General features: G+C 47.3%; 1 protein-coding gene across 2 annotated transcripts; it reads right to left on the reverse strand.

Moving 5' to 3' along the window:
- Positions 1-8,443: 8,443 nt before the first annotated feature.
- On the reverse strand, positions 8,444-63,679 carry BCAR1 (BCAR1 scaffold protein, Cas family member). 2 transcript variants are annotated; one of them, XM_081963015.1, is made up of 7 exons: positions 63,520-63,679; positions 30,345-30,953; positions 22,499-22,651; positions 21,338-21,433; positions 14,050-15,171; positions 13,110-13,199; positions 8,444-9,245 (listed from the first exon to the last, which is right to left on the reverse strand). In XM_081963015.1, the coding sequence occupies exons 1-7, from the start codon at positions 63,529-63,531 to the stop codon at positions 8,727-8,729; spliced, it is 2,601 nt and encodes an 866-aa protein (XP_081819141.1). In that variant the 5' UTR covers positions 63,532-63,679; the 3' UTR covers positions 8,444-8,726. The 2 variants fall into 2 exon arrangements, with proteins under 2 accessions (XP_081819141.1, XP_081819142.1); XM_081963016.1 differs by lacking the exon at positions 63,520-63,679 and adding an exon at positions 39,497-39,632.
- Positions 63,680-103,129: the final 39,450 nt, after the last annotated feature.

The following is a 103,129-nucleotide window of genomic DNA, read 5'->3' on the forward strand; positions in this document are numbered from 1 at the left end:
TATTTATTTATTTATTTATTTATTTAATTAAATTTTTAAACCGCGCCCTTTCCTAAACAGGACTCGGGGCGGTGTACAGTCATATTAAAACAGTATAATACAAAATATAGATATACATTCAATATACAAATATACAAATAGGTACGCGGAGGAGGTAGGATGTAGACTGTACAATATGTAAAATAAAATACAAATAAACATTAAAATACCCTTAAAAACTGCCCAATTAAAATATCTGCCAGGAGGTAGAATAAAACTATAAATGGGCCAGGCCGGCTAAACGGAACAGGTGAGTCTTCAGTTTTTGTCGAAAGGAGCGGAAGTCGGTGGTGGTTCTGATATCGGGGGGGAGGTCATTCCAGAGGGTTGGGCCCATCACAGAGAAGGCTCTACTCCTGGGCGCCGCCCGTTGACACTGCTTAGTGGACGGCACCCGGAGGAGTCCCTCCCTGTGAGAGTGGATTGGTCGCAGGGATGTATGAAGTGAGATGCGATCCCGCAGGTCTTCACATGTTGTCCACCAAGACTCCAAGATCCCTCTCACAGTCACTGCTATTAAGCCTGGTTTCACCCAGTCTGGAAGGTGCAGTTAAATAAATCCTGAACAGAATCCAGAACTTGGAACTGGAGGCACTTTGGGGCCAATTCATCGCTTTGTATATACCACGTTGATTCTTCAGGAGAGGCAAAATATCACTGCTGTGGCTTTGAAGGGCCAGTCTACATAATCTCATGGGGTCCTCACTCATCTTCCCCTCCCCCATAGCCTTCCAGCACAGCCAGATCAGAACCGAAATTTGGATCTCTCATCTCGTGCTCCTAATCTTGGGATTGTGGACTTGCTGGTTTTGAAAAGCAGATGCTTGTTCGGGGCAGGAAATCTGGGCCCCATTCCCCATTCAGCTCCTGTGCTGATGGTGGAGATTCTAGTTGTCCCAAAAGTGCTTTTTCAAGAGGCAACTGGATTTTCAGTTTTTTCTTTGAAGACGTTTCGCTTCTCATCCAAGAAGCGTCTTCCTAGCTCCAGAGCTGAAGACCAGTTGCCTCTTGAAAAAGCACCTTCTGTACGTCGCCCTAACAAACAGGGAATTGCATTCAATTATGCATTTTAAAAGGAACCCGTTTGTAACTCCTGATTAGCTGGAAAGAATAATTTTTCTAACATTGGACAAGGGATTTGTTTCCACTGGACTTTCCAAACTGAGAGTGGAACTTGGAAAAAAAATTCTTAGCAAAGCTGAAGACACAGGAAACTTGAGCTACTGAAAAAAATGCTAAGCTGGAACCAGAGGTAACATCAGAACTGCTAATTTTCAAGCAACTAGTTCCGCGATGGAGAACCATCAGAAGTGGCACGCAAAGCCCTCTCTCCAGGCATGTAAGCCATCTCCTGTTGCCCTTCCTGGTTGCAACATGCTGGCCAGCTGGTCTTCACATGTGCAGGAATGCGGGAAACCAGAAGAGCAGCCGCCCGGTGTGCATGCAGATGCCGGAAAGATGGCGCACACATGCCCACTGACCAGCTGGTCTTTGCATGTGCATGCATGCCATAAACCGGAAGACCAGGTGGCCTTTGCACATGCGTGTGCCGGAAACAGGAAAATCATCTTCCCCGGCGCGCACATGGACAGCGTGCAGCTGGTCTTCCAGTTTACGGCACATACATGCACCCACTTGAAGCATTCTCCCATTGAATGTGCGTCTAGTTTAATGAAAAGAAGGACCAGGGGAGACAGGATAGCAGTCTTCCGATATCTCAGGGGTTGCCACAAAGGAGAGAGAGTCAAACTATTCTCCAAGGAACCTGAGGGTAGAACAAGAAGCAATGAGTGGAAACTAATCAAGGAGAGAAGCAACTTAGAACTGAGGCTTTCAAGAAGAGACTGGGCTGCCATCTATCAGAAATGGTGTAGGGCCTCCTGCTTGGGTGGGGGTTGAATCTCTCCTTGATCAGCTTCCATCCATTATTCCTTCTCTGGACCTTCAGGGGCTTTGGAGAATAGCTTGACCTCTTCCTCCCTGTGGCAGCCTCTCAAATATTGGAAGGCTGCTATCCTGTCTCCCCTGGTCCTTCTCTTCACTAGACCAGCCATGCCCAGTTCCTGCCACCGTTCTTCGTATGTTTTAGCCCCCAGTCCCCTAATCATCTCTTTCAGCAGTTGCAAGAAGATTGCACAACCAATTGCACCCTGATTCAACCCTGAGGGCACAATTAAACCTCCTAGTGACCTAAGATTCACCAACACTGAACTAGTTGGTCTTCCAGCTTTGGCTTTCAGTCCCACAGGCCCAGCTGTTTTGGGCAGACAATTTCCAGTGGCACAACCCGATCAAAGAAGGTGAATTTTCTCCAGGGTTCTTTCTCTTCCTCTCCCCCCCAACTCTCCGCCAGCTCTATAAAATTGAAATATTTCCCTAAAAGAAAAATCTGGGCTGACCTAGTAGGTATTCTTGACCAGCATTGGCTGGGCCAAAATCTCCATCCACCTCTTCTGTCCATGTGAAGGAGTGGAATTCATCCTCAAGATTAAGATAAATGAGTCCTGAAGAAGAGATGAGTGCAATCGACAACACAACAATTAAAGGCACCTACAGAAAATCCAAGCTCTCTCATTAATCCTGGGCCACCGTCAATATAATTTAATTAGCTGTTCTCAGGGATGGAATTCTTCCCCGGGGCCCTAGAAAAGTCTTCCACTTGTAGCTGACGTTTTCCAACCTCCACAGCGAAGTCCTCCCTCAGTTACAGAGATTCAATGGGTGAGAAGCCTTGGCCCAGCTTACCTCACAGGGTTGTTGTAAGAAAACTGAGGGAGGGACTGGCTGAATGAAGTTCCTGGAGAAGATATAAATTAACAAAATAAATGTGTCCCCTAAGGAGCAAATGCTCTGGAAAGAGATCGTGTAAGCCTGCCAAAACTCGTTCTTCAGGCTAATTATGGGTTGTCCCTCACAGCTTCTCATTCCTAGGGGGCAACCTTAAGGTCCCACATTCTGCAGCTGGTTTCAAGAAGTCACCCGGGGGTTAGGATGACATATGCACAAAATGTGGGAAGTATACCTACAGACGAAAGGACAATAAAGAAAATATTAGAATGTGCCAAGCTGGACAGGTTAACGAAGGGACTTAAAGGGGAAACAGAGTCTTACTCAACATGGGACTTATGGTACAAGTGGCTAGATAACAGGTGCAGAGATTAGAGACTTAATAACGAAAGTAGATTACAATACAATACAATACAATAGCAGAGTTGGAAGGGACCTTGGAGGTCTTCTAGTCCAACCTCCTGCCTAGGAAGGAAACCCTATACCATTTCAGACAAATGGCTATCCAACATCTTCTGAAAGACTTCCAGTGTTGGGGCATTCACAACTTCTGGAGGCAAGTTATTCCACTGATAAATTGTTCTAACTGCCAGGAAATTTCTCCCTAATTCTAGGTTGCTTCTCTCCTTGATTATTATTTTTTTAACTTTTATGTATAAACTGCACCCTTTCCTAAACAGGACTCGGGGTGGTGTACAGACATATTAAAAACCATATAGATACAAAATATAAATGTGCATAAATATATAAACATATAAGCATATAAACATATAAACGGAGGAGGTAGAATGTGCTGTACCAAATTTAAATTAAAATACAAGTATAATTAAAATTTCCCTTAAAAATTACACAGTAAGATGTTTGCCAGGAGGTTAAAGATGGGACTATACATCAGTCAAGCCAGCTAATTGGAACAGGTGGGTCTTAAGCTTCTGTCGGAAGGAGCGGAGGTCGTTAGTAGTTCTAATATCGGGAGGGAGGTCATTCCAGAGGGTTGGGCCCATCACAGAGAAGGCTCTACTCCTAGGCGCCGCCCGCTGGCACTGCTTGGCGGATGGCACCTGGAGGAGTCCCTCCCTGTGAGAGCACATTGGTCGTAAGGATGTGTGAGGTGGAAATATGATGTAGAATAAAGGAAAATGCATAATAATAATTTTAAAAAAAGAAGTTACCCAAGGCAGACCAACTACAAACAGAACTTATTTCCCTCTTTTTCTCCCTCCCTGTCTCTTTCTTTTTCTTTCTCCCTCCGTCCCTCTTTCTCTTTCTTTCTCTTTCTCTCTCTCTTCCTGCCTTTTGAAAATCCTGTCTGAAGAGGTCTGTCGAGGCAGAACACCAGTACCTGCCTAGGATTCTTCAGGAGGCGAGAAGTTTCGCTTCTCATCCAGAGCTGAAGAAGCTTCTTGGATGAGAAGCAAAACGTCTCCAAAGAAAAAAACAAGAGCGTCCAGTTGAGGTCTGAAAAAGCCCCTTTGGGAGAACCGTGACCTGGATGATGGAAGAATCTCCATAGAATTTTAGCTATGTGTTTTAGGATGAAGACCTTTGAATGGTCCAGGGGTGTGAATGGATTCCCAGAAAAATTGCAGACTGCAGGATCCGTTTGCGCTTCAGTTTGACATGCAGGCAGGGCAGACTCATCCCCAACAGCCTGCGCCTGAGTTCAACAGGGAAGGGACACAGGGAAGAAAGCATAGTCCTTTCAGCAGTTCCAAGAAGGCTCCACACCCTTTTGCTCCACTCAGGTGACCCTGAGGACATAGACAAACCTCCAAGTGGCCTCAACGACCCTCTAAAACAGTGATGGCAAACCTATGGCACGTGTGCCACAGGTGACACGCGGAGCCATTTGTCAGAGCACGCGAGGCGCTGCCCTGTCAGTTGGCCAGCGTGCATACGCACCCTTTTTTTAAAGCCATTTTTCGCCCTCCCCAGGCTCCAGAGGCTTTATAGGAGCCTGGGGAGGGCGAAAAGAGCTTCCCCTGCCCCCTCCAGAGGCCCTCCGGACTCTTCATGAGCTTCCCTGAAGCCTCCGGAGCGCAAAAAAAACGGCCCTATGGGCAAACCGGAAGTTCAGGAACGGACTTCCAGTTTGCTCGGAGGGTCGTTTTGACTGCTCCGGAAGCTTCAGGGAAGCCTCCTGAAGATCCCTCAAGCCTTTGGAGCGCTCAAAACGACCCTCTGAGCAAACCAGAAGTCACTCCCCAGGCTCCTATAAAGCCTCTGAAGCCTGGGGAGGGCAAAAAAGGCATGCAAAAAACGGGGTGGAGCGCCTGTAGTGCAAACACACGCACTGGGGGAGTCGCACATTGCATTATCGGTGCAGCACGCCTGCACACGACCCCCCTGTACTCCCCCCACTTATGGCACGCGAGCCAAAAAAGGTCCACCATCGCTGCTCTAAAAGGATGCAAATGACCAGCTGCCTGCAAGGAATATAAATCCTTCCACTGACCACTTTGGAGGTCATTCAGTCTAACCCCCTGCTCAAGCTGGAGACCCTACACCAGGGGTGAAATCAACTTACCTTCGCTACCGGTTCACAAATGTGAGCGCTCACGCCTGCCACCTCCACACAGGCGCAGGACCTTCCTCACATGCGCAGAGCTGATGTCCAGGTAGTGGGTGGAGCCTCCTGCTGCCACCACTACCGGTTCGACCCAACCGGATAGAACTGGCTGAATTGCACTACTGCCCTATATGATTCCAGACAAGTGACTGTCCAGTTACTTTTTAAAAGCCTCCATTGATGGAGCACCCACAACTTCTGGAGGTCAGCTGTTCCCCTGATTGTGCTCACTGTCAGGGAATTTCTCCTTAGTTCTAGATTGTTTCTCTCCTTGATTAGTTTCCATCTATTGTTCCTTGTCTTGCCTTCAGGTGTTACAGAGAATTCTTCATCCTCCCCTCCCCTGCAACTTTCTTTTATTCCCCGCAAGGGGTTACTCTTGGGCACCAAGAGAGGCATACGGAGTAGATGACAATCTTAATGGGACGCTAGACAAACTGTGTCCCATTCGGTTACCCTTTCAGTGACACTTCCTCACTTAAACGGAGAAACAGAATAATTACGATCGGGCAAAAAAACAGGAGCAACCTCTAACAAGATGCCCATTTTTTAAAGATCTCCTTGTGGGAATCTGCAGGAAATTGGAAATCTCCCTTCTCTTCCCAGCAGAGAGGTAGGTGGTGCTGTTGAGTGGGGAAGGGAACAAGGGAATGCCAGACTGCCTGGGAAACTGTCACAGACAGTTGAAAATGAAGATCCTGTGACCACAGCAGCAGCAGCCAGTAGCACTGAAAGCAGCCACATCTTTCCCAAATTGCATTCCCTTGGGAGATACGGATTTTGGACATACCGTATTTTTCAGACTATAAGACAAACCGGTGTATAAGGCGCACCATGATTTCGAAGAGGTAAGTAAGAAAAAAAAGTTTTTGTCCTCCCCAGCCCCAAGGAGCAGTCTGCAGGCTTCTGCAGGGATGGGGGAAGGCAAAAAACGCCCCCATTTTTGTGAAAAACAGAACCTTTTTTTGCAAAAACGGAGGTGTTTTTGCCTTCCCTAGCCCCGCTGAAGCCTGCAGAGTGCTCCTTGAGGCTGGGGGAAGGCAAAAACGGTCCGCTTTTCACAAAAATGGGATGCAGGGGCAGGACTTTGGGAGGCCACAAATGGCTGCATTCGGTGTAAAAGACGCACCGACATTTCTACGCTCTTTTAGGGTGTGGGAGGGAAAGGTGCGTCTTTTACTCCCCAAAATACGGTATTCTGTAAGTTAGCCCATTTCAGGTATCTTGGTTCAAAACTTGTTGCCCTATAATACACCATTTCGGCCACGTAAAAGATTACGACGACAAGAGTTTTAGTAGCACATGGATTGTGCAAAGGTTTTTCAGTGCCCCATGTGGACATGCATGGCTGAAACAGATTCCCTATGATGGAGCTGAATCCTCCCTTTTGGAACAAGCATACCAAATTCTCCTTTTCCTGGAGAAGCCCACTCTGCAGGGTGCTAAATGGTTGGCTTTGCTCCAGTAAAGCCAAAAATCTTTTTTTAAAAAAAGTAACGTAAATGCTTAAATTCAGGAGGGGAAAAGGCTGGTTTTACATTAAGGCCTTTTAAAGCCTGGGTGACCCTGGGGAAAATTATGCTCTGAAACCTTGGTAGGAATTTCCAAGCACTACGGCTGCTGGCTTTGTTTTCTCCAAGCCCGGAAGCCCATGGACAGAAGCTGCCAACCAACAGGATTAGCTCAGAAATCCTCAGAGCAGTGGTGAAATTCAATTTTTTGTACTACCGGTTCTGTGGGCGTGGTTGGAGGGCAAGGCAGGGGAAGGAAACTGCAAAATCTCCATTCCCTCCCCACTCCAGGGGAAGGATACTGCAAAATCCCCATTCCCTCCCCACTCCAGGGGAAGGATACTGCAAAATCTCCATTCCCTCCCCACTCCAGGGGAAGGATACTGCAAAATCTCCATTCCCTCCCCACTCCAGGGGAAGGATACTGCAAAATCTCCATTCCCTCCTCATTCCAGGGGAAGGATACTGCAAAATCCCCATTCCCTCCCCACTCCAGGGGAAGGATACTGCAAAATCTCCATTCCCTCCCCACTCCAGGGGAAGGATACTGCAAAATCTCCATTCCCTCCCCACTCCAGGGGAAGGATACTGCAAAATCCCCATTCCCTCCCCACTCCAGGGGAAGGATACTGCAAAATCTCCATTACCTCCCCACTCCAGGGGAAGGATACTGCAAAATCTCCATTCCCTCCCCACTCCAGGGGAAGGATACTGCAAAATCTCCATTCCCTCCCCACTCCAGGGGAAGGATACTGCAAAATCTCCATTCCCTCCCCACTCCAGGGGAAGGATACTGCAAAATCTCCATTCCCTCCCCACTCCAGGGGAAGGATACTGCAAAATCCCCATTCCCTCCCCACTCCAGGGGAAGGATACTGTAAAATCCCCATTCCCTCCCCACTCCAGGGGAAGGATACTGCAAAATCTCCATTCCCTTCCCACTCCAGGGGAAGGATACTGCAAAATCTCCATTCCCTCCCCACTCCAGGGGAAGGATACTGCAAAATCTCCATTCCCTCCCCACTCCAGGGGAAGGATACTGCAAAATCTCCATTCCCTCCCCACTCCAGGGGAAGGATACTGCAAAATCCCCATTCCCTTCCCACTCCAGGGGAAGGATACTGCAAAATCCCCATTCCCTCCCCACTCCAGGGGAAGGATACTGCAAAATCTCCATTCCCTTCCCACTCCAGGGGAAGGATACTGCAAAATCTCCATTCCCTCCCCACTCCAGGGGAAGGATACTGTAAAATCCCCATTCCCTCCCCACTCCAGGGGAAGGATACTGCACAATCTCCATTCCCTTCCCATTCTGGGCCCAACCAGAGGTGGTATTTGCCAGTTTTCTGAACTACTCAAAATTTCCACTACCGGTTCTCCAGAACCTGCTGAATTTCACCCCTGCTCACAGAACCCTCCACTTCCTCCCAATCACTCAGGAAAACCCAAACTGGGGGCAGACAAGCCAACCCCCCCACCTCTCTTTCACATTCTCTCATGCCCCATGGAGAGGAGTCTCTCTTAGGCCCCAACAGACTGGATTGTAAGTTTCTTTATTTGATTTAAATAGCGATCATTAGCCAAACAGTTCTGGAATCAAACAGGAAAATATAATTATTTGCCCTCTACAATCGTTGCAAGGGATGGGACCATCTTCTTGGCTTCAGCCAGACTTGGGGGTCAGGGATCCAGGACTGACATGGTCTGTGTCTACCAAGGAAGGAGAAGTCAGTGTCCCTCACAGGCCCTTCTTCAGCGGGTAGGGGAACCGGACAAAATTTTTACAGTCCATTTACTCATCCAAGAACTTCTCCGCTTCTTCACAGGGCTGTCAGTTGCCCCAAGACCACCCGGAACTGCTGAGTGCTATTTGCCAACTCGTGCACCCGTTCCACCATGTCTTTGGCAGCGGCTGGGGACGGGTACTGGAGGGCAGCTGTCTTGGTGCTGGCCACGATCTCCTTGAGCATGTCGCAGAGCAGGTTGCTGTAATGGGTGACCTTCTGGCGGACCTCTTGGGCCTTCGCCTGGCGAGACAGAGTGTCCCCGATGAAGACCAGCTTGTGGGCGCTCAGGATGACAAACTTGCTGTGCGCCACGAAGATCTTGGGGGGCTGGTTAGTGTTCACGGCGGTGAAGAAGGCGTCCACGGCGTTGGTCAACGTCGTGAGGTTGGCCTCACACTGTTCCAGGTAGAAGAGCAGCAGCTGCCGGTCGGAGGGCCCCAGGGCTGTGCCGCCGCCCCGCACGTGAGGGTAGTGTTGTGGGGGTGTCCAGTTGGACAGGTCATTGTCGATGGGGCGGGTAACCTCCTGTTCCAGTCGCTCAAATTGCTTCAGCTGTGGGGAGAGGGCAAAGATGAAAACCAACCTGTCTCCTGGGCTGACTGCAGACCTAACGGAAAACTCTACACCCCCTAATAACTCTCTGCAAAGGCTGCAATTATCGGTCCGCACAGGAGTTAATTAAGTTGATCATTAAGATCATTTAGGCACGTGGTATTTTAACTACCGTATTTTTCTGAGTATAAGACGCTCCGAAGTATAAGACGCACCTAGCTTTTGGGGAGGAAAACAAGGGGAAAAAATCTGCCTCTGCCTCCCAGCAATTTGCCTCCTTGCAACAAACAGCAAACAGTACGGACAATAATACACTGTTTGTGGTGTATTTCTGTGCATGTGTGCCTGACCCATAGAAATAGCAAAGAATTGGAGAAATGTACATTATGGCAGTTTATTAACTATATTAAATGCTTGATCTGAAGAGGTGCTATTGTATCTTCTTTTAAATAGCAGAGAATAACTATACTTCCAGAAACCACATCAATTTTAACAGCATCTGTACAAGTATAGTCTGAAATGTAACACTACAAACAGTGTATATTGTCTGTGCTGTTTGCTGTTTGTTGCAAGGAGGCAAATTGCTGGGAGGCAGAAGCAGATTTCCCCCCCTTGTTTTCCTCCCCAAAAGCTAGATGCGTCTTATACTTCGGAGCGTCTTATACTCTGAAAAATACAGTAACTGGAAAATAAGCCCTGGCATGATTTTTCTGAATGCTCGTAATATAAGCCCCACCCCCAAATAAGCCCCAGTTAAGATCATCAGCCCGATGGACACATTATTTCCCCCAAAATAAGACCTAAGTGGAAAATAAGCCCTAATGCCATCTTTTGGAGCAAAAATTAATATCAGAGCGGGTCTTATTTTTGGGGAAATACAGTAGCAAACTGTTGGCAGAAAGGCAGGAGATGCTATAATTAATGAGAATTATAAAACTGCCAATTGAAAAATCACAAAGTGACACTCCTAGAGGATGAACACAGGGAAGGTAGTGAAAAGAGTAGCAAGGTACAAGATAGGAAGGAGGGGAGGGGCTGTGGCTCTACCTGGGGACAGGGAGGAAGGAGCAATATCGAAAAGGCTCAGGTCACAAAAATAAAAGTATTTGAAATATTTGTAATTGTTGGTATACTAGAAAGTGATAAAGGAAAAATGATTGAACACATGGTTGACACAATGTAGAATAAGATTCTGTTTTTTGCTTATCTTTTATATGTTGTTTTTAATATTGTAAAAATTGTGAGATTTGGAGGGATTTCTACCACTAGCTGCCAAAATTTTCTATGTATCCCCTTACCTTTTCCCATAAATGTTTAAAACCCAATAAAATTCTTTAAAAAAAAGATCACAAAGTGACACTTTGATCAGCTGTTTAGGCTGATCAAACACATTTTTTATACCAAAGAAGGCTACACAACAATCCGGTATTTATTGCTTTGGAAATAGGTCAAACTCTTACATAAGTACAGGTAGTCCTTGACTTACAATCATAACCAGAATTTTGGTTGTAAGCAGTGGTGAAATTCATTTTTTTTACTACCGGTTCTGTGGGCGTGGCCTGGGGTGTGTGGCAGGGAAAGGATAGGCAAAATCTTCATTCCCTCCATACTTCTGGGGGAAGGATACAGCAAAACCCCACTCCCTCCATACTTCTGGGGGAAGGATACTGCAAAATCCCCATTTCCTTCATACTTCTGGGGGAAGGATACTGCAAAATCCCCATTCCCTTCATACTTCTGGGGGAAGGATACTGCAAAATCCCCATTCCCTCTCTACTTCTGGGGGAAGGATACTGCAAAATCCCCATTCCCTCTCTACTTCTGGGGGAAGGATACTGCAAAATCCCCATTCCCTCCATACTTCTGGGGGAAGGATACTGCAAAATCCCCATTCCCTCCATACTTCTGGGGGAAGGATACTGCAAAATCCCCATTCCCTCCCTACTTCTGGGGGAAGGATACTGCAAAATCCCCATTCCCTCTCTACTTCTGGGGGAAGGATACTGCAAAATCCCCATTCCCTCCCTACTCCTGGGGCCAGCCAGAGGTGGCATTTGCTGGTTCTCCGAACTACTCAAAATTTCCGCTACCGGTTCTCCAGAACCTGTCAGAACCTGCTGAATTTCACCCCTGGTTGTAAGTCACTGCAGTTATAAATTGAAGCACCACATGACCGGACTCGATTTTACGACTGCTTGCAACCAATCGTAAATGTGAGTCAGTTGCTAAGCATCCCAAATGTGATCATGGAAGCAGTCATACATTTGAGGACAGGTCATCCTTTTTTAAATCCGTCGTAACCTTGAACGGTCGTTTAATGACCAGTCGTAAGTTGAGTGTCGACTCCGAAGATTACATATGTGTAGCCATATTTTATTGTAGCCTTTGTCTATTTCTTCTTAGTTTTAACGTTTGCAAGTAAAGGAAATTAACGGTATTTCAGGCTCGCCACTCTCTAACTGTTGAAAAAAAAAGTGGTTTTTTTTTTTACATAGATAAAGGGGGAATGTTATGTCTAGGTGGCGTTCCTTCCCGTGGGAACAACGAGGATGCCTGCAGCTGAAGGAAGGTGGAGTTTGGAGTCCCTGGACTGATGGACTGAGAACTGATTGGAGATTGTGACTTAGAGGGGAAGTTTCAAACTTTTGCTTTTTATTGGGTGCAATTCTGGATCCTGGCCAGAGTTGGAATTATACCAAGTCCTTGTCAATCTGATATGTTCCTAATAAACAGACTTCGAGGGGAAATGGATGCCTTGGACTTTATTTCATGGGACATGTTACTTGGAAGCTTGGCATTGAAGATTACCCGTCAAGAAAGAATAGCAACAGCAATAGACCTTAGACTTGTATACCGCTTCTCAGTGCTTTACAGCCCTCTCTAAACGGTTTACAAAGTCAGCCTATTTGCCCCCAAACAATCTGGGTCCTCATTTTACCCACCTCGGAAGGATGGAAGGCTGAGCCAACCTTGAGCTAGTGAGAATTGAACTCCTGGCAGTGGGTAGAGTTAGCCTGAAATACTGCATTCTAACAGGAAAGAAGGAAGGAAGGAAGGAAGGAAGGAAGGAAGGAAGGAAGGAAGGAAGGAAGGAAGGAAGGAAGGAAGGAAGGAATAGCACTTAGACTTATATACTGCTTCACAGGGCTTTGCAGCCCCTCTCTAAGCGGTTTACAGAGTCAGCCTATTTGCCCCCAACAATCTGGGTCCTCATTTTACCCACCTCGAAAGGACGGAAAACTGAGTCAACCTTGAGCCTGGTGAGATTCAAAATGACAAATTGCAGGCAGCCGGCAGTCAGCAGAAGTAGCCTGCAGTACTGCACTCTAACCACTGCACCACCGTGGCTCGTTTGATGCCCAAAATGTTGGGGTTTAATCCCTGCCATTGTTGAAGTAACCTGTTGGGTTTCAGAAAGACATGGGTTTCCCCCCCACTTTTTAGCAAACTGTGATACATGCAGGTAATCCTTGCAGGAAAGGAGAACATAGGTGGAAATTCATAACTGCAGTAATACAGTAGTCCTAGACTTACAAGCCTTCGTTTAGCGACTGTTCAACGACACTGAAAAAAGTGACTTTATGACCAGTTTTCACACTTAGGACAGCTGCAGCATATCTCCATGGCCATGTGCTCAGAATTTGGACGCTTGGCAACTGGTTCATATTTATGACGGCCTGCAGTGCTGCATTCTAATCGAAGGACCGAAGGACTACAAATCGCTTTCTTTTTTTGTCTCAGCCAGAAATTGCTCTTTACAAAACAGGCAAAGACTTTAGAGGATGGTTGTGAGCCAGAGGAGATGGCCATAAGCTTGGTGCGTGCGTGCGTGCGTGTGTAGAGAGAAAATATTCCCCTACAGACCTGCTGCTGCTCCAGATGCCCTTTGCCTTGCCGGATGATGTTGCCCCGTTCCAGCAGCTCTTTCTGCGTCTTCTCAAACTCCTCCTTCCCCTGTCCGAGACACAACGAAAGAGGTTAGTGGAAGTCCTACCATGGACGAATGGCTGCAGATGTTGGTGGAGTTGGCTGAAATGGCAAAACTGACCACTCTGCTCAAAGAAAAGAACACAAGTGTTTTGGTTTCCAGGTGGAAACCGCTTCTTAACTTCTTGCTTGATGTGGAAAAGAATGAAACTTTGACTTTTATAGATTAGATTGACAGATCTTTATAGAAATGACTTGTTCTTATCATTATGGGAAAACAAAAAGTTGAGATCTGTTGTTGAAGCTTATTCTACTGCAACAGAGAGAGTGGGAAGTCAATGCTTCTTCTTTTTTCTTTCCCTACCCTTCCTCACTTTTCTTTCCCCTTTCCCCTCATTGTCCTTTTATTTGCTTTTATATTTTGTATTCTAACCATACCTTATAACTTGATTAAAAATGTGGGCGGGGGGAGGAGAAGAAAGAGGTTAGTGGAAAGTGACTCCGCAGCAGATCTGGGCATTTCACACACACACACACACACACACACACACACACAAACACACGCACACGCACACTGGGGCCACCTCTGGTCCTTTGGCTGTCCCTGTCTGGCCCACCGGAGGTCAAATGGAAATTCTACGGAAGAAGTTCTGGAAGGGGCTTTCAGCTTCCCAGTCTATAGTGGTCTCCATCCAAGCATTAACCAGAACCTACCTGAGATAAGATCGGCCAGAAACTGCCGGAAATGACCAATTTGGCCTGCAGCGTGAATCTATCAGACATGATCAGCCCAAGTGTGGGAGGGGGACTAGTTCCCTTCCTCCCACCCCCTGACTGGCTCTCCCCTCCCCTCCCTCCTGCCCAAGGCCGAGCCCACCTGGAGGTGCACGTAGTCGTAGTCTTCCATCCAGCCGCCCTCGTTGTTCTCGTACTGACCGTCGGGTGAGTCCTGGGCCAGGAACTTGGGCGGAGAAGGCAAGGGCCGCGACTGGATGTTGCTGGCCTTCTCAGAGGGCGTGCCGTGGGGGTGGCCGCCCTCCCCCGAGGAGGCCGGGGACCCTCTGGTCCGTCTGAAGAGCAACGAGGCATTGCCATGCAGGAAGGAGGCCAGCTGCTTGGTGTCGTCAGGCACCCCCCGCGAGTACATGACCAGGTGCTCGAGGTCATCCGGCGCCCCCGGCTTGGCAGCGACCAGGGCGCTAGGGGCCCAGCCGCAACCCTCCAAGGCCTGGCTGTGCCGTAGTAGCGCCTGGTACACCTCCTCCATCTTCTGCACCTGCTTGCTGAGCTTGGAATAGAGGGAGCGGTCAGAGGCCTGGGCGGCGCTGCCCACCACCCCACGAGCAAATTCCAGCAGTTCCCTGAGGGCGCCCTTGATGCTCTCCGCTGCCCCCCGGATGTGTCCCGAGTGGGCCTCCATCCTTTCGGGGCTGCGCCAGCTGCCACTAATGAAAGACATGAGAGACGAGACAGATGTGTTGACGTTGCTCTGGAGCCGGGCCAGCGTCTCCATCGCAACGTCCTGGTCGAGGGGTAACTCCTTGTCCGGAGCTTCCCGAACGGGCACCGTGTCCAGAGAAGAATTGGAAAGGTTGCTGCGGGTGCTACCCGTGCTGGAGGCCGAAAGCCGCTTGCCGTCGGCCCGATCGGCCTGCGGGGGGACATCGTAGATGTAGTCTGCTTCCCCGTCCTTACTGCCGAGGGTCAGCTCTCGCGGCACGTCGTACACCTCCTGGCTGGCCAGTTTTCTCAGCCCTGGCGGGACGTCGTAGATCTCCTGAGCTTCTGACGCCCCTTTGGTGGCGGGGGGAGGCACGTCGTAGATGTCTTCAGGCAAGAGAGGTTCCGCCAGAGGCGCCAAAGGTGGAGCCAGGATAAGCGGATGACGCGACGGGTCGAAGGGCTTCACCTTGCAGAAGACGGGGGGCACGTCGTAGGTCTCCTCCCTCAGGGGGCCATCTGGGACATCCTTGCTGACTGACGGAGGGATGTCATATACCTGCAAGGATAAATCAGCCAACTGTTTGTTTGTTTTTATTGGGTTTATATGCCGCCCTTCTCCAAAAGGACTCAGGGCGGCGTACAACATTAAAAAACACACATCCCAAAAGTTAAAAAGAAATTAAATACATATCCCAAAAAAAAACAACAACCCGAATTTATAAGACAATACATTTAAAAAATGAGATAAAAATTAACAGGCCAGGCCGGCTTGCTGGAAAAGCCAACTTTTTAGGGCGCGTCGGAAGGACCGGAGGTCAGGGATTATGCGAAGCTCCGGGGGCAGCTCATTCCAGAGGGAAGGTGCTCCCACAGAGAAGGCTCTCCCCCTGGGGGTAGCCAGCCGACACTGCCTGGCCGACGGCACCCTGAGGAGGCCAACTCTGTGGGATCGCACTGGACGGTGGGAGGCTACTGGTGGCAGTAGGTGGTCTCGCAGGTACCCTGGGCCTAAGCCAACACCGTACAGGTCAGGGGTCTCCAACCCTGGCAACTTGGCAACTACTCTACTCTACTCTACTCTACTCTACTCTACTCTACTCTACTCTACTGTTAGTTGTGTTTTGCACACTTGAAGTAAGTCCAAATGAACCAAGCAAACACTATAGACTAGAGCAGGGGGCTCCATTATCGTTGTATGTCGAGGACCACCTGTACCAGGGCTCTCCAACTTGGCAACTTTAACACTTGTGGAAGTCCACAAGTCTTAAAGTTGCCAAGGTTGGAGACCCCTGGTGCAGGTGGTCCTCGACATACAACCAGAATGGTCATAAGACATAGAGGGTTGTAAAATCAGGCGTATAATCAACCACAATATGACGACATTTTTTGCAGCAACACAACAGTGCCCGAGTTGCCGATTGCACAAAGTTTCGTGATATGACGGGCAGAGGCCCGACGGACAGAACTTTCAATCCAGGTCATAAAGAGCCGGAAGTAGGTCTTTCATAACTTTGACTCAAGTGCTAAATGAACAGTCGTAAGTGTATTGTTAAGTGAGGGTGTGTTGTCACCTTGCTTATTTTGATTATCTCAACTTGTCCTCATGATAAACAGGGAGAAAATGAAATGGGATAGAAATGCTTCCTAGATCCCCCCCCCTTTTCCCCCCCCAAAAGACCAGCTCCTTGGATTAATTTGGCAGACCTCAATGTAGGACCACAATTGAGCTCGACATTTCCATTGCTAGACAGGCGTTAAGTGAGTTTTGCCCCATTTTACGACTTTTCTTGCCGCAGTGGTTAGGGGGATCACGGCGGTTGATAAGTTAGTAACACGGTTGTTAAGTGAATCTGGCTTCCCCATTGGCTTCCCTTGTCAGAAGGTCGCCAAAGAGAATCACATGACCCCGGGACACTGCAACCGTCATAAGTATGAGTCAGTGGCCAAGGATTTGAATTTTTTGATCACGTGACCAAGGCGGATGCTGCGAAGGTCATAACTGTGAAAAATGGCCAGAGGTCACTTTCCCCAGTGCTGTTGCCACTTCAAACGGTCACTAAGTGAACTCTTGTAAGTCGAGGACTACCTGTGTAGCCCACAGCAGGATAACGAGCGGAGCAGAAGCTCAGCATTGTACTTTGAATTGTAAGATTTGGGACATTCTGTTCAGGAAAACTTCCAATTAAGTGGAATTAGCTCAACTGATTCTTACGTGGTTTGCCAATCAAGCTTAAATTCTCTCCTTTCTCATTTACAGCCTGATAAACTAGGGGGAGTTTCTTCTTTAAAAAAAAAAGGTTTTTCCCTCTCTTCTATCCCCTCTCTTCCTCCTCCCTACCTCCTCTCTTCCCTCTACCATCCCTCTCTTCTCTTCTTCCCCTTCCTCTCTCCTTCTCCTCTCTCCTCTTTCCATTCTTTCTCTCTCTCCTGCTTCTCCTCTCCCTTCTATTTCCCTCTCTTCTATCCCCTCTTCCTCCTCCCTACCTCCTTTCTTCCCTCTACCATCCCTCTCTTCTCTATGTACTTCCCCTTCCTCTCTCCTTCTGCTCTCTCCTCTTTCCATTCTTTCTCTCTCTCCTGCTTCTCCTCTCCCTTCTATTCCCCTACCTTCTATCCCCTCTCTTCCTCCTCCCTACCTCCTTTCTTCCCTCTACCATCCCTCTCTTCTCTACTTCCCCTTCTTCTCTCCTTCTTCTCTCTACTCTTTCCACTCCTTCTCTCTCTCCTACTCTTTTCCTCCCTCTGCTCCCTCTCTCCTAACCCCTCTCTCCCAAGGGAGAGGGTCTTCTGAGTCTCTCGCCCCACTCATTGCAGGTGCCTCGACTTACGACGACAATGGGGACCAGAATTTCCATTGCTGAGCAAGCTGGTTGTTAAATGAATCTCTGCCTAATTTTACGACTTCCTCCTTGTCAGTGTTGTGAAGCAAATCCCAACAGCCTTAAAACGAAGCATGCGGTCCACTTTAGCCTTGAGAAGCCTTGACGTATACGTATTTAGGGCCCTTTGATTAAGGAACGGCAATGTTTATTTTATTTTTTCCCCCTTTCGGATTACATTGAGAAATGAATTGTCACTTTTGCTTTGCTTCAAGGACTTGTGTGTAAAACAAAGGGCAGGAAAGTTAATCATTACTTTATTACCTTGGAGAACAAGGGTGTGTGTTTGTGTGTCTGTGTCTGTCTGTCTGTGTGTCCCCGTCCTCCAGGCACAGACTATACAGAAACACCAACTTCTGCTGGCAAGGAAGTGTCAACCAAAGAAGCACAATGCCCAATTCTAACAATTCACCCCCTGATTTTAACGGGCCATATCAAGGAATGTGTGTGTGCCTCAAGTAGAGCCATAAACACCAGGAGTCATAAAAACTAGCAATGCTCAACATTTCTCCTCCTCCAGTTTACAAGCGTCAGCCGATCAAAGATAAGGTCCTTTGGCAAACGGGGCTGAAATTTGCAACCAAACCTTTGTTGCGCTGTGACTTAATTTTAGGGTACAGATAAGTCCTCGACTTACGGCCGCAGTTTGGGATGAGAATTTCTGCTGCCAAGCAAGGCGGTGAGTCATACTTTACAACCTTTTTCTGCAGCAGTTTAAGGAAACGGGGATGTCCTTGTTGGAAGCCACGTGGGAAAGGTGGCATGTGGCAACCACAATCTGGGAATGTCGCATCTGTCGTGAATACGTGTCGGTTGCCAAGCGCCTGAAATTTTGATCCCATGACCATGAGGACGTTGCAAAGGTCATAAGTGCAAGGACTATTGGTTGTTGTTTTTTACAGATGTGTCATTTTTATTAAGCGCTGGACATCAACTAACATTGAAGCCACAATGAAGGATCTCATGTAATTCTTTCATTCATGAAGCACAGAAATCTGAAGAGCTGTTCAGATTCACAGAAGTTTCATTTAGTCTAAATTGGTTCCTCTCTCAAAAGAAAATATATATATATAATTTTGATTTTTGGTATTTGTGAAACCAAAGCACAATATGCACCAAGGTGGTCTTTTCCTTTTGCTTGTGTGACTGAAATAAAGCTGTGTTGAGAATGGGAATCCCTAAATGCCAGATGTTTCTCAGAGAATGGGAAGAGGGCACAAGACCAGAACACAGCTGGCCTGCAGAAAACTATTAGTACAGATGTTTGCTTTTAGCTGAATAGTGGAGATTAGAAGTATGCTTGTGGCCTTCTCTTCACTTTGTATTTTAGTGAGCCATATCAGTGCAAGGACTATTGTTACACACACAAAAATGGAAAGAGACTTTCCATTTCTATCCTATCATGGAAGAATGGATGCAGAAGTTGGTAAGAGTTGGCTGAAATGGCAAAATTGAGCACTCTGACCAAAGAAAAGGACGCAAGTGCTTTTATTCCATATGGAAACCGCTTCTGAACTTCATGCTTGAGGTGGAAAAGAATGAAACTTTGATTTGGGGTTTTACAGATTAGATTTTTCTACAAATGACTTGTTTGTATTATTATGGGAAAACAAAAAGCTGTGATTTGATGCTCATGGCTTATTTTGCATTAGAGGCTAATGTTTCTAATGCTGTGATGGCAAACCTCTGGCACGCGTGCCAGAGGTGGCACGCAGAGCCCTCTTCGTGGGCATGCGCGCAGTGGCCAGCTGCTCTTCTGGTTTCTGGCGCTGGCCAGCTGGTCTTTGCAAGTGCTGGAGTGCCAGAAAACGGCCTGAAAACAGCCGAAAACTAGGCTGTTTTTCAGGCCTTTTCCAAGCCATTTTTGGCCCGAATAACAGCCGGAAAATAAAAGGTTTGCTATCACTGCTCTAATGCAACAGAGAGAGTCAGAGGTTCTTCAGTTCTGGTCGCCATGATGTAAAAAAGATGTGGAGACTCTGGAGAGAGTGCAGAGAAGAGCAACAAAGATGATTAGGGGACTGGAGGCTAAAACATATGAAGAACGGTTGCAGGAACTGGGTATGTTTAGTTTAAGAGAAAGAAGGACTAGGGGAGACATGATAGCAGTGTTCCAATATCTCAGGGGTTGCCACAAAGAAGAGGGAGTCAAACTATTCTCCAAAGCACCTGAGGGTAGAACAAGAAGCAATGGGTGGAAACTAATCAAGGAGAGAAGCAACTTAGGAGGAGAAATTTCCTGACAGTGAGAACAATTAATCAGTGGAACAGAAGTTGCCTCCAGAAGTTGTGAATGCCCCAACACTGGAAGTCTTTAAGAAGATGTTGGATAGCCATTTGTCTGAAACGGTATAGGGTTTCCTTCCTAGGCAGGGGGTTGGACTAGAAGACCTCCAAGGTCCCTTCCCACTCTACTATTGTATTATTATTGTATTATTGTATTGTATTCTTTCTTCTTCTTCTTATCCTTCCTTACGTCTCTTCCCCTTTTCCTTCTCATCGCTCTCTTATTTACTTTTGTATTTCGTATTTTAAAACACTTAATAAAAAAATGTTTGGCAAGAACTGGTTGTAAGTTGGGTTTTTTGTTTTGTTTTTGCGCTATTGTGACTTTGGTCGCTAAACGAATGGACGTAAGTCGAGGCTACCTGTCTCCAGCTACAGGTTCTGCTCTCCCATCTTTGCTCAGGGTCCAAATTTTTCCCACCTACAGTTGCACCAGGTCCAATCCGGAGCCAAGCGAAGGAGGCCGAGTTCATTTTGTGAACAGTTAAAAGTTACAACAGCAATGAAAAAAGTGACATGACAATTTTTCACACTTACGACCACTGCAACATTCCCAGGGTCATGTGATAAAAATTTGGATGTTTGGCCACCGACTCGGAGTTATGACGGTTGTCCCAGGGTTGTGTGATTCCCCTTTTGCGACCGTCCAAAAAGCAAAGTCAAGCAAAGGAAGGCAGATTCGCTTAACAACCAGGTTATAGTTTAAACAATCGAACTGATTCACTTAACAACCGTGGCCCAAAAGGTTGTAAAATGGGGGCAAAATTCACTGAACAAATGTCTCACTTAGCGACAGCAATTTTGGACTCAGTTGTGGTCATACGTTGAGAACTACCTGCCGTGATTGTTCAAAGTTACAAGGGCACTGAAAAAAAACAACTTCTGGATGTTTTTCACTCATACGACCATTTCAGGATCTCCATGGTCATGTGATCAGAATTCAGATGCTTGGCAACTGACTCATATTTACGACCGCTGCCGTGTCCCTGGGTCATATCATTCCCCCTTTTGTGACCTTCTGACAATCAAACTCAAAAGGGAAGGCAGATCCATTTAACAACCGTGTTACTAACTTAAACATTGATTCACTTAACAACGGTGGGAAGAACGAGTGTAAAATGGAGCCAAATTTGCTGAACAAATGTTCACTTAGCGACAGAAACTGTGGCCATAAGTTGAGGACAGCCTGGAAAAGACAGGCAGAAGCCTGCTTTCACTCAAAGCTGTTTCCAGTGACAAGAAAGTTTGCAAAACTCACTGAACAACTGCCTTACTTAGCAACATAAATGTTCAGAAAATTCAGTTGTGGTCATATGTCGAGGACTACCTGTACACAGGAGAGGTTTTCTCACAACACACAAAGGCAAACTGTCAGAGGACACACAATGGCTAAATCCTGGCCTGGCCAAAAAGGCCTGCTCTGCCGTTCGGTGGGCTGGTGCCCCTTACTAGAGGTCTTACATTGGCTCAACCATTGCTGCCCCTTCTCTCCAGACCCCTTCCGACTAACCAAGCCACAATTCCCACTCCTGGGTGGTTCTGGGCCCTCACACTCACCACTTGCAGGTTCTTCTCCACGCTGGGTGGCACGTCGTAGATCTCATGGCTTCCACTGTTGGCGGTCTTGCTCGTCATCGCAGGGCTGTCGTAGACCTGGGCAAAAGAGACGTTGTGAAGCGGCTTTTTCAAGCAATCAACCAAAGTCCCTCCCTGATTTGCTCCGATCATCTCAGGATAGGGAGCTATTGCAGGCCTCGTGGCTTAAACCCCTTCCTGATATAAGTAGCTTCTGGCTTCTTTATCACCCCCTTTCTTTGAGAAGAGAATCATGGTGGCACAGTGGTCAGAACGCGGTACTGCGGGCTGATTCTGCCGACTGCCAGCAGTTTGATTCTCACCAGGCTCAAGGTTGACTCAGCCTTCCATCCTTCCGAGGTGGGTAAAATGAGGACCCAAATTGTTGGGGGCGAGAGGCTGACTCTGTAAACCCCTTAGAGAGGGCTGCAAAGTGGCATATAAGTCTAAGTGCTATTGCCCTTCCTTACTCTTTCCTTTCTTGGGGTTAGAGTGCAGTATTGCAGGTCAACTCTACCCACTGCCAATAGTTGGAATCTCACCTGGCTCAAGGTTGAAGGTTGACTTAGTTTCCCATCCTTCCGAGGTGGGTGAAATGATTGTTGGAGCAAATAAGCTGACTCTGTAAAACTACTTAGAAAGGGCTGTAAATCCCTATAAAGTGGTATATAAGTCTGTGCTATTGCCCTTCCTTCATCCTCCCCTCCCCTCCCCCTTCCTTCCTTCCTTCCTTCCTTCCTTCCTTCCTTCCTTCCTTCCTTCCTTCCTTCCTTCCTTCCTTCCTTCCCAACAACAGTGGCAATGAAGGTCATAAAACGGGCAAAACTCACTGAACAAATAATCTCACTTAACAGAAATGTGGGGGATCAACTCTGTTCGGAAGTCAAGGACTTCCCGTATAACCCCCTCCTCCCTGCTGCTGTTGCCGAAGCAGGCCGGAAATTGGCAGGGCTGAATTCAGATGGGGAGAAGAGGAGCATATAAATGTTAACAAAATGAATAAATAAAAGTCAAGTGATCGTTAAAGAATCCGCATATGTCCTAAGCCCAGTTTTGACAAGTCTTGGGCCAGGAGGGTAAAAATGGGACGTGTCCCTGTCGTGTCCCACCCGCTGCCCCAAGAGACAAAGCCAGCACACTCACTTCCTGGCCACTCCGGTTCACCATCAATCCCCTTGTGGGGGGCACGTCGTAGATCTCCTGGAGCTGCCGAGGAATGTCATACTCTTCCTGCTGCTCTCCTTTGGGACAGGCCTCGTAAACGTAGACTTGTCCCACCCGTGTGGGGATCGCCACCTGCAGAGGAAAGAAGGGCAGGCTTCAGAGGCAGCACCTGCTACGCGCGGCAGGTGGAGGTGGTCGGGAAAGGAAGATGGCCGACTCTATCAAGACCTCTTCCTCTTGGCACTGACAGAAGGTCCTTTCCAGATGCCGGACTAGCAACATGGGTAGCTGGATAGAGTCCACTCTAGCAGAGGCCTGCTATGGAGGACCAGAGGGCCTTGGGGATGAGCTGCATTCTCCCTGCTGGTGCCCACCTGCTCACCTGTTTTTGCAAAGTGAGCAAGCTTTCCAGGCACCACTGTGGAAATGTGTTTGATTGTCTGATCTCGTTTCGGAATGGCTGAAGAATTGGCAAAATGCTACCCTGTGGTAAGACGGGCAGTCCATAAATTAATTCATTGATTGATTGGATTGATTGGATGAATAAGATAGACAGACAGACAGACTGAGATAGATGATAGAGAGATAGAGAGATGGTAAGGAGATAGATGATAGAGATAGATAGCTAGATAGCTAGATAGCTAGATAGCTAGATAGATGAGAGAGAGTGAGATAGATGGTAAGGATATAGATGATAGAGATAGATAGATAGATAGATAGATAGATAGATAGATAGATAGATAGATGGATGGATGGATGGATGGATGGATGGATGGATGGATGGATGGATGGATGGATGGATGGATGGATAGATAGATAGATAGATAGATAGATAGATAGATAGATAGATAGATAGATAGATAGATAGATGAGAGTGAGAGATGGTAAGGAGATAGATGATAGAGACAGACAGACAGACAGACAGATAGATGAGAGAGAGAGAGAGAGAGAGAGAGAGAGAGAGAGAGAGAGAGATGGTAAGGAGATAGATGAGATAGATAGATAGATAGACAGACAGACAGACAGACAGGTGTTTCTAATACCTAGCAAATTTTGTCATTCTCTCTCTGAAATCCACAAGATTTGAATCCTCTCATCCCAGAACTTCTGAGGTTTCTTTAGTGGATTCACCTTGAAATTTTGACAGGTTCATGAGATATTTTAGTTCATGTCCAAAATTTCAATTTTGGATGGGAATACTGAAATCTTGCATTAAAAACTTTTAGGAGCTTCAAATTCATCCCTCTCCCTCTCCCTCCCTCCCTCCCTCCCTCCCCCTCTGTAGGTGAGAGGTTTCTGCTATGAGCATTGTATTGACAAGACTTGCTCTGCACTCAATAGGACATACAAACAAACAGCCATCAAGGAATGAAAACAGGATTTAAACTATTTACAGGAGAAGATGTTACCCCAGCCCCCCTTCCCAAACCTTGCTGCCCAGAATAAAGGTTTCTTATTAGTTATTATAGAACATAGAACAATAGATAGCTGGGAAGGACCTTGGTGGTCTTCTAGGTCAACTCCCTGCTCAAGCAAGAGACCCTTGGGTCTACCCAAGCAATGGGTGGAAGCTCATCAGAGGGAGACCCAACCTGGAAATAAGGAGGAATTTCCTGCCAAGGAGAACAATTAACCAATGGAACAGAAGTTGCCTTCAGAGCTGTGGATGCTCCATCGCTGGAAATTTTCAAGAAAAGATTGGACAATCATTTGTCCGAGATGATATAAGATCTCCTGATTTGGGAAGGGGTTGAACTAGAAGACCTCCAAGTCTAACCCTATCAATTCTGGATAGGATAGGTGTTGTGGCCCAGCAGGATCCGGTTGAGCTGCTGATGGACTCGGATAGTGAGGAACCATATGAGTCTGCCCTGGATGATGTGGAGGACCCTGTGCAGGGTTCAGACTCAGAGCAGGGACCAGAGAGGCTGGTTGGCCACCAGGAGGCGCCTGAGGCATGGAGCAGTGGGGAGGATCAAAGGAAGTTTGTCCCTGATGCTAGATTGAGAAGGGCTGAGAAAGGGAAGCAGCAACTCCGTAGGCAGACTCACAGAAGATGGTTAAGCACAGGTGGTTGTGGATTGGCCCCTCCCAAGAGAGATTATAGGTGAGGCGTTGGGAGGGGACATTTGCAGGAAACAACTGTTCGGATTAGTAGTTAAGAAAATCTATCTGTGTATTCTAGCCGTGTCTGTTCGTTTGGACTATCTGCGTTGCTTCATTCGAATTATCTGGGTTGCTGCAGAGCTACTCTATTGAACGTGAGTTGTCTGGGCCCTCAGCCAAAGGATTCGTTATCTCAGTAATTAAATAGTGGCAAGCAGCCAAGCCTGTGTTCTGGTTTATTCACAGGCGTGGGGGGGGGGGGGTTGTGTCAGAACAGATAGGATAGGATGGGAGGGGAGGATTCTTTATTGGCCAAATGTGATTGGATACACAAGGAATTTGTCTCCAGTGCATAAAAGTGTAACCTTTAACTGGCCAAAATGATGCACCGTAGAGCAAAACCTTTTTAAACAAGGTACCCCCCAAATGAGCTAACATATAGAATGTGACCAACATTTAGGACCTGGAATTAACATTTGGCAAATTGTATGAAACATTTTATGACATTAAAATCATCATAAAGCCCCTCCCAGCTTTATTCTGATGGGTTGAGACTAGTTTCTCCTGCTTTTCGCAGGGATTCAAGCAGATTCTTCTTGAGCCCAAACGCGTCAGCAAATGGTCCGTTATTTTGCGTCCCGACGCTACAGAACGGATCTTTCCTAGCTGCCAGAATCCATGCAAGGATCCCTCTGTAAGCGTGGTCTGCACGCACACACGAGGTGCAGCCAACAATTTCTCCAGAAGAGGGCACTGTCCACCCACCGACTTCTCCTCGCCAGGCGCTGCCTGCAGGAACTGCCCTCCCCAGGGAAGGGGGGAATGACATCACCTTCTATTTTTAGAGAGGAGCCACGGAGGGGCTGAGGGCTGATGCACAATGAGGGCTGCTTCCCTCCTGGGCGAAAGGAGAGAGCCTGGAGCCAGGAGCAGCCTTCCCAGCTGTTGTTTGTTTGCAGAGAAACCACACACACACACACATGCACCAACCAGCCACGGCAGCCCAGACCGAGAGCGGAGGCTGTGCCAGCTACACGGGAGGAGTGTGTGCCCTCCAGCTGCTGTCACCCTCGATCGAGGCAACTCAGAGCCACTTCGAGCGATTCCATGCCAAAGTCGGCTTCAACAACCCAAAACAGTCAAGTGTTTTTTTTTTTGCAACTGCAAAGGTCTTTGGATGTCTAGTGTCAGATGCCAATTAAGAGTAAGATCGCTTGGATCCTGAAAACACCCCTGGCCCCCTTTCACTTAACCCTCCTGGGCCACACACACACACACTCATCCTGTCTTCTCTGTCTCCCTCCCTATCATCCATCCATCCATCCGTCTGTCTGTCTATCATCCATCATCCATCCATCCATCCATCCATCCACCCACTCACCATTCATTCATCCATACACCATCCATCCATCCATCCACCATCCATCCATCCATCTATCCATCCATCCATCCACCATCTATCCAGCTATCCAACCACTCATCCATCCACCATCCATCCACTCACCATTCATCCACCCACCCATCCATCCATCCACCCACCCACCCACCTACCTATCCATCCATCCATCCATCCATCCATCCACCCATCCACCTACCCACCCATCTATCAATCGATCCATTCACCCATCCATCCATTCATCCATCCACCCACCATCCATCCATCCACCCACCCACCCATCCATCCATCCATCCATCCATCCACCCACCTACCTATCCATCCACCCACCCACCCACCCATTTACCATCCATCCACCCATCCATCCATCCACCCACCCATCCACCCACCTATCCATCCATCCACCCACCCACCCATCCATTTACCATCCATCCACCCATCCATCCATCCACCCACCCACCCACCTACCTATCCATCCATCCATCCACCCATCCATCCACCCACCAATCCACCCACCTATCCATCCATCCACCCACCCACCCACCCACCCACCCACCCATCCATTTACCATCCATCCATCCATCCATCCATCCACCAGCTATCCAGCTATCCACCCACTCATCCACCCACTCATCCACCGCCCGTCCGTCCGTCCGTCCGTCTGTCTAGAACAGTCAACTGATGGAACAGAATTTGCCTTCAGAATTTGTGGGAGCTTCATCACTGGAAGCTTTCGGCCATCTGTCAGAAATGGTATAGAGTCTACTTGGGCGGGGGGTGGGTGGGTTGGACTACATGACCTACAAGGTCCCTTCCAACTCTGTTAATGTCTGTCTGTCTCTCTTTCTCTCTCTGTTTTATATGGTTTCCCAACTTCCCCATACAGGTGACTCCAGGCAGTGTACAGAATCCCCCCCACCCCTCCCCCCATGCCCACCCCATAGCAGCAACCAACCCAACCACAAAAGCCACCTGAACAGCTCCGAGTCAACCTGGGGTCTGCTGACCCAACTTGTGTTTAGGCCTTCTGGAAAAGGAGCAAGCAGCTTATTTGGGGGGAACAAGGGTTTTGCTTACCAGACTGTTCCCCAATTTTTTCTGATGGGGGGGGAGTGTGTCACAGCAGATGAGCAAGTTCTCAATCTGTAGCAACATCTGTTCCCCTGTTTCTATTTTGCCCGGGGAATTTCCCCTCCCTCTCTCCCATCCGCACCCCATGACCCAAACTGCAGAGAGCAGGGGTGTCCAAACTTGAGAACTTTAAGACTTGTGGACTTCAACTCCCAGAATTCCCCAGCCAGCATGGCTGGCTGGGGAATTCTGGGAGTTGAAGTCCACAAGTCTTAAAGTTCTCAAGTTTGGACACCCCTGGCATAGAGGAATCGCCTAGAACAGGGGTGTGAAACTCAAAGCCCAGGGGCTGGATTCGGCCCGCAGGGTACTTAGATCTGGCCCACGAAGCCGCTCTGGAAATAGCAAAGGACTGGCCTGCGAGGCTTCTGCCAGCCAAAACAGGCTCCCGAGTTCCGTTTTCGGAACTCCTGCATTTTCACTGGCAGAGGGTTGCAGGAGGCCGTAGCAGCCGAAAATGGAGCTCAGCAGCCATTTCTTGCTGGCAGAGCACTTGGGCCGCCACAGGTTCCCCCATCCCAAATGATGCCGAGTTGGCCAATCTCCCCCTGGCCATGCCCTCCCCACCCCCCTGAGGTCAAGCACAACCCCGATGTGGCCCTCAATGAAATCGAGTTTGACACCCCTGACCTAGAAGATGGCAGCCTCTCTGGGGCCAGAAGGAAGCCTGCGGTGGGGCAGAACACGCTTCCTGCAGGCACGACAGGTAGTCCTTGACTTATGACCACAATTGAACCCCCAAATTGAGGTTGCTAAGTGGAAAATCTGTTAAGTGAGCCCCCACCCCCCGTGGGGTGACCTCTCTTGCCGCAGTTGTTGCAGTTGGGAAGTTAGTCATACGGTTGTTGTGTAAACTCTTGACTTGGCTGGTGATTAGGTCGTAAAAGGGGATCCCATGAACAACCGTCATATCTATGAGTCAGTTGCCAAGAGGCCGATTTTGCATCACGTGACCTCAAGGGATGCTGCAGCGGCTAAAATTGTGAAAAACGGTTTTAAGTCCCGTTGTAATTTCGAACAGTCACTAAACGGATGGTTGTAAGCCAAGGACTAATGTACTTGTATTCCCCATAGTTTGCTCCAGGACTGCCGCTTGGTGCCTCCTGCTCCCCACACCACAAAATCTGGGGAAAAGGGAGAGAGGTGGGTGGGAGGCTACGACACTCCTCCCCAAATCCCTTCCTTCCTTCCCTCCCCCCAATCTTTCCTTCAAGGTCAGCGGTTGAATGCGAGAGAATTCGAGAGAATGCGAGGGAAGGAGGGGGTGTTGAAAGGAAGCAACAAACAGTCTGGCACGCACACACACACACACACACCAGTGCAGACCCAGGAGTTCTTGTGTGCCTGTGTGTGGATTGACACAAGGAGCAGAGCAGAATAACAGAAGAACTGGAAAGGGACCTTGTAGGTCATCTAGCCCAACCCCCCTCCCAAGCAGGAGACCCTACACCAGTGATGGTCAATCTTTTTTTGGCTGCCGTGCCAAAAGCACAGGGGGGGGGTGTTGTGCACCGGCGTGCCACACCCATAGTGCTATGCATGCGCGCGATCAGCAACAAACACCCCTCCCCCAGTTTTTTCACCTTCCCCAGGCTCCAGAAGCTTTCTGGAGGGCAAAAACCGGCCCTACGAGCAAACCGGAAGTGACTTCTAGTTTGTCCGTAGGGCCAATTTTCGACTTCCGGAGCCTTCAGGGGACTTGCCATAGGTTCGTCATCACGAACATCATTTCTGACAGATGGCTGTCCAGTCTCTTCTTGAAAGCCTCCAGGGATGAAGCTCCCACAACTTCTGAAGGCAACTTCTGTTCCATGGGTTGATTGTTCTCACTGTCAGAAAATTCCTCCTTATTTCCAGGTTGAATCTCTCCTTGGTCAGTTTCCATCCATTATTCCTTGTCTGGCCTTGGAAAATAGCTTGACCCCTTCCTCTCTGTGGCAGCCCCTCAAATATTGGAAGACCTCTATCCTGTCTCCCCTGGTCCTTCTCTTCCCTAGACCAGCCATGCCCAGTTCGTTCTTCATGTTTTAGCCTCCAGTCCCCTAATCATCTTGGTTGCTCTTCTCTGCACTCTTTCTGGAGTCTCAGCATATATTTTTTTATAGATTTGCAACTGGCTGACAAATCACACAGTTAATGGAACTACATCTACAGCTCCCACAACTTCCGAAGGCGACTTCTGTTCCATGGGTTAATTGTTCTCACTGTCAGAAAATTCCTCCTTATTTCCACGTTGAATCTCTCCTTGGTCAGTTTCTATACATTATTCCTTGTTGGGTGCTTTGGAGAATAGCTTGCCCCCCCCAACCCTTTTCTCAAAGGACTCTGCCTGCTCCTTGTATCAATCCACACACAATCCACACAAAACCTCCCGTGGCTGAGCTGCCCCAGCAAAGACCAGGAGGTCCAGATCTACTCCATCTTTCCTTGGTTAAGCTGCTTAGACGAGACCTGCAAACCTGGTTTATTTATTCCTGGCTTCTGTGCCTTTGCCTGGCCTGGATTCACACAAACATCAGCTTGGACAAAGTCCCTTCGCACTATCCCAAGGCTGGAGCCAAAGCATCAGAGAGGCAGTGCAGGGGCTCCTGGGTTCCCCCCCTCTTCTGCAGGAAGCCCCCCGCCCCCGCCACCAACCCCAGCCCTGCCCAGGAAGGGAGACTAGGGTGCCTCTGTGACGGAGGCCCAGAAGAAGTCATTTCCGTTCCCAGGATAGGACCGGAAAGAGCTTTCTGGAGCCTCCTGCAACGCCCCACTTGGGCAAAAGTCCCAGTAAAATTGCAAATCTGAAGTCCAGCCCTTGGCCTCCTTCCAGGCCGCTGCTCGGCTGGAGGGGAGAGCAGGCGAGAGGAGCGCGCAGGGCACGGGTGGCTTGGCACCAAGAGCTCAGATCTGGAACCGCCTCTTCTCATTGCTCCCCCGCCCGCCCCCCCTCGTCCCGCCTTGCAATTCAAAGCGGCCCAGGAGGAGAACACAAGCCGCCCCTGTCCCTTCAGCTGTTTGAAGCGGAGAGGGAGGGTCTGTTGCCAGCCCACCCACCAGCACGCTGCCCTGCGGGCCCAGCCGGGCCACACCTACTTCCTGCCCCTCCCCCCACCTCCAATCCTCACCCCTGGTGGATGAGGGTTTTCTTTTTGTACTGGTGGGAACCGAAAGACGCGGAGCCCCAGATGCCCCGTCTCGGCCACTTACCTTGCCTTGGCCCTTGGGGGGGTCCCAGCCGTGGCCATCCAGAGAAGGAGGGACCTGGTAAATGTCCTGCCCCAGGCTGGAGGGGGCCGGAGGGACTTGGTAAATGTCCTGGGAGGGGCAGGCCGGCCCGGCTGGCACCTGATAAACATCCTGGCCTTGAGAAGGACTTTGCTTGGCGTAGGCGGAAATCTGCTTGCCGGCAGGAGACTGGAAGGGCCCCGGGGCCTTGTTGGGCGCTGGCACCAAGTAGACGTTGTCCTCTTGGGGGAGGTAGGAAGGGTGCATGGGGGTGTATTGAGAGGCAGAGGACAGAGGGCTGTAGCCCCCTTGCTGGGGAAAGGCCAGTGGGGTTTGTCCTGCAGGCTGGGGCAGCGAAGGCTGGAGGGGCCCCTGGTGGGGCCCCGGGAGCTGCTTCTTGTCGTACATCCCCACCAGGATCTTGAGGCGGTTGCCTGGCACGATGCCTTGCCGGCCGTGCAAGGAGCAGAGCCACCAGCCGTCCAGGCCTTGCGTGTTGCGTTCCAGCACCGTCATGATGTCCCCCTTGCGGAAGGAGAGCTCGTCCGGGGACTCGGCCACGTTGTCGTAGAGAGCCTTGGCCAGCACGTTCTGCAAGAGAGAAGCGAAGGGGCTCACGTCAGGCCAGCTATGCGTTCAAAGCAGCTCGGTCGGTTTCAGTGGGACCAAATCAAACCTTTATTGTCAACGCACAACACGGGTTCAATGACATTGGAGGGCAATGACAACGCACGGGACCTACACCGCCATTGGCAGACCACAAGGCTGAAGGAGGGTTGGCCCATCGCGCCAAGCCACAAGCCAACCAACCCCACGAGCAAGCAGCATACTATGTTTCCTTAAGCAAACCACTGCAGCCAAGTTCAACAACATGCTAAACCCCAAGGCTTAACTAATTAGAAGAGGAGATAGGACAGTCACCTGTCTGAAAAATTAAAGGCTCTCCTGCTTGAGTAGGGGGCTGGACTAGAAGACCTCCAAGGTCCCTTCCAGTTCTATTCTGTTCTGTTCTATTCAGTTCTTTTTAGTTCTGCTCTGCTCTGCTCTACTCTATTATTCTATTCTACTCTACTCTACTTTACTCTGCTCTATAATTCTACTCCTCTACTCTACTCTACTCCTCTACACTACTCTACATTGTGTTTTGCACACTGAAGTAAATCCAAATCAACCAAGCAAACACTATAGACTAGAGCACGGGTCTCCAACCTTAGCAACTTTAAGACTTGTGGACTTCAACTCCAAGATTGAAGTCCACAAGTCTCAAAGCTGCCAAGATTGGAGACCCCTGGACTAGAGTGAATAACAAAATAACAAGAATCGGAAGGGACCTTGGAGGTCTTCTAAATCCAACCCATGCTGAAGCAGGGGACCCTATACCAGGGTATACAACCTTGGAACATTAATACATGTGGACTTCAATTCCCAGAATTCCCCAGCCAGCATGCTATATAGCATTCCAGACGAATGGCTCTCGTTTCTTCTTAAAAACCTCCAGTGACGGAACAGCCATAACTTCTGGAGACGAGCGCAAGTTAATTCTTCTCACTGATAGGACATTTCTCCTTAGTTCTAGGTTGCTTCTCTCTTTCAAGCTCTTCCATCTCTTACTTCTTCTCCCCCTGTCCTTAGGGCAGGGGTGTCCAAACTTCTGGGAGTTGAAGTCCACAAGTCTTAAAAGTTCCCAAGTTTGGACACCCCTGACTTAGGGCCTTTAAAGAATAGGTTGAACCCCTCTTTTCTGCAACAGCGCCTCAAATATTGGACGATGCTATCATGTCACTCCTAACCCTTCACTTTGTTCCTGCAACTGTTCATTTAGCCTGCAGCCCACTAACCATCTTTGCTGCTTTTCTCCGCACTCCTCCGCCATTATTTCGGTGTCGTGGGGACCAGAACCGTAGCTAATATCCCAAAAGTGGTCCTATTGCTTCGTGTGATCTTAACACAGGTAATCCTCAACTTACGACCGCAACGTAGCCCAAAATTTATCTTGCTAAGTGAGACATTCGTAAAGTGGGGTTTTCGCCCCATTCTATGACTTTTGTTAAGCGAATCACTGCACTTGTTAAAATTAGTAATGCGGTTGTTAAGTGAATCTGATTTCCCCATTGACTTGGCTTGTCAGAAGGTCACAAAAAGGGGATCGCACAACCCCGGGACACTGGAGCCGTCATAAATGTGAGTCAGTCGTCAAGCCTCCGAATGCAAAACAAGTGACCATGGGAATGCTGCAATGGTCATAAAGGTGAAACATGATCATGGGTCATTTTTTTTTTCAGTGCTGTTGTAATTTCGAACTGTCACTAAGCGAACTGTTGTTAAGTCGAGGACTACCGGTACCAGTTTCCGGTCAAAGGTGACGTAAGCTGCAGTCATGTGACCACAAGGCGCTGCAAACAGTTGTAAATGTGGGTTGGTTACTAAGCCCCTAGAACCGTAATGGCGAATCTGTGGCACGCACAGCCATTTCTGAGGGCACGGAAGGCGTTGCCCTGTCAGCTCCAGCGTGCTGGCCAGATGATTTTCGGCCTTGATTTTCGGCCTTGATTTTCGCCCGTTTTTCACCCTCCGGAATTCCGTCCAGCAACGGACCTTCTGGTTTGCGCGTTGGGCTGTTTTCCGCCCTCCGGAGAGAGCAAGACGGCCCAACTTCCCTGTCAGCTCCAGTGTGTTGGCCAGCTGATTTTCGGCCTTGATTTTCATCCGTTTTTCGCCCTCCGGAAGTCTGTCCAGCAACGGACCTTCCGGTTTGCGTACTGGGCCGTTTTTTGCCCTCGCCAGGCTCCTAGAAAGCCTCTGGAACCTGGGGAGGGCAAAACACGGACCTACCAGGCCCACCAGAAGTAGGAAAACGGGCCGTTTATGGCCTCCGGAGCGGGGGCAGCCATTTTTGCCCTCCCAGTGCGGGCGCACACGATAGGAAATGCTCATGTGCTTTTGTCACTTGAGGCGAAAAAGGTTCGCCATCGCTGACCTAGAATGTGGTCACGTGACTACAGGGTTATGGGGACATTGGAACTTTGAATCTGGGTTGTAAACCCCATTTTCTGGGTCCGTCATAACTTCGAACCGTCATTAAGCAACTAGTCGTAAGCCGATGACTACCTGTCAGACCAGCAGCCCTCAGGAAAGCCTGCCAAACGGACTGGAAAAGCATGGAAATACACAGGAGTCCGCTAGCGCCTTCCCAATTGCCCCTCTTCCAAATAAAATAGCTTTTTATTTCTTCCTTTTTCCAAATATTATGAAATTTATGCAGTCCTGCGGACAATGTCGCTGCATGGGAAAAATCAGGACTGTGGGTTTTTTTCCCCCCACTGCTTTCAGTTTCAAGTATAAATCCTCTGCCCAAATCAAGTTCAGTGTCTTCTTGAACTTCCTCCCTCCCTCCCAATTTGGTGTTTTTTCCCCTTTTCTTTCTTTCTCATCCCTTCTCTGGGAAGACAAAGATCTCCCTAAAGCAGGCGGCTATACGTTGTGTCCCTTTTTAAAACAAACAAACAAATAAGCAAACGAAAGCCTTTGGAAATCCCACAAAAGCACCAACACCATCTTCGTTTTTATTCTTTAGGAGAAAAACAACAACAACAACAGAGTCCTTCTTTTCCTTCGGACTAAACTAAAAAACCCCGGATAGATTTTGGACCCTTCTGTTAGTCGTGCGAATTCGGCTTCTTTTCGGGTTTATAAGTCACTCTCGTAAGCCGGGTGACGGTTAAAATAACCCATCCACGGTTCATTTTCCTTGTGAATAATTTCGCCTTCTCCAATTACAAGCCTGGCTGATTGTGCAAAGGCAGCCTTGGGTTTCTCTCTTTCTCTTTTTAAGTGCAAAGTACATGCCTATTATGCTGTAGAGATTAACCATCCACGGGCAAACCGTGTGTGTGTGTGTGTGTGTGTGTGCCTGCCTGCCTGCCGCTGGGGGCCAAGAGGGCAGCTGATCTTGTCCCTGGTCCTTCTCTGCTGAGGGGTGGGTGGGTGGCTCTCTCCCACCCACCCCCCTCGTCCTTTTCCCAGGCAGGAAGTGCCAAAGCCATGACTCAATCACAGATTTCCCTTTGTTTCTCCAGCAGAAGAGGTTCGGATGGAAAGTTGACTTCCCAGGGCAAACATCTATCAAGGAAGGAAGAGGGGGAGGGAGGGAGGGAGGGAGGGAGATCTCCATGCCTCTGGATCGGCCCTTCCACCTTTTATTAAAGGTTGTGGGGCCTCAGCTACCCTGGGTCACCGGGCCAGGTGAAATCTTGAACAAGACTCAAGCTCTTGGCAAGGATTCCGCTTCCTGGTTTGGCTGCCAGAGCACAAAACAAGATTTGCAAATCCTAACCATGATCAGTCAGGGAAGAAGCAGGCTTTTGCTGGACCCCAGAGGAACATTAGTTGCTCCACGGAGAAATCAAGATTTAACGCCAAACAACTAGAGGCAAGGTTACACACACACACACACACACACACACACACACACACACACACACATGCCATCCCACTGCTAAACAACTAATCCCCACAACAGTCAAACCACGTAGCAGTGCTGTGTTACTACTCTCCTTCTCATCTTTCCTATTCCTTTAGCATCTTATGACTATAACTTTGTTGTTTGTATCTTATAGCAATAGCATTAGACTTACCGTATTTTTCGGAGTGTAAGACACACCTTTCCCCCCCAAAAAAGAGGGTGAAAATCTGGGTGTGTCTTATACACTGAATACAGCATTTTTGGCCTCCTGAAACCCCGCCCCCTTGGTAAAAATGGACGTGCAGAGGATTTGGGAGGCTTCCGGAGTGCTCCTGGAGGCTGGGGAGGGCAAAAATGAGCAAAAAAATGGGCCCCTTTTTTGCTCGTTTTTGCCCCCAGGAGCACTCTATAAACCTTCTAAAGGCTATGCATGTCCCCTTTTTGACAAAAAACAGGCCTGTTTTTGCGAAAAATGGGCCGTTTTTTGGAGGTCTGCAGAATGCAAAACCTTTTTTAAAAATCTGCCTCTTCAAAATCTTGGTGCGTCTTGTATTCCGAAAAATACATACCGCTTCACAGTGCTTTACAGCCCCCTTTAAGGGGTTTGCAGAGTCAGCCTCTTGCTTTCAACAATCTGGCTCCTCATTTTACCCTCCTCGTAAGGATGGGAGGTTGAGTCAACCTTGAGCCTGGTGAGATTCGAACTGCCAAATTGCAGGCAGCCGGCAGTCAGCAGAAGTAGCCTGCCGTACTGGACTCTAACCACTGCGCCACCATGGCTCATATGATTTACTGTATGTGGATTGCCTTTATTTAGCATCATACGTCTTTCCCTGAGTATTGCATCTTATGATTTATTATTTGTATTATGATTATGATCATGATTTACCACTTGTTTGTATGTACATGGAGAGCTTAAGCACCGGAGACAAATGCCTTGTGTGTCCAATGACACTTGGCCAATAAAGAATTCCATTCCATTCCATTTCACTCCACTCCACTCCCACATCCCATCCCCATCCCCATCCCCATCCCTATCCCACCCCACTCCATTCTTTAGCCAAGGACCTAATGGCAAGTTTCAGAGAACGGTCCCATCTCCAGCCCTTCCCTGCTGCAGACGATAGATCTGCCAGTTTGGTGTCCTTCTTTTTGTGCTATGTTACCTCTCAAGAGACCAGGGATACATTTTCCCCAACAAGAGCACTTTGGTTTACAATGTTTGACCAGAAGAAAATGTCCTGGAGCAAACTCCCAAGACCGAAGGCCGAAAGCAGCTTATGCACTGGGGCTGCCAGGCCAGCTTTAGCATCGCAGCCCAGGCAAAAAAGATGGTGGGGGTTCCTATGTCCAGTGCCAAGAGGATGTAGGTCAACCTTCAGCAGAAGACCAAATGCCAGGGGGGAGTTGTAGCCCCAATGAGGGCACCAGGACAGCAAAGGTAACCCAGATGCTCAGACTGACCTGGTCCCTTTCAAGTATCAGGAAAAACAACAATTCACTTTCTCATCTCCTTTCTGCCAGCAGGCTAAAATAATGTTTCCTCAACCCAAAAGTCCTTTTTCAAAAGGGCTTTTCCTTGAAGACGTTTTGCTTTTCATCCAAGAAGCTTCTTCAGCTCTGACTGGATGGTGGGGAATGGAAGGATTTATATTCCTTGCAGACAGCTGGTCATTTGCATCCTTCTAGAGGGTCGTTGAGGCCACTTGGAGGTTTGTCTGTGTCCTCAGGGTCACCTGAGTGGTGCAAATGGTTCCTGTAGTCTGCAATTTTTTCCCCTCTGGAAATCCATTCCTACTCCCACACCATTCCAAGGGTCTTCATCCCAAATTGTACAGCTAGAAGTCTGAAGAAGCTTCTTGCATGAGAAGCGAAACATCTTCAAGGAAAAACAAAGTCCAGTTCCCTTTTGGGGCAGCCAGCATCTGGATGACTGAGAATCTCCAAGGACAATGTTTCTCAACCTCACCGACGTTGATTTGGAGGGACTTCAACTCCCAGCATTCCTTAGCCAGCACGGGATTCTGGGAATTGGTCCATATGCTGGCTAGAGAATTTTGAGAGTTGGTCCCCTTCTGGCTGGGGAATTCTTGCAGTTGAAATCCACCCATCTTAAAGGAAACTCTAACAGCGAGGACAATTTATCAGTGAAACAGCTTTGCCTTCAGATGGGTGCTCCATCACTGGAGGTTTTTAAGAAGAGACTAGACAGCCGCTTGTCTGAAATAGGATAAGTTCCCCTGCTTGAGCAGCGGGCTGGAGTAGACTAGAAGACCTCCAAGGTCCCCTCCAGCGCTATTCTATTCTGAACACTGGGATAAAAGGCCATTTCCATTCCACCTCTGGGCTACTCCACATGCTGCTCTTTTGCATATGAAGCTGCGGTGGGCTTCAGGATGCTCAGCCGAGATTAGAAAGACAATCCCACGGTTTCTACATATCTGATGCTGCCTTTTAAGAATGCAAAGCATTTCCCAGGCTGGCTCCGGCTGTACCAGAAGTGTCCCCTGGCTGAAAACGAACGGAGACAAAAAGCTAATAGGTTGCATACGATTTTTCTGTGAGCAAGGAAGGTGGAAATGCAGAGCTCAGCGTTAGCAGGAGTGGTGTAAGAGGAAGACTTCATGGCTGAACTATTCAGATCTAGGGGCCTGATTGTGTGCATGCATATCTGGTTCTGCTTGTGTAAAAGACTGGCCCTTTGGCAAACAGCTCTCTTTAACCCTATGCCAGGGGTGTCCAAACTTGGGAACTTAAGACTTGTGGACTTCAACTCCCAGAATTCCCCAGCCAGCCATGCTGGCTGGGGAATTCTGGGAGTTGAAGTCCACAAGTCTTAAAGTTCCCAAGTTTGGACACCCCTGCCCTATGCCATTCCTCCCAACCCAAATTCGGACTAATAATACAGTAGAGTAGCAGGACTGTGCAGCAGTACAATCCTCTGATGGCTGGGGAATTCTGGGAGTTGAAGTCCACACGTCTTAAAGTTGTTGGAAACCGCTGCTCTAGATTATGCTGGAACTATGCTAGAAGCAACCTGGAATTAAGGAGAAACTTCCTAACAGTGAGGACAATTAACCAGTGGAAGAGCTGGCTTCAGACATTCTGGGTTCTTCATCCCTGGAGGCTTTTAAGAAGAGTTTAGACAGTCACTTATCTGAAACTTTGTAGGGTGTTCTGCCTTAGCAGGGGGCTGGACTAGAAGACCTCCAAGGTCCCTCCCAGCTCTATTCCAAATTTGGATGTGGCTGGGGAAAGTTGAAGTCCACTCATCTTGGGAATCCCTGAGGCTGAGACACACTCATGAAGACTGCTGTGCAAAAAAGCCAACAACCACCGCCACTCTGGAGGGGTGTAATAACCAATAACCTGTTGAAGTGTGTGAAAAAAGGCAGCCCTCCATGCATGCTCCTATCCCCCAAAACATTCCCACTGATTGCAGCTTCCTGGGGTCGAGTGATGGCCTTTTGCAAACTTCCCACTTGGCTTCCAACAAGCAAAGTACGACTCGCTTAACAACGGCAGTGATTCGCTTAACAACCGTGGCAAAAATGTGTTGTAAAACTGAGACAGGACTCACTTTACAACTGCCTTGCTTATCAACAGACACTCTGGTCCCAATTGTAGCCCTACACCCCCTGACATGTTTACTTAAAATGTCAGCTGAGGGTTTAGAAATTCAGCAGCTGTCATGGAGTAAACTACGAAAGCGCAGACAAGTATCAGCAAGAGTCAAGCTCAACTTCGCCATCATTTCTTAATCCCCAAAGAATGGCCAAATCATAACAGAACGAAACAAACCCGGACTTGTTCGCAGAACTATCGGTTACTTAAAGACAATGGTACCATGCAAGTGAACAAATTATCACAAAAGACACAGTGCTAAGTATTTATCTCTTGCGATACAAGTCACCCCCGTGCTATAGTATCCTATTTGTTACTCATTAAAGTTACAGAGTTAGGAACTGTTTGTTTATTTAGCTTGACTGTTTCTCCATTAGGGGTGGGATATTCTCTCGCCTTCTAAAATGCACTGCTAATTTATTAATTTGAATAAATCATATTAATACCCCCCCCCTACAGTTGCATGAAGCCTTCTGTCTGGCTAAAAGGCCAGGGGCAGGCCTGCTTCTCTGGGCCTTTTTTGCAGCTGGCCATCTTGTTTAGACTACAAGAAGAGATCGAGATATACCTGGCAGGAAAAAAAAATATTTTCCAAACGAGGAATGCCAGATAAATAAAGCAGAGGAGATATGCCCAGTCAGACAGTTTGCTGCTTGGGCGCACGGAGGACGCATTTTTCTAACCCAAATTTCCAAAGAGGTTTCTCGAGTTTCAAAGAAGAATCCCAGGAATGCGATGGGGGAAAAAATACAGATCAAATCTTCTCTTGGGAAACAGGAGAGTGTTTTGACAGATGACCAAGGCAGCTGTCTTCCTACTACACTTCTACCCTTTGTGGACTTCAACTCCCAGAATTCCCCAACCAGCATGCCTTGGACTTTCCGGACAAATTCTCTTTCGCCAGGGCCTGCTGATTGGGGAATTCTGGGAGTTGAAGTCCACAAATCACCAAGAATCAAAAAAATATTCTTCTAGATTCTATTTCTTGGCTCTAGAGAGACTTCTGGATGTTACCCGGTCGTTTGGGGCTTTAAAAAGTGTTCATCACCTTTCCCCCAGGTAATGGCTCCAGTAATTCAAGGTCTCCTCCCTTCCTCTCCACAGGTCATTTCCAGTTCTGCCTGGATTCTTCCAGAGTTGAGATGCTAATTAAAAATGCATTCAGCTCTGTCCTTGAAGAGTTTCTCTGGATTTATGACATGGGTGAGGGAACGAGGGCCCTTTTATGAGTTTGTGGACTTCAACTCCCAGAATTCCTGAGCCAGCTATGCTGGCTCAGGAATTCTGGGAGTTGAAGTCCACAAGTCATAAAAGGGCCATCGTTTCCCATCTCTGCTCTATGGTCAGGGCCTCCATTCCAACACATGCTACATTTACAGTCTCTCCTCTTTTCCTACTCCTGTCACAGAACATGGCAGACCTTTACAACCTGTGGACTTTGATTCCCAGAATTCTTGGGTCAGCCATGTTGGATCAGGAATTCTGGGAGCTGAAGTCCACAAGTCATGAAAGGGCCATGGTTTGTCCCATCTCTGCTCTATGGTCGGGGCCTCCATTTCAGTCTCTTCTCTTTTCCTTCTCCTGTCACAGAACATGGCAATTTGTTTTGAGCATTTTGCTGGAGGGGTTGGGGCGGGGACGGGACATGTTGGGGTGATGCACGATTAAACAGCCTCCCATAAATTGCAAGCAACCTACTACGACGCCAAGCAGGGGTGGGCCACTACGGCACCTTTACGACCTGTGGACTACAATTCCCAGAATTCCTAGGCCAGCCATGTTGGATGAGGAATTCTGGGAGTTGAAGTCCACCAGGTGTAAAGTGGTCATAGGTGCTGGCCCAGGAATTCTGGGAGTTGAAGTCCAACTAGTTGTAAAAGTGCCGTAGCTGCCAACCCTGGATGTGGAAGGACCCCAAGTGCCCCATTGCAGGAAAGGGGAACAGAGGTGGAAATTCGTAATTGTAATAATACAGTGGTCCCAGACTTACAACCATTTGTTTAATCTGTTCAAAGTTACAACGGCACTTAAAAAACATTGGCTTGTGATCATTTTTCACACTTTATGACCACTGCAGCATCCTCATGGTCAGTGGTCAAAATGTGGAAGCTTGGCGATCGATTCACATTTATGACGGGTGACGTGTCCTGGGCGGCGGGTGGCATTCACTTACTTTCCCTATCGGTTCACAAATGTGAGCACATGCGCATGCTTTGCTCACACACGCATGCCCCTGGCCTTCCATGCATGCACTTTGGCTTAAAAACCGCCTAAATAGGACGGCGTAGAGCAGGGGCAGGTGGGGAGGCCCACTCGGGATTTCCACCATGAACCAGTCTGAACCGGCTGAATACAACCCCTGGTCCTGGAGTCATCTGACAATCGACGCCAACGGGGAACCCAGATTCACTTAACAGTTGCGTTACTAACTTAACAAGCGCAGTGGTTCACTTCGCCATCGTGGCAAGGAAGCCCATAAAACGGGGCAAACCCCACTGAGCCACTGTCTCGCTTAGCAAACAGACGTTTCGGGCTCGACTGTGGTTGTAAGCCGAGGACTACCTGCAACAATCTCTGCTTGGTTTTTCCTCCTTCCCAGTGCAGGAACAACCTTTCCTCCAGTCCGGCAGGATAATTAATGTGGCTTAAGGAACAAGCAAATAAATGCCTCTGCGCAAGACAAAACAGCCCATGTCCTCAGATAGGAATCCGATTACAACACCATCCTCTCCACTCACGCAAAGGCTCTCTATGTCGCGGAGGGGGCGGGGGGGGGGGAAATGCTACGAAAGCGAAGTGAGTCACTTGCATAAAATCCATTGCAACAGGATCTGAATTTCCTGTTGGTTGTTGGCTCTTAAATCACCCTCTTCCTTGGGGGGGGGGGAGGAGGAGGGTTGACACAGAGGCATGCTTGTCTGTGTGGGGGTGTAAATTCTCCAGGGCAAAGGGGCAAAGGGAGAAAGCTTTCGGGGGTGGGATTGGGGGGTACACAGGGGTTGGAAGGGTCCGTCTTGAAGACGACGGCAACCTGACTACACGTGGACTTCAACACCCAGAATTCTTGAACCAGCCATGCTGCCTTAGGGATTCTGGGAGTTGAAGTCCACCGGCTGCAGTCCTCCACTTACAACCAAAATGGAGCCCGATGTTTCTGTTGCTAAGTGAAACATTGGTTAACTGACTATTGCCCCATTTGATAACCTTTCTTGCCACGATTGTTAATTGAATGATTGCAGTTGCTAATTTAGCGTCGTAGTTGTTAAACGAATCCGGCTTCCTTATTGACTTTGCTTGTCAGACGGTCGCAAAAGAGGATCACATGATCACGGGAATTACAACCGCCATCGTTAAATCATTTGCCAAGCCTCTGAATTTTGATTACACCGCCACGGGGGAGGCAGCAATGGTCGTAAGTGTGAAAAATAGTCCTAAATTACTTTTTCCAGTAATCCAGTACAGCCGTTGTAAGTCTGAATGGCCACTAAATGAACTGTTGTAAATTGAGGACCACCCATCCCTGATCTTGAAGAAATGGCTTCTCCAGAAAGGACTTCTGGACCACGAAGTAGAGGTTTTTTCCTCCACGATTTGGGTCAATGCACCAAAGGAGTTATTAAAAACTCCTGTATTTAAGATATAAACATAGTCTAAAAGACGATAAAAGTGGAATTATTATTGGGAAATAAAATATGGAAGAGGAGATTTATTTCTATGGATCGCTGGAATTTCACCCCGAAAATCCATCAGAGTGAAGAAGAAAATAAGCAAGGGCAACAACGGAAGGAGGGAGGAAGAGGAGGGAAAAGAAGAAAAGGTAACGGAGAGGAAGTAAGGGAGAGTTAGTAAGAGTAGGAGAGAGGGTAAAAAGGAGAAGAAGAGAGGAGGAGTGGGGGAGAGGGAGGGGTAGAAGAAAAGAGGAAGGAGAGGAGGAAAGAAGAAGGGAGAGGTTGGGACGGAAGGAGGAGTAGAGTTGTTGCAAAATAAAATGGATGTACGGGGTGGAAAGAAAGCCACCCCGATTAGGCTTTTTATATTTTTAAATAGATTGTGATAAACGCTAGAAGAGAATAGATAAATATTAAGAGTACTTATGAGAATGTATATTTGTGAATGCATATGAAAATGAAAAAATAAAAACTTTTTTCCAAAAAGAAAAAGAAAGAAATAATCTTCCTCCTAATTGAGAATTTCCCTCCTAATTCAGGGGTGTCCAAACTTGGGAACTTTAAGACTTGTGGACTTCAACTCCCAGAATTCCCCAGCCAGCCATGCTGGCTGGGGAATTCTGGGAGTTGAAGTCCACAAGTCTTAAAGTTCTCAAGTTTGGACACCCCTGTCCTAATTGAGCAACTGCAGTGCTACACCCCAGCGTGATCCTTTCTGGGTGCACTGCGTCTTAATTCCGAGGCCTCAAAAACCATGGATCGGGGCAAGTGGCCCATTGGTGAAGACAATCTACTAATCTGCACACAAACATTTCCACAGAGCATTGGAACGCCAGACCAAACCACAATCTACAAGCACACCACGGAGACCAGTCGCTGAATCTTAAATATATTTACGGCACTTTTAGGTCCTGCTGGACTTTGGGGGGGAATTTACTCCAAGTGGATGAGTTTATGCCAAAAAGCTAAGCCAATGCCCCAACCATTATGTGCAGAGTTGTTTAGGGTTCACTGCACTGTGCCCACCCAGAAAAAGGGGTCCTTTGCTTAAGCCTATGATGCAAAGGCAGCCCACCCCTGGAGTGGATTCTCCCTCGGTTGTTTTGAAGGATTCAGCACAATTAGCAGCTCCAGCGCAGGCTCCCTCCCAACAGCTCCTGGTTGCGAAAAAGCTAATAGAGACGATCTCTCCAGCCACAGAGGCCGGGTGAGAATTAATTTTCCGCTCCGGTGGACCCTGCATACATTCCACCCTGCTATTAACAGCAGGTCAAATGAGCTGCTTTTATCATGCAAAACCGGCCAACTTCAGGTGGGATCCCAATGCAAGAAGGGAATAATATTCCTGCAACCGCTGACGCTGAGCTTATTGTCTTGGGCGTCGAGGGCTGACGCCATTGCAAACAAAGCCAGGCATGGAAAGTCTTCCCTGCGTGGGGAAAAACAGGATGTCACCCCAGTAGCTGCACACGCGTTGGCTCCCAATTGCTCCACCGCAAAGGAAAACAAAGAGTTAAAAGTCAAGTCTTACACTTAGGCAAGAAAAACCGAAAGTACAAATATAGACTGAGTGAAAGCAGGGTGCATAGCAGTAACTGTGAGAGGCATCTTGGAGCCTTAGTGGGCAACCAGTTAAATAGGAGCCAGCAGTGTGCAGCGGCAGCCAAAAAAGCCAATTGCATTAACAATCAAGATCAAAGGAGGTACTAATACCACTCTATGCAGCCTTAGTAAGATCACACCTAGAGTACTGCATCCAGTTTTGGTCACCACACACATTTTACCCTCATGGGTAAAACGAGGACCCAGATTGTTGGGGGCAATTAGGCTGATACTGTAAACTGCTTAGCGACAGCTATAAAGCAGTATATACGTTTAAGTGCTATTGCTGTGTATCTCTATGCCTGTCTATTTATTTATTCTATCTGCCTGCCTGCCTGCCTACCTACCTATTTATCTATGAGCCATGGTGGCACAGTAGATAAGAATGTGTATTGCAAGCTGACAGTGTCAATGCAAAGAGCTAAATTCTGACTAGTTCAAGATTGATTCAAGGCCTTCCATCCTTCCGAAGTGGGTAAAATAAGGTAAAATAAATACCCAGATTGTTGGGGGCAAGAGGCTGACTCAGTAAACCCCTTTCAGAGGGCTGTAAAGCACTATGATGCAATATATGTCTAAGTGCTACTCCTTCCTTCCTTCCTTCCTTCCTTCCTTCCTTCCTTCCTTCCTTCCTTCCTTCCTTCCTTCCTTCCTTGTGGTTAGAGTGCAGTATTGCAGGCCAACTCTACCCATTGCCAATAGTTCGAATCTCACAAGGCTCAAGGTTGACTCATCCTTCCGTCCTTCCGAGGTGGGTAAAATGAGGACTCAGACTGTTGCAGGTAAGAGGCTGACTCTGTCAACCGCTTAGAGAGGGCTATAAAGCATTGAAAAGCAGTATATAAGTCTAGGTATTATTGCTATGCAGGAGGGGTTACCCTCAAGATGGCGAAGTGGGAGCGGAGGCAACCCTGGCCAGATCAAAAAGAGGTTGCCGGTTACTTCTCTGCATGAATCACTGCTCTAAGCTGGTTTCCTTCCAGGCACTGAACCGGCCCAGCAGTGACTCACTGCAAATTTGGAGGGGGGGGGGGGAACCTAGCTCAAAAGCCTTGCTTTTTATATCCTCTACGAGAGGTTGAGCCCTTCGCATGCCAGACTGATGTGCTTTCCCCCAAAAGCAGAAAGCATGACTCAGAACGAGGGGCGGTCCATGGTAGCATCATTGAGCAGAAAATGAGAGGAGCCTTTTCCTCCCCGCCTCCTCTCCCCCCCCCCCCGGGCAGTTTTACAACCACACATTCTCGGCATGCTAGGACAGAGCTGTTGTGTCTCAGCCCCAGTGAGATCTTCAGATCTGGCACTCAGGCCCTTCAATCCTCCCACTGGCTCCCACAACAAAGTCCTTTTTGTACCCGAGTGGTTTGCAGACAGTAGGGAATTGTCGTTGTGTCCCCCCCCCCAAAAAGGTCTGAAGTGTGGGGGAGTGGCCAGGACAAGAGCCCTAGAAACTTTGCTGTAGAGAGGCTGGGGGTGGGGGGGCTTTCCTAACCACAAAGCTCCCTCCCCTTTCAATTGGAAGAAACAAAGCATTGCATAGTTAATCCTCCCAACCTTCCCCAACCTTGGCCATTTGAAGCTGGGTGGCCTTCAACCCCCAGAATTCTCCAGCCAGCAAGCGACGGCCACAAGTGTGAGGATTGGTTTTAAGTCCCTTTTTTCAGCGTTATCGTAACTTTAGGCAGTTTAGGACTATCTGTATGCAGCACTTATCTAATATGCCTTTAGGTTTTTCTAATTGTAATTTAATCCTTTTATTGTTACAAGAATACATAAATTAAATTATATTTGAATTGATTTTATATTGTTTCAAAATCTAGTTGTAATTTAATCCTTTTATTGTTACGAAAAATACATAAATTAAATTATATTTGAATTGGTTTTATATTGTCTCAAAATCTAGTTGTAATTTAATCCTTTTATTGTTACAAAAATACATAAATTAAATTATATTTGAATTGATTTTATATTGTTTCAAAATCTAGTTTCTCATCTCTTTTCTCTCTGACTTTTCTTCTTTCTCTTTTTCTGAGCTGTGTTTTTAAATATCCACTTTAGAAAGTTTTTTTTTCATATACCAAGATTAGAGAATCCCAAATAGCCATTAGATGGCAGCCAAGATTACTTCACTGTGTCTCTTTGCTGCCATCTAGTGCTCATTTGGGTCTTGCAGCCCAGTATCCGATGCATCTTTAGGCTTAGCAGGAACCCAGAGGGATGATAGGAGACCAGGAAGCAGCATCTGCCATAACTTCTAGTTTCTCTCCACCGCCGTTGGTTTTAACCTCATGTTGTCTTTCAAATACAGGGAGTCCTCGACTTATGACCACAACTGAGCCCAAAGTTTCTGTTGCTAAGCAAGACAATGAGTTTTGCCCCATTTTATTATCTTCCTTGCCATCATTGTTAGGTGAATCATGGCAGTTTTAAGTTAGTAACACGGTTGTTAGATGAATTTGGCTTCCTCATTGACTGCTGGTCAGAAGGTCGCAAATGTGGATCACATTTATTTCTTAGCGCTTATAGACCGCCCCCTCTCCCGAAAGGGACATGACCCCAGGACGCTGCAACCGTCATAAATATGAGTCAGTTGCCAAGCGTCCCAATGTAAATCATGTGACCATGAGGATGCTGCAATAGTCATGGTCGTAAAGTCACTTTTTTCAGTGCCTTTACAACTTTGAACGGTCGTTAAACGAAGGCTTGTAAGTCTAGGATTACTGTATTATTACAGTTATGAATTTCCACCTCGGTCCTCCTTTCCTGCAAGGATTACCTGCATGTATCACAGTTTGCTAAAAAGTGTGTGTGTGGGGGGGGAACCCATGTCCTTCTGAAACCCAACAGATTACTTCAACAATGGCAGGGATGAAACCCCAACATTTTGGGCATCAAACGAGCCGCGGTGGCGCAGTGGTTAGAGTGCAGTACTGCAGGCTACTTCTGCTGACTGCCGGCTGCCTGCAATTTGGCAGTTCGAATCTCAACAGGCTCAAGGTTGACTCAGCTTTCCATCCTTCTGAGATGGGTAAAATGAGGACACAGATTGTTGGGGGCAAGAGGCTTCTATAAACCCCTTAGAGAGGACTGTAAAGCACTGTAAAGCGGTATATAAGTCTAAATGTTGTTGCTATTTTCCTTCCTTCTTTCCTTCCTTCTTTCCTTCCTTGTGGTTAGAGTGCATTATTACAGGCTAACTATACCCACTACTCTCCTGTTCGAATTTCACCAGGCTCAAGGTTGACTCAGCCTTCCCTCCTTCCGAGATCAGTAAAATGAAGACCCCAGATTGTTGGGGCCAATAAGCTGACTCTGTAAACCGCTTAGAGAGGGCTGGAAAGCACTGTGAAGTGGTATATAAGTCTAAGGACTATTGCTATCAAGCAGCTCAGCCCGTGGGTCTCCTTCAGCCTCATCTCCAGAATGGACGTTGGACCACCAAGCATTTCCCACTACCTACACTATTTCATTTGTTTTCCTCCCTGAAAACAGTAGGCTCACTCTGCAGAGAATACTTCAGCCCAGCTGTGTGCTCTGCTCCCCAAAATCAGTGTGGGGGGCGGGGGTTCACACCAGTAATTCCTGGGAGCATCGCACAAAAATCACGGTGTCCCCACGTGACTGGTGACACTGCTCAGAGACAGAGATGCTCAGCACTTTGAGATGGCTGCATTTGACATATTAGTCCTCTTTTCCCTAAACAGCTGCGCTGCTCTCTGACCAAGGAATTTCTCAGCAAAGAATCCATCTTTTTGCTGTAGAGTTCATGAATATTACCAACAACCGAAGATCCAAAAATAAAAATGTAACGTGCATCAACAACTCTTTGATTCCCACCCTTCAGAGAAACGCAGTAAACACAAAAAATAGAATCACTGGGCTGGAAGGGACCTTGGAGATCTTCTAGTCCACCACCCCCTCCCCACGCTCAAAGCAGGGAGATTTTATATCATCCAGGTCAAATCTCTTCTTGAAATTCTTCCTTGATGGAGCACTCATACCTTCTGATTGTTCTCACTGTCAGGAAATATCCCCTTAATTCTAGGTTGGATCTCTCTTTGATTTAATTAGTTTGTCTAATTTATCTATTGTCTTAATGTGATAATTTCACATTATGCAATTGTCATAATTTCAAAATTGCCCTTCTTTTGTGTAAATGCAATCCTTTAGGACGCAAGCAAAGCTACGTTAAAATTAAAATACAATAAATCAAAATACAATAAGGAAATGTTCTCAACAAGTTATCTCCTGGCTCCATTAAAGGTCATTTGGTCTTTATTCTCCAAAAAATGGAAGAGGCCTGTCCATTTTATTTTCTCAGGACTCGAGGCACCTATCCAGCAAAATTTGGATGTCTAGGGATGGAGCATTTCCTTCCAAGAAGGCACCAATGGGCTTTGCTCCCATTTTTTTGCACCACGACTATCCAACCACAGCATGCAAGTTTGTGAGAATCATTTAGCAAGGAAGGCCAGCAGCTGGATTCTTGGATCCAGATGGGAAACGTAACACTGATCCAAGAAACATCACAACACAAGAGGACTCATCCCACCAGCTTGGAATTCTCTTCATGACTCAGAAATTGAGCCTGAGAGAGAAACAGGCCTTCCCACACCCCCTAAATAAGCCCATGAGATCTGAGACAGCTACTCAAAGCCAGGAGGAGGAGTGGGGAGGGGGAGGAGGAGGAAGAGGAGATGAAGATGAAGGAGAAGAAGAGGAGAAGAAGAAAGAGGAGGAGGAGGAGGAGATGAAGATGGAGAAAGAGGGGGATGAGGAGGAGATGAAGATGAAGGAGGAGAAGAGGAGAAGGAGAAAGAGGAGGAGATGAAGATGGAGAAAGAGGAGGATGAGAAGGAGATGAAGATGAAAGAGGAGAAGAAGGAGAAAGAGGAGGAGGAGAAGAAACGTGTTTGGAGAATGCGTTCTTCTCCTCTCCACTTTCTTGCGATGAGTTGGCCTTCTCCAAACTTCTGCATGTGCCAGATGAGTCCTAAGATGGATATGTGGCAGATTCATGTCCAAAGGCCTCCTTCTCCAGAAGAACTGCAAGCCAGCCAAGACAAATTTGGCATACATACACACAGAGAGAGAGAGAAATCTGCTGACGATGGTCCAAGAGAAATCCTCTTCAATTTCTGACTCAAGTACTCATATGCCCTCATCGGAGTCTGTCTTCCCTTCATAAGGCCTATTTTTGACGGAAACACCAACCATTGTCTCCTAAACCGCAGAATGAACGAACGGGCAAAAGCAAAGTAACACAAAGATCATTAAAAGGCCTAGGGAGAACTTGCTCCCTATTTGAAAAAAGGAGGGGCTCAATTTATTACAGAAGCCACCACTAAGAAGTGATTCTTGCCCTCTTAATGCCTACAAAATGAGAAGCTGGGGGAGAATCTCATGGGAGAAGTATGGAGAAGAGACAGAAGAGAAATGCACAGAGTCTTCAGATGCTTTCCTCAAGGAAGAAAGGGCAAAGCAGAGGAAGGGAGGGAGGGGAAGCAAGAGTAGGAGATGAGGTAAGAAGGAGGGGAAGAGAGGAGGAGTGGGGAAAAGAGGAGAAGAAGAAAATAGGAAAGAGAGGAGGAAAGAAGAAGGCAGAGAAAGGAGGTTGGGAAGACGGAAGGAGCCAGGTTGTTGCAAAATAAGATGGAGACACGGGGTGGCAAGAAAGTGGCCCAAAATGTATTTTATATATTTGTAAGAAGATAGTGATAAACATTAATGGTTAATAGATAAGTGTTAATAGCACTTATAAGAATGTATATTTGTGATTGTATTTTTTTATAAAGTTTTTTTTTCATTTCATAACAAACAACCACATATATACTGTCACATAACCAACATTATTTTATATTATTAAATATTTACATCAATTTGTCTTACCATCAACCCCCGAGAATGATTATTGGCTCTCCTGCTCTCCATACACCATATTTGCACCCTACCCATCACTTTCTTCTCCCTCTCTCCTCCTCCTCCCTACCTCCTCTCTTCCCTCTGTCATCCTTCTCTTCTCTGCTTCCCCATCCTCTCTCCTTCTCCTCTCTCCCCTTTCCACTCCTTCTTTCTCTCCTCCTCTTCCCCTCCTGCCCTCTCTCCTCTCCTTCTCTTCTTCCCTTACCTCTCTCCTCTCTTTCATACTCTTCATCTCTTCTACTCTCCATACACCATATTTGTACCCTACCCATCACTTTCTTCTCCCTCTCTCCTCCGCCTCCCTACCTCCTTTCTTCCCTCTGTCATCCTTCTCTTCTCTGCTTCCCCTTCCTCTCTCCTTCTCCTCTCTCCCCTTTCCACTCCTTCTTTCTCTCCTCCTCTTCCCCTCCTGCCCTCTCTCCTCTCCTTCTCTTCTTCCCTTCCCTCTCTCCTCTCTTTCATACTCTTCATCTCATTTACTTGGTGTATTTCAGCCTCTGGGCAATATTTGTGAATGTATTTGAATGGGAAAAATAAGTAACTTTTTCAAAACAAAAAAGATGCTTTCCTCAACTGGCTCCTCTCAGCCCAGATGTCTTAGACTACAAATTCTATAATCCGGTCAGCTATGGGTCATGCTGCCTGAGGATTATAAGAATCGGCGCTCAATACATTTGAGCTGGGGGGGGGGGAGGCAGCCAAAATACCGGCTGTTTCCCACGGGTATCTGCAGGAAATGCCATCTGAGAGATGAGCATCGCGACAGCATCCCTGCCACCGGTCCAAACAGCGATACTTAACGGTAATATCGAAGGCAGCTTTATTTATTGGCTCCTGTTTAGTTGACATGCCTCACGCCAAAGGATCTCAATATGGCTGCCTACAACAGAATCAGCAATTAAATAATGAAGGCACATTAAGACAATTGATAGCTACGTTCAATAAAAAATAAAATGCACTCATTAAAAGTTAAAGTGCCGCCTTCTGCCAGCCTTCGTCTGGGGAGGACTTTTGAGGCACACGGAGGTTGCTTGGGAATGACAGATCCTGATGGATTCCCATCCGCCTTCCAGAAACGAAGCCTAATGGATCCAGGAGATCCTTCCCAGCTGAACACAACATCACCAAATCAAAGCAGTTTTTGGAAAGCAGTTACAGGGACGCCTCAATCTACGACTGCAATCGTGCCCCAAACGTCCGCTGCATAGCGAGACAGTTAAGTGAATTCTGCCCCCCATTTTACCACCTTCCTTGCCGCAGTTGTTAAGTGAATCACCACAGTGGTTAAGTAGAAAGGTGGTTGTTCAGTGAATCTTGCTTCCCCGTTGATTTTGCTTATCAGAAGACACTGGGACCGTCATAAATACGAGTCAGCTGACAAGTGGCTGAGTTTTGATCATGGGGGTGTGGCAATGGTCCCAAGTATGGGGAAAGTGTTGTAAGTCCCTGTTTTCGGTGCCGTTGTAACTTTTAACAGTCACTAAACAAATTGCTTTAAGTCAAGGACTGTCTGTGATTGACACCAGATAAGCCATCGCAGTCTTCCCCAGCCTGATATCCCCCAGTTGTCCTGGCCTACAAGTCCCAGAATTCTCCAGCTACCCTGCGGCCTTCGGTCAAGTGGCTGAGAGTCTCTAGGAGCTGTGCAGACCAGGTTGGGGGAGTCTGGATTATCAACTTAGCATACTGGTGACATGACAGCAGTATTCCGGTATTTGAGGGGCTGCCACAAAGAAGAGAGGGTCAAGCTATTCTCCAAAGCCCCTGAAGGCAGGACGAGAAACAACGGATGGAAATTAATCAAGGAGAGAAGCAATCTAGAACTAAGGAGAACATTTCCTGACAGTGAGCACAATTAACCAGTGGAACAACTTGCCACCAGAAGTTGTGGGTGCTCCATCACTGGAGGCTTTGAAGAAGAGACTGGACAGTCAGTTGTCTGAAATGGTATAGGTTCTCCTGCTTGAACAGGGGGCTAGACTAGAAGACCTCCAAGGTCCCTTTTAACTCTGTTAAATTATTGTATTTTCTATTCTATTCTATGCTATTCCATTCCATTCCAATCTCTATTCCATTCCATTCCATTCTATTCTAATTTCATTCTCCTCTTCTCTTCTCCTCTATTCCTACTTCTCTTCTATTCCTACTTCTCTTCTCTTCTTTCATTCTCTTCTCTTCTCCTCTATTCATACTTCTCTTCTATTCCTACTTCTATTCTATTCTAATTTCATTCTCCTCTTCTATTCTATTCTATTCTCCTCTATTCCTACTTCTCTTCTATTCCTACTTCCATTCCATTCCAGCTGCCTCCAAAGCCCTTCAAGGCAGCCCAAGCAGAGATACACTAACCGCTTCCAAGCAAGGACCTTCGGAGACACGGAGCCGTCTTGCTTCTCCACAGCATGTCCAGGCACGAGTCTCTGGCTCCCACCACCATTCCTCACCCAGCCTGTGGCTGCAAGCTACAAATATTGCACAAGACGTCACACGCCTGCATGCCGAAGAGGGGAAGAGATGAAGGGAAGGGAGGCAACCAGGTGGACCTGCTTTGCGATCTTTGGGTCTTTGGTGGGCTTGGTGCGCCATTCCATCCAACAAAGCAGCACAACTGTCTACTGAGGTTGACCTAGATTGGGCCTCCAACTTTCTGCAAGGACAGAAGGATTTTTCCCATTACTGATTTAATCCGTTCTTTTCTACACTGCCCTTCCGATGGGCTTCAAGGCACATTAAAGCAGAGGGTGTTTTAAAATTTTGGAGCAAAGGAAAAGCCAGCAAAAACTGGGTTAAAAGCTAGTCAAAGCCACTAGAAAAGGGTGTCCTTCGTGATGCCTCTTTTTCAGGAAAGCTGTTAAGGCAGAACCATTAAGGGAGACATTTTCCAAGGACGAGAAAATGTGGATTGGTCACACCTAGAGAACCCCTTGTACAACAGCAAAACCACCCCAAAGGGACAAGAAGCCCCCAGCCCATTGGCTTGGAGACACTTGCAGAGCATTTCAGACCAGCACTGCTGGGGACACCCCAACCCATCAACAGCATCTCTGGCTCTATCCTTGTCAAGACTTGTTTGGATCTTTGACAGCAATGAAGTGTTGACACTTGGCTGTTGTCATAATGAAAAATGACAGGCGTTTCTCCTATCCGCCCATCCACCTCCTAGGAAAATCCTTTTTTCCTACAAAAAGCATCATTTGACCAGGGATCCAGAATGGTGATGGCCACTCGTGCATTGGATGAGTTCAAACTCAGGCTGAACTCCCCAGGATGCTTTAACCTGGATCGCCCTGTAGAGGAAGGGGAGGGATGCAGGGCACTCCATGCCTCTTCCAATTCTGATTTCAATCAATCAATCGGAATAGAGCTGGAAGGGACCTTGGAGGTCTTCTAGTCCAACCCCCTGCTCAAGTGGAAGACTTTAGACCATTTCTAGCAGGTGGCTGTCCAGTCTCTTCTTAAAAACCTCCAGTGATGCAGCACACACAACTTCTGGTGGCCAACTGTTCCAGTGGTTAATTGTCCTCCCTGTTAGGAAGTTTCTCCTTAATTCCAGGTTGCTTCTCTCCTTGATTAGTTTCCATCCGTTGTTTCTTGTCTTTCCTTCTGGTGCTTTGGAGAATAATAAGAATGGAATGGAATAGAATGCAGAATGGAATGGAATGGAATAGAACACAACACAACACAACAGAATGCAGAATAGAATGAAATAGAATAGAATAGAATAGGATGCAGAATGGAATGAAATAGAATAGAATAGAATAGAATAGAATAGAATAGAATAGAATGCAGAATGGAATGGAATAGAGTGCAGAATGGAATGCAGAATGGAATGAAATAGAATAGAATAGAATAGAACAGAACAGAATAGAATGCAGAATGGAATAGAATAGAATAGAATAGAATAGAATAGAATAGAATAGAATGCAGAATGGAATGGAATAGAATAGAATGCAGAATGGAATGGAATGGAATAGAATATAATAGAATAGGATGCAGAATGGAATGAAATAGAATAGAATAGGATGCAGAATGGAATGGCATGGAATAGAACAGAACAGAACAGAACAGAATAGAATGCAGAATGGAATGAAATAGAATAGAATAGAATGTGTAATGGAATGGAATCTAGTTGACCTCCTCATCTTTGGGGCAGCCCCTCAAATACTGGAAGACTGCTATCATGTCCCCTCTAGTCCTTCTTTTCTCTAGACTGGCCATGCCCAATTCCTGCAACTGCTCTTTGTGTGTTTTTGTCTCCAGGCCTTTAATCATCTTTGATGCTCTTCTCTGCACTTTTTCCAAAATCTCAACATTCCATGCTGAAGAAACACTGAAGAGTCATGAATAATGGTTGAGTTTTGGACGTGAGTGTCCATCCCTTCCCCCATAAAACACAGCTTAGGTAGATCGGGCAAGGAAGATCCTGCTTCCTGGACAAAAGCCTTGTAAATAAAAAATGAAAGAAAGCCTTGGGGAGACGCATCCCCCACCTCCCTTAAGTGCTGCAGGGAAATTAGGCGCAGCCCAGGAACAGCAGCAAGAAAAATGCGCCAGTCTGACATGCATTCACGTTACACAATACGGGCAACTATTTTATCTTCCTCTCTTGTCAGACGCCCCTGTCAGAATAATCTGCAACACGGATCCTGGGTTAGCCAAAATCTCCTAAGGGCTCAGGAAAGAAAAGAAGCGTCAAACTGGGGCAGAGAATTTCCCAGAAGGCGGCAAATCACCGAATGGGTGTTGCAACATTGCAACACAACCTAAATTACGCTTAGGTGCAGGGTTAGATTCAAGCATGGGTTGGGTCTCGATGCTCATATTGTCATCCCCCCCCTCACTGTGGGTTGTACCAGACCACCATCAATGGGGACAGAAGAGTCTTCTTGGGTCTAGCCAAGAGTTCTCCTCATCCTCCATGGACCTCCATGGTTCTCATCAAGAAAGAAGGGAAGGGAGAGAGAAGGAGAGAGGCCTGACTCAATGTCAAAGGCGCATGGAACGCTGTTACCTTCCCACCAAAGGGGGTCCCTATTTTTCTACTTGCATTTTTTACGTGCTTTCGAACTGCTAGGTTGGTAGAAGCTGGGACAAGTCACGGGAGCTCACTCCGTTGCGCGGCGCTAGGGATTTGAACCGCCGAACTGCCGACCTTTCTGATCGACAAGCTCAGCGTCTTAGCCACTGAGCCACCAACATATTCCTGCATTAATTCCTTGCAATGACAACCAAAGCAGAGACTTCTGGAGAAGGCCATGATTCTTCACCTTTCTTTAAATCCAGACTTCCTTGTGTTTGCATTCAACCTTCCTAGAGGGAAAACAGCTGGTTGCCTTTACGCCACAAATCTAATCTGCTTACTGTGATAAACCTCTTTTAAGGTATGTACATTATATTAAATCTTGGGCTGACCAAAGAGACTGGCTTCACAGTGCCCACTAAAACACAAAAGAACCAGCCAAGCTCAGCATGCTGGGCAGATGCCGACACCAGGACTTCAACAGTCTTGTTAACCATCTTGTGTGAATCCGGACGAGGAGTGAAACTTTCCTCCGATGCCTGGCTTGACCATCTCACAAGACGGAGGTTGTTTTGCGAAAGGAATCGGAGAAGAAAACCAAGCTTTGCTCACCCCCTCTGACCTCCAAGAAACAGAGATACAGGTAATCCTCAGCTCGGGACCACAATCGAACTGGGACTTCCATCACTAAGCAAGACGGTCATTAAATCTGATTTTATGACCTTTTTGGGGGGAGGGGGGGCAAGGTTGTTAAGCAGCTCACACCGCCATTCAATGAATCCACCGATTTGCTGGTCAAAGTTGGCTGAGAAGATTGCACATGACAAGATAAATACATCCTCGTCATGAGGTCCATCCCTACAGCACATTGGGCAGCAAGGGATTTCCAACCATTTGGATCATTGGCAGCATCTTCGACATTGTCCCAAGGGACATTAATGATCTTAAGATCTTCCTTAACTGCTTGGCACCAAGTTTTCCAAGGCCAGACACATTTCCCCTTTCCTCCATGGGGCATCCAACGTAGTGCAATTTTTGGATGCCATATGTGAGGTACAGACAGTCCTGGATTTACGACCACAATTGAGGGCAAAATTTCTGTTGTTAAGTGAGACATTTGTTAAGTGAATTTCCCCCCCTTTTGCAACCTTCCTTGCCACAGTTGCTAAGTGAATCACTGCAGTTGGTAAGGCAGTAACACGGTTGTTAAGTGAATCAGGCTTCCCTGTTGACTTTGCTTGTCAGAAGGTCGCAAAAGGGGATCACACACAGCCCCAGGACATTGCAACCGTCATAAAAGTGAACCGGCTGCCACGTAATCTGAATTCTGATCCCGTGACCGTGGGGATACTGGCAAAGGTTCAATTGTGAAAAACGGTCGTAAGTCACATTTTTCAGTGCTGTTGTAACTTTAAACGGCCAGGAAACGAATTACTGTAAACCGAGGACTACCTGCATCGAAATGAATAGTCCGATATCAAATTGGAGTGGCAGCAGCTGTTTTTCAACGCATGCCCTCCATCTGGTCTATTGGGCAGCCACAAGGATTGCCACGAGGGTAAAACGCTTGAGGTCGTTGTACTGACTCAACGTAGGCTCGTGAAATATGGAAGTGTACAAACCAAGAGGATGAAAAGGTTAAATGTTTTCCAACAAGGCTGCTTGAGAAGAATCCTCCGCGACTCATATTATGACCACATCACTAATGAAGAGAGACAGGTAGTCTTGGATATTGATCACATGGCTACAGGATGCTGTGACAGCGCTAAGAATGAAGACCACTTTTTCAGTTCCATCATAACTTTGAACAATTGCTAAATTCAAGTTCGTGCGTCGAGGATTACCTGTACCCAATTTGGCCACAACATCAAACAATAAGTTCTAAACACAAGGAGTGTTGACGTGGGAATGAGGCTTGGTAGCTTTTTCAAACTCTACATGGTTGTGTTTCCAGATTTATAGGCCAGCTGGCTATGAGGCAGAACAATGTGGAGACTCTGGAAAGAGTGCAGAGAAGAGCAACAAAGATGATGAGGGGACTGGAGCCAAAATATATGAAGAACAGTTGCAGGAACTGGGTATGTCTAGTTGAATGAAAAGAAGGACTAGGGGAGACATGATAGCAGTCTTCCAATATCTCAGGGGCTGCCCCAAAGAATAGGGAGTCAGGCTATTCTCCAAAGCACCTGAGTGTAGAACAAGAAGCAATGGGTGGAAACTAATCAAGAAGAGAAGCAACTTAGAACTGAGGAGAAATTTCCTGACAGTGAGAACAATTAATCAGTGGAACAGAAATTGCCTCCAGAAGTTGTGAATGCCCGAACAATGGAACTCTTTTAAGAAGATGTTGGATAGCTATTTGTCTGGAATGGTATAGGGTTTTCTGTCTAAGCAGGGGGTTGGACTAGAAGACCTCCAAGGTACCTTCCAATTCTGTTATTCTATATTCTCTTCTATATTCTAGTAGATCAGGGATCTCCAAACTTGGCAATTTTAAGACTTATGGACCTCAGCTCCCAGAATTCCCCACGCTGGCTGAGGAATTCTGGGAGCTGAAGTCCGTAAGTCTTAAAGTTCCCAAGTTTGGAGAGCCTTGGACTAGACATGGTTTCCCAAACTCATCCACTTTAAAATTTTGCAGATTTTAACTCCCAGAATTCCTCAGCCAGCGAGGGGAATTCTGGGAGTTAAATTCCCACATCTTAAAGCTGCCAACTTTGAAAAACAGTGGATTAGACTGATCCAGCCAATGAATGCCACAAAATTTGCCTTCCTTCCAAACTTTCAGCAAAAGGATATGCAACTCTTTAAAATTTTGGACATTACGGTACTACGGAGTTACCCCATTTGAAAGAAATAGAAATTCCTTTCTATTTCACAGAAATGGCAATCCGTTCCCATGCATTAAATTATTTTAAATTTAAATACATGGGAAGGAATTACACTCCCTGCGTTAAATGAAATCAAATTTTAATTGAACAAAGGCTACCAGATCTGAACTGCGTATCTCCAGACAGCCACTAGAAAGCAGGAACGAGAGACGGAAGAATCTACATTTCAGCTCTCTTGATTTTTGCAGCCCTGCATTTTACTGAAACATTAACTTGGTTTTGTCCTGTCCTGTCCAAATATGGAGTGGACATCCTGGCATTTTACAATGGCTTTTCGGCTTGACATGGCCTGTCGTATAATTGACCCCAGGCTCCCTGGACCACAAAGCTGGCAGTCCATTTCAGAAGGATGCTTTGGCTTAAAAGCTGTCGTCGCCAGGATTTCGTTAGCCTCGTTCTCTCTCGGGAGTTTTGAACTCACGGAGGGTGAGAATGGAAAAGTCAGGAGGCACCAAAGCTGGGAAATTCCTTGTGACAAATAATCTTAGGTTAAGAGGAGGGCTATGTAATCCTTTCGTTTAAGACCGAAATATGGATGGAGAGGGGAAAGACTGAGCCGGGCCGAAGATTCACACGGAAATACCATTTTTGGCGTCAGAGGCAACACTCTAGGGAGCTTAGAAGAAAAGAGGAAACAATCAAACATAAGTAAATATCAGCAGCTTCAAATATACATAAGATTGTATTTATAGTTTCATTCACTTGAGGGTTTAAAATCCTCTGCCAAGGAAGGATCATTCTTATTTTTTCTGATGCAGATTTAATTCCTGTTCTTGACTTACAGCCGTTCCTTTAATTACCATTTGAAGTTACAAAATTTATGTTTATGTTGCTAAGTGAGAAAATTGTTAAAGTGAGTTTTGCCCCCTTTTACGACCTTTTTTTGCCACCGCTGTTAAGAGAATCACTGCAGTTGTTGAGTTAGTACCACGGCTGTTAAGTGAATCTGGTGACTTAGACTTGGCTTATAAAAAAGTCGCAGAAACCGGTCCCATGGCCCCAAGGCATTACAACCGTCATAAATATGAGTCAATTGCCAAGCATCTGATTTTTTTATCACGTGACCACGAGTTGTAAGTGTGAAAAACGGTTACAAGTCATTTTCACTAAATGAACTGTTGTAAATTGAGGACTACCTGTAAATCCAGAAGGAAAGGATCAAATGACAGGTAGCCCTCGACCTGTGACCACAACTGAGACCAGAATTTCTGTCGCTAAGCAAGGGGGTTGTTAAATGAATCACACCAAATTTTAAGGCCTTCATTGCCATGTTTTGTTAAGCAAATCACTACAGACATTAAGTGAATCACACGGTCATTAAGCCAATCTGGCTTCCCCCATTGACTTTATGATTGGCGGAAACAGGCTGGGAAGCTCACAAATGGCAATTATGTGACTTCAGGATGCTTTGACACACCTCACACCCCCAAAAGATGGCAGCACCTGAATTGGCTGCAAAGGTGAAAAGTTTTTGGAAACTCCCAAGATTCAATACAATACAATACAATACAATAGCAGAGTCGGAAGGGACCTTGGAGGTCTTCTAGTCCAACCCCCTGCCTAGGCAGGAAACCCTATACCGTTTCAGACAAATGGTTATCCAACATCTTCTGAAAGACCTCCAGTGTTGGAGCATTCATAACTTCTGGAGGCAAGCTGTTCCACTAATTAATTGTTCTCACTGCCAGGAAATTTCTAAGTGGCTTCTCTCCTTGATTAGTTTCCACCCATTGCTTCTTGTTCTACCCTCAGGTGCCTTGGAGAATAGTTTGACTTCCTCTTCTTTGTGGCAACCCCTGAGATATTGGAAGACTGCTATCATGTCTCCTCTAGTCCTTCTTTCTCTTAAACTAGACATACCCAGTTCCTGCAACCGTTCTTCATATGTTTTAGCCTCCAATCCCCTAAACATCTTTGTTGCTCTTCTCTGCACTCTTTCTAGAGTCTCCACATCTTTTCTACATCGTGGTGACCAAAACTGAATGCAGGTGTGGCCTTACCAAGGCCTTATAAAGTGGCATTAACCCCTTCACCTGATCTTCACGTGATTCATTTTTCTTGCTATGTACATCTGAACTAGACTGTGTTGTTTCTCTGTGTCCTATATATGTGGGTATATGCATAATATTGTATTTATTTATTTTGGTATGTTTACCTAGCAAAGGTGACCCCTTGAGAGCTGCATGCAACGGAATTTCATTTTAATGTGTGCCAAGTTCATTCCAAATGACCAGAAAGTTATTCAAAGTCTGAATCCATGCGCAACCATTGTAAAATACAGGCTGGTTGCCAAGGGCCCAAATTCTGATCATGTAATCGTGGAGATGCTGTGAGGGTCTCAAGCTGTAAGGACCCGTCACGAGTCTCTATTTTGTCAGTGCTGTTGAATAACTTTGAATAGCCGCTAAATGAATGGTTATTAAGTCGAGGACCACCTGTACGGAAATGCCAAATTCCTTCCTCCTCTTTCCCGATTAAATGCAGGCCTCGGAATTTTCCAAATTATCGGCCTCATCCCTGGGAGTCAAGCGGAGAAAATAGCCAGCCAGACGTTTGATTCCGTCAGACGTCTTTCTCAATTAAAGGCTCACCGTTTTTATCCCGGCCCAGCACCAAAGCTCCGAGCGTGGCAGATCAAATGACCAGCAGTGGATTGCTGAAGTTGCTTAATTCTGGCCACTGCCAGCAACTTGCTATATAAGAGAGTTAAGGTAAGCATGGCCAACGGACACCGAGTCTCTCTCTCTCCTTCAGTCCTGACGCAGGCAGCAGCGTTGTTCAAACACACAAATCGGAGTGCTCGCTTCCTTCTGCAAATAGACAGCCTGACAGCTGGCCATAGCCTGCCTGTGGATTGCGCAGCTCATAAGGGAGGGGGATCCACAAAGCATCGAGCAGGCTATCGGAAACACGGGAGGGCTTGCTTCCTAATGAATTTGCTTCCGATGGCCTCCCTAGCATCGAAGAGCAGTGTTTCCCAGCCATAGCAATTTTAGGACGTGCGAACTTCAACTCCCAGAATTCCCCAGGCAGCATGCTTTCTATGGCCTCTGCAGCTCAGCAGAACAGTGTTCCCCAGCCTGATCAAGTTTAAGATGTGCGGACTTCAACTCCCAGAATTCCCCAGGCAGCTGGGAGTTGAAGCCCGCACATCTTAAACTTGCTGGGAAACGTTGTATAGAAACCAGTTACATTTTATCCCGGTGGAAATCCAGGGACTTTAGCCCAGCGCTGGGACTGCGGCTCTGGAGCGGCTTCCTGCCAATTTCCATAACTCATTTGAACAGGAGTTACCCCTGATGCATTTAGAAAATATTGCAAGCATCTCTGATGTCAGCACAAAGTGCTGGAGCATAAAACACTGCCGACTGTTCCTTCCAAATCCCACTGGCTCCCACATGTGTTCAATTTGTCCTATCAGGACCGCCGCTGAAAGAGGAGAGAACACACCGTTTCCAGCTCCATGGCCTTGAAACACATAAAAAGGGAGCAGAGCTTGGAAAAAAAGAAAGCAGCGACTGCATTTCGGTCGGAATTGATTTCAATAAAATGCAATTCGAAACAAGCATTCGGTGGGTTTAACAATTTCCTTTTTCCGCCACGTTAAAAAAATTGGATATGATAACTGAAAAGAAATGAAAAGAAGGACTAGGGGAGACATGATGGCAGTGTTCCAATATCTCAGGGGCTGCCCCAAAGAAGAGGGAGTCAAGCTATTCTCCAAAGCACCTGAAGGCAGGAGAAGAAGCAATGGATGCAAACTAATCAAGGAGAGAAGCAACCTGGAACGAAGGAGGAATTTCTTGGCACTGGGAACAATTAATCAGTGGGAACTGATTGCCACCAGAAACTATGAACGCTCCAACACTGGAGATTTTAAAGAAGAGATTGGACAGCCATTTATCCGAAATAGAAGAGGGTCTCCTACTTGAGCAGGAGGTTGGACTAGAAGACCTCCAAGGTCCCTTCCAGCTCTCTTATTCCATTAACTGCGTGTTGGAGAGATACTTAAAAACTGAGCATCAGGTTTTGGGGTCATTCATTCACACCTGAGCTCTATAGGGAAATTAACCCAACGAACGGTTTGTTCTAACTGTTCCTATGATACATCTTGCAGGGGGCCGCCAGAAAAAAAGGAGGCATTTGCAACTCAGCAATCTCGCTTCATCCAGGGTCAAAGCCCCTCGGAGACCCTCTTGCCCCCCCCAAACCTCCCAGATCATTAAGGAAAGCCCAGATGCTTAAATGTGCTTGCAGGGATCACAGCTTTGCCTTCCCTCTGCCTTTTAACTTCTCCAATCACATCCAGCCACCAACAGATGCGGCCCAGGCAAAAAAAAAAAAAAAACACCACCCCAACAAGGCCAACACACCATTTAGAGCTTGTGCTGACTCGAGAAAGCGATTCATGCTGCATTCTAGTACACCAGAGCAATCTCTCTCTCTCTCTCTCTCTCTCTCTCTCTCTCTCTCTCTCTCCTTCCCGCCCTCCCTCTCTCTCTCTCTCTTCTTCTAAATAGGCAGAAAGGAAGGCCAATTCCTCCCACCCTCCATCCACTCCAGGCTAGGAAACTTTCTTCAGCAACTTCTACACCACCACCACCCCACTCTCCAAATAGGTAAATGCCCCAAACTGATTGCGCTGCAACGGAGTAAGGTGTAAGGCGGAGGAAGGTAACAAGCTAAGCCGATGAATCACGCCAGGATGAAGTTTCTCCGCTTTCCCGCTCCGGCTCTTGGGAGTGAATGAAGCCGGGCTTATAAATCACGGCGGAGCACTTCAAAGCGAGGGCTTCTCCCGCCTGGCTCTTGCAAGGAAACCCCCGGCTAAGCGTTTTATGGCTGGCTGAAATGCGCGGACGTTTCCAGCCACACACAGGGCGAAGGGCTGCCCAGTTGCCGGAGAGCAGCGCCTGGTGCCATTCTGGGCATGTTTTTCTCCGGGTAAAGTGGAGATGGGAGGGGGACCAGGGGGGAAGGGCTCGCTCCTGGGGGGTCTTATCTAGCCAGCAGCCCCAGGAGATACACCCCCACCCAGAGATGAATTGGGGCCACCAAAGCCCCCCCCCCGCCTTTGGGGTGCAAGCGACGGCAAGGCTTGCAGCGAAGGGTATCTGGAACCCGGGAAGGTTGGGGAGGGGGCTTCCACATTAGGTGCAGCCCCCTTCAACCGAGCAACCCATCCCGAAGACCGGCGGATCCTGTCTGCCAGCGGGATCTGAGCCAGGCAGGAGCGAGAGCCGCGGAGGCGAAAGGCGAAGAGTGGGGGGGGGGGGTTGTTCCAAGAGGCCCCCTCCCCTCTTAGCGCTCCGCGAGCCAGGCCCGCAACGGCAAGAGCCCCAGCTCCGCTTCTATCGCCCACCCACCCTCCGCTCCAGAGAAGCCGGCCGCGGGCGAGTCTCCGCAGCCCCGGTTCCGTCTCCAATCAGCCCCTGATCGGACCCGCCTGCCCCGCTTCCCTCCCCGGACTTTCCGGGAGCGGAGGACCCGCATTCCGCTCCCCCTTCCAAGCCCCGAGCGGCCACCCTCGGCTCCCGCCGCTTTCTCCCAGAGCTCCGGCAGGCCCGCCGAGGAGGAGCCCCGACGAAGCGGGAGCGAAAGCCGCCTCCTGCCCGCTCCGTCGCCGCCACCTCCCAGGCCCGCCCGGCCTCTTCCTTGCCCTCCGGAGGCTGGGCGGGCGTCGGGAGCAGCCGGACCTCCCTCGGCCGGCGGAGAAAGAGGCCAAAGCAGCGGAGCGGGCCCCAAGTCCAGCCCGGACCGGCGTCCCCGTCGCAGCGCTCCAGCCTCCCGGCCGCCTTCCGTCCCGCGCCTTCCGCAGGTGAGGCGGGCGGGCGGGCGGGCGAGCTCGCTCTTCTCTGCCCGTCCTGCTCGGTCCCGGCCGGGCGGGCGATCCGGGCGTCTTTCCCAGGCGGGCGGCGGCGCCCCCTCCCGCGTCTCGGCCTCCCCAGCGGCGGCGGCGGGGACTCACCAGGTAGTTCATCTTGCCGGCCGGCGCGGCTCCTGGCGCGGCGGCAGTGCCCGCTGGCTGGGCGGCTCAGCGCATGATCCGGGCGGCCGAGCGAGCAGGGCCGAGGCCGAAGCAGAGGCAGGCAGGCAGGGAGGCAGCCCCCGCGGCGCCTGGCGAGGAGGAAGGGGAGCCGGAGCCCCGCTGCCCCCGCCCCGACGCCCCCAATTGGCTGCGGCCAAGGCGAGGAGGCGGCGCCGGCGGAGGGGAGGCCGGGCGAGGCTGCCTCCGACTGGCACCGGCGGGGCCTCCGGGGCGGAGGGGGGGGCGGGCAGCGCTCTGGCCGCGGGGCTGGGCGGGCAGACAGAGGCGGCTTGTCTGACGCAGCTGCCCATGCCCGCCCGCCCGTGCCAGGAGGAAAGGGGCTCGCAAGGCCGCCCCGCTCCGGCTGCGGTCACGAGCAAGCGGGCAGCGGGGTCCCCGGCCTGCCCCAACTCTGCCCCAGTTTCAGGGTAAAAAAAGAGGCTTGCCTCGGAGCGGCGAAGAACTACAGGCAGTCCTCGTTTTACTGACCGCTATGGAGCCCAACATTTGCGTTGCTAAGTGAAACAAGTGAGTTTGGGCCCGTTTGACGACCTTTCTTGCCCTGGTTGTTAAATGAATCACTACAGTTCTTAACGGGTTGTTAAGTGAATCTGGCTTGCCTGTCGGAAGGTCTCTGAAGTGGATCACAATGACCCCAAGGCCCTGCAACCGTCATAAATCAGAGTCAGTGGCCAAGCAGTTGAATTTGGATCACTTGACCATAGGGATGCTGCAATGGCCGTAAGTGTGAAAAACGATCGTAAGTCCCTTTTTTCAGTGCCGTTGTAACTTTGGAAGGTCACTACATGAACTGTTGTAAGTCGAGGACTACTTGTACCCTTGGTTTGCCCCAAGCCGGTGCTGTCCTGAAGTTGGATCACACCTCCCATCATCCCCAACAGCATCGGCCTCCACCAGAAGTCGTACCGAAGGAGAGGGGCTTTCGCTGAGCGAGGTGTCCGGCCTCCAGCCCCGTCTTCCTCCCTACAGAGGGGGATGAAACAATTTGGACTGCACTGCAGGATTGTGTGGCTCGGCTACATTGAGGTGTAAAAGCACTGAGGATTTTTGAAACATGCTTAGTAACCTCCGTATCCATATCACAAGTAGTTGTGAGATGTGTTTTTATCTTCCTCCCGGCTGATAATCCTCACTTTTGCATCCATCCCCTTCTCTGGTGTGCGCAACCCTCACCATTCCTGTAAAACACGAAGGCATGCGCTTGCAATGCCACTTCTGCTGTTCCCCCACATGGGCTGCCCAGGCGGACTGACCATGTGGCTCACGGCAAGCCCTAACCTTGTGGAAGTTGTGGGAGCTTCATCACTGGAGGCTTTCAAGAAGAGATTGGACTGCCATTTGTCAGAAATGGGTTAGGGCTGTGATGGCAAACCTATGGCGCACGTGTCACAGGTGGTGCATGGAGCCATATTTGCTGGCACACCAGGCACCTTATTTTTGCCCTTCCGGAGTGCCATGGGAGGCTGTTTTCACCTTCCCCGGGCTTCAGGAAAGCCTCCGGAGGCTGGGGAAGGCAAAAAACAGACCCAAACTTCCACTTGGCCCATTGGGGCTGTTTTTCACCCTCCGAGACTCCGGAGGCTTTCCTGAAGCCTGGGGAGGGCAAAAACAGCTGCAATGAGCTAACCGGAAGTTTGGAAATAAAATGCTTTCGGAGGGCCTCTGGAGGGCACCGGAAGTCCGTTTATGCCCTCCCCGGGCTTCAGGAAAGCCTCCAGAGCCTGGGGTCGTGCACACATGTACGGGAGGGGGTCACTCGTGCATGCGCAGATAGGCGAAGAGGATTGAAGTGGTGTGGGCACGATTGTGGCACGCCATAAGGAAAAGGTTCGCCATCACTGGTGTAGGGTCTCCTGCTTAGGCAGGGGGTTGGACTAGATGACCTACAAGGTCCCCTTCCAACTCTGTTGATCTGCAATCTATAAGGTGCAGACTTTTGCTGCTGCCACACAAAATAGAGCATGGAGAAAGAAGCGACTGGCAGGGGCTGGTGCCTGGGAATGGCCTTCGCCAGATCCTTTGGCTCCTGTGGTTCAAGAAGGGTGGCAGCTGTTGGGCTGGGAGACAAGGCTGCCCCACAGAAGCCACCCCATTGGATGAAGCATCCCACTGGCGCATGGCGCGCCCAGGTGGCGTTTCAGCGTTCTTCCAGATAAATAAGCCCGTCTGGGGATTTGGGCAGAGGCCCAGCTTTGCAACCAAGCTGCCAGTTGGGTGCCGCTGAGCTCTGGAACAGGTGAGGGAAGGAGAGGATTCCAACAGGTGTTAAGAGGCAAGGATATTTGGGGCCAGATGCCTTCCCCAACTGAGTGTCTCCAGACCCCTTGGACTACAGCTCCCATGATTCATAGCCAGAGTAGCTGCCCCACGTCCAGGAAATGGGATTGGAGAGCCATTGTATCTGGCGGGGGCACCACAGTGGGCTGCACAGGATGGGGAGAGCAACAGTGCTTACAAATTCCCACAGATGAGACACGGTTGTAGGTTCACACAGCGGAGAGGCGGAGGTCTTTTGAGGAACTCAACTACTGAGGACTTCAAGACAGAAGCTGCTTTTCCACTATTTTTTCCCAATTTCCCATGTCTAGCATTTGTTGGTGGCCTCCCAAGTACTATCCAGAGGATCAGTGTTTAATTATTAGAAGGTAGAATGATAGGGCTGGAAGGGACCTTGGAGGTCTTCTAGTCCAACCCCCTTTTCAAGCAGGAGGCCCTTGTTTCCCATTGCTTTCCAGATCAGCCAAAGTCATTAACCATCACCCGTTGAAACTTGGGTTAGTAAAACATACTCATTGCACTCCTGCCTTCCACATCCCACAAACCCTCTTCTAACGGAACAGCCTGGTTCAGTCACGCTCCGATGGACTTCCCTTCCTACCTCAGTCTAATACGTTCTGCTCTGCAGATGGAAAACAAAGGGTTAAGTCAGGAAAGGTGGGGGGACTTGAGAGGGGTCAGGACTGCCTCTTACATAGAACATAGACTTATAAGGCTGGAAGGGACCTTGGAGGTCTTCCAGTCCAGCCCCCTACTCAAACAGGAGATCTTATACCTTTTCTGGACAAATGGCTGTCCAATCTATTGAAGAACTCCCACAATGGGACAATGATGGAGCACCCACAACCAGTGGTGAAATTCAAAAATTTTATTACTGGTTCTGTGGGCGTGGCTTGGGTGTGGTGTGGCTTGGTGGGATTGGCGTGGCTTGAGCGTGGTGTGGCTTGGTGGGCATGGCAGGGGAAGGATACTGCAAAATCCGCATTCCCTCCTGATCAGCTGGGACTCGGGAGGCAGAGAATAGATGGGGGCGAGGCCAGCCAGAGGTGGTATTTGCTGGTTCTCCGAACTATTCAAAATTTCTGCTACTGGTTCTCCAGAACTGGTCAGAACCTGCTGGATTTCACCCCTGTCCACAACTGCTGGAGGCAAACTGGTTATGTCAGCGTTCCAATTATCATCCAGAATTAAATCAGAGTTCAAGGCACAGCTTTCATCAAAGTTCCAATTTAATGAGAGACATGTTGGTACAAACTGTGGAAACCCGAATCTTAAAGCTTCCTGGGGTTCCCACCCAGTTGAAAGTTCATCCTCTTGCCCCCATACCCACAAGTCCATCACATGATCCAATCTTCCTCTGCCACGCTGGCATTTCTACCCATCTAGTTTCGGTCAGGCGCAGAGGTGCGGAGACAAAAGATGACCTTGGCTTTCTAGAAAGGAATGTTTTATTTTGACAACAACACATTCTGCTCCTTACTATTCCCCCTCCCAATTACTCCACTAATGAAACAGCATAGAAAAATAATAGAGAGTGGGGCAGGCCAAAGACCCTAAAAGGAATATAACTGTAGGCCTGACAGGTTAATTGTTCTCACTGTCAGGAAATTAATTCTAGTTTTCTCTTACACCCCTCGCAAAAGGCCAGGAGGAATGAGAAGGCTGGACTGAAATGCATTGGGACGACTGGAAACCAATGGCCCCTGTGCATGTCACCTATATTGGCCACCAGAGATGGATGATCTCAAGCTGGACCCAGAGCAAGCTCTCTAAGTGGCAGCGTTCTTGTAAAATGGCATTGGTGAAGCCACGTGCTTGGACGAAAAGCTGACACTTAATTGCGTGTGGACTTTGGAGCAGCTTCTATGCTGGGTTGGGCACACCCATGTGGGGGAAAAACAGAAGGTTGTGCCCTGCAGGGGTGGGGATTTCCTCCCTCGGCCACATTTCCGTTTATGGGAAAAGCACATGGCCCGTTCTCCAGAGATTCCACAGGCTCACCTGACCTGCTGAAGTGAATCTAATGTGAACCCAACCAATGGCGGTTTACTCAGTTAGCTAGGATAAAACAAACCATGGCTTAATAAGAATATGTTTTGCATTCATCTTACGACCTTGAGATAATGGGGGGAAAGCCACCTGATCTTTCTCGGACATGGAAATATCCAATTATTGATGCTGGTTTTTTTTTTGTTTTTTTTTGTTATAACTTTTTGGGCACCGTTTTATTTTTCAGGAGCAAGGTCATGGGGGAGGGGCATTTGTGTGAGGGTTTGTGTTCCCCAAATAGTTGGGGAAATATGGGTGTGTTTGAAAGAGGAAAGAGTCGGCATTTTGGGTTCATTTGTGGATGAATAACGTGGTGACGGCATCTTGTTCTTCAATAATAGCTGAGCACCCTGGAAGGATCCAGGGAATATTTTTCATTTTATTTAAGAGGCTTTTAATTTAAAAAAAATGAAATGGAAGATTGGCTTGCCCAAGGGGGTGACATCACGCTTACTAATAATTCTCATGAACCCCACCTAAAGCCACATTAATTGTGGCCAGAGAAGAGGTGACCTCAGTTCACCCCTACGTTGCAAGATGCAGAAGAATGAGCCAAAACAAGATTTTTCATCTGGTTTCCAACAAATGCATATTTCGTATTGAATGCTATCCCTTTACTCTCACTTTTCCTCCCCTTTTAGAAAAGAAAAATACTTGCCAAGCGGATTCAGAACCAGGGTGCTACCCCTGGAAATGCAGAACAGGTTTCCCCTTTGTTATGGTGTCATTTGTCAAGGAAAATGGAATTTAAAAGTCAAGTTGATGCTCAGAGGGGATAGCTGAAGGGCAACAGTACATAGAAATAGAACAATCCGGTTGGAAGGGACCTTGGAGGTCTTCTAGTCCAACTCCCTATCCCTGTGACGGCATGTGCTTCCTGCCGGCCAGCTGGTTTTCAGGTCTCTGCTGCACACGTGGGGGGCGCATGTGGGAGATACATGCACATGCATGGGGTGGGGGCATGCACGGGGTCACGTGTGCATGCATAAGGACGGGCATGCATGGGGGGGTGGGGGCGCATTGCATTATGGGTATGCACACGTGCATTTTCAGCACTTTATGCGAAAAAGGTTAGCCATCACTGCCCTATGCCATTCCAGACAAATTCAGTCTCCTCTTGAAAAACGTCAGTGATGGTTGTCCCAAAGGGGCTTTTTTCAGGAGGCAACTGGACTTTCTTGTTTTTTTTTCTTTTGAAGACGTTTCGCTTCTCCTCCAAGAAATTTCTTCAGCTCTGACTGGATGGTGGGGAAGGGAAGGATTGATACTCCTTGCAGGCAGCTGGTCATTTGCATCCTTCTGGAGGATCGTTGAGGCCACTTGGAGTCTTCTCTGTGTCTTCAGGGTCACCTGAGTGGTGCAAATGATTCCTGTAGTCTGCAATTTTTTCCCTCTGGAAATCCATTCCTACTCCCACACCATTCCAAGGGTGTCCATCCCACATTATGTAGCTAAAAGCCTGTAGAGATTCTCAGTCCTCCAGGTCATGGTTGACCCAAAGGTCCTTTTGCTCCTGAAACATCCAGGGCCTAGGCTCCTGATGGCAAAACTATGGCATGCCATATTTGCCGGCTCTACGGCCCTCAGCTTTGGCGCACAGCTGGTTTTCATCCTTCCGTAGAGCCGGGGTAGGCCATTTTTTGCCCTCTCCAAGCTCCGGAGGCTTTCCTGGAGCATGGGGAGGGCGAAAAACGGCCTCCCCCAGCCCTCCTGTTCTCGGTGTCAGGAAATTTCTCCTTAACTTTAGGGCTCCTTAACTTTAGGGCTCCAGAGAACAAGAATATTGGGGTGTTACAAAACTAGTTCCTATCATCTGGCTGCCCTTTGGGTCAAGAAGCCCAAGATGTTGGCCATGCAACCATATGAAAGACGCCCATGAAATAGCTGTCAAGGGACGGCCACCTTGACTTGAGCTCCTCCTGAGGACACCCCTGCCTGTGGCTCCAGCCTGAGAGTCCTGCCATGCGGGTTCCCAGCCCTCAGCTGACCTCTGGAGGAGCACAATGCTACCTCAGTCAGGCAGCACCGATCCTTGCTTGGGGAGAGGCATTCCAGCCAAAGCTCCAACAAACGAGGATTGTTTTCTCCCAGGAGAGCGGATTCTCCCGCAAGCCACTCCGCTTCAGGGCTGGAATTGACAGCTGGAAACAGAGACTACGGAGGTGTGTGTGTGGTGTTTGTGGTCTCCAGAGTCCCGCTGTGCGAGAAAAAAATGGTTCTAGCTGGCGTGTTGCCCAACTCTTCCTCTTCCCTTCAAGATTTGAGGGCTTCTAGACTAGAGTAAAGGGATATGGTGGCTCAGTGGCTAAGATGCTCAGCTTGTCGATCAGAAGGTCGGCAGTTCAGCAGTTCGAATCCCTAGCGCCGTGTAACGGATTGAGCTCCCGTGACTGGTCCCAGCTTCTGCCAACCTAGCAGTTCGAAAGCAGGTAAAAAATGCAAGTAGAAAAATAGGGACCAGCTTTGGTGGGAAGGGAACAGTGTTCCATGCGCCTTCGGTGTTGAGTCATTCCGGCCACATGACCATGGAGACATCTTTGGACAGCGCTGCCTTTGGGCTTTGAAACAGAGATAAGCACCGTCCCCTAGAGTCGGGAACGACTGGCACATTTGTGCGAGAGAAGCTTTTAGACTAGAGTTCAACCTTCCAGGCTGTGCAGATCGGAGAGGGGATGGAGTGCTTGTGGCACATGCTAGCCCGCTGCTCAGACAAGTAGAGATGTGCTCATGCTCGCCCACCACTTCCATAGCCCGGCTGCTAGTGGCCCATTATGGGCTGCGGACTGGGAGTTGGGGACCCGTGCTTATTGTTATTCTTCGAAGACGTTTCGCTTCTCATCCAAGAAGCTTCTTCAGCTCTGACAGCAGAGGTGAGGTTCAGCAGGTTCTGACCAGTTCTGGAGAACCGGTAGCGGACATTTTGAGTAGTTCGGAGAATGCCACCTCTGGCTGGCCCCGCCCCATCTATTCTCTCCCTCCTGAGTCCCAGTTGATCGGGAGGGAATGGGGATTTCGCAGTAACCTTCCCCTGCCATGCCCACCAAGCCACACCACGCCCACCAAGCCACACCACGCCCACCAAGCCACACCACGCCCACCAAGCCACACCACGCCCACCAAGCCACACCACGCCCACCAAGCCACACCACGCCCACCAAGCCACACCACGCCCACCAAGCCACACCACGCCCACCAAGCCATGCCCACAGAACTGGTATTAAAAAAAATTACTACCTAGAACCAGGGGTTCCAGGCCAGACTTTTGCGGGGTGAGAGCATTTGGCATGACCAACTTCAGACAACAATGAAGTAAACAATACCCCAATCAAGAAACTGCCAAAGAGCCATCAGTAAACAAACAAAGAGACCATCCGCACAGACAAGCAAGTCACCAGAATATAAACGGACAGCAAACCACACACTGCTTACTAGCGGTGATGATGTCATCTAGCTGGGTAATGAAACGTTTGCAAGAAAATAAGCAAACTCAGAGAGCACCAAGGACCCCACAGTCCTCCTCCTCCTCCTCTCCCTCCTCCTCCAATCTCACTCCCTTTTAGCCCTGATGATGTTATCTAGCTGGGTAATGAAACGTTTGCAAGAAAACAAGCAAGCTCAGAGAGCACCAAGGGCCCCTCATGTCAACCCTGAGCTACAGATATTCTCCTTTATTAGTTTGGCATGAGTTGGCCTTGTTTCTCCCATTGTGATTGAAAGGTGGTTGGCCATAAGGCGTTCAAATGAAACAAACCAAGAATGCAACACACAGCCTTTGGCAGGCAAAATTACCTCAGCCCTGTGCCAGGAGAGCGAACAGAAACCTCCTGCTTTAATTTCACCACCGAAATACACATTTCTGCATTTTTTTTCCTCTCAACGGGAATCACAATTGTGAAATGAGACGATTGAAAAAGACTACCCCAGCTTTTAAGCTCCAGCTGACAAGAGCGACTTGCAAATTGTAGCTAATTGCAAATTTCAGAAGCCTTGACAGATACCAGAACCAGATGCAATCAATCCATTTGGCACAACCCTGAGGAGGTTTTCTTTAAAAAAATAAAATAAGATCAGATGTTGAATGCACTTCTCCCAGGTTGACTGTGCAAACCATGCTTGCTCATTTGCAGGCAAGGTTCAAAACTTAAAACTTTTCACTGGTTCTCCGACCTTAAATCGGTTGTGGGTTTTTTGTTCACTGGGAAGAAAATATTTGGAAGGTGAAGTTCATCATAATCTACAGGATTAGTTCAGGAAGTACATATCCAGAGAGAAAATTACTTTTTAGGACGCCAATAGGAATATGCTGGGAAACATCCCTTTAAAGTCACAGAGCGGCCAAAAACTCTGTACTACGGGATGGAACAATGGATAGAAACTAATCAAGGAGAGGAGCAACCTAGAGCAGTTCTGGCAAACCTTCTCATCACCGAGTGCCCAAACTGCAATCCAAAACTCACTCATTTATCGCAAAGTGCCAACACGGCAATTTAACCTGAATAATGAAGTTTTGCTACCTAAAATAATGATAAACAAGGCCAAATTCAACTAATTGTTCCAAAAAAATATGTGATAAATGCACTTTTATCCCCTTCATTTTTTCCCTGCTTTTGAAATATTATGTTTAGCAACAGTAAAAAAGAAAAACTTTTGTAATATTGTTTCTCTTTTCCCTTCCCCCTTTCCCCCCCCCTCTTTTCCTTCAGAAGATGTGGCTTCTCCATCACTGGAGCCTTTCAAGAAGAGACTGGACTTGGTCCAGTGCACTTATTATTCCAGTCTCTGGAATAATATTAGTAGGGTTCTCATGCTTGAGCAGAGGGTTGGACTAGATGATCTCCAAAGTCCCTTCCAACTCTATTATTCTATTACTGGTGCTTTGAGAATTAAATACAGGTAGTCCTTGATTTCATTTAGTAACCGTTCAAAGTTGCAAGGGCCCTGGGAAAACTGACTTACGACAATTTTTCACACTTATGACCTTTGCTGCATGCCCATGTTCATGTGATCAAAATTCAGGCACTTGGCAACTGGTTCATACTTAAGACCATTGCTGTGTCTCAAGTTCACATGCTCTCCTTTTGCAACCTTTGGACAAGTACAGCCAATGGGGAAGCCAGATTCACTCAACAAACGTGTTCCTTACTTATCAATGCAGCGATTCATTTAACAACACCAGCAAGAAAGGTCGTCAAATGGGGCAAAACTCGCTTAAGCAGTGCCTCACTTAACAACAGAAATTTTGGGGTCAATTGCGGTCGTAAGTTGAGGACCACCTGTATGCACTGCAGGCAGGAGATGAAAAATCAACACCTTGAAATTTCCTGGATGTTTTAGCATTTTTTTTTTAAAAAAAGTGGCCTATTTCTCAAAAGTTTTGCCATTCACCTATTAAACTCTACTCTCTTGGGCCAAAACGCTGGTGGATGGAATTTAATTTCCTTCCCAGGAAATAATTGGGCAGCCAGGCCTGTGCGTTTCCCCCTGGATTTCCATAAATCTTGGCATCTATTAGTAATAAAGCGGCGAATTCCAAGAAAGAGACTGGAAGATCCCCTACGGATTCTGCCCAATAACATCATCTCTAATCTGAGTCCACCCCTTGAGCAGAAAAACAAAGATAGGAACCAGTGAAGTTGGCCTCAACCTTGTAATGGGCGTAGATGCCTTTGAGCCAATGAAAGGTTCATGTGGGGAGATGTAGGAAGAGAATGAAAGAGCCATATTTTTATGTGGTTTTAAGGCAGTATTTCGGTTCTCCATCCTGAGAAGAGTTGGTAAGTAGGCTGACCAAAACATGTAAATTATATAGGGGTGTGTGTGTGTGTGTATTTTGCTGATAAATAAATGAAGGGAGACTGGTATAGATCTATTTCAAGCTACCTAGCTCTTATCAGCTAGCCATATCCTTGCTGGGATTCAAACTTGGGCTGTTTTTTACCTATTAGGCAGTATATTAACCTCTAAGCCACAAGCTCTCCTCCCTTATTAGCTGAGCCAGGGGAATGATTACGTGTTTTGTAAAAGCACCTGGTATGCCCAAATATGGGAGGGAGCATACTGCTTCCCTTTTGCCTTTCAGCTCCACTCCAGGAGCCTTCCAGGCAGAAAAACCGTGTGGGTGTGGGTGTGGGTGTGGGTGTGGGTGTGGGTATGTTCCAGCATAACTCTGGAACGCCTTGAGCAATTTCAACCAAACTTGGTACACAGATGACTTACTTTCTGGAAACAAATACTGTGGGGGTAAGACACCCCTAATACCCTGCGGTGTGTGTGTGTTCTGTTAAGATACAGCTTAGTGTGTCTTAAAATGGCTTCTACTGTGCTGCTGTAAAATGACTTCTACTGTACGGCACAGTGGAGTTGTCATGGTCCCTCTGGTAAGGGGGAAAATCCAACATTAGAAATTACATTGGGTCCAGACATTTCCCCCCTATAAATAAATACCCGGGCAATGCCAGGTTATCGGCTAGTAATAAATAAGCAAGCCCTTAACTAGACCAGTAAAAATCCAGTGAGTGCCCTCACCCAGCTTATGAAGCTGGATCAGTTCTAACCTGAGTTAAGTTTTATTGTGGTTTAGCAGACTGTGTGAATCCAGCCCATTTCATGAACGTGTGAAACCAAATTGAATAGGCAGCAAGCCACAGGTGTCGGGCCATCTGATGTCACCTGCATGATGTCATCTTGAGACAGGTACCTTCCCTGTTCCGTCCCCAGCTCCCAAGTTGCCAGGTAAAACTTTATTGCCTGAACCCCATCGGAGGATTACTGCATCTTGGATTGTGCTTGTGGGAGAGAAGATAATTTAACCAAACTTGACTGTCAAAGCAATTTGCAATAATTAACTGGCATGGCCCAGTGACACTAAGAAGCCAACTAGGAACAGGGAGAAGGCACGGAAGAAAAAATTCCAGTGTGACCTTGTCTCTGCACAGAGTGCCAAGAATTAGGTGACTTTCCCTGCGCTAATGCCCTTTCAACAGAATAGAAGAACTGGCATCGTTTCAAATATAGTGGCCAAACCAAGTTTATTTTCTCCTGTCTTGGTGATCTGGTTCCCCCAATGTGCAAAGGCAACGTTTGAGTCCCAACAACGGGGACCACTAGCTGCCCAAGCCAGTTGTGATCTCGCCTAGTCCATTTGTGCAACACACACACACACACACACACACAGAGATCACATCCAGACAGAGGATAGAATTCCATCTTAGGAGAGCAACATGTTAGGAGAGCATGTGACAGCCGTGGCAAGGGGGGCGTTCCACCAGGTTCGCCTGGTGCGCCAATTGCACCCCCTACTGGACCGGGACGCCTTACGCACGGTCACTCATGCGCTGGTGACGTCTCGCTTGGACTACTGTAACGCTCTCTACATGGGGCTTCCCTTGAAATGCACCCGGAGGCTACAGTTGGTCCAGAACGCAGCCGCGCGGGTAATTATGGGGAGTACTAGGTACTCCCATGTGACACCGTTCCTGCGCGAGCTGCACTGGCTTCCTGTGGTCTATCGGGTGCGTTTCAAGGTTTTGATAACTATCTTCAAAGCGCTCCATGGCTCAGGACCTAGTTACTTGCGGGATCGTATTCTGCCCCATACATCCCTGCGACTAATCCGCTCGCACAGAGAGGGTCTCCTCCAGGTGCCATCCACCAGGCAGTGCCGGGGGGCGGCGCCTAGGAGTAGAGCCTTCTCTGTGGCGGGCCCAGCCCTGTGGAATGACCTCCCCCTGGATATTAGGAATACCTCTGACCTCCGCTCCTTTCGTGTAAAGCTCAAGACCCACCTATTTCAAGTAGCTGGCCTGGCTCAACTTTAATCCAACTATATCGCTCCTGACATGTTTTTTTGGGGGGGTATTTTAATTGTATTAAATTATTTAGGGGGTTTTAAACATTGTGTTTTTAATTGTTTTTATTCATCAGCTCACCTCCTCCTTGTATATTTGTATATGTATATGTCTTGGTATACGTTTTTGTTATATGTATGTTTGTTTATATATTTATTTCCTATGTTTTATTGTACGCCGCCCCGAGTCCTTCGGGAGAGGGTGCGGCTAAGAAATAAATATTTATTATTATTATTATTATTATTATTATTATTATTATTATTATTATTATTATTATTATTATTATTATTATTATTATTATTAACAAACCATTTAGAAAGAGCACACTAGCATCTTGGGTGAGTTCTTCTCACAGTGAGTTAACCCATCATCATGAAATCAGAATAGAGCTGGAAGGGACCCTGGAGGTCTTCTAGTCCACCCCCCTGCTCAAGCAGGAAACTCTATACCATTTCAGACAGGTGGCTGTCCAATCGTTTCTTTAAAAAAAACCCAGTGATGGAGCACCCATAACTTCTGGAGGCATAGCTGTTCCACTGTTTGATTGTCCTCACTGTTAGGAAGTTTCTTCTTAACTCCAGGTTACTTCTCTCCTTTAGTCTCCATCCATTGTTTCATGTCCTGCCTTCAGGTGCTTTGTAGAATAATTGGAAACCCCCCCCCCCTTCTTTGTGGCAGCCTCTTAAATACTGGAATGCTGCTATCATGTCATCCCTACTCCTTCTTTTCTCTAGACCAGCCAAACAGAAATCCTGCAACTGTTCTTCATATGTTTTTGTATCCAGGCCTTTAATCATCTTAGTTGCTCTTCTTTGTACTTTTTCCAAAGTATCGACATCTTTTTTTGTAATGTGGTGACCAAAACTGGATGCAGGATTCCAGGTGTGATTTTACTAAGTGTCTATAAAGTGGTAGTAATACTTCATATGATTTTGGTTCTCTGGGTCTGTTTATACAACCCAGGATTGTATGAGCTTTTTTTGGCTGCTGCAGCACACTGCTGGCTCATATTTAAGCGATGGTCCTTATTTAAGTGACCATGAAGTTTCCTACTTTGTTTCTTGCTTAACACACGTTAGGAAAGCTTAACCTCTGGGCTTTGGAAATCATGGTTTGTGGCACCATGAACATCTCCAATTGCGGCTTCTGCAGCAAACCTAAATGAATAAAACAGAGTACAATCTAATGAAAACATGAAAGAAATACTAAAAAACATGCCAGCAATGGCACCAGAGACCGGGGAACTGGTTCAGGGGTGTGGCCAGCCTGGGTTGGTGCAAACTGGTAGAAACCCATCTCTAACTATTACCCAAATATTTCTAAGCACTTTCTTCCCTTGATGCCCGATCCACAGCCTTTCTGAGAGGTGGCAAAATCAAGAGGCTGCATCTCTCGTTCCAACCACTGCATTAATCAAGACGGTTCAGCCTTTAGTATCGTATAAATCTTAACAAGCCAGAAAGCTTAAATGAAACATTAGCATTTTAAGCGATCCACTTAGAATAAAGATTAAACTTGACTCGAGGGGGAAAGAGATCGTAAAGTGCCGATAATTTTTAAAAAATCAACATTGGAACTTTTAAAAAGTGGGGAGAGAGCAAACAAATAACCACGGTGGGAAGAATAGTATAAAATGGAAAATGGAAACCACTTTCTGCTTTCTAGAAAGAAGGTAACAGGACAGAAGTGGTATCTCCTGGAGTTTTAGAATCCAAATTAAATTCCCCAAAGACAGGGGGAGAAAAAATAAGGCAACAACGATGACCTTCAACTGTTGCAAAATGCTTCAGCAGAGGTGGAAATTTGTAATATCCAGGAACATTCCCTGGGGGATTTTTTTAAGGCGTGTGAAGGATGATAAACAGAACATGAGTCACGCATGTGACAAAGTAGCTCAAACCATTTTAAGGTTGACCGAACAGACTGCGCAGGAGGAGTTTAGTTAATCTACACCAGGGTCCTCCAACTCTGGAAATTTTAAGACTTGTGGACTTCAATTCCCAGAATTCCCCAGCCAACTCTGGCAATTTTAAGACCCGTGGACTTCAATTCCCAGAATTCCCCAGCCAGTTTACATATGTGGCAAGGAATCAGGAGTGCATTAGCAGCTTTCCCGGTTCTTATTTTTACGTGACGGCAGGTGTTTTGCCACAAACTGCAGCTCACTCATCACGAAAGCTCCCTCCACGCATCCATTCATAAAACCTGTCACAGGTAATCCTCAACTTACAACCGTTCATTGAGTAGCCATTCAAAGTCACTGAAAAAAAGCGCCGTAGAGCCGTTTCTCACACGTACAAATTTTGCAACATCCCCATGTGATTCAAACTCAGACACTTGGCAACCGGTTCATACTTATGACCGTTGCTGTTCCCAACGGTCACGTGGTCTCCTTTTACGACCGTACAGCAAGCAAAGTCAACGGGGAAGCTGGCTTCGCTTAACAACCGTGCGACTTGCTTACCAACCGCACTGCAGTGATTGGCTTAACAACCGTGACAAGAAACTTGTGGGGCAAAACTCATTTCACCAATGTCTCACTTAATCACAGAAACTTTGGGCTCAGTTAAGTTTTAAGTTTAAGTTTTATTAGATTTATAGACCATAGTTGTGGCCATAAGTCGAGGACCTCCTGTATTCTTGGCAACGGGGGTAACAAGACTCCTGACATCCTCTGAAAGGCTGTTGGGTTTCAGAACAGAGCATTGTTTTATAACTTGGCAATGCCGGGCCTCATTCCATCATGCCAACAGGAAGACACAATCACAATAGAAAGCCGGAAGGGAAGATTTTTACCCTGCAAGACAATGGGCTGAGTAAATGGGAGGGGGGCTGCTCTTCGGAGCCCCCCCCCATCACCACTGGCCCTTGTCTGCTGAGGACAGGAAGCAGCTGCTGAATTGCAGGAGGCCCGTCCCAGGCGGGATGGGCGGGTGGGGGATGGCGAAAGAGCAGAATGGGGACAATTGTTGCATTGATTTCCACCCCCCGCCATAGGGAAGCTTGGCTCCTGCTCAGGGTCTCCAACCGTGGCAACTTTTAAGACTTGTGGACTTCAATTCCCAGAATTCCTCAGCCAGCAAAGCAAAGCTGGCTGGGGAATTCTGGGAGTTGAAGTCCACAGATCTGTCCTAACAGACAGGAAGCAGCAGGTGGAGCCAGGCAAAATCACATCCGGTACCTGTACAATTAGCGCAGGAGCCCCCCCCCCAGGGCTGTGTGCTCTCTCCACTTCTCTCTCTATACCAATGACTGCATCTAGAGCACTGCACACCAAGACAACTAGACACAAGAACAGTTTTTTCCCGAACGCCATCCCTCTGCTAAACAAATAATTCCCTCGCCACTGTCAAACCATTCACTAAGGCTGCATTACTATTAGTCTTCTCATCGTTCCCATCACCCACCTCCTCCCAGTTACAACTGCAGGACTGTAGGTTTGTTGCTTGTATCCTTCCAGTTTATATTGATATTGATTGTTTCCTGATTGCTTATTTGTCCCCTATGACCATCACTAAGTGTTGTACCGTTATGATTCTTGACGAATGTATCTTGTCTTTTTATGTACACCGAGAGCACCAGAGACAAATTCCTTGTGGGTCCAAGCACACTTAATAATGCGAAAGAATAAAGATTTCTGTTCTATTCAAAGTTGCCAGGCTTGGAAACTGCTTCTCCTGATGGAGAGATGTAATGCAAGGGAAGCGGTGGAGACTTCCCTTGCGTTACAGGCAAGTCCTTGACTTACGACCACAATTGGAACCCCATCTTTCGGTTGCTCAGTGACATTGGTTCATTTTACGACCGTTCTCGCCAAGGGGGTTAAGAAAAAGCAGAAAGTCCAGTTGCCTCTTGAAAAAAGCACCTCTGGGTTTGGCCCTCCCACCAACTCACCAAATGCCTCTGTCGTACACTCTGCCAGCGCACTTAGGACCAGTGGTGGGTTGCAGGCGGTACCCACCACTGCCTAGGACCCATTCAGGAGCCAGGAGCTGGGTCTGCCCTGCACCTGCCCTGGTCTTGGCTAGATTCATACCACTCTCCGGGTCAGAAAGCTGGCTATGATTCTGGAAGCTGAACCCAGCCGACCTCGGAAGCAGCAGGTGGGAGCGCCTGGTCTCTCAGCCGTGGATTTAATCTGTTCCTTCTTGAGCCGGTCACAAGGGCTCGTTCCCAGCGCATATTAAGCAATGTGGTAAGGCCTTTTCTCAGCCAAGAAACCTCAGGAGTTTTCATTTTTGCAAGACGAAAGCAGTCCTTTGAGCCAGTTGGAGCTCGGTTTGGGGACTGCACAAGCATTGGATCGAAACGATGCTGCTGGGCTTCACCCTATTGAATTAGCTCAGGGGTCACCAAACTTGGTAACTTTAATAAGACTCGTGGACTTCAACTCAACCAGCCATGGAGCCACCTCAGAGCCACCAAGGCCCTTAACAGATTAACAGAGTTGGAAGGGATCTTGTAGGTCATCTAGTCCAACCCCCCACCCACGCAGGAGATCCTACACCATTTCTGAGAGAGGGCAGTCCAGTCTTTTCTTGAAAGTCTCAAGTGATGAAGCTCCCACAACTTCCGAAGGCAACTTCTGTTCCATGGGTTGATATTTCTCACTGTCAGGAAATTCCTCCTTATTTCCAGATTGAATCTCTCCTTGATCAGTTTTCATCCATTGTTCCTTGTCTGGCCTTCGGGTGCTTTGGAGAATAGCTTGACTCCCCTCCTCTCTGTGGCAGCCCCTCAAATATTGGAAGACTGCTATGCTGTCTCCCCTGGTCCTTCTCTTCCCTAGAATAGGCATGCCCAGTTCCTGCCACTGTTCTTCATGTTTTAATCTCCAGGTTTTTGATCATCTTAGACAGATTCAGATTAAGAGAGTTGGAAGGGACCTTGTAGGTCATCTAGTCCAACCCCCTGCCCAAGCAGACCCTACACCATTTCTGACAGATGTCAGTCCAGTCTCTTGTTGGAAGCCTCCAGGGATGAAGCCCCCACAACTTCCGAAGGCAACTTCTCTTCCATGGGTTGATTGTTCTCACTGTCAGAAAATTCCTCCTTAATTCCAGGTTGAATCTCTCCTTGATCAGTTTCCATCCATTATTCTTTGTCTGGCCTTTGGGTGCTTTGGAAAATAGCTTGATCCCGTCCTCTCTGTGGCAGCCCCTCAAATACTGGAAGACCCTAACCCTTATTCTGGGTCCCACCAGAATGTATCTTTCTAGGGGATGGGACCTGCAGCATTCCCAGCCTCCCCACTCTGATGGGTCGGGTAGATGTGACGGGCAAGAGATGGTTCCTCAGATCACCTGGTCCCAAGTCATGAAGAGTTTTAAAGGTGACAACCAGCACCTTGAATTGCCCCCGGAAGCAAATCGGCAGCCAATGCAGCTCCAGCAGGAGAGGTGATACATGTGCCCACTGAGGTCTGCACAAAACAATGTGGGCCGCTGCATTTTGCACCAACTGGAGCTTCCGGATGCTCTTCAAGGGCAGCCCCATGTAGAGGGCATTGCAATAGTCAAGACGGGAAGTGACCGTGAGAAGTTGCCCGGATTGAAAAACACTGACTTAAACGCAGGCGTAATTGGTGCCTCAAATGCAATCAACCTCAAGCTGTACGACAAAAGGGAGTCCCCCCCAGGGATCAAAAAAGTCAAGATAGCAGCCCCAACTGCTCACAGCCCTTTCCCCTATCTTCCTGATCCTCTTCTCCCTCAAAAAAATCTGCACTCACCATAGTCCAGCTGTCTTTATTGAGGATTTTTTTTTGGCAGAGGCTTGGCTTGGGAAATGGGATTTTTATGTTCCACCACCTGCAAAATATTCTGAGCTCTGCCTTTCATTTCTGGGAGATCACTGGAGGAAGCTGTTCACATTAGCTGTGGAAGAGTGGGATTCAGCTGGTTCGGAACAGTTTGGGCGAACTGGATGCTAATTTTACATCTGGTAGTTGAAAGGACTGGCTGGCCCCGCCCACCAGTCCCCTCCCAGGATTCCCCCCGTAGCCCATGTTGGAAGTGCAGGGCCCATGCAGAGAGTCTGGGATGGTGAAAAACGGGCCTCCCAGAAGTTCTGGAAATCTGGAAATGGGTCTGTTTCTAGCCTCTGGAGGGGTCGAGGCCGGTTTCACTCTTCCGGAGGCTCAAGGAAAGCCTCCGGAGGCTGGGGAGGGCAAAACCTACTCCCCACCCCACCGTGGTGCAGGAGGCAGAGTAGGCCACACCCACCCAGCAATCAGGCAGAGAACTGGTTGCTAAAAAATTTAACCCGACTCCTGTGGGAATCTAGTTGGAAGGTAGTGGCCATTCCCCCTGGGAAGTTGAGTAGAAGAGAATCCAATGGGAGGATCAGATCCCGAGATAAGAAGGGCAGAAAACTGACTTGACAAGAGGCCAAAGGCAAGGAGCAATGAAGTCCTGGCTGCCCCTGTTTCTGCTTTTCCCCACCAAAAAAAGATTCTTGCTTTAGGTAAAGGTAGTTCTTGACTTACAACAGCTTGTTTAGTGACCCTTTGAACCTGCAACGGCACTGAAAAAAGTGACCAATGACCTTTTTCATACTTATGACCTTTTGCAGCATTCCCCATGGCCATATGATCAAAATTCAGATGCTTGGCTACTGTTTCATCTTTATGACGGGTGCAGTGCCCTTGCACTGCAACTCTTGTCACCTTCTGACAAGCAAAGTCAACGGGGAAACCAAATTCACTTAAAAACCACTGTACTAACTTAACAGCTGCAGTGATCCACTTAACAACAACGGTGGCGAGATAGGTTGTAAGATGGGACAAAACTCACTTTAACAACTGTCTAACTTAGCCATGGAAATTGGGGGAGGGGTGGCTCAACTGTGGTCGTACGTCGAGGACTACCTATATATGAAAACGAAAAAGCATAAGAATAATGGAAGGACAAGTTAACCTGGAAATGCTAGCTGGGGAATTCTGGGAGTTGAAGTCCACCCATCGTCGAGCTGCCAAAATTGAGAAAGGATGCTTTAGAGCAATCTAGCTGCTCAGGAAGAGAAGCGAATGGATATAATTAGAGAAATGTGGACTATATGGAGCGTAACTACAAACTGGGAAATTAAAACAGTAATGAGTTCCGAAGGATTGGAAAAGCTGCCAACGAAGCCAAATCTCACGGGGAATCTAGTCCTTGGCAGTGACATTGGATTCCTCTAACAATCAGCTTCTCTGAGAGAAGATTTAAGCGGTTTTGGCTTGCAGGCATCCCTGGGAAATGGTGTGCCAGCCTTCTCCAGACAGTCCTCTTGAGCGGAGAACTTGGAGAGCTGGATTTCTGAATCCACCCTGAAAACACCATGGTGGTGAAGCCATGAGTAGCGGAACGGTTCCCCTCGCACATATATGCTAGTTGTTCCCGACTCTAGGGGGTGGTGCTCACCTCCGTTTCAAAGCCGAGGAGCCAGCGCTGTCCGAAGACATTCTCTGTGGTCATGTGGCCGTCATGACTAAATGCCAAAGGCGCACGGAACGCTGTTCCCTTCCCACCAAAGGTGGTTCCTATTTTTCTACTTGCATTTTTACGTACTTTGAAACTGCTAGGCTGGAAGAAGCTGGGACAAGTCAGGAGAGTTCACTCCATTATGCAGCGCTAGGAATTCGAACCGCTGAACTGCAGACCTTTCTGATCGACAAGCTCAGCGTCTTAGCCACTGAGCCACCGCATCCCCTGCTGGTAGATGGTAGATGGCATGGTAGATGGTTAAAATCCCTTTCTAAGTTCTGGGGATGGTCTGATCAGCATCAGTGGGTTGACTTGAATTCCTTAAACCAAGGTTTCTCAATATTGGGCTGTTGGTCTGAGCTCCAAGTTTGGCAATTCGGTTGCAAACGTTACGTCCCCATTCGAGGAGACATCATGAGTGAGTTTTGAATTGTGTTTTTCTGTCCAAACATTGGTCTTTTGTGTGATGCAAATTAGTGTGGGTCTTGTTTGTTTGCCTACGTCTTATATTCAACTTATATTCAAATACATTTCTCAATATTGACCACTTGAAGATGCGTGGAGTTAGGACCAGGGTTAGGGTAACAGAAATTTTGAGTAGTTCAGAGAACCGGCAAATAGGCTGGCCTCGCCCTCGCTGCCTCCCAGTTGATCTTCTTTTGTTGCCCTGCACAGGAGAACGGAGCTGGAAAGCAGGTTAGTGGGGTGGGGAGGCAATGGGGATTTTGCAGTATCCTTCCCCTGCCACGCCCACAAAGTCACGCCCACAGAAGCAGTACTAAAAAAATTGAATCCCACCACTGGGTGTGGACTTCAGCTTCCAAAATTCCCTAACCAGCTCTGCTCACTGCCTTCTGTTCTCTAAGGATGCAGCCTCAGGAAGAGTGGACTGAAATATCTTTAGTCAAGGAAGGGTTGGAGGATTGGAAATTGGGCACATGCACCAGTTACTGCCTGCTATCATAGAATCATAGGGCTGGAAGGGACCTGGGAGGTCTTCTAGTCCAGCCTCATGACCCTGAAATGCCATTCTCACCTTTGGAGCTGGATGAGAAGACTTCAAGTCTTCTTGAAATGGGGGCTGCGTTAAGGGCATTTCATTAGTGAATGGCATTTCAAAAAGCCATTTTAAAACATCTAACCCAAAGCTCAAGCACAAGCACACACACACACACACATCCTCTACCATCCTCATTTTCTGGAGAAAAGGCTGTTTGCTGCAGCTGTTGGAAATATTCTGGGATGCCTTGGAGTCTTTGTCGGTTGGCTGGCTGTATCCAAGGGAGAGACCGATTCCAATTCATTCACCAGCCAGTGATTCTGTCTTTAAATCTCAAAACTTTCCCATTGTAAGTATCTCACTGCTATCTCAGTTAAGGGGGTGCATTGCAGTGGCTCAGCACTTCTCGGCTGCCGGCCTGGGTTTGAGACCCAAGAAGTGCTTGATGGGGTAAGTTCCCCTTCCTGCTCCAGCTCCTGCTTATCTAGCCGTTTGAAAGCACATAAATGCCTGAGCCAGCTGGAAAGATTACAAATGCTGAATACATGGACCATAGTTGTAAATCCAGGTCAGGATGGCGCTAAGTGCAAGGACCAGTTGTAAATCACTTCTTTCAGTGCCGTTGTATAGTCACTAAATAAATGGTTGTAAGTCAAGGACCGTCTGTATGTCGTCATCATCTCTCTCAGCTGCCACAACCTGCTAAAGGTTGCCCACTGAGACCCGTCACGTTGGCAAAGCTCCAGGCGGGAGGATTTTGCAGATATAAAAGCATAATAAATAAATAAATGAAATAAATTTAAATGAAATAAATTTAAATGAAATAAATTAAAATAAATTTAAATAAAATAAAATTTAAAAAATAAATAAAAAATAAATAAAAAAAATTAAAAAAATAAATTTAAAAAAGTAAATAATTTTTTAAAATGAAATAAATGTAAATAAAAAAAATTTAAATGAAATAAATTTAAATGAAATAAATGTAAATAAAATAAATTTGAATAAAATAAATTTGAATAAAATAAATTTGAATAAAATAAATTTAAAAAAATAAATTAAAAAAATAAATAAAATAAATAAATTTAAATAAAATAAATTTAAAAAAATAAATTTAAAAATAATTTATTTTTTTAAAATAAAATAAATTTAAAAAATAAAAATAAAATAAATAAATTTAAATAAAATAATAAATAAATAAAAATAAATAAATAAATAAATAAATTTAAAAAACAAATTACAATAAAATAAATTACAATAAAATAAATTACAATAAAATAAAATAAATTGAAAAAAATAAATTATAAAAATCTCCAAGAACAAAGTGACACAGAATACAACTGGAGAGGAGAAAACAAAAACATGCCAAAAACCCCAACTTATCCAAGCAAGATAGAGAATAAAAGAACAACAGAATTGGAAGGGACCTTGGAGGTCTTCAAGTCCATCCCCCTGCTCAAGCAGAAGACCATATACCATTCCAAACAAATGACTATCCAGACTCTTCTTAAAACACCTCCGGGGATGAAGCACCCACAATTTCTGAAGGCAAGCTCTTCCACTGGTTAATTGTTCTCATCGTTAGGAAAAATTGACTTAGTTCTAGGTTGCTTCTCTCCTTGATTAATTTCCACCCACTGTTTCTTGTCTTGCCTTCAAGGGCTTTGGAAAAATAGATTGACCTCCCTCCCCTTGTTCTTTGTGGCAGTCCCTGAGATAGATAGAGAGGACCATTAGTTTGAAAGATGGGTGAAAGTTCATCTATATTCAGATTCATTCAGATTAACAAGAGTTGGAAGGGACCTTGTAGGTCATGTAATCCAACCCCCTGCCCAAGCAGGAGACCCTACACCATTTCTGAGAGATGGCAGTCCGGTCTCTTCATGAAAGCCTCCAACGATGAAGCGCCCACAACTTCCGAAAGCAACTTCTGTTCCATGGGTTGATGGTTCTCACTGTCAGGAAATTCCTCCTTATTTCCAGGTTGACTCTCTCCTTGTTCAGTTTCCAACTTTCCATCCTTGTCTGGCCTTTGGGTGCCTTGGAGAATAGCTTGATCCCCTGCTGTCTGTGGCAGCCCCTCAAATAGGAAGACTGCTATCCTGTCTCCCCTGGTCCTTCTCTTCCCTAGACCAGCCATGCCCAGTTCCTGCAACCGTTCATCATATGTTTTAGCCTCCAGTCCCCTAATCATCCTGGTTGCTCTCCTCTGCACTTTTTCTAGAATCTCAACATCTTTTTTTTAATAATATGATGATAAAACTGGATGCAATATTCTACTTTTGATCATATTAATGCTTTATAAAGCGGTACTAAGATAAATCCATTCCAGATGCCTATTTAGGGTATACGTTTCTCTATTTGCTTTTGTTTCGACTTGCAAACAGTAACGCTCATCCGTTCATAAATATTTGAAAGAAATATATTTCCAGACATTAATTGAAAGGAGAAAGTTCACAGCCACAATCCAGTTGCAGTCACGGGCAATTATGAATGTGTGCCAGCTGGTAGCTTTGATTAGGTTCTGCATCTGCTGGATACCGAAAACCAGGTCACGAGTTGAATTTAATGCTGAAATAAGTTCAGAGACCAGGATTTGTGTCCTAATTTAAAGCTGCATTAACAATGCAGGCAGGAGATCATTCTGGAGCATAACACAGTCCTAGGCTGCATCAACAGAGGGAGAGAATCAAGATCACGTGAAGGGTTAATACCACTTTATAATGCCTTGGTAAGGCCACACTTGGAATACGGCATTCAGTTTTGGTCGCCACGATGTAGAAAAGATGTGGAGACTCTAGAAAGAGTGCAGAGAAGAGCAACAAAGAGGACTAGGGGACTGGAGACTAAAACATATGAAGAACGGTTGCAGGAACTGGGTATGTTTAGCTTAAGAGAAAGAAGGACTAGGAGAGACAGGATAGCAGTCTTCCAATATCTCAGGGGTTGCCCCAAAGAAGAGGGAGTCAAGCTATTCTCCAAAGCACCTGAGGGTAGAACAAGAAGCAATGGGTGGAAACTAATCAAGGAGAGAAGCTACTTAGAACTGAGGAGAAACTTCCTGACAGTTAGAATGATTAACCAGTGGAACTGCTTGCCTCCAGAGGTTGTAAGTAGCTCCATAACTGGAGGTTTTTAAAAAGAGATTGGACAGGTTTTTTTGTCTGAAATGGTCTTGGGTCTCCTGCTGGAGCAGGGGGCTGGACTAGAAGACCTCCAAGGTCCCTTCCAACTCTGCTATTGTATTGTATTGTATTGTATAACAGCAAAATGTACTTTGTGATTCTCATTTTAGCTTATTCTATATTAGGAAAATATGCCAAGAATCGGGGAAGAGAATAGAACATTGAAGCCCTCAAATCCAACCCTCTGAATTGGACAAAGGACGGGGACAAATTCCAATAATGAGGAAATAAAAATATCAAGAAGAATCAGGCAGATCCACAGGGTGTGATTTAAAAAAAAAATCAAAATGGCCATAACAATGCAATCTGTCTGGTGTGTGTGTGTGTGTGCGAACGCTGCGCATAAAAAAATGGGCAGAACTGCACAACTGCACAATCACGGGTGCCATTTTGACTTTCTTTTTTTTTACCATACCTTGTGGGCTTCATTAAGGCAGAGCAGCCAACTGGCATCCTATTTGCACAGAGATAAACCAAAAGACCTGGGAAAGTCCAGAGCAAAATTTGGAAGGGATGAAAAAAGATGGAAGCAAGATGCCCGCTTCCTTGTCAAAATAAATACATTCAAACAATGCCGGGATTAATAGATAGGCAAAAGCAGAATTTCAGAAATGCAGATTCTGTTTTAGAGAATAATTGTTTAGGAAGGAGGGAGAGGAGAGCCAGATATAGATGGTTCTGGACCATACATTTTGGCATGACCAAGGTTTTACTTACGGCAGGGGTGTCCAAACTTGGGAACTTTAAGACTTGTGGACTTCAACTCCCAGAATTCCCCAGCCAGCCTAGCTTTTCTACCTCGGTCCTGCCTTTCAGTTTTCTATAACCAGTTATCCATTTGATGTCTAAATGACAACCAGATATCATACAAAACATGCCTTTATTTTTACTAAGTAAAGTCCAGCTTGTAAAGTTGGTTTTAGTTGAACTAAAGTTCAGTTTATAATTCAAAGTCCACATTATGGATAGAGAGGACCATTAGTTTGAAAGATGGGTAAAAGAGTCCATCTATATTCAAACAAGAGTTGGAAGGGACCTTGTAGGTCATATAATTCAACCCCCTGCCCAAGCAGGAGACCCTACACCATTTCTGAGAGATGGCAGTCCGGTCTCTTCTTGAAAGCCTCCAACGATGAAGCGTCCACAACTTCTGAAGGCAACTTCTATTTATTTATTTATTTATTTATTTATTTATTATTTATTTATTTATTTATTTATTTATTTATTTATTATTTATTTATTATTTTTTATTTATTTATTTATTTATTTATTTATTATTTATTTATTTATTAGATTTCTAGACCTCCCCCTCTCCCCGGAGGGACTTCTGTTCCATGGGTTTGATGGTTCTCACTGTCAGGAAATTCCTCCTTATTTCCAGGTTGACTCTCTCCTTGTTCAGTTTCCAACTTTCCATCCTTGTCTGGCCTTCGGGTGCTTTGGAGAATAGTTTGACACCCTCCTCTCTGTGGCAGCCCCTCAAGTATTGGAAGACTGCTCTCCTGTCTCCCCTGGTCCTTCTCTTCACTAGACTAGCCATGCCCAGTTTCTGCAACCGTTCATCGTATGTTTTAGCCCCCAGTCCCCTAATCATCTCTTTCAGCAGCTCCAAGAAGATTGCGCAACCAATTGCACCCTGATTCAACCCTGAAGGCACAATTAAACCTCCTAGTGACCTGAAGAGGTCTCAGGGACAGTGCTAATGACCAGATGACTGCAAATATATACAAATCCCTCTTACCCCTCCCATTTCTATCAAAACCTATCCTTCCACCATCCAGTCTCAACTGTCAATACTTGTCCATCCATTCCGCCATCACAACTGATGAAGCTTCTTGGATGAGAAGTGAAACATTTTTGTTCGGTTGCCCTTTAAAACAAACACCTTTGAAGCAATTATGATCTAGATGCCTGAGGATCTCGGCATACACTTACAACTGGAGGTTTTTAAGAAGAGACTGGACAGCCACCTGTCTGAAATGATCTAGGGTCTCCTGCTTGAGCAGAGGGTTGGACTAGAAGACCTCCAAGGTCCCTTCCAATTCTGTTATTCTGTAAGGCTCAATTGCTTGAACAGGGCTGGACTAGAAGACCTCCAAGGTCCCTTCCAACTCCTGTTATTCTGTCATTCCGTAAGGATCTCCCGCTTGAGCAGAGGGCTGGACTAGAAGACCTCCAAGGTCCCTTCCAGCTCTATTCTGATTGATTGTTTGAACTTTGTAGAAAAGTAGGGAAGAAAGTATCCTTGTACTATTTCCCAATCTTCAACACACAGTGTAAGGCTAATGCCATGAAAAGCGCTTATTCCCAATATTATATAATTGTTGTCAGAGCATAACATGTGTTCAAAATACAACCTTTACTGTGCTGAATTCACAGAAATATAATTTCCTCTAAGACTGTGACAGATGCTGTATTCAAGCGGAAAATAACAGCATCTTCAGCAGAGGAAGGTTTGACAGCACAAACCCTGGGCTTGCTGGAGGTATTCTTAAATTCCCCTTTCAAAAGCGACGACTTTTTTTTTTAGAGCGTGGAAATGCACACCTATCCATCCCCCCCCCCCAATTGCACTTAGCTTGGTGAGAAAGGAACATTTTGTTTTAAATTTCATTCATCAGGTGCCCAGATTCTAATCCTAATATTCTTATTTTCCTTGTGAAAATTATTACTGTAGATAAGATTAGATTAACAGAGTTGGAAGGGACCTTGTAGGTCATGTAGTCCAACCTTCCTGCCCAAGCAGGAGACGCAACACCATTTTTGACAAATGGCAATCCAATCTCTTCTTGAAATCCTCCAGTGATGAAGCTCCCACAAGAGGCAAGCTGTTCCATTGGTTGATTGTTCTTATTGTCAGAAAATTCTTCCTTATTTCCAGGCTGAATCTCTCCTTGTTCAGTTTCCATCCATGATTCCTTGTCTGGCCTTCAGGTCCCTTGGAAAATAGCTTGACCCCCTCCTCTAAGTGGCAGCCCCTCAAATATTGGAAGACTACTATGCTGTCTCCCCTGGTCCTTCTCTTCACTAGATTAGCCATGTCCAGTTCCTGCAAATGCTCATCATATATTTTAGCTTCCAGTCCACTAATTATCCTAGTTGCTCTTCTCTTCTCTTTTTCTAGAGTCTCAACATCTTCTTTATAGTGTGGTGACCAAAACTGGATGCAGTACTCTAGGTGTGGTCTTACTAAGGCTTTATAGAGTGATATTAGCACCTCCCTTGATCTTGATTCAATCCCTCTGTTAATGCAACATAGGATCTCATTGGCCTTTTTGGCTGCTGCTGCACACTGCTGGCTCATATTTAACTGGTTGTCCGCTAAGACTCCAAGCTCCCTCTCTCAGTCACTGCTATTAGACCCTTTCTTATGTTTTTCTTACAATACCCTGTGTTGTTTTTAATAGTGCTTTCCCCAGGAGGTTTGATTCGCCTCTGAATGACAGCCAGGTGTGATTGAGGAGTGGCACCACCTCCCGGAGGTTCAGAGATCAGTGTGCCTCAGGCTAACAACACGAGGTTAGTTTTCAAAGCAAAATGAGAGGCACACTCCACACAACATTCTTGTTATACTGTTCTGACAGGGCCTCGTGCAACCTATGCCATCATCCTGCTGTGGCTGACTTACAGTGGGATCATGATGGGCAATCAGGCTGATCTGATCTGCTTTAGTAAGATTAACAGAGTTGGAAGGGACCTTGTAGGTCATCTAGTCCAACCCCCCACTCAAGCAGAAGACCCTGTACCATTTCTGACAGGTGACAGTCCAGTCTCTTCTTGAAAGCCTCCAGTGATGAAGCTCCCACAACTTCTGAAGGCGACTTCTGTTCCATGGGTTGATTGCTCTCACTGTCAGAAAATCCCTCCTTATTTCCAGGTTGAATCTCTCCATGGTCAGTTTCCATCCATTCTTCCTTGTCTGGCCTTTAGGTGCTTTGGAGAATAGCTTGACTCCCTCTTCTTTGTGGCAGCCCCTCAAATATTGGAAGACTGCTATCCTGTCTCCCCTGGTCCTTCTCTTCCCTAGACTAGCTTTATAGCAGTCCAGGCCAATACAGGTAGTCCTCAACATACAACCACAACTGAGCCCAACATTTCTGCTGCTAAGCAAGACAGATGTGAAGCGAGTTTTGTTCCGTTTTATGACCTTTCTGGTCACAGTTGAATCACTCACTGTGATTATTAAGTTTGTAAAACGGTTGTTAAGTGAATCTGGCTTCCCATTTGACTTTGTATGTCAGTGTCAGGCATCCCTCCATCAATAACCAAGGAAGTAAACTCCTGACTCCATTGTTCGTGGAATTAAAATACTTTTACTGGTTATGAAAAGATAGCAGCGAAAGTAAAGCAAGATCTGAGCCAGGAAGGCGCGAACAAGTACATATCAAATGATAACCCAGCCCCCTCCCTCCGTTGCTTTGGAGAATATAATTTAGAATAGAATAGAGCTGGAAGGGACCTTGGAGGCCTTCTAGTCCAGCCCCCCTGCTCAAGTGGGAGACCCTCTACCATTTCAGATAAGTGACTGTCTAGACTCTTCTTAAAAACATCCAGTGATGGAGAGCCCACGATTTCTGGTGGCAAACCGTCCCACTGGTTAATTATCTATAATCCTCTGTGAGGAAGGTTCTCCTTAGTTCCGGGTTGCTTCTCTACTTGATTAGTTTCCATCCATTGTTTCTTGTCCTGCCTTCTGGTGCCTTGGAGAATAAATTGACCCCTCTTCTTTGTGGCAACCCATCAAATACTGGAAGACTGCTATCGTGTCACCCCTGGTCCTTCTTTTCTCTAGACTAGCTGAACCAAATCCTGTTTTAGCCAATTACCCACTACTCATCTCACTACTGTGACTCTGGGATGCTATTGATTATCTGCCATCAGTCAGTGTCAGCTCTTAGCAACCATATAGATTGAATTTTCTGATGATCTGTCCCTAAACTGATCTTCCTATGATGCCCCTCCTCACTGCAGCTGAGTCCCTCTGCCTGGCTCTAGTTGCCTTCTTGTTCTCTTCCCTTCCCCCCTCCCTTTCCCATGGCTGATGGATTGATTAAGTCCTGAAAGCCAGTGTTGACAACTAGTAACATCATACAAGCAATCCTTGCTTAATAACTGGTCATTGCTGTGGCCCACCAGTGGCCAGCGGAGCTGGTGGCAAACTCAGGCAGTGAGGAGGTTGGGGAGGAACATGGGCCAGTCCAGAAGGCTCTGATGAGGGCTCTGCATCAGAGGCAGAGATGGGGCCAGAGCCGGCAGGCAGTTATCAGCTGCCTTTGGAGTTGGAGATCAGTGGGGCAGAAGAACAGCTGGAGCCTGTTCCCGATGTGTGCATGCACAGAGCTGCCAGACGAAGGAAACGGCTAAGGAACAAGGGCCGACTCGGGAGTAAAGGTACAGGTAGATGGTGAATGGCCCCTCCCAGAGGGAATAAAGAGGAGTGAAAGGGGAGGGACTGGGGTGGGCGTGCCCAGGTGAGAGTATCCAGCTCGACATCACTCATGTTGGAGGTGCCAGTAGTGGGCCGGGTGCTCTACCAGTGAAAACGGGCTCCTGAGCTCCTTAGTTGCGACAGCCTCCGGAAAACCCTCTGCCAGCCAAAACGGAGCTCGGGAGGGCTGCCGGAGCTCTGTTTTTGCTGGCAGAGGCACCGCGGGCCGGTCCTTCCCTGCCTCCAGGTGGCCTCGTGGGCCAGATCTAAGCACTCCGTGGGCTGAATCCGGCCCCCGGGCCTTGAGTTTGACACTCCTTATCTAGCTCCACATTTTATCGACCTTGGAAGGATGGAAGGCTGAGTCAACCTGAAGCTGGTCAGGATCAAACTGCTGGCAGGGAGGAGGGAATTAACCTGCAGTAATGCAACCACTGCACCACCACGGCTCCTAAGGATTTTGGTGGGCGATTCTCAGTTCTGGCTTTGCATTACTGCATTCGATAAATGCGATATTTGATATGTATTTTTATTGTACGCCGCCCCGAGTCCCTTCAAGGAGAGGGAGCGGCTTATAAGTATAATAAATAAATAAATAAATAATAAATAAATAAATAAATAAATAAATAAATAAATAAATAAATAAATAAATAAATAAATTCCACCTGACCTCTAATAAAACTACACCTTTCTCAACAAATTGTTGAGCCAAGAATTGTGTCTATTTAGAGGTTTGAATGTTGGCAGGTCTGACAGCAGGTCTGAGACAGCAGCTTCCACCTCAGCTGCCCTATCTCCTAGAGGAGAGCTGCACAATTAGGGAACTAAGATGATATCCATCCGTTGTCCAAGGAGGCGTTCGGTCTTGCAGTGAGCAGCCCTTTGCTTCTGTAAACGCATCCCATCACCCACTCAGTGGACCCAGGGAAGCGGGGGGGGAGGGGGCTACCTGTTCTGCATCCCCCTCCCCATTTGCAGCAGTGGCATGCAGCTGAAAGGTTTGCTAGCTAAGCAATGGGCATTGTCACGGTAAGCCTCTTCTCTCCCCCTCCTTCCTCTGGGGACCTCTTCCTGTGGAGCTTGAACAGATGCACTGGACTGGAGCAATGAATCTGTTCGCAGTGGAGGGGGAAATGGAGAGAGCCTCTCTCTGCAGCTGGAGTCAAAAGGGCCCACTGGTTCTTGGAATTCCGTCCCCCCCCCCCCATTCTGCATTTGGTGCATTCCTTAGGGGCAGAGGTCCAGCCATTCTCCCTCTTCTTCCCCCGTTTTACCGCCCCAGATGGCTGCAGCTGAGGATGATCAGAGCTGGGCTGCAAAAAAAACCCGTGGATGCAAGAAGGCAGCCATGGGCAGCCGTGACACAGTGGCTAGAGTGCAGTACTGCAGGCTACTTCTGCTGCCTGCCGGCTGCCTGCAATTTGGCAGTTCGAATCTCACCAGGCTCAAGGTTGTCTCAGCCTTCCATCCTTCCGAGGTCCACAGGATCCAGGTTGTTGGGGGCAAATAAGCTGACTCTGTAAACTGCTGAGAGAGGGCTGTAAAGCACTGTGAAGCGGTATATAAATCTAAGCGCTATGGCTAAATGCTATGAGCCAGGATTTTCTATGTCTCTTTACCACCATCTAGTGACAACAGAGAGCATTGCAGCTAGGATGCAGCAACCTCTAACTACCTGTATGGTAGGGATCTTGGACTTCAACCCCCAGCAGACTTGAGGAGGACTTTCAGTGGAATGCCAGGGAGAGGGAAAGTCTCTAAAAAAATAAGTGGGCGAAAGCATCAGAAAACTACATGAGCAGTAAACTCTAGGGCAGAATTTCTCAATTTTGTCAACTTTAAGGTAGGTGGGCTTCAACTCCCAGAATTCCCCCACAAAGAAGAGGGAGTCAAAATATTCTCCAAGGCACCTGAGGGTAGAACAAGAAGCAATGGGTGGAAACTAATCAAGGAGAGAAGCAACTTAGAACCGAGGAGAAATTTCCTGACAGTTAGAACAATTAATCATTGGAACAATTTGTCTCCAGAAGTTGTAAATGCTCCAACACTGGAAGTTTTAAGAAGGTGTTGGATAGCTCTTTGTCTGAAACGGTATAGGGTTTCCTGCCTAGGCAGGGCCTCCAAGGTCCCTTCCCACTCTGTTATTCTTAAAGAGATGAGGATATGAGAACGTTGGCCATGAATGAAGTAGGTGTGTGTCTAGTCTAAGGAAAAGAAGGACCAGGGGAGACATGATAGCAGTGTTCCAATATCTCAGAGGCTGCCACAAAGAAGAGGGAGTCAAGCTATTCTCCAAAGCACCTGAGGGTAGAACAAGAAGCAATGGGTGGAAACTAATCAAGGAGAGAAGCAACTTAGAACTGAGGAGAAACTTCCTGACAGTTAGAACAATTAATCAGTGGAATAGAAGTTGCCTCCAGAAGTTGTGAATGCCCCAACACTGGAAGCCTTTAAGAAGATGCTGGATAGCCATTTGTCTGAAACGGTATAGGGTTTCCTGCCTAGGCAGGGGGTTGGACTAAAGGACCTCCAAGGTCCCTTCCAACTCTACCATTGTATTGTATTGTATTGTATTGTATTGTATTGTATTGTATTGTATTGTATTGTATTGTATTGTATTGTATTGTATTGTATTGTAATTCCTCACGTTGAGAAACCAAATTGACATTGGCATTCAGGGGAAGGAATTAAATGCAACAATATCATGATGATGGTCCATAGATCTAATAATTGTCCTCTTTTCTTACTTTAGTGGCTACTTCTAGAGCAGTGGGGGCTTTGGGGGCCATAGACATACAGCCTCAGAGCATCCAAGATGGACTAGTTTGGGCGAACCGGTAGCGGAAATTTTAACTGGTTCACCAAACCAGCAAATCTGACCTCTGGCTGGCCCTGGCCTTGCCCGCCTGGTGCTCGCCCCCACCTGCCCGCTTGCCACTTGGCCCACCCAGCTCAGTCACTCCTCACCTCCTTGCCGCCATAGCATACTGCGTGGCACTTGCTTGCTCATGCGCGCAGTCTCTGCTCTGCAGCTTGCCTGCCTAAGCTCAACTAAATGAGACGGAAATGCCCCCCCCCTCATCCTTGCCTGCTCAACCCCACTAGCAAAATTTCCACAGCCTTCCAGGCTAAGAGGCAGAATTGAGGTTCCACCATGTTCTCCAGAGTTGCTTCCTCCTCGCTTCAGAGATTTCCAGGCAATCTTCGGGGGTGGGGGGGGGGGAGCGGCACAGGAAGCCCTCAAATTCTTCTTCTGACAATTTGCTGTTGCGGGAACAGCAAATTGTTTGACTTCCTTGCCTAAAAGCCAAAGTTATTTTTTGCCCTGAGTTTTCTTTAGTGAGATTTCATAGACTCATAAGAGCTGGAAGGGACCTGGGAGATCTTCTAGTCCAACCCCAGGTGTCCTTCTACCATCCTGGACAAATGGTTGTCCTACCTGTTCTTGAAACCTCCAGTGATGAAGCAGCCACAACTGCCGAGGGAAGCTGTTCCATTGATTCTCACTGTCAGGAAATCCCTCCTTATTTATTTCCAAGTTGGCTCTCTCTCTCTCTGCTGATCTTCCACATGTTGCTTCTTGTCCTGCCATCAGTTGCTTTGGAGAGCAAGTCAACCCCCTGTTCCCTGGGACAGCCCTTCAAATTTTGGAAGATGGCTCTCATGAGCCATCCCTGAGCCTCCTCTTCGTGAGATGAAACATATTTAGTTCCCTTAGCCATCATTTCTACCATTTAGCCCCTAGGCCCTTAATCATCTTTGTTGCTCTCCTCCACATTCTTTCTAGGGTCTCAGCATCTTTGAGAGATGTTGAGATGGACAGATTAACGGAGTTGGAGGAGATCTTGAAGACCATCTAGCCCAAGCAGGAGATCTTACACCATTTCTGACAGAGGGCAGTCCAGTCTCTTCTTGAAAGCCTCCTGGGATGAAGCTCCCACAACTTCCGAAGGCAACTTCTGTTCCATTGGTTTATGGTTCACACTGTCAGAAAAATTATCCTTATTTCCAGGTTGAATCTCTCCTTGATCAGTTTCCGTCCATTATTCCTTGTCTGGCCTTCAGGGGCTTTGGAAAATAAGCTTAGCCCCCTCATCTCTGTGGCATGAGATGAGAAGAATAGAGTTCCGAGAAATTCAGCAGCTTCCCATTTAGAACCAACATATTTCATGAGAATGGCAACTTTCAGATTTTTCTTCTAGCCGCCTTTCTAGGATCCAGGAAGCAGGCAGGCCTTTTTACTGATAATCTAAAACATGCGGCTGGTTGTTCAGGTAACAGCTAAAGCACATTTTTGCACCTGTTCAGCATTTCTGGCTGAAGACTAGAGGAACCTGCTGAGTCCATCAAACACAGCCCCTTACCTGAGGCTTCTCACCTGTGGAGCCCACAGCCCTCTCACCATGTTTATCTTTGTACGAAAGGCTAGCGTTTATTTTTATTTACAAGTCAGTAAAGGGACTGAGGGGTTTGGAAGTAGCCAGGGTTGTAAACTATCCATAAGTACCTGCAATGCCACAGGGATTTTCTCCATTGGCTTGTAAACTAGAGCTTCATGAAGAGTAAGTAGAAGGTTGGCCAACTGTGGTGTCTCCCACAAATCACGAACTGATCAGTTATAACAGCGCAGGGTGCAATTTCAGCCTCTTAACCTTGAGAATATTCACATTTTCTTTTTTATGGCCAAGGACTGCTTTTCATTGAAGTTGCCTCCATTTTCCAACTGTTCCCTCACCTCTTCTGGCCTACTTAAAGTGTGCCTCTAAGGGGAGCTTCATGTGGGACTAAGCCTTCGTGAAGAATTTGCTCTTTATCTCCCATGTTTTTTTTTCCCACTGAACCAATTATTTTATCAAAGAAGGGAAACTAAACTGGCCTAACATAATTAGTTTCTAATAAAAGCATGCCGGCAGCCTGTAATCGCCTAATTTCCCTCCGGGTCCTCGGCAATTAATTGTTTTCTTATTGTATCTTCGCAGATTCCGAAGTCAGGCTAACACGCCGTGATTGTTCCTGCTTTATCGTCTTCCTTTTTTTAATAAAAGGAATAAAATAAAAGCAGATTTTTTTGATTATAAAATCAAATAATATAAAATCAGGCTGGTTATCAACACTTATAGATCAGTAGGATGGTCACTGGTAAGTTTAACATCTCCCTGGAATTTCCTGATCAATTGAAGCTTCTCTTGAGCAGAGGGAATGACGTGTGGGACTAAGCCAAAAATGTGCCTCTTAAAATCGGAACGCAGATCCTTCGTGAATCTTACAAACGACTTCCTCACAGCGAGAGCAACCCAAGGGTGAACCAAATGTGTCCAAGTGGGAGGTGTGTGTTAGGTGGCTACCTGTCAGATGATTTCATGATCCTAGTTTCTGGGCAAGTTCTGGGAATCTCTGACTCTAGGAAAACTCAATTGAATGCATAGGTAAAGGTCCCCCTCACACATATGTGCTAGCTAGTCGTTCCTGACTCTAGGGGGCAATGCTCATCTCCGTTTCAAAGCCAAAGAGCCAGCGCTGTCTGAAGAGGTCTCCGTGGTCATGTGGCCGGCATGACTCAACGCCGAAGGTGCACGGAACGCTGTTCCCTTCCCACCAAAGATGGCTCCTATTTTTTCACTTGCATTTTTTACGTGCTTTCGAACTGCTAGGTTGGCAGAAGCTGGGACAAGTCACGGGAGCTCACTCCATTACATGGTGCTAGGGATTCGAACCGCCGACCTTTCTGATCGACAAGCTCAGTGTCTTAGCCACCGAGCCACCTTAATGCATGTATAAAACTAATATTAGAACAGAACAGCGTAATAGTGTTGGAATGGGCTTTTGAGGTCATCTAGTCCAGGGTGCTTCTCTCCTTGATTAGTTTCCATCCGTTGCTTCTTGTCTTGCCTTCTGGGGTTTTGAAGAGTAGGTTGACTGCCTCTTCTTTGTGGCAGCCCCTCAAATGCTGGAAGGCTGCTATCATGTCACCCCCGTCCTTCTTTTCACTAGTCACACCCACTACCTGCTACCGTTCTTCACGTTTTAGTCTCAAGCCCCTTAAATCATCTTTTGTTGCTCTTCTCTGTATTCTTTCTCTACATCTTTTCACAATGTGGTGACCAATGGTGTGCATGTGCGTGCCGGGAAAATGATCTTCATGGTTTCCTGCGTGTGCTTGCGCACCGGCCAGCTGGTCTTCATGTGCGCATGCACACCAGAAACTGGAAGACCAGGTGGCCAGTACGCAAGCCCACACCGGAAACCACAAGAGCAGCCGCCCGGTGTGTGCATGCACATCGGGCGAGTGCTCTTCCAGTTTCCGGCACTCCTGCGTGCGTGAAGACCAACTGGCTAGTGCACCAGAACCTGGAAGAGCCACATCCCTGCGACCAATCCGCTCTCACAGAGAGGGGCTACTCCGGGTACCTTCCGCTAAGCAGTGCGAGCGGACGGTGCCTAGGAATAGGGCCTTCTCTGTGATGGGCCCAACCCTCTGGAACGACCTCCCCCCCGATATTAGAACTACCTTGGACCTCCGCTCCTTCTGTAAAAAACTCAAGACCCACCTGTTTCGACTAGCTGGCCTGGCCTAATTGTAATTACAAGTAACACTCACTACTGACCTTCCTGAATGGCTTTTTAAATTTTAAATTTTTGGGGTTTCAAATTGGTTTTAGAATTGTTTTAATTATTTAATTAGTTTGGGTTATATATATAGACTGTATGTTTGCGTTGTTCTGTCTGGTGTTTTATGTCATGTTTTGTTGTTTTTATATATGAACGGTCTGTACACCGCCCCGAGTCCCTGCGGGGAGAGGGGGCGGTCTATAAATTTAATAAAACCTAAAACCTAAACAGCTCACATGCCCAGAGAGATGGCTTTGCGTGCCACTTCTGGCACAGGTGCCATAGGTTCACCATCATGGGACTAGATTGTTTATTATGTCCAAGACACTCCGTTTGCTTCGAAGAAGCCTTCAGAAACACAATGTCGCCCCTCTTCAGAGAAAAGCCATGGTTTATGGATGATAAAGCCATGTCTCATTCTTCCCCATCCAGGGTCACACATTGGCATGTGGTTGTGTTGATGGTGCAATCACGTTTGTGAGAGTGGCTCTTGGTATGACTCACCTGTGGTTAACTGAACCATGGATGACTCAAGCAACCAAATGTTCTGAGCTTCTACTCCACACTCAGCCGCCACCCAACCACATTGGTGATGTTTCCATAACATGCTAGAATTAAATGTGACTTGCTGGTCTCGGGTCAATAGTTCCAAAGTAAGTATGGGGAGCAAAACCGTGGAATACCTTGGACGAGATGGTATTCAATTGGCTTCATTCTGGTTTGAATCCTTCCTGATGTTAAGTCAGTCCCCAAACATGATGGGCTGTTAGCAAATTATGGAAAGTTTTCTGCTGTGGGTTTTAAAGACTTTCTAGAGCAGGGGTGTGCAACAACGGCCTTGTTATGACCTGTGGACTTCAACATCCAGAATTCCTGAGACGGCGCAATCATGGCAATTCATGGGCATGGCTGGGACAGGAATTCTGGGAGCTGAAGTCCACAGGTTGTAAAAGGGTCATAGTGGCCCACCACTGTTCTACAACCAGAATATCATGCCCCCGCAGGAGCCTGAATCTGTGGAGGAAGACTAGCCGGAACTGGAGCCAATGGAGATCGAGGGGGCAGCTTCGTTGGCTTCGGGGGAATGCGGGGAGGAGCAGGACGAGTTAGGTTGGGGCCTTTCAGGATTGGGGCAGCTTGTAGGCGGGAAGGATGACCAAGAAAGGCTAAGCAGTGAACATGAGAGACAGAGCTCAGGCGATGAGCAGGAACCACCTCCTCCTGATCCAAGAGCACGGAGAGTGGAAAGAAGGCAGGAACAGCACAGGCTGACGGAACAACTCAGGAGAGCGCCCGGCCCTCTTCACAGGCACACCTGGGGACTGAGAGTTAAGGAGACGCTGTGGGGAGGGGCATTTGCCAGGAACAAACACCGAATTCATGGAGTGTTGTGTGCTGTTGCTGACGTTTGACGTTTCCTGGACTTCTTGCTTGCTTCCTTCCTGGATTAATTGCCTAGTTCTTTTGCTTCCTGGACTCATTGACTTATTCCCTTGCCCTGCTAAGTGTTTTTGCTTTGCAGCCGTTGTGCTGGACTACTTGCAGCCAGAGGCTGCTGGAGGTGTGTGTGTGTGTGTGTGTGTGTGTGTGTGTGTGTGATCACTTTGCTCTGGGACTGGCCAGAAACGTGGGAGCGTTTGGGGGAAAGTTGGAGCAATAAAGGGGTGTCTTGAACTATCAGCTGACTGTGTTGCCTCTGTGCCTTGCCCCGGCTCATCACACAGGATGTACCAATCAAATGGCTTCCAGGTAACAGGGCATTGGCTTCCACTTTTGAAGGCAGTGCAAAATCCTGCATGCCCTCATTGTCCTAGGCTGGATGGGAGAACCCTCAACATCTCTGTCACAATTTCCTCCAAACAGCGTCAGGAAGTAAGGGTAGAAATCATGAACATGTTGGACATTGAGCAAGGGTAGCATCTCAGAAAAGTGCGGCCAGAAATCCTGTCGAGAGTCAGGCGAAGGAAGGAAGGAAAAGGATGTGTAGAAACGGGGGATTGAATGGGCACAGGTAGTCCTCGGGCTTACGACTACAATTGAACCCAAAGTCTGTAGAGATTCTCCATCATCCAGGTCATGGTGGTCCCAAAGGTGCTTTTTAAAAGAGGCAACTGGATTTCCTTGTTGTTGTTGTTTTGCCCTTTGAAGAGATTTCACTTCTCATCCAAGAAACTTCCTCAGCTCTGACTGAAGGGAATGGAAGGATTTATACTCCATGCAGACAGCTGGTCATTTGCGTCCTTTTAGAGGAACTACAGGGACCGTTTGTACCAGTGGTGGGTTCCGGATCCCACTACAACCGGTATGCTGCAATGGGGTTGGGCGTCCAACACCTGCATGCGTGCACGCTTGCATAACCACCGCCTGCGACGCAGCAACTATTTACACTCCGTGCGCGTGTGCAAATGGCCTGGTTGGGTCAAATGCAGGTAAGGAGAGCCGGCGGGCAAGCGGGCTCTGGAGCACCGTACTGGAACGGTAGCTGGTGCTCCCGGCAGGCACCAGTACGCCTGTACTGGGGCGTACCTGTCATAACCCACCACTGATTTGTATCACTCAGATGACCCTGAGGACACCTCTAAAGCAGGGGTGTCCAAACTTGGGAACTTTTAAGACTCGTGGACTTCAACTCCCAGAATTCCCCAGCCAGCATGGACCGGTGGACTTCAACTCCCAGAATTCCCCAGCCAGCATGCACTGGTGGACTTCGACTCCCAGAATTCCCCAGCCAGCATGGAACGGTGGACTTCAAATCCCAGAATTCTGGGAGTTGAAGTCCACCAGTCTTAAAGTTCCCAAGTTTGGACATCCCTGCTCTAAAGAATGCAAATGACCAGCTCCTGTTAAGCGAGTAACATGCTCGTTAAGTGAGTCTGTCTTCCTCATTGACTTTGCTTGTCGGAAGGTCGCAAAAGGGATCATGTGACCCTGGGACACTGCAACCGTCATAAATGTGAGTCAGTTGGCAAGCGCCTGAATTATGATCACGTTTCCCTGGGAATGCTGCAATGGTCGTAGGTTTGAAAAAATGGCCATAAGTCACTTTTTCCCAGTGCTGTTGTAACTGCCGTGATTCACTTAACAGCTGTGGCAAGAAAGGTCGTAAAATGGGGCAAAACTCGCTTAACAAATGTTTCACTTAGAAACAGAAACTTTGGGCTCAATCGTGGTCTACCTTAAGTTGAGGACTACCTGTGTTAAGGGAAGCTATCCTTTAATATCCTACAGCAGGGGTGTCCAAACTTGGGAACTTTAAGACTTGTGGACTTCAACTCCCAGAATTCCCCAGCCAGCAGAGCTGGCTGGGGAATTCTGGGAGTTGAAGTCCACAAGTCTTAAAGTTTCCAAGTTTGGACACCCCTGTCCTACAGCAAAGTCACATTAAGAAACAAAAAAAGGAATCCTGCCAAAAACCACCTTAAGTTCTCCACTCCCCCAAGGCGATAAAATATGAAATGTCTTATTATTTCCAAAGTGCCCCTTTTTCTCAGCATTTTTTTATTATTTCATATTAACTGGTTGCTCTCACCCGATTGACACTCCTAAAGCTGCATGACTAAAGCTAAAGGAATCCCTAGAGATCATTTATCAGGTCACAGATGATTCGAAGCGGTGGGGGACCTGGAAGTAAGCATTTTAAGCGGACTGCAGGACCAAGGACATTTTGAGGC

This window comes from Natrix helvetica, assembly GCF_964273705.1.
Source record: "Natrix helvetica genome assembly, chromosome: 10".
Lineage (NCBI taxonomy): Eukaryota > Metazoa > Chordata > Lepidosauria > Squamata > Natricidae > Natrix > Natrix helvetica.

Coding starts and splice junctions, on each gene's coding strand:
- BCAR1 (XM_081963015.1), bottom strand. Junction 22,652..30,344: donor CCCCCAAGGGCCAAGGCAAG/GTAAGTGGCCGA, acceptor TTTCCTCTGCAG/GTGGCGATCCCCACACGGGT. Junction 15,172..21,337: donor TGGAGAAGAACCTGCAAGTG/GTGAGTGTGAGG, acceptor TTATCCTTGCAG/GTATATGACATCCCTCCGTC.